Consider the following 142086-nt stretch of genomic DNA (forward strand, 5'->3'; position numbering starts at 1 on the left):
GCTGTGCTAGAGCTTTAAAGAAACATTTTATTTTTTAATAAATGAATGGTTGAATATTGCCTACTATTTTGCTGCAAATTGGCTTATTACCAAAAATTTAGTCTAAAAGGTATACATATGCTAATATGTTATAAAAAATTCCATTTAATGAATTTGCCTGAAAACGTATTAATTAGAATTGCTTCCACCTTCACCTTCCACTGAATTGAAACATTTTGAATGATTTTACAGGCATCAAAATGAGTTGTATTACTCTTCTGAAAATAAGTAACGATATTTAAAAAAGGAAATATATATAAGTTCAACCTCTGTCTTGTTTATCCTTTGCAAACTTAGGATCATCTTTTTGCTTTCAAGATAAGTCAACATTTTCAGAGTTTAGAAAATAAGTGACAAGGCTAATAAGATATATATTACTCTCTCTCACACACTTCAAGGCAAACCGACTAATCACTAGGGCTTCAACCTTATACACAACACAGAGACTGGGATAGATTCTTCCTAGAAGCACTTCACAATTGTCCCTTTCTACACCTGAAGTAAGAACATAATTGTAATCTCCACCTAATAGCCCAAAGCCTTTCCCTTGTGGTTACATTGGCCTGAACTAAACTACGAATTAATATATGTCATAATTAAAAGGAGAGTACAGAATATGAAGCACAAGAGTCCTGACTGAGATGCTAGACAATTACGACTTTTCTAAGTACCAGGAAAGTATTAAATTAACTTGCCCTTTGGGGAAAAAAAATTGAGGAGCAGTTTTTGCATTTGTCAAACACTTGTCTTGAATCAGAAAAGTGCTATTCATCTCACTGTAAACTGCTAGTACATTTTGAATGTGTCCTCAAATTAAGCAGCAAATGTTATATGCAAATAATCCTCTGAAACTTAATATATAGGATTCTGGTAAATTCCCTGAAATCAGTATTCACAATAAAGCTGTGGAAATGTACAAAATAGTAAAATTTATGTTGAATTCACCCAAACAAATCATTTCAGTTATTTGTCTATAGATTACCATTTCACATGGGCAATCATCGACTGATCTCAAAATTTATAGCCTACTGATTAATTATCTCCAATTAATTGGAGAAAACCAAACACTGAAATTCAGGATATTTTTTTTTAATTTCCAAATCTTTCCCAAAATATTTTAAAGACATTGTCTAACAAAAAATTATATTCTTTAGTTTGACTCTATCTCTAGTTCTTATATAGTCTTCTCATAAAGTGAATATAAACCACTAAGGAATGGAAATTTTCTAAGGAAAGATCCCAGTGAACGAGGAAGACCTTGTGTGGAAAGGTTACTCTACTTGGAAAGGTATAGTTCAGGCTTTTAAATAAATTTTCATGTTTTAAAAGACATGAAGTTATTAAATGGAAATAGAACCCATACCTCCTTTGTTGTATTTCAGTTAGGGTAAAATTTCTTCACTAAACATGAGGGCATTCTTATAAAGAAGTCTCTCTTCCTATATAAAATGCCCAGCTGTCCCTTGGGTCACTGTAAAGAACAGGTTTGTGAAAGGCCAATGTGTGCGCTGGCATGTAATCCGATCTGAAGAAGGAGCTCACTAATTTCAATTCAGATAAGTCTTCATTGAATGAAGCATGTTGTAAAAATGCTGGTGCCTTCTTTGAAAGGGTCTGCATACTCATAGTACAAAGACAGACTAAAGGACACCATAACAGTGCTTACAACATTAGATTGAGGTAGATTTGAGGATTTACAAGAGGTGTTGCGACTGTCTGTTTTCCATTAATGATAGAACAAAGCACAAGAGGCAGCTACTGCCTCTGCCTCCCCACCCACCTCAGTTCACCCCTGTCAATCTTAACCACAACAGATTGTTCTCTTAACTGACATGAACACAAGTGCTCCACCATGAAACTCTATCTCTTGACAAAGACTTTCTGAAAATCTAACAGAACCAGGATAAGATGAATGAGGCAGGAAAGAAAATTGAATCAGAGTATCATTTTGCTAACCCTAGTCTTGCCTCACTTCTATCCCAGGTTTCATGTCTGGCCCTTAGCTCAGAAGGGAATGGGCTAAATTTGTCTAGGGTTCCTTTTCATACCCTTTCAGCTCCCACACTCCTCTCTCCCCATCTTCCTGGTCACAGCACCACAACTCCCTTCAAGGCAAATCCTTGTTTCCTATCAAAATTGACTTTCTCAGTTCTCAACCACCAAGAAATCCTAGTTCTTCCAGAATGGCTAAGTTGAAGTAACAACTGTAATAAATTAATTCATTATAATGGAGATAGAAAAGCCTGAAACCACATTCCATCGCACCCCCCCCCCCAATAAATACATTTTAGCAACAATTTGGCACAGTAAAAGATATTTTATGGCCAAATAAAAAAGGCAAAAATTGGGGGATTAGGTAAAACCTGAATATATTTTCCTCTGTTTTTCTACTCTTGTAATATAACATATCATCTTTGTTAACTCCTAAGGGAACCATGCTGTTGTAGAAAAAGTCAAGTATTTTTTGAGTTTCGGGCCTTCTCTGCAACTCACTAGATGTATTTCCTAGGACAAATCATTAATCTTCCTAAGCCTTAGGCCCATCAATTGTAAATGGAGTTTATAAAAACATCTAACTCATAGAGTTGTTGTGTGGATCAGACTGGCTTTTAGATAAACCTGAAAAGCATTGTAAAAGTGAAAAATTTGCTTTTGTTATTTGATAGTCCCATCACAAACTCTACCAGTTTCCATTAACTGACTGTAACTTACCAGTCATGATGATATTTTTTACTAGTTTTAATCAGTAAGCAATCAGATTCTTTGCTGCCACATTTTAAAATTTATTACAGCTTCAGCTCTTTATAATTGATAACATTTTCCTAATGAACTACATATGATACATTTTTTTATAATAAAGAATCAGGCAAGAATAACTAAAAGCAAGACCATGGCATGTGGCCAAGCTGTCATCATTGAAGCTGGGTTTGGCTTGTGTGAAGAGAACATGGTTGAATTTCCAGACACTCCAGAAGCAGACATATATTGTCCATATGCCAGGCAGGCAGCAAAGAAATGAAAGCTCAGTGATATAACTGCAACCTTTAGCAGAGCTGTGAGAAACAAGGAAGAAGTGGAACAGATCCACCAATTCCCAAGAAAGCTCTTACAAAAGAGCAGGCTAACATTAAAGAAAGGGTTGGAAAGTCATGAAGTGGGAAGGTTAAATCACAAACAGTGACCAAATCTCTAAGTAGTCATAATAGCAGCCCATGGTTAATCTTGACATGTAGCTGTTCTGAAAAGACGGATGGTCACAAGTTGACGGAAACAGCAACACGTACTGATAAAGTATAATTACACATTTTATTTTAAACCTTCCAAGAATGCTTCTCTCACTGATAATTAATCTGAATAATTTATCTGGTAATATGAAAGTACAATGACCGACTAGCTCAAGGTCACACAGTCCTAGGAAAACCTAAGAAATAGATTTCCTATAACCACTTTTGATGTTGCTAAAAGACATAAAGTTATCTTTATCTTTCAAATATCTCTCTTCTTTGAAACACATTCTTCACATTAATTTAAACATCTGTAACCATGCTATATGTTGGATTCCATCTTAAAAACAAAAATCTATTATCAGAAAAATGTTATTCCACTCAAATGTCAAAAAGATGAAAATTTATTTTGAAATAGAATCTCCTTCACTACTCCTTATTTCCATGATAAAATCACCTATCTTGTAGGGTCATGAACTCTTTTTATAAGAAAATAGTTCTTGAGGATTCATGTCATCATCTGTGACTCATTATCTTTCTGAAAACAGGCTGTAAATGGAATAATACCCTGACAACATTGATTTGACTATGGGAGATCATTTCAACTATTTTAAAAAGATATAGAGCATAAGCTTGGATTAATGAAAAATGGGGGTATTTGTGAATGAGTTTCTTATAGCCGTTTTATAAAAATTACCTCACATTTAAATAATATAAATTTTATTTTTATGATATCTTTTATCCAACAACTTCAATATTAAAAATTACTGCCTTGATTTTCTTTTTATTTCAGACTTCAAGCAGAATTTTCTTTTAACTGAGGCTCATGGATCTCTTCTGCATTTATTTCTGCTCTTTGAGCTATGAATACTTACCATGGAAAATCATCATGTTCTTTAACTGCAGAATTTTACTCAAGATTCCATTAACAAACTTAACATCACATTTAGCAAAAATAGAGATTTTCTCCTAATAAGTAAAAAAGTACGTCTGTTCAAATGTTGAAAATAATGAATTTACAGCTATTTCAGGGAGAGAATAGAGCTGACGTGGGGAATGAAAAAGTAGAACACCTGTGAGATCTTGAATATGATGACAGAGTTTAAAAAAAATAGGATTAAGGAACAAAAAAAATCAATAATTATACCAAATAGAATAAATATGTATTATTCCAGAATTCTCAGGATATTAGAACAATGCAAATGTCACCAGATAAAAAGTCTGTTATGGGGCCAGCCCGAGGGCGCAGCGGTTAAGTTCGCCCATTTTGCTTCAGTGGTCCAGGATTGGCTGGTTTGGATCCTGGGTGCCGACCTACACACAGCTTTTCAAGCCATACTGTGGTAGGCGTCCCACATATAAAGTAGAGGAAGATGGGCACAGATGTTAGCTCAGGGCCAGTCTTCCTCAGCAAAAAGAGGAGGATTGGCAGCAGATGTTAGCTTAGGGCTAAGCTTTCTCAAAAAAAAAAAAAAAGTCAGTTAGGAGGTAGTAAACCTTCGTTAAGTGGTACAGATTATATCTAAAGCCAAAAAGAAAAGAAAAATCACGAATTAAAGTTACACCATACATTGTTAAAGAAAATCTAGCATATTTGAGGTCTGTCCTTACCTTTGTGATGTTGATATCAAGAAAAGTCAAGAAAATGTGGCAGAGTGGATCAGATGCAGAAATTTCTAAAGACATTTTAATAGTAGTTATGTCACAATAATGATATTATAGGTAACTCGTTTCTCTGTTTATTTTTCCAAGTTTTCTCTAAAGCTCCTATATGATTTTTTATTACATATATAGTCTTTTTAAATAAGCCTAAGAGTTTATAAAGTTGTCTGGGGCAAAATGTTGGAAGTATATGATTTATTTTTCACAAATCAGTGCCCTCTCTAAACGTGTTTTGAAATCTAAATTTGAGGGCTAATATAGAATTTTTCTGCAGTCGTTAGACGTACTAGTTTTAAATTTTGGAAATAAAAGTCTGGTAGATAAATGGTCAAGAACTGTGAAATGTCAGAGACTTTACCCTACCTGCAAGCTAAGGAATTTGCCTGCTACAGTTTCCTAGATGCCTGTAGAAGATATGAATCTCCAGAGTCAGAGACAAGAACAGTTTATTAGTCACAGCAATAGCAGCAACCTGAGTATCAGCATTTGTACTGTTTCCTGGAACCCCAATTCCTATAGGATGACGTACAGAGAGCCAGTGATGTCTGCACATGGAGTAGGCTGTATTACAGGAGTACAATATAAATCCTGAACTTAGGAAACTCGAATCTTTCATAATGGGCAATAAGCCTGCCTGACCTTGTACCAAAGAGCGACATTTATTATACTGGACAATAAACAATCTTGCTTTTTGATCTGGAGGGACATACTATTTCTACCTTATAAGGATATTTGCTATACCAGGGGTCAGCAAATTTTTTTGTAAAGAGACAGATAGTAAATATGTTAAACTTTGTGGGTCATATGGTCTCTGCCACAATTATTCTACCCTGCTATCATAGTGTGAAAACAGAAATAGACAATATGTAAATCAATTAATGTGGTGAGTTCCAATAAAACTTTATTTATAAAAACAGATAGCAAGCTGAATTGACCCATGGGACACCTGGGTATAAAAACATCCTTGAAAACACAGTATGAAACAAAGGCATTCAGTATTTCTGCTCACAAGACATGTAGAAATATGAGAGACCCTTAGGGAACAGTCTCCCAACATTAGGAAGCAGTTTCAGCTCCAATTAAGGCTAAATGTTTTAACTAAATTATGTGCCTAGTGGTATATACATATGTATACATACACACACAAAGGTAATATATCAGAGAAAATATCACTTTAAATGACTGTATAAGCTGGCCAATTTAAAAATGTATTAATGCAATGTGTTTATTGAGCATCTATTATGTACCAGGCATTATTCTATGTGCTTAGGATACAAAATAGATATAAATTCTCTTATCGTAGTAGGAATGAGCTCATGAACAAATGAGCAAATTAAGCGTAGACAAGTCCTATGGAGAAAGGTAAGTAAAATAACAATACAAAAAAATTTCCTAATACAAAATAAGGGCACAGTAAACAGCCTTATGCATATAAACTAACTTGCTACATGACAGATGAGTCAAATGGGGAAAGTATGGAAGGTTCAGTAAATAATGTTTGAAAATTACCTAACAAAATAGAAAAAAATAAAATTAAAACTTTACCTCACATAAAACACACAAATAAAGTCTAGATGGATTAATAAGCTGAACAAAAATTAAAATATCTGAGACCGTGAAGTATAGGTCAGCTTGTGGGGAAAGCTGTTCTTTCGTACACTCTTTTAACAGTACACATCTGTACAGAGGATGTCTGTACCAGGATATTCTTTATAATAGCAAAAAATTAGAAATAACTTAAACATCCATAAACAGGGGAGAAGAAAAAACATGGTACATACCCAAGATGAAATACTATAATAAAAAATATACATATATATATATATTTTTAACTGCATCAATGCAACTTTATCCCAAAAACATTTCAAGTAAAAAGAAGCCAAGTTGCAAAATGACTAGTATAGCTTGTTAATTCTGGGGGGCTTCCATACACACATACACACAAACAATGCCATACCTTTTCCACAGATGTATATATACAGGGAGCTAAAAGTTTCTTAAAAGTACTAGAAATATAACAAACTAAACATTGTGGTGACCTCTAGGGAATGTAGAGTAGGCTAGGATTGAGAGCAGAGGTCAAATGGGATTTTAGCTTTATCTGTAACATTGGAAATTTTCATTTAAATAGACTATATATTCCCATGTGTGGTTAGGCTGAAAATGCCACCCCAAAGATATCAGGTTCTAGTCTCAGAACCTATAAATGTTACCTTATAAGCCAAAGATTTTGCAGCTGTGAATAAATTAAGCACTTCGAGATGGTGAGATTATCCTGGATTATTCAGATGAGTCCTAAAGGCAATCACACGTATGCTTATAACAGAGAGGTACAGAGATTTGATACAGACATACAGAGGAGAAGGCAATGTGAAGACAGGAAAGGCAGAGATTTGAAGATGTTGACCTTGAAGCCTTGAGTGATACATCCGTGAGCCAAGGAATGGTAGCAACGACCAGAAGCTGGAAGAAGCAAGGAAGGGATTCTCCTCACGGGGCTCCAAAGGGAGCACAGCCCTGATAACATCTCATGTTTTGACTCATACAACTGATTTCAGACTCAGGTCCTTCAGAACTACGAGAGGACCAATTTCTGCTGTTTTAAGTCACCCAGTTTGTGGTCATTTGTTATAGCAACCACAGGAAACTAATAACCATACATTATTTATATAATCTTTTTAAAGAAGACACATAGGGAAATGATAAGAAAACAAAAAAGCCAATGTGTGAACAACTATTAGTCCTGGGTCATGGGTTGTGTGTAATTCTCAATTTCTTCCTCTTCTGAATTTTTCAAATTAAAAATAAAAAAGGAAAAGTACAACAATAAATATCAGGACGAGGAGAATGCAAAGGAGATTCACTCTGAGAAATTGTTAGAGAATTAGAGTATTTAGATAGCTTTACTTTCGAGCTAGATTTCTCAACTAGGGTCTTAACTATAGCAAATTACCTTACAGATTATATACTTCTCTAGAATGGACTAATGTCACTAAAGCAAATGGCCATTGCCTTTCAAACAATTTGATTCATACACAATTCTAAAGCCTTTGGTATACTTTGAAGAAAATCTAGGTCCTCTGCAAAACTCTCGAGGTCTCTTGGTTGTTTCTAGATAACTTGGAATTAGCATGTCACAGACAATGAGCTCAGTCTGGTCTAGGGGCTTCTATATCACAAAAGTCTTTAGCCTCTAATAGCAAACCTGGGGCTTGGGCTAGGCTAATAGCCACAAAGGAGTGACCAGAGACAGCCCACATTAGAACATTTTAGTAGTCTTCAAACTGACTTAAGCTTATCTCTCAGTCTGCACCACCTATACTTGTGGCTGCTGCCACTCCTTGGCTTGTGGCTGCATCACCCCAATCTTCACTGATATTTTTAAAGTAATGAATTTTCATAAGGATTTGAAAATGTCCCAAGACTCTGCCTGAGAAAGTGCCTTTGATAAAGCGGCAAGTTTTCCTTTCCCACATCTCCTTTCATAATAGCCATTTTCCCCCATAAGGGAAAGACATAATTCTCATCCATCCTAAATCCTACTATGGTATATTGCCTCAGGAAATACCCCAGTATGAATAATCATCCAAGGAGATATAAACTAATTTGGGAAAATAGCTCTATTCCCAACTCATGAAGAGCTATATTGCTAATAAAAGTTTATTTTTATATTTACCACTCATTTATCATTGGTATATTCATAATAATCATAAGGATAATTTAATTCAGTAACTTTTTATACTGAAAGCTTTATGGTAGGGGCCGGCTCCGTGGCCGAGTGGTTAAGTTTGAGTGCTCCGCTGCGGCAGCCCAGGGTTCGGATTCTGGGCGCGGACATGGCACCGCTCGTCAGGCCACGTTGAGGCAGCATCCCACATCCCACAACTAGAAGGACCTGCAACTAAGATACACAACTGTATACGGGGGGGGGGGGGTTCGGGAGATAAAGCAGAAAAGAAAAAAGCTTTATGGTCACAGGACATAAAAAGCTAAATCCCTATTACATATTTTTTTGGCAAATAAATGTGAGAGGGTGCTTGTCTTAGTTTGGATCTGTAAGCAAGGAGCCTGAAGTAAAAGCTATGATTTCAATGAGGAGGGCCAACCCAGGTCACTGGGAGTAGGGAAAAGCAGAGAGGAGGGAAGGAGAGTGACATATATACGGGAGGGCCAGATTTGTTGTGCTCAACACCAAGGAGACACAAGATGGAGAAGGGAACTTATTTAATCCAATAACCTTGACCATATCAAAGCAAAAGTATATGTGTATTAGCAAGGGGGTTGAGTCTTCCCAGTGTCAAGAGGCCTTCGACCCGAGACTTTTTAGCCATTCATCTCAGTTTTCTGCTACTTAAAGACACAAAGCTCTCTGCGTTGTCTTTCTCCTTTCATATGTTTGCTACTCTAAAAAAAAGAAGAAAAGAAAACTATAGGAAAGGAAATGTAGATCTAGTTTTACTGTGGCAAAACAATTCATCCTCCTGGCTTCACATTTCAACACTACTACCAAACTTCTCTGTCCTTAAAAGAACAAGCAAACCAAATTTATAGCTTTAGAGATGTTTAATTTAAGGATTTTGGAATTCCAAGTGTTTTATCAACACTAAACTCTGCACTCAAGTATCCAAACATCTTGACTTATGAGGGGCATTTCCAACAGGAAGACAAATAATTACATTACCTTTAGTCTGGGCATCTGATCAAGGAGTTTCCTGTCACATTTGGGCAGGAATTTCTATTTAGATTACCAGTCAGATAGATGCCCTATCATCTTTTTAATCAAGCTAACAACTCTTCCATCAAGGTTACAATGAAATCAAAAGAAGTATAAGAACATATATTCTATAGGCAGGAAAGATGCAGGTCACGACACAGTACAATTAACAGCTCTTAGTGAAAAGGTTCTCATTGTTTCTTTAACAAAATAAGAGTAGATTTAAAAAAATACTAAAATTCATTTCAGATGTAACTTTCAGGCCTTCAGCAATATGGCACCAGTCTATAACTTAATTCACAACTTATACCTGATTATAAAGCTCCTTAAATTCTCTTGTATATTTATTAAATGATGCCTCCTTATCTTTCTTTAGCTGCACTGATTCTTTTTCTCTGAAGTGCTACATCTAGGAAACTGTTTATGTTCAAAATCAAATGATATGAGTCATGTCTCTCTAGCAGTTCCTAGTTAGCATACAACTACTCTTTTAGCTCTTGCATTGCTAGACCATGGCAATAACTCTCAGAAAGAGTCTTCGCCTCTTGAAGATTGTCCCTAGCCCCACAGAGGCTGAACAGAGAATCTGAGACAGGAGTGGCATGCAGGTAGATGGGGGATCGGCGGGGTGGGAAGAGGCTAGTTTTGGTGCTTCTCTAAATGTTTCAACACTCTAGCATCAAGAGATAAGCCAAGAATCTGCTTCCTTACCTCTTAACCCTTAACTAATTCTCCATGCCACGGATCCTGTGGCTTGGTTTTTATTGAAAGGTTGTTTAAAAATCCGGAGATGAAGTGTTTTCTTTTCTAGATGAAATGCTTCGAATTGTTATTTATATAAATATTGCTATTCTCCAAGTAAAATAATCATTCAGGTAATTCTTAGCTTTGAAAAGAAACTTAATTATCAAGGACAAAAGCCCCCTCTTTTTGTTGAAAAGCTGAACAATTTTCTACTGTGTTTCCTTTTAAGTGGAGGCCTCTCAATAACGTCCAACCCTCAATAATAAAACTCTGGGGTGGACCCATCAGCTCTGGGTACATCATTATTTTTCAGGATGATTGGTGATTAACAAATGCATTATATCATCAACTTGCATTTATTAAGTGCCCAAATGAACATAATGTTATGCTGCATGCGGTATGAGGCAAGTTAAATAGACACAGTCCCTACCCTCTAGGAAGAAATTATTTGTATTTATCAGATAGCAGCATAATGTAATCCACGGAACATTGAACGAAAGCAGATTTTATTTATCAGAGTATCACTAACTGATACATATCCTTTAGATATCCCCCAGAAAAGCAAAATCAAGAACTAGAGGAATCACTCTTGTCTTTTGCCTAGGTATTCTGATAATGACTCTCAATCTCTGCTTCATGTCACCAAGGGATAAGCTAGCCACCATAAAATAAATTTTAGGAAATTTCTATTTCATCCCGTTAATTAAACTGGTTAAAGCAGAGGTGCCCAAAGAGTAGTAAACATTGTTACCTAAAAATAATTTCAGGTGGTACGTGAAAGAACATTTTAATGGTAATATATTTATAGTAATGCATAATAGAAGTGATTTATGTATTTACTCCCTAAATTCTGACACATTTCCTTTTAGATAAATTTATTTAATTTTAAAAAGTTATTATATTTAAAAATATATATTAAATGGCATACAGATACAGTAGCAGTCAAGAATGTATAAAGGAAGATAAACTTTGGGAAACTTTGGGTTAGAGTATGAGCTTAGCACGCAAGTAGCAAGAGAGAAAGATCAAAATAGTCTGGTTGGCTTTTTACATAAAATTGGCTTGTGTGAAGTTGTGATGTTATCTTTTTTCCTAGAATCATAACAATTAAAATACTATGTAAGAGACTATAAGTACACCTACAAAACCTATCAAAACTACTCACCAAATAATTCAAAACTTACATACTGAGAAAACAGAAACCATTCCAATTACAATAATATAAAAAAATAATAAAATACTTAGGAATATATTTAACAAAAGAAGGGCAAGACCTGTGTACTGAAAACTGGAAAATATCATTGAGACAAATTAAAGACCTAAAAAAATAGAAAGATAGCTTTTGTTCATGGATTTGAAGACGCAATATTAAGATATGGTACTCCCCAAATTGATCCACTGATTTAATGCAATTCTTAGGAAAACCTCAGCTGGTTGTATTGAATAAGTGGACAAGCTGATTCTAAAACTCATATGGAAATACAAGAGACCCAGAATAGTCAAAACAATCTTTGAAAAAAACAACCAAGTTGCAGAATTCACACTTCCTGATTCTATAACTTATACAAATCTATAATAATGAGGACAGTGTGGTACAAGCATGAGGATAGACATATAGATCATTGGAATAAAATTGAAAGCCAAGAAATAAACACTTACATAGACTGATTTTTGGCAAAGGTACTAAGAAAACTAAGTGGGGAAAGAACAGCCATTTCAAAAAATCATGCTGGGACAACTGGATATCCACATGCAAAAAATTGAAGTTAGACACCTACCTAATACCATTTTCCAAAATTCACTAAAAACCTATCAAAGAACCAAATGTAAGCACTAAAACTATAAAACTCTTAGAAAATATACGCATTAATCTTTCTGACCTTGAATTAGGCATTGGTTTCTTAGATATGACACCAAAAGCATAAGAAACAAAAGAAAATATAGATAAATTGGACTTCATCAAAGTTACAAACTTTTGTGCTCCAAGGACGCTTATCAAGAAAGTGAAATGGCAACCCATAGAATGGAAGAAAATATTTTTAAATCATATCTCTGATAAGGAGCTTGTATCTAGAATATAAAGAATTCTTACAACTCAACCACTAAAAAAATCATCTAATAAAAAAATGGGCAAATGATCTGAATAGACGTTTCACCAAAGAAGATATTCAAATGGCCAACAAGCATATGGAAAGATAATCAACATCATTAATCATGAGAGAAATGCAAATCAAAACCACAATGAGATGCAACTGCATACCTGCTAGAACGGTTATCAAAAGGAAAATAACAAGTGTTGGCAATGACATAGAGAAATTGAACCCTCATATATTGCTGGTGGGAATATAAAATGGTGCCGCCACTTTGGAAAACAGTTTGGCAGTTCCTCAAGAAGTTAAATATAGAGTTACCATACGACCTAGCAATTTTACTCCTAGGTATATTCCCAAGAGAATTAAAAGAATATGTCCACACAAAAACTTGTAGATGAATATTTATAGCAGCATTATTCATAATAACCAAAAAGTGGAACAATCTAAATGTCCATCAATTGAGGAATGGATAAACAAAATATGGTATTTCCAAACAATGGAATACTATTCATCCATAAAAAGGAATAAAGTACTGAAACATGCTACAACATGGACACATGTTGAAACCTTGAAAACATTATGCTAAATGAAAGAAGCCAGGCACAAAAGGCCACGTATTATATGATGAATATATCAAATGTTCACAAAAGGCAAATTTGTGGAGACAGAAAGTAGATTAGTGATTTCCAGTAACTGGGTTGAGGGAGGAATTGGGACTGATGCCTAATGGGTACAGGGTTTCTTTTGGGAATGACAAATGACAATGTTCTGGAATTTGACAGTGGTAATGATTGCACCACTTTGTAAATAAACCCCCTAAATTGCATACTTTAAAAGGGTGAACTTTATCTCAATCTAAAAAGTATATACTACTGAATTAATAGCATTCATTTACTTTTTTAAAAACATGCACTAGCTTTGTTTCTTGTTTCACCAAAATGTTGTTCAAAGAATGAAAATAAGCCAGATTCCAATATCATAAATATCTAACTAGTACTGTATTAGTTTCTTATGGTTGCTATAACAAATTCCCACAAACTTTGTGGTTTAAGACAGCCAAAATTTATTCTCTTACAGTTCTGGGGGCCAGGAGTCTGAAATCAAGATTTCAGCAAGGCCATACTCCATCTAGAGGCTTAGGGGAGAGTTCTTCCTCACCTTTTCCAGCATCTGGTGGCTGTCAACATTCCTTGACTTTTGGCCACATCATTCTAATCTCCATGGTCACACTGCCTTTTCCTCTTCTGTGTCAAAGTTCCCTCTGCCTTTCTCTTGTTAGGTCACTTGTGATTGTATTTGGAGCCCACCAAGAGAATCCAGGAGAACCTGGGCACAGACCTACACACGGTTCATCAAGCCATGCTGGGAAGCATCCCACATACAAAATAGAGGAAGATTGGCACTGATGTTAGCTCAGTGACAATCTTCCTCAAGGAAAAAGAGGACGATTGGCAACAGATGTTAGCTTAAGGCAAACCTTTATCGCCCAAAAAAAGTGAATTCTTTTTAACAAACATAGCAACATTTACTTATACAAATAAATGCTGACTTTTGAAGTGGTCCTCCTGGGAGGAAATACGCTCCTTACACTGTATAGCTCTTGTTTAATATATTTTTAGAACTTCAATCTTGGACATGTCTTTAGATCTACCTTATAAATCAGCAAGAAAGTCAACTTTACTATTGTGTAATTACACACAATATAGCATTATTCACCTCATTCATTAGACTTAGCCCCAGATAACTTCGAGCTCTTTTAAAATATTTAATCTATCTGGTATTGTACAGGCCCTGTTGATTTTACATATTCATCTTAAAAATAAATTTTAAAAAACAAAGTTACCTGTCATCCTAGTCAAAAATTAACTGTTTTGAATAATTTAGTATATATCTTTTTAGACATTTTTCTACGTGGGTATATGTTTATAAAAATATTATCAAGCTGCACATACTCTTTTGTAATAACTAGTAAATGCCATTTAAGTGTAAGCTATTATTATTACTGTTACTATAACCTACTTTTTTCAGTTAAAAATTATGAACATCTTTTCATAGATACATATACCTACAAACTAATGTTAGTGGCTACAGGGAATTCCACTTTTGGTTTTACCACAATTTATTTAATCAATTCTTTGTTGTTAGAAATTTGTGTGGTTCAGATTTTCTTTTACAACTATCACCAGGATGCAACAAGCCACCTCAGACAGAAATCTTTGTACACCTGTCCAGTTATTTCTTTTTAAAATATTTGTGGAAAAGAAATTGCTGAGTCAAAGGTTGAACTTTTTATACATGTTGCCAAATGGCTATCTGTATTATCTCCCAAATATTGAGAGCCAAGTACTGCCCTAATCCTAGAGATACTGTTCTAAGAATGTACATGTTGCATACGGTCTGGTAAAGTCAGTGTGGCCATAGAAGGAAACAAAACGAGGCTTGGAAGGAAGTTTACTATGCTCACAGGTCCCAGAGAGGGGGCTACCATATGCCATGCAGGGCCACAGGGGAATGCTCCAGTGTCAGCAGGAGGCAGAAAGGAGCAAGGGGAAAGTCTAGGCCAGAGTCTTTATTGGGGTTCCCATGGGAAATGCAAGAAGTACACAAGACTGGCAAGTTGCTTGTACTCAGATAATTCACCCTCCATTAGAACTGATAACTTTTGGACAAGTATATCTAAGTGTGATTTGCGTTTATGACAGGGAAGGACAGGGTGTTTTGGTTACCTAGCAGAGGGGGATGGCACCTAGTCCAGGGTTTCAGGGAATGCCTAACTGAGAGAGATACTTAAACTGAGACACCAAAAAGCAGAGGTTATGCAGGAAATGTGTGTTTCAGGAAGAGTGGAAACAGTACAACTGATGAAACAGGGGCAAGGTGGAGTATGCCATATTGTAGGAAATAAATGAATTTGAGTATGGCTGGAGTCATATAATGACAGATAAAGGTTAATATCCTTAATATGTGAAGAATTCTTAGAAATCAATAAGTAAAAGCTGAACATATCAGTGGGAGCGGACAATTCACCAAAAAAGAAATATAAATAGGCAGTATTTTAGAAACTCAATCTCATTAGTAGTCAAAGAGTGCAATTTAAAAAGTGAAAAAACATTTAAAAGTTGTTTTGCCTATTATACTGATAATGCTTTAAAATAACTAGCATCTATAATTGGCAAGGGGTACTGTGGGCAATAACGTATAGCAGTCAAGAGATTGGATTAGGAGCCAGATTGCCTAGGCTCAAAATACGCCTCTCACTCACCATCTGTGTGATCTTTGGCAAGTTACTTAATCTCTCTAAGTCTTAGTTTCCAAATCTATAAAATAGGACTAATACAACCTCATAAGGTGAGATGAGGTGAGGATTAAATAACATGTGTCAAACAATTAGAGCAGCAGCTGGTGCATTGTGAGTGCCCAGTAAAAGCTGTTACTATTTCCTGACCTTGCCCAATGATCTTATATGCCACGGTATCGATACACTAAATCTCAATCGATACCTGGGCTTATTTCCCATTGACTTGTCTAGTCTGACACCAGCACAATACTTAGCTAATTACCTAATACATAGTAATATATTACATGTTAATTGCTGGTCTTATGTTAACATATTAAAATATATGTTAATAATAGGATAAAAGTCTTTGGTTATTATTCTCCTTCTACAAATTATCCTGGCTACTATATTTGTGTGATTTTTTTCCTAAATGCACTTTAAATCTCTTTTTTATTTTCAAATTCCAAAGTAAAATGCTCCAAAAACAAGGCTTGGAATTACACTTAATTGTAGATGAATATGGAGAGAAATGACATCCTAACAACACTGGTCTTCCTATCCATGCATATGCTATTTCCATTTATTTATTTTACCATTTTATCCTCCCACATAAATGAATACAACCACAATAATAGAATTTTGTAATTTTATTAACCTAGGCCATGCAAGACACAAACTTTAGTGTACATATGCCTGTGTATATGCTTATATATACACACAAACACAATGTATTTATAAAACAAATTCTATAGAAAATTCCAAAACAGATATTTCAATAAGGTAGGAATAAGCATATCACTTCCCAAAATGACTCCATTAAAGGGCAAAAATATTTATTTCAAAATATAATTATGAGTGTGTTTAGCTAAAAATTAATCTCATCATTTTATAATTAAGCCGTGTATATTAATAAAATAAATATAAAGTGCCAAGAAATGTCTTGTTTTTAAGTAAAAATACTTGCCTACTAACTGGCAAAATTATCATATACATTCACACACACAAACACATTCAACTCTGTATTTCTTAATCCAGCTTATGAGGAGTTTAAAGAAGTTATATATGGCTTACAGTCATTATATTTCATGGCATTTCGATTTCTACTTGAAATATTTTGTTTAGCCTGGATACTCAATGTGTATAGGACGAATGGACACAGTTTAACGTGTTTCTTTACGAGATGAATATTCTTCATTAATCATTCCCCTACAGAAGGGACCTTTAGATATCTTGTTAGAGCGAAAACAAAAAGGGCAGCTTCTAGGTTCCAGAACATGGACTGAAACAGGTTCTGCAGGAATAGTCCAGAGCCTGGGTCACACCGCCCAATAGTTACATCACTATTCTGTGACATAGCAAATCTGATGCTGAGCCCGAGAAAGCCCATGAAGTCAAAATGGGGGACCAGGTGAAGTGTAACACAAATCAATGGCAAAAAACCCACAAAGTACATCTGAAACAACACTGTGGACCGACCAGAGGCAAACCTACCGTGAAGCTAAAGAAGCTACAGAGCCTCTCACCTGCACAGGCCACCTCCAAGACCCGAGAAGGGACCCTATCAATGTGGTCACGTCATCATTCGTTTTAAGCTTGTAAAGATATTTTGCATTCTGATTCCTGAAGAGGAACACCTTCCCTCCTATATTAAATAAACCTCAGGCTTCACAAAACCTGAATCCATCCCTGGTCTTCACTCTTCTAAATATCCTTTTTATTTATTTACTTAGGAAACTTTTTCCCACTAAATGTAAAGGGAATGCATTCTCTGGGCTTTGTCAGCACCTCCTCACTCTTGGATATCTGCATCTGCATCCTGTCACTCTGGTAAGTCAAAGGAAAGATGAAGAGAAGGATGAATAACTTCCAACTCATTTAAACTTCTAATTGAAAGGAGAAAAGAATAGTTTGGGGCAGAGTCTAACTTCATTGCACAGAATGTTAATGGCCAACTGATAATACCTCTGTACTACAAAACAAAACACATATCGACATGATAAATTCCTGGCTATAGCAGAAGAGACCAAGAAAGCCTTCTTTGTGTTATCACCCCCTCTTGTTCTAAAACACAGCTGCTTCCGAGGCAAAGGAAGGAAGGGAGTGGGAATGAGATGCCTCAAACTGTCCCTAAAGTTTCATTTTGGTTACATTTTCATAATAGGACAGATGAAAAAATGCTAAGATTAATGAGGAAACATAGCTATTTAATAAATGACATCTGTTTGAAGGTAACCTTAGAGAATTCAATCTTTTCAAGTGTAAAAGCACTAAAAAAAAAACAAAACCCTAAGCTTCCTTTCACAAAGTAAAGTACAAATTGAGCATAGTGTTTCTGGGGAGTGGGGGGGGGGGGACGTTATGGAGCACATTTTTCATATCTTGCAAATGCAGGTGCAAAAAAGGGAGAAAACTGGGCAAAACAAGTGATACAAACAATGAAGTAAGAGATCACCAAAATTGGAACATTCTTGAATTGATATTCTCTTTAAACTTACATAAAGCTTAAATTTCCGGACATTTCTTCCTCATTTTTGTTTGTCTTCCTAATTCTCTTCAATGCTAGAGCAACTAGCCCAACCTTCTGCCAGATGATGCTCATCAGGACTTCTAGTTCACCTGATTTGTTTCCATCAGGTGTCCTGTTCTCCTTTTTTTCCCCCACACTCAAAGCAATAATGTAGGTAATTTTATACTGAAATTCCACTTTACTAAGGAGGCTTATTTCAATTTCAGATAATTTTTAGCAATCCATGTCCTTTATATATAACATGGTTTGATAAATAGACAATTAGAAGTTATGACTAATGTTTGACTTTTATTATTCACTTATTTTTTCTGTGCTTTATTCCAAGTGTATTTCAATTGTAAAGTTGACAAGATACATGGTAGTTACACGATGGAAACACATTGTGATTTTTACATTAAAAATTTACATTGACTACCTTGCAGTATTCTCCAATGACTAATCAAAGTAATTACATATTTCAATCTTTGCTTTCAGAGCTTCCTTAATCAAAAGAATTCACATATGGCAGTGAAGAAGTGGCCCTTCAGCAGTCCTCCTCTTCCATAATTAAAAAACTTCTGACATTTCGGTTGGTCTCATGGATGCCAAGAATATGAACTACATTTCCTAGTCTCCATTGTAGCTTGATGTGGCATATGACTGAATTCTAGCCAATAAAATGTAAGCACAACATTTTTTTCTTTAAAATAACTGGCCCACACATTTTCTTCCTTTCTTGTTCCATTTTTCCCTTCCTGCTTTCTAGAATGTGGGTGGAGCAGCCAATTTGGACCATGAGTAGACCTTGGGAATAGAAATCTATGCATTGCAGAACGACAAAGGAGGAATATGGTTCCTGCGGACTGTGTAGGACAGATCTCCCCTGCAGCACTGCACTGTCCATTTGGAATTTTATTTAAGATGTAAATAAATTGCCCTCTTCTTTAAACCATTGTTATTTTGGGTTTCTGTTACTGGCAACTAAACATTATCATATCTAACTCATGATATTGCACCAGCTAATTTCCATGGACATTCATGTCAAATACTAAGATCCCACTCTAGCACGTATGTCTGATTAAAAGTCTCAGTATAGATAAGCATTTTTGTACCCTGTTTACAAGCTTTATAATGGCAATGAATTGATATTTATGTCTGATATCAAATAATACATATGTGAATTTAATTGCTAGATACAGAAAAAAGCAGCAAACATATTCACTGGAAAAACTTCCTTGGACATATTCTGGGAAGTTAAATTCTCCACATGACATTCCAATCAGATAGGAGTTTTTAAAATCTCTTTGTTATCAACTGGCCTATAATTTAGCTCCATCATAACTTTTGAGGGAAGAAAACAGACATATGTGAGTAAATAAAATAATTAGGTCCAAAATATGTCATGAAAAATAAATAGTATGGTTAGTTGGACCATTTTTTCATCTATTCAATGAACATTTATTAAAATTCTCCTTTGTATTATTTCCCATGCTGATTCATTCATACACATAAATAAGATAAGTCTCTGCCAAGGTATTAGATTTTATATTTTAAGAGAAGCAATTGTTTCATTATCGTACTGGAAATTATAGCTTGCCCTTTTTAACTATAACTAAAAATAAATCATCTTTAGCAAGATCTGCTGAAATCCTGAGGTAATAGTAGAGTGAGGCTATTTAAACCATTCTGATTTATTTATTGAATGAAAACTTCAATAGCTATATTACCATTTCATAATTGTAGATAATTTAACATATGAATTCATTCAACAAGTACATTGACGTGCGTATTCATCATTCTTTTGATTTCAGTGTTATATTTGATTAAATTACAAAGGCGGTGCATTGAGAAAGACAATATTACTTCCTTCACACATAATGTGCAAGTTGTAGAATGACTGGCCAGGGTATTTCACCCGAGCTTAGATTGAAACAAAAAAGGATAGAGGCAACAGGGGCAGAATGAGTCACTTGGCTGTAAGAAACAAAATTTTAAAGCTGTGACTAAAGAAAATCTAAGTAGGCAAATATACAAGTTAAGAAAATCAACAGAGATAGGCTGGAATTGGCAAGTACCTTAGACCTTGAGTAGAAATCAGGTAGATCAGGCATCTGGGAGGACTGGAAGCCATGCTAGAAGACTGAGACCAAAGATCAGAGATTCTGGGCAACACAAGAGCAGAGACTCAAACCAAAGTGCTTAGCAGGAAGGGCTCAGGTACCCATTAGAAGTACTTGAGCAATAAGTAGGGTAATCAACAGTAAAAATGGGATTTATTACTGAGTGAAGGAGTCTGTGAGCCTACGTCTCCCTATATGTTTAGCCCAGGGCTAGAATTTATCTCATAGCAAGAGACTGTCATGAAACTTCAGATACCCTTGACTGAATGATACCTTGAGAGAATGAAGAATAAGGCAGTTCTTGAGACAGAGATCCAAACTCCAGATATGTTTGATTTTCTTGAGCTAATTTACGAGCATAATAGAGTTCTATTAAACACAAGACCACAACAGTTGTCAAATTAGGATCCCTTAAAATCAAGGGGTGGGTTAATTTAGTGGAGCCTCTATTATGACGTTCTTAAACTTTGGTAGGATTCAGTATTACTGATTAGTCTTGTGTCTTCCCAAAGATGATGCATAATCTATATTATTATTGGGAACCTGAAATATTACAGTGGTTTTAAATGTAAGAATATCAGTTTTGCTTTTTAGGCTATAGGCTTGATAGCTAAACCTGGAGAGAGAAAGCCCAAGAGATTGAGTCACCTTGAATTTTAACAGCCACTGTGAATGCTGCTATGAGAAAAAAAAACAATCAAGATAGAAAGACAGTCAGGATCATGAGTTCCCTACATCAACACAGAGAGAGAGGCTTAAGTCTTTTATAGACACTGAGACACATATTTATGCCAAAATTTGCTTATTTATCTTAGGTAGGATTATGGTCCACTTGAGTTTTCATAGAAATTTTTATCTTACCTAAACTTTACCTACTCCTGAAATTCCATCATCTGTAAAACAAAATAAAATCCTAGTTTTTAAATTTAGATTGATAAAAAGAAGCAGAGGTAGGTTTTTCTTTTCAATCCACATATAGTTAAATTACAGAGTGAACTCGTTAACAACTTGCGTGTGATTATTAACAGATAAATTTCAACTCATTCAGTTATAGTGAGCACAGAAAAACAGTAAAGCTTGAACAAGCAATAGATAAAGGGATAACACTATAAGAAAATCAATAGAACAAGAATCTTAAAAGGAGAAAAGAAAGAGACATCTGAAGTAAAGGGGTAAAATTACAAATGGGCTTTCAGACAAGCTGTAAGTACCCCAGGCAATGAAGGATGACTGAAGGCTTGAATTAAAAACAGACTCAACCAACAAGAAACATATTTTGTAAGGAAGGACAGATGTAATGGCTTGAGGGGAAGAAAGGAAGTAAGCGATGAAGCAGTGAACGTGAATGAAAGACGCAGTCACAGAAAGGTGGTCAAGAGAAGATGAGGCTGGAAAGCACAAAATGTACAGAGAGCGACTCTGCAAGTCAAGCAGGAAATTTCCAGTTAATTTCAGAGTTTGATTAGACATAGTGAAATGATCACTGATACACAAGTAACCCTCTCCTGTTCTTAAAATTCTTGAGGTGGAAAGAGGGGAATTTTGCAGGGAAATAAACAGCAGAAACTGAAGGAAATTAACAGGGGTCTACAGCTAAGAAAGCCCAAGTAAGAAAAGATTTCAAGCAAGAGACAACTCATCAATGACCTAATACAGTACAGTCAGTAAGCAAAGTACTTTGGTATGGATGAAAGGCCTTGGATTTAAGCCTTGGTTCCACCTCTTAACTATCATCTCTTGCAAGCTCTTGGCTTCTTTGAGCAAAAGGATCTTCATCTATAAAGTGAGAATAATAACATATATTTAATAGAATATTATCAGGATTAAATCTAATAAATTATGCTAAAGTGCTATGTAAAAGATACCTATTATTATTGGAAAAATAGTGACATTTATTTTAGAGTATTTTTAGGCAGAAGAGGGAACTACTTAGAGAAGTCGCCATAAGCCCACAGGGAAATAGTGAGGGAGCAGGGATTCACCCAAGGCGATCTAGCTTGAGAGTCTGCGATTCTAAAATTCCCGGCTATACGGCCCCAGTCCCTGATTTCAGGGAATTTGCAATCTAGTTGAAGGGAAAATATGTGGAATGCTGAATAATAAGGCAACAAAACAAAATTATCACAAAGGAACTCATGATCCCGTGTTTGATGAATTTTAGAGACAGGGAGATTTACCCTGGAATATTCTTAGAAGACCTCCTGGAAGAGAAAAGACTTGAGTTGTGCTTACGAGGATGATTAGAATTGGCTAATCAAAATGAAGAATGAGAATAGAAGAAAACAGAAAAACAATGAGGCTAAAAATATAAAACATATTCATATTTATTCCATTTATGTTAGAGAAGGAGCTAAAAACTAAAATGTAATAAGAATTCCTGATTTTAATACTCATTTCAGATTTAAGGTTTAATAAAATTATATTCAGTTTCAAACATGCTTGTTTTCATTGGCCTCAAAAGAAGTTAGGAGAAAAAAAATTTAATCCTAAGAATTTTTTTATACTATCTAAAAAACTGTTGAACCCTGCTACAACATGGTCTTACAAAGTATAAAAATTGCTTTGTATCATCTCTACTTATTTTGTGGAAATTTTGAAAATACTAAATTAAAACTCAAAGTGGAAACACAAATGTAAAATATATAAGAGAAGAGGAATCAGTGCTTAAGTTAAAATTAAGCTTACAAGAACTTTAAGGTGCTTTCAGGCAGCAGAGATCTAGAACAAATTACTGCTGTCTTCATCTCTCTGCAGTCCTCTTCTTTGATCTTTTGGCTCCTGCCAAAGTGTCAACTGTCAGCTCTATGTCTTTATGCTAGAAGTATGAGAAATATTGTTCATGGCCTCTGGGCTACTTTTGGGTAAGACCCTACCACATTACTATCAAAACGTTTTTTCCATTAAAGCATTTCTTACGAAAATGCAAACAGTATCTGGCAAGAATAATCCATCCCACTATTAAAACCATGATTAACATTTCACTGTCAGTTTAGCTATCTATTTTCCTAGTAGGACTAATCTCCCTAGAGCATTTATTTGTGGAAACGGGAAGTTAGGGAAGACCTTGGCATGGCTTATGTATTATTCAAGATTCTTTAGTAACAAGCAACAGAAACCAAACCTGGTTGGCTTAAGTCAAAAGAAAACATAATGATGTGAACAGCCTGCATGTCCTAAGGAAAAGCTGAACAAGGTTGGAAAAAATGGAACCAGAAGGTCTGGTTGGGAAGATCCCAGAAGGTCTTCCTAATCCCACATTACTACAACTGCTCAGAAATGAACAATAATTTCTTCTATCTCTCATTATTTGACTCAAGAGTCAGTGTCCCAGGAAAGCAAATGATTGGTCATACTTACCTTCCTACAGACAATACTGGGGAAGGTCAGGGGAAGCATTTGGCAGGAAGATGCAAAACACTTCTTTGGTTTCTGTAGGAGCAAACCAAGCACTTGGATTTCCATCACGCCAATACTGTATACAACAAAAGAGAGTTAATTTGAAAAGAGCAAATCAGAGTGCCCTTAGGAAAGAGGAATAAAATCTGGGCAGCCAAAAAAAAAAAAATCAAATATTGAATGGCTACAATAGAAAGTCTCTATGGAGGATCCTCAAGCGAAGCAGCCCTGAACACGCAAAGGCAGTGGCCCACACCCATACCTGTATTTTTAGCAGGAAGTTCAGCATCTTCCTTCTTCTCCTCCTTTGCCCTGAATTCTCCAAAATCCCTGGCTTTTCCTAGTAGAAAAGAGGTTCTTTCTGTCTTCCACAATGGAACAGAGAGCTAGTTTTGCCATTTCTTCTTTCTGCTACCTGGTGTTACTGTTGAAAGCTAGTCCAATAGACTGTCAGGCTCTGGTGACACACACCCTTGGTCAGGCTGCCTTGGGTCAGGAGGGATGAGCTCACTCACCCAGAGATAAACCCCACAGAGGTTGCCCCACACTTGTTTTCCAAGGTCACACAGGGCAACTGCCATTCTTCACCATGTTAAAAGACTGAAGACCCCAAATCACTGTCCTTTCTTTAAATTTCTTTCCTTAAAGGTCTTAGGAGTATTTTGCTTTTCAATCCCACAAACTCAAAAGTTCTGATTATATCCTTTTCCCCCTGACAGAGAGCCTTCTCAAAAATTACGCTAAAACATGATACCCTCAGTGGCTCCTAGGCATTACCACCACCCCCCCGACACACCCACTTGTGAAGGAGACCGCCTTCACTGCCCCCAAGGTGACTGGTTGGTCTAAGAGAAATTTCCAGCTGATTGGAAGATAATCACTTTCAACTTCTCTACTGAGTCCATGTTTTCTTTGAAATCAAGTTTAAGCACAATTTGCTTATTTTACACTTAATGCCAAGGAATCCTCATCTGTGAGTACCGATGCTAAGTAAGTTGTATGAATTCTCTATTAGTTTCTCAAGGCATGCAGAATGGAAGCCATGGCCTGCAAGGCCCTGCATGATCTGGCTCACACCATTCTGAATCTTATCTCACACCATGTAACCCATTGCCCCAGTAACACCAGCTTTCTGTTTCTTCTTTGAATATGCCAAGCTCATCTTCTGCTCATTGCCTTGGACTTCATGACTCTTCAAATGGCTGGTCTGTCTAACTCCTCACTTCTCAGTCTCAACGTCATCACTTCAGAGAGTCCTTCCCTGAATCCCCTCTCTATAGTCACTCTATAATTACATCACTCAATTTATTTCTTCTGTAACTCTTACCACTATTATAATTTATCTTTTTTACTTGCTTGTTTGCCACCTCCCACTAGAAGGGTCCTTCTCTATCCTGTTCATTGCTGTTTCCAACTTCTAGAAAAATTCCTGAAACATAGTAGTCACTCAATAAATATTTCTCAAATGAAATGGACTAACCAATACAAAGCACAACTTTTTTATATCTGTTTCTTTATCTGTAAAATGGAGATGACATCTGTGCTGCAAGGATCAAATAAGAGCTCATGAGAGCCCTCTGATACAGTACTATCACAAATGTATAAATATACTTGTACTCGGACACAGTACCATTATACATGTCTAATAAAATACTAGAAATAGGCAATTTATAAGTTCTTAAGCAGTTACCTACCAGGCTGCGAGCTCCTTGAGGGCAGGAACTATATCTATTCCTCTTATCACTATGTATTATATGCTCAGTATAGTGTCTGCTATGAAAATAAATATTTGTTAAGTGAATGGATGAATCAATGAATAAGCACAGCATCTCTCTGTCTCCAGGAAGACTTCCATCTAGAAGGAATAAATTCAGGTGTAGTCCTTTATATGGAATTACATCAATACTGTGTTCTATTCTTTATTTATTCATTCATAAGAATTACTGAGTACCTACTATGTGCTAGACACTGTGCTAGATGCTGAAGATACAACGATAAAAACAAGCAAACCAACCAATCAGCCAACAAATAATGTCCCTGCCCTCATGGATCTCATAGTACAGTGAAAGAGACATTAACCAAATGTTCAGAGAAATAGATTTATATAGTTAAAATTGAGATAAATGCTAGGGAAAGGATTTTAATTACTTTGGAAATTATTATGCAGAACTATTTAAACCATATGTTATAAAGTTTCTCAGACAGAACATATATTTTGGTTATTAAAGAAAATAACTTTTTAATGAGAGAGTTGGATCCAGGAATATGCTAAATAAATTAATATTTTTGGCTCATCCACATAGGTTTACTAAATTAAATTAACTAGAGAACAAGTCATATGTTCAAATATTTGTTTTCAGAGGAAATTTCCTCTAACTCTCCTCATCCTTAAGTTTGTCAGTTGCCTTTAAAGTCATCTATTTGAAATGAATATTTCATTTCATGCTCTCAAAATGAGTATTTCCTTTTCTTAATGTGTTTTGGCTTGAATTCTTCCTAACTTGATATTAGGATCATGATTTCTGCTTTCTGTTTTCATTTACCTTTGTTCACAACTTTATATTCAACTATTAAATATGTGGGTTTAAGGTAAGCCTGTTGCATACAGCATAAAGGGATAAAGTGTGATTAGCTTTCTAAAAAATAAATAAAAATTCTGAAATCAAACATATTGATGTATTGATATGATTGTTCTCATTTCTATCACATTTTATTTTAACTGGCAGTCTGTGTCAAATGTCAAGATGGAGTTAGACATGCAAGAGATTATTAAGGGTGGTGCCTCTGAAAGACAAAGGTGAGAGGGAGCAGAAGTTGGCCAGAAAAGCCTGGAGACCATGACACAGGCCTGAAACTTGAGAATAGTGGGGAAGGGAAGGACAGCTGGGGAGGAAGAGCCTCAGGCTGTAGAGCAGCTCTCTCTCTACACATACAGAGAGAGCAGGCTACAGAGAATCATGGCCAGTCCTAAGGGGGCGCTCTAGAACAAAGATTTCCCATTAGGGGAGTCTGTCCTTGGGCAGAAACAGTCAGGCTCTAATAGCCGTGTCATGCCAGGTCACTGGCTGGGGTTGCAGGAGAGAACACGTCCTCAGCTCCAAGGCTGTGGCACATCCTGAAGGTGCGACAGCTTGAGGCTACAGGCTACCTACACGCCTCGTGGCAGGGTCAAAAGAAGGACTATCTGAGTGAAAGAGCTCCATGGCTGCCACACACATTTTATAATATTTTATTCAAGTATAATATACATACAGTGAAATGCACAGATCTTAAGTGTACACAGTCTAATAAGTTTTGGAAAATTTATAAATCCACATAGCCCATCCCAAACAAGATATAGAATATTTCCTTCTCGTAAAAAAGTTGCCTCAGGCTCTTGGATCCAACGCCCCTTCCTTCTGTCCCCTGCCCTCCACCTTCACACACACACACACACACAGAGGCAACCACTCTTCTGATTTTTACTACCATAGTTTATTTTGCTTGCTTTTCACTTCATATAAATGGAACCACAGCACAAGCTACCTTTTGTCTTTGGCTTCTCTCACGTAATACAATGTTTTGATATTCATCCATGTTGTTGAACGCATCTTAAAATTTTTATTTCATTGTATGAATACACCACCATTTTTCTTTTATACACGTTTGGGTTGTTTCCAGTCATTGGCTATATAAATAAAGTTACCGTGAACATTTTTGTACAAGTTCTTTTGAGGGGATACATCTTGTCATTAATCTTTGGTAAATACCTAGGAATGGGATTGCTTAGCCATATGATAGGATTTGTTTAAATTTATGAGAAATTGCCAACAGTTTTCCAATCATTTGTACCATTTTTTCCACAGCTTGTTGTGTTTTAATTGATATTTAATTGACTCTACACACCAATTTGGGGTGAAATGACATTTTAACAATATCAAATCTTCCAGTCAATGAACATTATATACATATCTTTCCATTTTCTTAAGGGTTTTTTTGGTTTTGGGGTTTTTTTGTTGAGGAAGATTGGCCCTGAGGTAACATCTGTTGCCAATCCTCCTCTTTTTGCTGGAGGAACATTGCTCTTGAGGTAACATCTGTGTCAACCTTCCTCTATTTTGTACATGGACTGCTGCCACAGCATGGCTTGATGAGTGGTGTAGGTCTGCACCCAGGATCTGAACCTGCGAACCCGGGCTGCTGAAGTGGAGTATGCCAAACTTAACCACTCCACACGCCACTGGGCTGGCCTCTTCTTAGGGTTTTTAAAAATTTTGTGTCAGAAATATTTTGTTGTTAATGGTGCAAAGGACATGTAAGCCTTTGTTAAATATATTCCTAAATATTTCATGTTTTTATGCTATTGTAAGTAGTATTGTTTTTAAAATTTCACTGTTCAACTATTCATTACTATCATATAGAAATAAAATGTTTTATTTTTTGTACATTTTGTACATTGATCTTGTAGTATGTGAACTGGCTAAAATCATTTATTAGTTCTAGCTGTTTGTTTATTTTGTTCTTTTTGTAGATTCCTTTGTATTTTCTATGTGCACCATCATGTTGTCTTCTAAAGACAAAAATAGAATTTTTTTCCTTTCCAACCTTTATGCATTTAATTTCTTTTCCTTGCTTTATCACAATGGCTAGGACCTCTAGTATAATAGAAGTGGTGAGTGGAGATATCATTGCCTTTTTTCTTATCTTAGGAGAAACTGTTCAATATTTTACCATTAAATTTTCTCTTCATTATGGATCCCATTTTCTTGCTTTATTGAATGTGTTATTTTTTTTTATTCCATTCCCAATATTAAGTATAAAGGACCAGTGTTGTTTTGTTTTACTTATTTTCAAAACAGTACAAGTTCCTTCCTTATTTGGCTGTTGGGAAAAAGCCTGTTTATTCTGATTCTTTCTAGGGTTTGAGTTGAGCTGAGCCTGGCCCACTGCTTTAGCTGGGTTGAGTTTATCTACCCTCAGCTATGGAAGCTAAGATGGCTCTCTGCTTAGCTATGAAGAATTCATTTCACCCTAGTACTCAGTCCGTCAAGCCTTCCTTGCACCCCAGGCTCTTTCATAATTCCATAGAAAAGTGTAATTTTTATTTTGTGCCAGATTTTCTAGTTACCACAAATGTGAAGTTCTTTTGTATCCTTTTACATCCTAACCATTAACATTTTATTTTTCTGTATGTGTGTATAAATCTTCAAATATTTGGGAGAGTTCAATTTGTTTCTCCTTATCTTTTTTGTCCCTTATTGCATTTCTCTCATTGTTTATTATTTTTTATGCTTGTTTTCTGCATCTTTCTTGAAATGTGCTATCTCAGGTTTCCCCCCTTCCTCCTTTTGCCTTGTCTTATATTTCCTATATTCTTTTCTTCCTTCTTCCATTTCTTTTTGTAATTCTTCCGTTATAAAAGTAATTACTTTAATAAGCATGTCACAACTTTCATCTTCTTATGGCCACCTTTTTGTAGTCTCTTGGTAAATTTTGCTGCTGTCTTCCACGTATTTATCCTACAGCATCTTTGTGTTGACGCTGTGCCAGTTTCATTTATTACTCATTACTGAATGAGTTGAATTTTCCTGGGCCTGATATTTGCAGGAGGTTCTTGGTTAGGAGGGAGAGGCCAGGATAATCTTCTATGATTTATAACTCAAAGATTCTCTTCTGCATCTTACAAATACAACACATCATTGTTTGCGTTGCTTTCTTTAGCCCCAAACCAGGTTCAGCAGGGTTTTTCCCACTAGCCTTGCTTACTCAATTTCTCAGACCCTTCCAAACAAGAGATAGAACTTTTCTCTTTACGGTAAGCTCCTTATCTTTAGAAAAAGCATTTTTCGCTGCTTTTGAGATCTGCTGTGATTGACCCCTCTAGCTACTTTTTTTCCACTTCCTACAATGCAACTTTTTTCAGATCTCAGCTGCTCTTGGTAGCTCTTACAAGTACTTTAAGTTTGCTTATTATACTGTCTGCAGTTTTTTAAAATTTGTTATTTTCCTTATTGCTTTCATGTGATTTCCAGGAGAAGGGGGCAAAAAGTCTACTTGCACAACCACATTAATATCAGAAGTCACTTGAAGGTGTTTGGCAGGGACGCAAGTTTTTTTTTTTCTTTTTGAGGAAGATTCGCCCTGAGCTAACATCTGTGCCCATCTTCCTCTATTTTTTTATATGTGGGACGTCTGCCACAACATGGCTTGATAAGCAGTGCTTATGTCCAAACTGGTGAACGCCAAAGTGGAGCACGCAAACTTAACTGCTATGCCACTAGGCCAGCCACAGGACCTAAGTTTTAATCATGTCTTATAAGACATTGTTTCATGTACTCTCTTTTATAATGTCAAGAGACATTAATTATAAAAACAGTAAGCAAGGACTTAAAATGTAATCTCTCTAATTTGTCTTATTAACCACATGTGGAATACTTCCCAATACCTTCTACTAAGGGAAATACTATTGAATGGCAATTACTAGAGCAATTCAGATGATTATCAAAATATTTTACTTGATTTGTCATCTAGAAAGTGACTACCTGATCAAAAAAGCATCCTAACACTCCAGAAATAGGCAGAGAAAATTGTAGGATAGCCCCCAGCTTTTCTGAGAACATTAAGATATGAAGACTACCTGGGAGAGTTAGATGAGCCAGGAGGGGGTCATAAGTACAAGGATGCATTTCACTGTGAAATTGGAGTAGGCATTGAAGTTGAAGGCTGGCTCCTAGTGAGTTTTCTTTTGGGAGCACTAAGTAACCATCGGTACAAAGGTCACAGAAGTATCTTACGAAGCCAACCACTTATGACTTTTTGTGACTATGGAACTGATCAAGTCAGGTATCAAATGCAGACTGAGATCATGGGGGCATGAACCACAAAGAAAGACAAAAGTAAAGGAGAAACACAAGGAAATAAATATGGGGAGTTGTATTTATATACGTATAATATTTTCTAATACTTTGTGTTTTTTAATATAGCCTTAAAATGAAGCATAATTAAGGATAATGAGTTTTTCCTTCATCCTTTTCCCCCCACTCTATCTGGCTCTATATAATGTAGTGTTGCCCAATCTTTATCCCTAACATGTAGAAAATGATATTTGCATCACACCAAAGTAGATGGGAGAAAATTCAAGGGTATAAGCTAGTGAAAAAAAAACTACTACCTTTCTGAGGCAGGCCCCATGGCCAAGTGGTTGGGTTCGTGCACTCTGCTTGAACGACCCAGGATTTCACTGGTTTGGACCCTGGGTGCAGACGTGGCACCGCTCATCAAGCCATGCTGAGGTGGGGTCCCACATAGTAGGACCAGAGGCACTCACAACTAGAGAATACAAGTATGTCCTGGGGGGCTTTGGGAAGCAGAAAAAGAAAAAAAAAGAGAAGATTGGCAACAGATGTTTAGCTCAGGTGCCAATCTTTAAAAAAAAAAATTACCTTTCTTTATATAATCATGACAAGAAAAATAAAATACAACTACCAGGGTAAATACTAAATATTGAATTTATATAAAGTTTCAAAATAAAGTATTTAAAAAGTTTTAACGAGAAATTTGAACTTGCTTCTCTGACCAAATGTTAGAATAATGGGTTTTGTGTGTGAAATCGCTACACACACCTCCTGGTCAAAATCTATGATTAAAAGAATTGTAGGTAAAATATTTGTGACAGTGCATATAGTAAATGTTACATAATTGCATATAAAATTTTGTGGGAGAATTTTATATCTTTTTTTACAATCAAAGTTTACACCACTTAAAATTATGTTTGAGGAAGCTAACACTTCTTCCTATTCCTCCTGAAAAATCCAATGTTAAGACATTTTCATTGGGCCGGCCCAGTAGCACAGTGGTTAAGTGCGCACATTCTGCTTCGGCGGCCCGGGATTCGCCAGTTCAGATCCCAGGTCGGGACATGGCACTGCTTGGCAAGCCATGCTGTGGTAGGCATCCCACATATAGAGGAAGATGGAAACGGATGTTAGCTCAGGGCCAATCTTCCTCAGCAAAAAGAGGAGGACTGGCAGCAGATGTTAGCTCAGGGCTAATCTTCCTCAAAAAAAAAAAAAAATTTTCATGATAATGGAAATGATTCTTGTGTTTAATCAAATTTCTCCGGTCAAGAGTATGAAACTAATCATGAAGCTCTAATTTATAGGACACATTGTTAGAGCTATCATCCTGCACCTAGCTTGGATGTTATAGTTTTTATTTTTTTTAGTGATTATTACAGACATTATACTACATGATTCTAACTTATCAAACACTGAAGTTAATCAAAATACGCTTACCCTTTTATGCAGATAGTACCGTAACTTTTGATCATTAATTCCTTTTAGTTCCCTCCCAGGCTCTATGTTTTACATTATTACCGTTTTTTAACCCAGATACAGACATTAGCACATTATAAAGTCAGTATTTGTTTATATTTAACTATATATTTACCAATGCCTGTTCAGCATTCACTGCTCCACCTTAGCTTTTTGATTTGAGATGCTTTACCTTCTGTTGAAGTTTGTTTTTGTTGTTGTTTTGGAATTTCCTCTAGTGAGAGTCAGTACTTAGGTGCAAACTTTCTCGGCTATTTTAAAATATCCCATCATTGCTCTGGAGTGTCAGCTATCACTCCGCTCCTTCCTTGAGAATCATCTTTCTCTGGCTGCTTTTAAGATTCTTCGTTTTATTACTGATGTGCTGCATACTCACTATGATGTATCTCAGTGTGGATTTCTCTTTATTTACTCTGTTTGGGACACATTGGACTTTTTTTTTTTTAAGTATTTTCTTTTTTTTTTTTTAAAGATTTTATTTTTCTTTTTTCTCCCCCAAGCCCGCCAGTACATAGTTATGTATTTTCAGTTGTGGGTCCTTCTAGTTGTGGCATGCAGGATGCCACCTCAGCATGACTTGATGAGTGGTGCCATGTCCGTGCCCAGGATCCCAACCAGCGAAACCCTGGGCTGCCAATGCGGAGCCTGCGAACTTAACCACTGGGCCATGGGCCGGCCCCCATTAGACTTCTTAAATCTGTATTTTAGTGACTTATTAGTTCTGGATCATTCTCAACCATTATCTGTTCAAATGTTGGCTTTTCCTTATTCTTTCTCCTTTCCTTCAGATTCCAATTCAATGTATTTTCCAGTTTCTTACTCTATCCTCCATGTCCCATCTCTGCATTATTTTTTTAAAATCTCATTGCTCCATTCTGGATTTCTTTTGACTTATCTTTTAGTTTACTAATTTACTTTCAATTTTGTGTAGTGTTATTAAACCCATACAATGAGTTTTAAGTTTTGATTATTAAATTTTTCACGTGTAGAAAGTCTGTTGGTTCTTTTTCAAATATGCTAGATTATTTTGGTCTCTTGTTCCCTGCATATTTACAAGCTTGTCTCTTATTTCTTTAAAAACAGTAAATATGAGGTCCATGTCTAGAATTCTGAAGACCCGCAGGTCTATTTATATTGTCTTTTGTTTCTGCTGGCTCTCATTCATGATGCCTTGCTTACTTCTGTGCTGTTTTATTGTCTTTGAACACTTATTTGAAACCTGGGATGAAGGCAACTTCCTCAAGAGAATATTTGTGTTGGCTTCTATAACATGACTAGAGTCCTACAAGTTAACTTCAAACCAAGTTCAAGGCTTAAGGGTCTCTGGATTCTGTATTCCTCAAGTTTTTAAATTGCACTCTATCTCTGTGTTCTCATCTATAAAATGAAAATAATAACAGTACATATCCTACAGGTAAGTACTTAGTGGTAAGGTGCAAAATGCTTAGCATATAATGCTCAATGATTGACAGCTATTATCATTATGTCACTTAGTGAGTTTTCCCCAATTTGTCTTAATGTCACAGAGTATTAGAAATATACCAGTTAACTCAGAAATAGGCAGAAACTAAATAATCACTGGTTAAGCAAAGTGTAGAACTGAGACATTTTGCATTAGCAATCAGCAGAGCAAAGCAGTCACCACCATGGGCTTTGAAATCAAAAAGAACTAGGTTAAACTCTCTTTACAACCTAGATAAGCTACTTAACCTCTTCAGGCCCTAGAATCTTCATTTGTAAAGTAGGAATAGCTGTACTACCTGAGAGCTTATTCTGAATTGTAAATGAAATTCTATGATGCATTTAATATTTAAATAAAAGGTAGACACTTCCTAGGTAGTGATGACAAAGATGAAACCATTAAAGTCATTTTGGCAATTCATGTAAAAATGAATTAGGCATTAGAATGAGTCTCAATTCTAATACTCTAAACTTTCTGTGAGGATAAAGGACTATTTTAGAATTTTCTTGATATAGATATATTTACCAAATAAATTTACTAAGATGCATTTGTGGTATTCATTCAGCATTTTTAAGCCTATTACATGCCAGGCTCTGCTGGGTGTCTGAAGTATAAAGATCAATGTCTCTGAATAGTTAGTAGTAGACGACTCAGATGTTCGATCAAATAAGCAGAATGCAATGTGAGCAATGAGATAGTAGAGCCATATACAAAGTACTAGGAAAGCACAGATTTCACAGACAAGATGTTTAACGTAAGCAGAGAAGATGTTCACCAACGGGAATGGAAGGTTGAGCTGCATAACATGGGATAATTGCTGTATTTGGGAAAGAGCAAACAGAGCTGAAACAAAACTTATGTTTACAGAGTGAGTGGCAGAGGTCACTCGAAAGATAATTTGAAGCCATTTTGTGCAAGTCTACATGCGCTGTGTTTAGGGATTTGGACTTTTATTCCATGGATACTGGGAAGCCACTGAAATGTTATATGGCCTAAACACAATGACAGGATCAGATTTCTACTTTTAGGGGAGTAACGGACATTAGTACACAAGAAGGACTAGTTAGAGTGAAGAATGAGGCAGCCAGTCAGATTATCACAATAATCGAAACGAGACAATGCATGCATAAAAAACACAATCGTTAAATGCTTCACTATGAATCAGGTTTTCTCTCCCAATGCCTTGGGAGAATGTTCTTTGAATTCAGAATAACTCCTTCTCAGATTTTCTATTGGTTCCTAAATGTGAAAAATGCATTGTTATTACTTATATAGATAAAAACTTATTTGTCGTTAGTGCCATGGAGTCGATTCTAGCTCCTAGCGATCCAGTGGACAGCAGAGCAGAACTCTGCCTGGTCTTTCTGCACCATCCTCTCACCTTCCGACGCTGTATCAGACAATGCTCTGCTGCTATTCATAGGGTTTTCACGACCAATTTTTTCGGAAGTGGGTGGCCAGGTCCTTCTTCCTAGTCTGTCTAGTCTGGAAGCTCCGCTGAAATCCGTCCACCATGGGTGACCCTGCTGGTATTTGAAATACTGGTGGCATAGCTTTCAGCATCAGAAGAACACGCAGCCACCACAGTATGACAACTGACAGACAGTTGGTGAGCTTCCCTGACTGGAAACCAACCCAGTTGGCCGTGGTGAGAGCACTGAGTCTTAACCACTAGACCACCAGGGCTGGCTAAAAATGTATTAGATTTCTCTTAAGATATTTCAGGGAAAAATGAAGTCTAAATTAGTATCCTTTTGAAAATCATGTGCAAAAAAAATCCATTTTATTATAACCTAAGGTAAATATAAAAGTTATTTATAAAGAGAATCATCTTCCCTTTTTAGAAAAGAACACCAGTCCTTTGTGACCAGGGGCAGGGGTGAAAACAATAGTCAGCTAAGATGAAAACCCTACTGTAGTGAAAAACTCAAAATCCTGACTTAACCAGTCTAAGAAAATGCCAGTAAGGCTTATCAGAAAAGAGTGACTTGGAATAAAAGCATAAAGAATTGAGTCCCTAGCCCTTTCCAGTCCATCCAACTTGCTGCTCAAACACTCTTGGTTAAAGAGTGAGCAGCTCTCTCATCTCTTCCCCTTAAAAACAACCAAATAGCTCTTGATTCAATTCCTCCTTGTAACAGGGATTTTATTTGTATATTGGTGATTGAGTTGGGTATTTATTAAGGAAACTGATCATGAAAAAGAATTTAACATAGCTTATATTTTTAATGCTTTCCAATATGTCTAAATTTAAGTAATTTCACGGGTGTCCTGACTTCTTTCCATGAGTAAAATGTTTCTTTAATAAGATATGGTCTATGTACACAGGCGGAGTGAATTAGCTCCTGCCTCCCAGTTGCTGAGCAAATGAACTGCTTAAGATTAGAGTCATCTTCTTTATTGCAAGGTATTCCTGACAACCCACACTGAAATTATACAAGATTAACTCTATTAACACCATTTCCCATTCTTTAAAATAGTAGCTTTCTAGAAAGCAGCATTTAAACTGAATAAGTTCAAAGTATATTTTCAGAGGAGATCTCAAAATGCTTACAAATGCTAATGGAAGTATTATTTAAGGATTCAGAATGAGATGCTGAGAGGTCAAGCATCATATTATTGGTCATACAGTGAGCCATATGTGAAATGGAAAGAAACTGCTTGTTTTTCTCTTTGTCATTTAGTCTGCATATTTTTTTGGCAGATGGCATTTCAAATCACATGACGTCTTAAAGGTTATAACACTGTCAATCTCTCAAGGGTAGGGATGTTATCTGATATATCTTTGTCTTTCCCCATAGCATCTTACAGAATGCCTTTAACTTAGGGGCACTCAAATATTTGATTATTATGTTAGATATTTGGCATTGCTTTGTGGCCTATCAAAAATATGTAAAGCAGAAGGGCTTAGGAAAAATAGATTAAGGCAGTACCATAAGACATCAAGCTATCTCTAAGACAGAATCTTTCTGAATCTGAAAGCAAAACCCATAGCACAGGCACTAAACTTTAAGCTTATTAGTGTTATTAAAATGTACAGAGCATAAATTTCTCTCTCTGGAAATATGTTGGCATGAGCCACCAGAACCACTCTGAAAAAATGCAATCAGAATCCATCAATTCCCTTTTACCCTCTCTGAACCTCAAGTATCCTTCAAGGTTTCTAATTGCAAAAATTAACACACAAATATATTCTTCTTTAAAAATCCGAACATTTCATGGGGCTGGCCCCATGGCCGAGTGGTTAAGTTCGCGCGCTCCGCTGCAGGCGGCCCAGTGTTTTGTTGGTTCGAATCCTGGGCCCGGACATGGCACTGCTCATCAAACCACACTGAGGAAGCGTCCCACATGTCACAACTAGAAGGACCCACAACGAAGAATATACAACTATGTACCGGGGGGCTTTGGAGAGAAAAAGGAAAAAAAATAAAATCTTTAAAAATCCAAACATTTCAGAAGTAAATAGGAAAAAAAAAAGTCCCAATTTCCTTACTCTTCATATCTTTCCCCAACCTCTTTTCCTATACTTACATTATTGCAAGAAAGCTCTGAATTGTTATACAGGGCTTCATTTTCTTTTTGGTCTCTTTTTTTTTTTAATTGAAAAAAATTTTTAACTCTTCTTCTTTTCCCCAAAGCCCCCCAGTACATGGTTGTATATTCTAGTTGTAGGTCCTTATGGTTGTGCTGTGTGGGACATCACCTCAGCATGGCCTGATGAGCGGTGCCATGTCTGCACCCAAGATGCAAACCCGCAAAACCCTGGGCCACCGAAGCAGAGCGTGTGAACTTTACCACTTGGTCATGGGCAGGCCCCTCTTTTTGGTCTCTTAATGGTAGCTCCCAGGTGGAAAATATTGAGGAACACTGACCTAGATAGTTTTTAAAGATCTTTATTTGAATGAACTGTTGAATTCTCAGATTTAGAAATAGTTGTTTCCACTTACAAAAAAAATAACAAATCTGAAAGTGTGCTGAATTATAATTACTTTATGCTAAGACAGAGTCAGATCTCAAGAGAAAGTCATTAATTATTCAACTGTAAAACTTTCATCAGAGAGCACAGTAATGTAATATTAACTCTAATAACACTAGCTGACATTTATTGAGAATTTACTAGGTGCTAGACACTGCTTTTAATGTTTCATAACATTTTCCAAAATAAAGTCCCTATCAGTGAAATTTCAAGATATGGCATGTGATCGATAGTACCGGTGTTCATAATATCTTGAATTTGTATGTTTCTCATTATTTTGTTTGACTCAATACTGTCCTGGACTGAAAAATGATTACTAACATTACTTCAAACCTGAGAATACCACAAGAGAAAAATTCAGTGGGTGAATAAAGTCACACACGAACACAGTGGTGGAGCCCTTCTCTGAATTCAGGGACTCTCAGCTATACCAGTATTTCCCAAACTTCAACTATTGATGTATTGCTGTCATAATTACTGCATTATCTATATTAGTATTTCCTTAATATCTTTAAATTCATTCCCTCTTTTTAAAATTAAATTTATTTGTTAAAAAAAATTACATCATCATGTAAGTGGAAAACCAGGATTATGTGCCATAAATAAAAGGTAGCTGGAAAAATAAATTCAATAAAGCAAAGCAATCTTATTAAATTCTAGTTAGATATTGTTGCCTGCTGGTATTCCTGAGCCTGAGGACTGCATTGTCTGTTAAAAAGGTAAATCAGCAAGTGTTGGATGTAAACTAGTATCAATCAGCTTTCTCTGTCTTAAACAGAATGATTGATTAAAGGATTGAAAGAGAACTGAAAAAGGAGCAACTTTCTCACTGTACTTTTCAATGATATTTAATATTGTACCAGCTCCCCTCTAAAATAACTTCCTATGACCTATAATGATTTTGCATATCATTGTGATACAAATCCCAAAATATTCTAGGAAATACCCCAAAATAAGTTGGGAATTTCCTGAAGGATCCCCTTTTCTTTTGTTTTGGTCTCAGAATCTCAAAAGGAATCTTATTTCTCTCAAGATATGCTGCAATGTACCTATTAATCAGTGGCAAGTAATGTCAAGTTGGCAAAAATGGAAGTTATTAACTAAAAAACTTGCTTTCAGAAGATAAATATTGGTAGATAAAAACACTACTGATCCAGGAAACATAATCAAGTTCAACCACGTACTATCTTCTTTGACCCTGAATAGGTCAATAAACCATTCAGATATTTTCTTATCTGCAAATACTACCTACCTACAGGGTGGGCATATGGATTAAAATGAGAGAAGTGGAAGTGCCCAGCACATCAGACAATAAAATGTTACCTAGATCAAAAGGTGCATATGACTTTCAGTTTATTACAATTCACAAAAATCTAAGTGCTTTTATCTTAATAAGAAGACCTCAATTTGTTTTACCTTGGTGATCCTGAGGCACTACTCCTTAGTTTCAAATGCAACCTTGAAAATTAAAACTAATCCAAAGATTATCCTTCTTAAGGCCTGAAATGTCTGCAGAAAAACTACAAGAACCTAGGTGACTGGTCATCATTTGGTCCCAAGCATATTAAAGTCCTTAAACTGAAAAAAAAAAAATTAACATGGTAAATATTATTGGTATATAAAACAATTTTCCACATGAACAGTATCTGAATCCATTTTATGGTGACTTGAAATAAGTTTAGGGACCCTTTCTTTACAAATGGCCAAAGTATTAAATTAAATAAATAAATAAATAAACTATCTGAACTTTTAGCACCATCTGCAGGCCAAAAAAATTAATATCAATGACAGCCCATTTTAATGCTTTCATATTTTCTAAATGCTCAACATTTTTTTAAAAACTAGGATTTAATAATTTACATCATTAATTTTCTGATTACACTTACAGGATATAACTCATATGAAATAAAGTTAAAACATTTTTTCTAAAAATTGTTTACTAAATACAGGATCATTTCATTTTCAATAAACATTAAAACAATAAAGATAATTTGAAAAACCAATGGTATTACAATCTCCAATTTTTGCGTCCTGAGATGTACTTACTATTAAAATATATAATGACAAAAAAGGAACTTTTTAATATTAAAAAAATCCAAAAAGCCTATCATCTTAGTAGAATGGCATTTTCTCTTTTTCTCCTCCCGCTCAAACTGGCATCTGTGGACATTTATTTAACAATAACTAAGTGCCAGGCACTTTTCTAAGCCGCTTTGCATATATTAACTCAGCAAGTTCTCACAATAATCCTACAAGCCAGGTATATTATCATCCCCATTTTATACATGTTGAAACTGAAGCACACAAAGCTTAAATAACTTCTCCAAAGCCACACTGCTGTGGCAGTCAAGCGGAAGTTTGTCCCAAATATCTGTGCTTTTAATCACTATGTTAAGTGTCTCCCATCTGTAAAAGCTGCCTGCATATATACACTGCATCTGTAATATGTATGTCCTACTCTAGAGGGGCAACATTTTCTCACCTAGGATTTCTCATACCCGAAACCTTCATCACCATTTTTAACAACTACATGTTTGCCCTCAAGTTGACACATCTCATTTCACTTACTTTAATGGTGGACTTTCAAACTATTTCTAATTTCTTTCAGGAAGCAAATTTTGCATTGTATAAAGCTTTTTTCCTTTTTTGAATTTTATTTTATTACGCTAACATATTCAAAATGACTTGACTGACTTAAGTATATAAAAGTGCCACATTACTGATATAGAATGCTCTACAGTGCTTTTTAAATGTCATCATTATATAATGCTACCAGTAATGAAAGAATGCTCAGGTCTTCCCAATCACCATATACCATTTCCCCCCAAAATTTAACTGATATAAAATGGTTAAGGATGATTTATGATGTGGGATAGTTAAACCAACAAATACTTAAATTTTCAAATGGCAAAATGTTTTCTTCCTCTAGCAACATAAAAGGTGGCAATAATCCTATTATTTGTTGCTTATGAGGTTGGTGCTATCTTCATTCTATAAGTGAGCCTCAGAAAGAGTCAATAACATACCCAAAGTCACTAGTACCCGTCAGAGCTGGAGTCTGAGCTCAGATCTGTCACTCTAAAATCTGTGTTTTAGATAACAGAAAAAAAAAAAACAACAAAAAGTCAAGAGTGAATGTATGTCGAGATAAAGAAATTGTATGAAAAAGTTTATTTCAATCTTCATGGACAATTATTTATCTCATAAAGGGGTAAACTACCCTGGGGTAGCTATCATAAACAGAGAAACTGTATTTCCCTGATGTATTGTTGTGATTAATAATTTCAAAAATAGGAAAGAATGACAACAATAATTAACAAAATACTTCATCTATCTTTCTCCCAACCATATGCATTCATTACTACCAAGTTTCATCTACATTCTAAGTGAGGAGTTAGAGGATATAAACATTACTCCAAAGAATTTTTTTCTTATATGTTATCTTGCAGTATTATAGGCTAATAGTCTAAAATGACTGTAACTTTTATAGCACAGAATAAAAGTCACTGAAACATTAGATAATACAAAGAACACAGGCTTCAGAGTCTTAAATTCAGACCCTGCCACTTACTGGCTATATGTTCTCTGGAACGTTAGCATCAAATTCCTACTTCGTCAAGATGTTGCATAATTAAAGGAGTAACATTTATAGAGCTCCTAGAACATGGTAGTTGTTCAAAAAATTTTAGTTGCCTTTCCTTTCAAGAGTGACATATATACGATTCTATCAAGGGTATTGGTTTTAAAAATCATGCTTCATTATCTCCCTTAGACAAATCGTAGCATAACATGAAGCATCAAGATCAAAAGAGATCAAAAGAGACAAAGCTGCTTCATGGATGTGGGAACCTTCTGTTTTGACATCAGTATTCTGTTCTTCCATTAGTTGGTATGAGAGATTATGGGGATGTTTCAAAATCTGTCTATAACACCCTGGAACATTCAGTTTCAGAGTAGGTACTTTAAACCTGTATGTCTGTAGTCCATCTCTGCTAAGTATTTCCTGGTACCACTGCCCTACTTTGTTCTTTGGGTACTGAATATTGTATCCAAGCACGGGAAGAACAACCTGTGCAAGAGAAGGGAAAAAGAGATGCATGAGACAGCCTTCAGAAAAATATATGATTGTACTTTAAATTTACTTTTATGACTCGGACCTGGATCTGTAAAAACAGTCTTGGGACATAAACATTACAATCAGCCTAAAACATGCTATTGAATACTACACTACTTTGATTATTTTTAATCCTAACAGGCAAAGAAAAGAGTTAACTAAAATCAAGAAGGAGTCATAATAACCAAGGTAACCAACTCAAGTCAGATATTATTAGACAAACTTCTATTAATGCAGAGGAGAGGGAACAGAAGTTTTGGTACACTTAGCTAGCCAAGAAAGACTTAATCTCTATGCAGTCATACAATCCTAAGAGCATATTCTTTCTATAATACAAAGAACAGCGCTTACTGCTTCATCAATAACTGATATTTTGGTTGATAATTTTACATTCTTCTTACTTATTTAAAAACGTGAAAGCAAATAAGAGGCAACAAAAATAATGTTTATTTTCTCAGCTGCTTATGCGTAAACATTTTGTGGGCTTTTCCTCCTTCGCTGATGAGTTCTAGACTTTTTTCTTGAACAGTACCAAAAGGTGGTCAGAAAAAGAACAACGTAAAAACTCAAATATACACAACATGAATGAATTTCAAATTCGTTATGCTAATTGGAAGCCAGACACAAAAGGCCATATACTATATGATTCCATTTATATGACATTCTTTCAAAGGCAAAACCACAGGGACAGGAAATAAACGAGTCGTTGCCAGGGCCTGGGGCTGGGGGGCTGACTACAAAGGGGGAAGGGAAACTGAGGGGAAAGATGAAACTGTCCTTTATCTTGATTTTTGTGGTGGTCATATGACTATATACATTTATCAAAATTCATAGAACTATAAACTAAGAAAAGTGAATTTTATTGTACATAAATTATACCTGAATTAAAAAGTGGGGGGAAAAAAAAAGAGGGGGGACTGGTTAACATTTTGTCTTTGAGGCATAATGTCTACATTTAGATCTAAGTGATCCTAATTTTTAAGCAAATTTACCTGATGTATTGCATATGAATTAGCTGATTCCTCTTCTTCAGTTACTAGATGAACCTATTTTGTAAAAACATGAGAATATGCATGATTCCCAAATGTTTCAAATTCCTTCAATTTCCCTAACTCTGTTATGTATAAATTGACTCCTACGCTGAATATACATAAATCCAAACAAGATCTCTTCACCACTTGTTTCTAGCAAAGTAAACTAAGGTAAAAGTTACAATGATTCTTCCGGCTTTAACCACTGATCACTGAAGTTGACACACGCGGAGAACGGTGGGCAGCTTAACACACTAAGGCAATACTTCCACCTCAATCACCAACAATCTTCTTCTAAATTACAAAGTTGTTCTTTATTATGCTGACTCAAAAACCTGCTTCTGCGAAACCACCCCCCATCCTCAAAAGTTTCATAATATTCTATGAGAAGTGGTGTTTCTCAAAACGTTCTTCATAGAACAGTAATAGGTGCCACTTGTAGAAGGAAAGATAAAGAAGGGCATGGTAATTAAGTTTGAGAAATGTTGCTCTGGGACACCACAGAATAAATAATTCTTACTTCTCTTGCACATGAAAGCTGAAGAATAAAAGCAGCCGTCATCATTCCACAAGGATAAATAGCATTACCATCCTCTCAAAGTATTCATCATATAATATGGTGGCTAGACCGCCTCTAAATCTGCTTGTTTTCCCCTCAGTTCTCCTCATGCTTATCAATAATGTCCACCCTTTTTTTGTTTCTCATTTGGGGTTTATTTGTTTGTTTACAGGTAAATACCCCTTTTCACTGCTGCACATAGAAATAGATATAAAGCTCTATATGTAATCTGATCAAAATATACGGGACTATGATCTCTTTTGCATCATCACTTCCAGTTTTCTATCTTGTATAAATTCATAAGCATAGCTACAACACTGTAATTTATGAAAATACTGAACAAACATGGTCAAGTTCAGAAGACTATGTTTTGTCTTTAGGGAACTTCCTCCAGGCTGATATCTATGAATTAATCAACAAACATGCTTTTGCTGTATGGCTGCTCCCCAAATTCACCTAACTTTTTAATTGTCTAACTCACTTTTCTCTATCTTGCTCACAAAAAAATTATACGAGAATCTACCAAGTGACTTGAAAGAAAGATACACCTGCTAGCCTAGTAATCCTCTCAAAAAGGGAATCAGATTAGTTTCCTATAATTTTTAACTGTAGAAACACAACATTACATGCCCTATTTACTATTTATTAGAAATCTCATTCTGCCTTTCTCCTTTTCATATTTTATGTTTTGAGCCTCTAAGGCCTGCCTTTGCTTTTCTCAGTGCTAACTAATAAAGTATTGATTGGTCTTAAAATATATAAAGACATTTTTTGTTGCTAATAAAAGAAAACTGCAAGATATGAAGGAGAAAATGTTTTTTTCTCCTATAGCTCCAAAAAGAAAAATAGATACAATTCTGATCACAAAGCTGTCCTTGCAAATGTTATTTTGAACAAAGAAGTCTGATAAAACGTATTATTTCAGAGATTATTGCTATATCTTGTCAAAGTAACCTCTAAGTCCTGAAAATTTGAATTAGAAATGGCTGACTTACTAAATAATGTGTTGCCCAGGCAATATTTAAATGGATATATATTTTCTAGAAGTGTTAAAAAAGACTTGTGATTTTCCATTATTTATTAAAGAGGATCACTGACATCTCTTCTTCCATTCACATGAGATAAAATAAAACCTACGATGCTGCTAGATTTCTCTTTACACAGTTTCAAAGTCTGTCTCAGTCAAACGACCATTCTTAGTGATTTATGCTCCTAGTGATCCCTTTCTTGTCTAAATATTCATAAGCCATCCATTTAATGAAATAGTAAAGCAGACATACGTTGTTCTGGCTGCACTCCCTCTTTTCCGGGAGTAGCCCCCCATTTTCCAGGGAGCTTCCAGTTCTCAAATGTGGTCTGGGTGGGATAGTTCCAGGAAGGAATCCTTGGAACACAGGCTTAGCCAATCATATACTCCAGTCCACAGTAATTGGTGTGAGGACATGTGACACAAGTCAAGCCAGTTCTAGCCACTGAGACTCAATTCCATGGCTTTCGTTGAAACTTTTGGGAAAGAAAAGCCCTCTCTTCTGCAGAAGTTGTGAGAAATACGCTTGGAGCTGCTAATAACCATCTTGCCAGCAAATGAATAAGCCAGACTAAGAAGAGATCTAACACAGAAGAAAGCAGAGCTGAAAGATGAAGAAAATGAGATGGATGATGTCGGACACTGCATAAGCCCCTGGAAACGGCTGTGCCCGAATGGATCACAGACTTTCAGTTACAAAGGCCAACAAACTGCTGTCTGCTTTTCCTTAAGTTAGTCTGAGATAAAGGTTTCCATTACTTGAAACCAAAAAACCCTCAATTTATACATCTAGAACTCTGTGATTAATTAGATAAAGCTTCCTTTATGCACATTTCAGAGTCTATTTTTCTCCACTTTTGAAAAACTGGGCCATGTTCCATCTCTAGATGTTCACACCTTTTCCATACTCCATGATTTCTCTAGTGGAGAGCAGTTTGGGTCAGGAGTCAGACAACTGGGTCTTTTTAATTCTGCTACCTGTGTCACTTAATCTGTTTCCTCTCCAATGTGGGTCTCAATTTTCATTTCCATAAAATAGGAGTTAGAAAAGTGGGTCTCTAAAATCCTCTTCTCCTCTAAAATTCAATGACTTCATCATGTTGTATATGAAAGCACTACTCAAATCTCTTCCTCTAATTTTTAAAACATATTTGTGAGATTGACTTAAGATAACGTTGGAGAATAATAGTTTGTTCTTTTTGCGTTACAATACTGTAAAATGAATTTCCTTGCATAATTTATGGAATTCAATTTCATTATTTGGTTCAAACCCACAGAGACTAAAACACTAGAAAAATATTAGGTGGATAGGGAGGAAATTGAAGGATCAACTTTTGTAATATAAATTTTAATTTCATTCATATAAATGCCTCTAAGATACTGTTAAGAGGAAAAAAGCAAGTTGTGAAATCATACTTATATAAAGGAAACATACACCAACCACATTACATGCCCCATATACCATTATTATAAAAGTTTTATTCTTTTTCCTTTTCAAATTTTAAGTCCCTCCTTTCTCTTCTCGGTGTTAACTAATAGAATAAAATCCACTGTTTTGTGCATTACGTGTATAATTTTTTAAAGAGTGTGTATGTGCCCATCAAGGGACGAATGGATAAAGAAGATGTGGTATTTACACACGATGGACTACTACTCATTCATAAGAAATGATGAAATCCGGCATTTGTGACAACATGGATGGACCTTGAGGGTATTACGCTGAGTGAAATAAGTCAGAGGGAGAAAGTCAAATACCGTATGATCTCACTCATAAGCAGAAGATAAAAACCACGACAAACAAACACATAGCATTGGAGATTGGATTGGTGGTTATCATAGGGGAAGGGGGGAGGGGGGTGGGCAAAAGGGGTGATTAGGCTCACATGTGAAGGGATGGACTATAATTAGTTTTCGGGTGGTGAACATGATGTAATCTACACAGAATTTGAAATCTATTATGATGTACACCCCAAAATAATTAATTAATTTAAAAAAAAGAAAAAAAAGACAAAAGATAGAAGCTATTACTAATTCTTTTCAGAAAGGCCAAATACATTTTGCAGCCATTGTTCTTTCTTACGTATTTTGTAGCTATTTTAAATTACATTTATATGATATTTTTCCCTGAAAAAAAAAAAGGAAGGTTTACCATCTTTGTACCTTTCACTTCATACCACTATTGTTACTTTTCGATTTACTAACATGTGTTAAGCCTCAGCTGACAGCAGAGTAGAAGCAGGAGATGAGCAAATAAAAGTAAAAATAAATAAATAAATAAAAAGCATGTGTTTACTTTTAAATTATTTCCAAAATAAGAGCTTCTGAAAATTAGCGTTCCTGGTGTGGTCACTACTCTTGGAAAACTAACTGATGAAATGATACTTACTTTACTATTTGGGAAATGCTCGTCATTAACATCTTCATCCAAACAAACCAAATCACCCTCCACTACTCTTGATCCATAGGTTGTAAGTCTGTAAGACACGGCTTCATTCCAAATTTTGCTGCTATATGCATGGACATAGAATATACGCATAGAATGGGGTAAAGAGAACCAGGCCTGGATGCAACCCTCCTCTGTCACGCCAAAGCGATGCAATGACTCCAGCAATGCTCTCTCCCGAACTTTTAATTCAGGCATCAAAGAAAGTGTGCCTTTAGCATCCTCTGAAATATAGAGAAAATCAGTGAGTCAACGACTCTTATTTAAAAAGCCAGTTATAAAGACCTTTACTATAATCTCTAAACAAGAAGCAATGAACTGTACTATCTTGTAAACCTGAATATGAAGATGATGCTCAGCATCAACTGTAAACCTAGCTACACTTGTAGAGTTTGCTTGTTTTTTCTAATATAGATCATTAATCACATGGTCCATTCACTTTCTCTGCTTTAGAAAAGAATAGCAAAAAGCACAACATTAGTAATTTCTACTTCAAAATGGTGATAAACTAATTCGCAGTTATTCAGAGGACTTTTCAAAAAAGAAAAACAACCCTCTGAGCCTATAGATGTTTAAAGAGCTATTATGGACATTCACATAGAATTTTTTGAATAAGAAAGGTTGGATCCTTCAAGTATACTATTAGGTCTTGCCAGTGAGATGCTTTTTAAAATTAAGATTACTGGACTCCATCACAAAGATGCCTACTCAGGGCCTTGCAATCGGCCTTTTGATAAATGCATCAGGTTTCTTATGGACACTAAAGTTTAAGAATCATTGCGATAAGAAATTATCTTCTCAGGACTCTACAGTAGATACAAACAAATAAGTCACTTTAAACTTTCTCTAGTATTACTCAGATTACTGATAACAATTTGAAATGCCCACACTGTTTACAGATTGTGGGAAAGCATAAAAATATTTCTTTCCTATGAATAATTACATATATGTAAAATGTACATAAATAAAAATAATGAATGAAGATGTTTGAAAACTGATGTCCTTTAATTCAATGGAAGTGAAATTCAGTATGCAGATAGCTGTTGTTAGCGTCATCAGTCAGTTCTGACTTCTAGTGACTCTGTCTGTACAGCAGAAGGGAACCCTGCCTCGTCTTTTTGCGCCATCCTCTCACCCTCTGGCACCACCATATCAGACAATGCCCCACCGCTATTCATAGGGTTTTCATGGCCAGTTTTTTTGGAAATGGGTGTCCAGCTCCTTCTTCCTAGTCTATCTTAGTCTGGAAGCTCTGCTGAAACCTGTTCCTCATGGGTGGCTCTGCTGGTATCTGAAATACCGGTGGCAAAGCTTTCAGCATCACAGCAACATGTGGCTGCCATAGTATGACAACCGACAGATGGGTGGTGTGGTTCCCTGACTGGGAACGAACTCAGGCTGTGGTGGTGAGAGCCCCGAATCTTAAACACTACACCACAAGCGCTGGCTATGCACATATATACGTAGTCATATATTTGAATGAATCTAAAACAACATGCTTGCTGTTATTATTATTTAAATACAACTAATATTTATTCAGTATTTAGTATGTGCCAGCTACTATTTTAAAAGCATTGTATCTGTTATCTTATTTAAACCTCGTACGAGTCTTTCAGATAGCATTATGAGCTTCAATTTACAGATGAAGAAACTAAAACAATGAGGCTAACTTATTAGCAGAAGACCGTACAGTTGGAAAGTACCAAAGCTGAGAGTGAAACCCTTGGAGACTGACTCTAGAACCCACACTCATAAACACTTTTCTTTAGTGCTTCCCATTAAGCATTCTAAATGTATATTATCATATTGGCCTAAAGTTTTCAAAATCAACAGTCAGGGCTGAACAGCAACTAAACCAAAAACAAGGCACAAAGTATCAGATATAGCAAACGTACTTTTATTTATTTTTCAGCCTCCTCTAGTTGTAGTGAATTATACTTCCATCAGTACTAGTTTAGAACTGGGAACTCCTATCTCCTCAGAGTTTAGGCCAAGAAAAACTAAGAAACCATCTCTCCCCTCACTCCTACTCCCAAGGAAGGGTTAGAACAGATGAAAGTCCTGGAGATCTGGCCAAAAATGGGAGTGCCTAGGGCATGTAATGATATGATTAAATATACAACATGTTACAATCTGTTCCTTATCACATTTATGTTGCAATGAATGCCCTCCTGCTGACATAACATTTATATTGTGTATCTGTATGGCTGTGTACGGGATAAAGAAACTTTTAAATACCAGTCTGAAGAAAATATTTCTTTGCTCTATTTACAGGATTATCCAAATCTTCTGGTGTAAGAAATAATTTTACAGCCTTCACCTTTAAAAATCAAGCAAACAAACATGTTAAATAAAAATGACAAACTACTTACTTTTTAAAAAAAGATACAAATTCTTAGGTATCTTAAAAGGATATGGATTTAACAAATGATACCTGAAGATGCAATTTTATTTTATCTATTTATTTATTTTAAAGATTGGCACCTGAGCTAACAACTGTTGCCAATCTTTTTTTTTTTCCCTGCTTTTTCTCCACTAATCCCCGCAATGAATAGTTGTGTATCTTAGTTGTGGGTCCTTCTAGTTGGGGCATGTGGGATGCTGCTTCAAGGTGGCCTGATGAGCGGTGCCATGTCCGCACCCAGGATCTGAACTAGCGAAACCCTGGGCCGCCGAAGTGGAGGGCACGAACTTAACCACTCGGCCACGGGGCCAGCCCTGCAATTTTATTTTTAAACTGTCAAAAATTAAACAGTTGGGCCAGTCTGGTAGTGCAGCGGTTAAGTGCTCATGTTCCGATTCAGCGGCCTGGGGTTTGCCGGTTCGGATCCCAGGTGCAGACATGGCACCGCTCAGAAGGCCATGCTGTGGCAGGCGTCCCACATATAAAGTAGAGGAAGATGGGCATGGATGTTAGCTCATGGTCAGTCTTCCTCAGCAAAAAAAGGAAGATTGGCAGTGGATGTTAGCTCAGGGCTAATCTTCCTCAAAAAAAAAAAAAAATTAAACAGTCAATGTTAAATTTAGGAATAAACCTTCTGTACAAAGCAACCTTATACACAGGTTTAAATATTATGAACTGGAAAAAGTGCCCCCCCATCACTTCCATCATTCTTCTGTCATTTTTTGCCTCTACCATGGAGGTATAAACACAAGTGTGAAGTAATGACATAAATCTCAGACTTAACCAGTGTACAGAGCAAAAACAAGGGAAGAAACAAGAAGAGGGGAATGGCAAGCCACTAATTTCATTCACATCCTCAAGTCTCAGAATTCTTTAGTCTTAAAAATAATTGCCAAAATCTTTAAAAAAAAAATGCTAACTTTAATATTTTCTTTTAAAATCTAAAAGATTAAAAGATGTTCCTTTAAAAAGAAATGGTATCTACTAGTTCCTGTATTTTATCACTGTCTCCAACACTGTGATTTATTTCTAAATATGTGTCTTAGAGTAGGAAAGGATCTTAAGATAGTTCACTCAGACTAACCTCCCACTCAGACTTCTTTTATAGTATTTATTCATTCAAACAAATATTTAAAAAGCTAATTCATCAAACAATTATTAAGCATCTGCCATGTGCTAGGCACTGCACAGTGTACTCGGGATAGAGTGATGAGCAAGAGACATGGTCTCTGTTTACTGGAAAAGATTAAACAAGCAAGAAGAATAAAATACAATAAAACTTAAGATGGGGAGTCCAGGAAGCTGCAGGTTCACAAGATAAGGGGAATACACTTTTTCTCGGGGAGTGGGATGAGAATTTAAATTGAGAAATAAGGAACATAAATGCTAGGGAGGGAGTGCTTTAAGCAAAGGACAAAACTATGCCTCTCTAGCTACGGGGGCCAGCCTCTAAGACCCCCAGTGACCTCCACCACCTGGTACGCATGCCTGGTGCAGTCCTCTCCCCCACAGTCAGGATTGGTCTGTGTGACCAGTAGAATACAGCAGAAGTGAAGGTATGTCACTTCCGAGATGAAGTTATAAAAGACACTGTGATTTCTGTTGTGGTCTCTCTCTCACTCTTTGGTGCTCTTGGACTCCTCTCTCCAGGGGAAGTCATGCCATGAGTAGCCCTATGGAACGAAACTAAAGCCTCCTGCCAGCAACCATGAGAGTGAGCTTGGAAGCAGGTTCTCCGAGCCGAGTCAAGTCTTCAAAGACCTGGCTGATAGGGTGACTGCAAACGCGTGAGAGACGCTGATGCACAAACGCCAGCTAAGCTGCTCCTAGACTCCTGACCCTCAGAAACAGTGTGATAATAAATGCTTGCTGTTTTGAGCCACTGAGTTTTGCGGTAATTTGTTCCACAGCAATAACTGATGATTGATATTCTAGAAAAGTTAAAAAAAAACATTTAGGAGCATGGAATGTGAATTTTGAAAGAGGTGAGAGGGTAGCCATCCAATTTTTGTTTGAATGCTATGAGAAACAGAAATTTCCAGTTTTTGAGAGGTGGAGGCGAGAAGCCCATTCCTTTGGACAATTGTTAGAAAAAAGTCTTTTTTACAGTAGGCTAAAACTCGGCCCCTTGAATTTCTACCCTTGTAAAACCAGAGAATTAACAGTCTAATAATAGTTTTGATCACTTATCTCTGTGGGCCTGACACTATGCTAGGTGCTTTCACAAAAGTTATTTCATTTAATTCTTACAAAAATCTTGTAAAATATATGTCATCTCCATTTTACAGATAAGGAAACCAATGCTTGGAAAAGTGAAGTAAGCTGCCCCATAGGTTATATGACATATTTGACAAATGGTGGAACTCAAGTAGAACACATGCTGCATTCTGCAGATCCCAAACTACTACATTCCTCTTCCATGTGACAAAATTTTAAATATTTTATACACTTACTTCCTCTTCTAGGACATTTTCTAGACTGAAGAAACATTGTTTAACTAATCATTTCTCATCAACACGGTTTCTAGACCCTTTATCATATCAGTTATATTCCATTTGCTAAAATATCTCTTGAAATGTTAAGCCCAGAACTACAAATTCGCAGATGCGGTCTATATCATCAGCTCTCAATGTTGTTTCCATGTGTAAGATGATGCTGGCATGCACAATGCTTCTCACAAGTGCTTTTGCTCTTCCTTTCTCTTTTACTCAAGAAAACATAGCACAGAAACGAGTGAGCATGATACTATTACATGAATAATCTAGCATTTGCTCAAATATATAATTTTTATAGTTTTGTACTTTTCACTATTATGTACACTCCATCCAGTGCAAAAATATGTCTGTATGTATAATATGTAATTATATATATAATTTTAATAATTGGGCAAATGCAGCTTCTTATTTGTAACATACATTTTTAGTTTCATCTAAAACTAGATCTTCATTCAAATTTGCTGTTCCCATTTTTGGTCTCTGGCTTTGGGTGAATTCCTATCTTTTATCTGATCTCATACGGGACTTCTGGAATGCAATCTGTTACCAGGATTCTCAAATCTTCTATTTAGTTCACTAAGAATTTGGTGAGTGTTGGTCAATTCCCCGTCAAGCCTCAAACAAGTATTAAACACATGGAGATCGCATGTAGTTTACTTTCTTATAATGTGATACCAAGAATACAGAGGCTGCTCAGTAAATGTTCAATGATGTAGTACATGGTATATGTATGAATGTATATATACGCATTTATATGCTGAGCTAAGAAAGCAAGGAGCTGGCTTATGTAGTAAGTATAACTGATGAACAGAGAAGATCATATTTTTTAAGGATCCATACCATTTCACTCTTCAGCAAAGCCAGTCCAATTTGGTCTGTGTGAACTTTCCTTCCCATCCCAAATCTCTGTGGTCCATAGTAATTCACAAACCCTTTACTCTATAAAAGACAAAAAATCAATTAATTAAAAGTATACTGTTATACCTGTGTACCCCCAAAATTCATACGTTGAAATCCTAGCCTCCAATATAATGATAATGGGGGCAGCGATGTGGGGAGGTAATTAGGTCATGAGGGTAGAACCCTCATGAATGGGATTAGTGCCCTTATAAGAAAAGGCCATGGAGCTAGCTTACTGTCTTTCTGCCACATGAGAATACAATACGAAGACCATGTTGGCACCCTGATCTCAGGCTTTCAGTCTCCAGAACTAGAAGAAAAAATTTTCTGTTGTTTAAAAGTTTATGGTTCTCTGTTATAGCCCCGAATTAAGACAAATAAATACAATCATTGTGTGAGAAGATGAAATCAAGTCTTTCTCTTCATATTTATTTTAATAAAATAATTCTATAATCAGTAATGTACACACTGGGACTAAATGGTCTGAGAAATGCTACACAGTTAGAGAAGAGAAAGGAGAAGAATAAGTGATTAAAAGTTTGAAAATAAGATGAGTGAAAAGGCTTAAAAAAATATGTCAACTTTTCATTCACATTACTGAGGGGTTTTCTGGGATGTGGGTTTTCCGTGCTAAAACCAGGAAAGTTCTGGGAAAACTGAGATGGATTGGTTACCAAGTACTGGATCTGATCTTTCCCCTGAAGCTTTTTCTGATTTTGAGACTCTTCTGCTGTATGGAGTTGCTGGGAATAAGAAACAGAATTATTTTCAAACCCAGCAAGTCCTGGCTCCTTTATATTTAACAGTTCGTTTTCTAGTTATCTCAGTTTCTGAAAGTCTGGGCCAAGACAATGGCATGGTGTCACTCCAGCAGGAACAGAAAATCGAATTTTCCACTGCAACCATGAAAGACATTGGTCAGCATTTAAACATGTTCTCACAAACACAACACCAGGCCCAGACGGTTTCTTGAAAGATAAATACTCTTCCACGTCACTTTAGGAGGGCGTATACATTTATTCATTCAACAATTACTATTGAGCATCGACTCCAAAACTATTCAATAAAAGATGCTAAGTCAATATGTTATCAACATGGTACAAAAGGAACTGCATCCTTACCTCAAGTCATTCACAAAACTCAATTGCAGATAGAATAAGTACTCCCTATATTAAATCTCATACTCAAATATTTTTAATTATTTACAGTTTGGAAAAATAACATCAGACAATATACTACACTAACCAGAAGAGTTTTAAGTACCCTTTCAAATTACTTGGGGTTGGATATTACAAAAGGTTTATAGCAAGCAGAGCTATAACCCTCTAAAACAAAACTTCAAAGACTTACTTTCGAAAAGGGCTTCTCAACTCCCTTCGCTTATCATGAGAACTAAAGGAAAGTTGGCAAAAACTAAGATTATTCCTACTGGGGATTTTATAATGGGCAGTTGTATATCCATAAGTACCAAATAAAAGGCAATAAATGCTATCAGAGTTTAGAAAAACCCTCTCCCCTTTTTCAGGGATATCTTTTTAATAATAGTTTTTCAGGGAAAAAAAAGAATTTTAGATGAGTCTAGAACAAAAAGGAAAAAAAAACTATAGAAAGAATATACAATCAGAGAATGCCTATACACAGGTAAATGTGCCAGATCTAAAAAAATCTTTAGTTGGAAGATACTGATTAAAAACCAGTTTCTGTTTGTTTGCTTTCCTTCCGAAGAGGCATAAAATTGTGTAAAAACTTCTTTGTGGCCACAAACTTAAGTCAGCGTTTCTCAACATTGGCTGTAGAGCAGAATCACTTAGGGAGTTTTTAAAAAATACTAATCCCTAAGCTGCATCCCCAGATGTTCTCATTCAATTGGTTTGGGAGTAGAGATTGACTGCCGAGACTTGCTAAAAGCACCCAGGTTGAGAATTACTCATCTAGATCAGGGCTGGCAAACTACTAACGGCCCACAAGTCAAATGTGGCGAGACACCTGCTTTGGTAAATAAAGTTTTACTGGAACATGGCCATGCTCATTCCTGTATTGGCTATGGCTGCTCCCTCCCAACAGCAGCAGAGTGGTTGCAGCAGAAACGATATGGCTACAAAGCCCAAAATATTTATTATCTGGCCCTTTACAGAAAAAAGTTTGCTGACCTATAGTCTAGATGATCAGACTGAAGGCTATAGTTGTACGTGCATATTTAGATGCCTGGTAAATATTTTAAAACTTACATTAAGTAATTTTCCACTGCAAGACATAATAAAATGCATATGATTTGTCATTTGTATATGTTGAAAAAAATTCAAAATCAAATTGAAAAGAAAAAAGATCATGTATAATTCTGAAAAGTAATGTAACTATTTACCAAAGATTTCTGAAAAGAATTACATACTGAAGAAAATTTCCAAAAAAAATTAAAACCCTTTGCCTAAAATACTACTTTATAGGATGGATGCTAAAAATTTTTCTTCTTATTTTTCCCCTTCTCTGGGGAACTCTTTTATATTTTTTTAATCACCATAAAATTTTGTTCTTCTAATACAAAAATGCACTAAGAAAATAAAAAATGAGCCAAATGGTCCTACATCTTATTTTTAAAAATAATTATATACGCACATAACAAGAAAAGGTACAAAAGAAGTTTCCCTTCTTGTCTCAATGTAAAAGATGGACTATAATGATTTTCCTGTAATACTTTATTTTAAAAGTTGAGTTTTCTTACCTTAACATTTTCTATTGCTTCCAAAATTCTCTCTTTCAGGTTTGCAGAATCATTTATTTGGTTTTTTAAATTTCTGATGACAATATCAAAGTGATTTCCTTTAAGCTGACCAAGTCTAAGGGAATCTTCCACAGAGTGAATATTAAACACATTCATTCTTTTCTTTTCAATTTCTTTTTCAATGTTTTTCAACCTATAAATGATAAATCATACAGACTGAGTTAAATCTTACATTTGAAGAGTTAGTATAAGGTTTAAATGCCAGTCGTCAGGCAACCACTTATATCAGAATACTAAAACAAAATTTTTTTGGAATATTCCAAAGTTAATGTTATTTCAACAAATGCGCACTAAAAACTCATTATAATAGGATTATATTAAGAGTAACTTTAAGACCTTGAACATATATTCCTAATACTATCACTCTATCTACGTAGGCCTCCTGACCTCTCCTCAGTTCGAGTGATAGAACCTCTTAACTGTTCTTCTGTTCCTCCTGTCCTTAGACTTTGCTCCTTCCCTCTTTGCCCAACATTACCAAGAAAGACCACTAGCACCAGAGGATTCTCCTAAAATCCTGCTCTGAACACTTCTTTACTCAAATTTTCAATTCTTCCCCAACATCTAAACAATAGATTCCAATTATCTTAGCCTTACTTTTAAGATCCTCTAAGAACTGATGCAAATTTTTCTTTACATTCCTATTTTCTGTAGTTCCTTATAGGAACTGTTTTATTAGGCAGACTGTTTAGCTTACTGTTCCTCTAAAAATATCTTCAGATTTTCTGCATTGGCTAAAATATTACTATTATTTGAAAGGTAATTAAAATCCCATACCCATAAGCCAAATCAAAGTAGTCTCTCCTCCTAGGAATTAATAATATCTTTTGTCTTTGGTAGTTAAAAATTAGCCTTTAACATCTGAATATCTTTTAACATCTAAAGTCCTTCTCTCTTACCTATACTGCACTTCTTGAGCACTAAGACAAAATCATATACATTGTTTTTTCATCCCTCATTGAAGAGCCTAGAAGTGTCTACCAGCAAATAGAATATACTTAAACATCTGATGACTAAGGGTTAATATATCAATATTACATCAAATTAGGTTGAATTTTGGCCTAATGATTCAACTTTTTGAAGTTTATCTTAAAGAAAGCATCCACAAGGCACAGATTTAAGTACAATAATAATAACCACAGTATTACATAATTACAGTGAAACAATGGAATGAATTTCTATATCCAAAACCAAGGGAATGTTAAGCAAATTAGTCTACATAATGGAGATGATTTTGAAATATTTCATTACACAAATTTTCATAAAACAATATAAATTATTTTATTTTCATAAGTAAAATATAAACCGTATATACAGTATGATTTTCACATATATAATAAATGTCTTTGTGTGACGTGTATATAGTATAGTCTGAAAAAATTCTGGAGAGAAATAGATCAAAATATTATTGTGATTGTTTCTGAGTAATGAAATTAATGAATTTTAATTTCTTTTTTATACTTTTTTCTATTTTCTAAATCTACAATGAACATGTATTTCTTTTACAATTACAAAAAATATTTTTAAAATTCAATTAAGCTGAAGGCAGGCTAAATTTGAGTGCTTTACATTCTATTTAACAAAGATTTATTCTTAAATGTAAGGAACCATGCCAATAAAAGTATAAAAGTATTCTAGTAATTAGAAATAAAAGATTTGTAAGATATAGTCCTGAATATGAACACATATTTGAATATAGAATAGGATGTTTAGAAACAATTTAGAGCATTTAAAATCTGCCACTTCTCAAAGTTTCTATCCTAAAACTCCCTATATTTTCAACATAAATTTAAGACATAACTCTACTTAGATGATAATTATATTATTAATGCAGAATATGCTGTTCAGTAAGCCCATAATCAATTAAATAATATTGACAGTAAGTTAATATGTTCCCAGGATTATTCTGAGTTTTTAATCTCACATTTATTTATTTGATGCAACAAGAAAGTAAAGTTCTGTCTTGCAAAGTAATGTCTTATTACCTCTCTGGAGTCACTTTTCTAACCACCATTGCTTGATAGGTGATGGCTTTCTTGTCTTTAAGTCCTGCGTAACTAAAATCCGAAGGAATCACACCCAGTTTGATAGCTAAAAAACCAACTGCTTCAAACATTTCCAGGTTTTCTTTTCGTAGGGTAAAGGCTGAAACAAAAATAATCCCAGATTACAAAAAATGTAGGTACCATACATCAATTACATTCTTAGCACACTAATATAATGAATCAAATCATTAATTTAAATGAGTATTTTTGAATCAAAACACAAAATCAGTGTCAGATATCCGTTGTCATTTTAAAAATACTAGTTGGCTCATTAAAGTCTTATAGGAAAAAAAAATCCAATTCCTTAATTTGGCATTCATATCTGGCCCCAATCTTCCTTTCCATTTTCGTCGTGTGCCACATCCATTCATATATCCTATAATCTAAAGAGAACTTCTCATAATCCTTGGATGGACTAGAGCCTTCCACAGCTTTATACTTCTGCACATTTGAGTTCCTCTAAACCATGTGTTCCCTTTATTACTTCCTTACTTCTCCTCATTCTTCATGATCCAGCAGCAGCAGTTCTCCCTCAAATTCTTTCCAGGTTCCCAGGACTGAATGCTCCCAAAGCAGGGATCATGTCTCTCTTACTGACCGTTATATCTTTAGCCTAACATATAATAAGTATTCAAATATGTGTTGAGTGAATGAAAAATAAATGAAATCCACAAGCTGATTACTTGATCCTGTGTGTCTCCACAAGTTGTCATCACCAATGTCATGACACTTAACACCATGTATTATAAGTTTCTCTCTTCATGTTTGTCCACTCCATTGACTGGGAGTTCCAGGTCAGTAAGCCAGTAAATAAAACAGTGCTTGCTTCATGGTAGGTGCTTAAAACGTCTACTAGATGATATGGTAGGAGTGAGATTGTGGAGGGAGAGGAGAAATAAGCCTAGTAACAACTACCACAAAAAAAAAAATAAAGGAAACCATGTGTTGGCCTATATAACCAGCCAGAATTGACAATATCAAAACACTGCAGTGCCTGGCCCCGTGGGACAGCAGTTAAGTGCACATGTTCCACTTCAGCGGCCTGGGGTTCACTGGTTAGGATCCCAGGTGCAGACATGGCACCGCTTGGCAAGCCATGCTGTGGTAGGCATCCCACATATAAAGTAGAGGAAGATGGGCATGGATGTTAGCTCAGGGCCAGTCTTCCTCAGCAAAAAGAGGAGGATTTGGCAACAGATCTTAGCTCAGGGCTAATCTTCCTCAAGAAAAAAAAAAGAATACTGCAATCCTCAGTTCACCATATTTACATATAAGATATTTTGAAGCACTGCCCTCTCCCCTTAAATCGTGAAAAGGAAATTCAACTATTTCTGGAGAATAATTTAAATTTTGTTCAACTGCTGTAATTGTCATCAGCAGCTACAAGGGCCTCTCTGAAGAGTGCTCCAAGAAAAAAGAACATTAATCAGAAACACGACCCAGTAAGTAGAAGGATGTGAAATGTAATTATCTATGAATATATGAAATATATAAATAAGAGCTTGTAATATCCATACTTTAGAATATCATGTAATTGCTTAAAAGAATAGGGTTGATCCATATGTTCTTTATATCTCTATATAAACACATAATCTCTAAAAACATGATAATAGCAAGTTTCAAAAATATTCAGTATATATCACTTATGTGAAACTTTAAAAACTCTGAAATGCATTGTTGTACATTCTCAATGTTCTAATTTTTACAAGAAAAATATATTTTTACTTACACATTTAAGAATTGTCAAAGTATAAACAACTATAATTTCTGAAGAATATTCAAGCACTATTATTTCCTAAAAATTTTTTACCACTAGGGTCATTATTTTTTGTACTATAACAGCTTCCTAGAATTCTCCAAATTTTCTAATACAGCAGTGATGAATTAAATTATGACTCTGCTATTCTTAAAGAACTGATAAAAGAAGTACAGAAAAGGGGAGAATCATACAAGTTAATTCTGGGTGCTAAATCACAACCTGTTCCTTACGGTTTCATGGGATCGTAACCGAATGGATTATCATATCAACCTCTGATTCCAAGGCAGCTGTTTATATCAGTTGTTTTGAATAAAAAGAAATTAAAAGCTCCCTTTAAAATGTAAAGAAGTTATAACCTCAAAATATTTCAGCTGTGGTCATGATGAATTCTAGTGTTGAAAACGATTTTGGAGGATGTGGCAGGCTGAAGAGAGACGGAATCCCGGCTTTGGAAGCATCACTCTTGGGAGCCTGAAAAGAATCTGAGGAAGCAGTGCTGCTGCTGCGGGGGCTGGAAGAAGGAACAGAAGTACGGCAAACAGTCAAAGCAGTACAAAATACCAAAATATCAAACAGGTTCCTATCTGTAAGACGTGCGGGATCCTATCACTTCAGGGGGCCCATCATGTTCTCCCTCTTCTACTGCATACCTGTGTGAGGCTGAAGCTTGTTCATTTGCTTCAATCAAAACAAGACACTACAACAGATTGAACACAGGAACAGACATGAGAATCCAGCTAACTTCTATTGAGTCAGGTATCAGAAAGATTTGTAGAACTGGATAACAATGCCATCCTTCTAATTTTTAGTTGAAAAATATGGTTATTTTTCAATAAAAAATGTCCTCATGTTAATAGTAATAGACTTATGTTAAATGAATTCAGTCTTAAAATTTTGTTTTAATTGCTAATGTCAAATATCAATAGATAATAACCACATACACAAAAGCCATTTGGAGTCCACAATAATTTATAGGAGCTATACTCTTCAGGGGCCCTGGCACCAAAAAGTTTGAGAACCAATTAGGAATAATGTGAAAAATATAGTAGTCCCTCAAGTACACCAAATCTGTGAACTAGACAGAAGTCATTAAAATATTTTAAGAGTGAAAAAAAATGCAAAATTCAATCAAGCATTGCAGCAGCCTGGCTAGAAGTTGCAAACTTTGAAAAGTAGACCAAAAAAGTGTACTATATAAAGGAAGAAGGCTACAAATCCAATCCTTAGTTAAGTGAAAATTCATGTGTTTGATAATTAGGGTTCAGTGTGTCAGATCTGTCCCTGACAATCTGGGCAAATCAGTAGTCATTAGACAAGCTCAGCCACGTGAGAGGCCAAGTAAGAAAAAACCTCCAAACTGTTTGAGATTATATTAGTGTGTTGCTGATTAGCCTTAGTGCGTAAACATTTTTTATCCATGAAGATTTAGAATTTAGAACAGAAATATTTAACAGAATCAAATCCATGATTTTAGTATTTGTATTAACGAATGTGTGTCTTATGTATTCGGAATGTTTAAGAGAACAGGACTTACGTAATTCCAATTAAAAACAGCTAATTGATTTAAATTTGTCTTTTTTTTTTGGTTTTTGAGGAAGATTAGTCTTGAGCTCACATCCATGCCCATCTTCCTCTACTTTATATGTGCGATGCCTGCCGCAGCATGGCCACCAAGCAGTGCCATGTCCACACCCAGGATCTGAACAAGTGAACCCCGGGCCGCCGAAGCGGAATGTGCGAACCTAACCACTGTGCCATGGGGCCGGCCCCCTTAAATTTGTCCTTTTACATTGAAATCTCATTGAAATAGTAAACAATATGGAAACATATAGCAAAACTAAAGATTACCAAATTTTTAAGTTTAACTTATAAGATTCATAACATTTTCTTAATTACTTCGGACAACTGAAGTATTTAAAAAGAAAATCAACTATGCTAAATTTTAAAATTTAATTTTAGTGATTTCCACTTCTAGCCATGTTGGAATAATTGTCCTCCCACTATAAACAAACAGAAAACTAGACAAAATATATGAAACACCTGTTTTTAGATGCTGGAGAGTAGGCAGCATAGAAACATGATCCGAAAGAAAAGAAAAAAAACGAGGTGAGTCCTAAAATACCGCAGTTTTCTGTCTACAGGTACTTTCTGGATCGCAGCAGGGGGAGAAGGAATCCAGGTGGAGCAGAGTGGTCTTGCTGAATTAAGAGGGTAGAGGCTGGAGTTCAGGAAGGCTGTGTGGGCTGGAATTCATGGGGCAGAGTACCAGATAAGAGGAAGCTAGGCAGAGAGTTCCAGAAATCCCCACAGGTGATCCCTTGAGTTTGTTGCTGATTAATAATCTGCATATGCCTAGGATTAAATGCTATGTATTATTTAACTAATGTTGTGTAACAAATCACCCCAAACCTTAGTGGCTTACGATGTTCACTTCTCTCAGTTTCTATGGGTCAGGAATTCAAAGCTCTCCAAAGGGCTGCTTGAGTCTCCTCACAGCGTGGCAGCTGGCTTACCCCAGAGTGAGCAATCCAAGAAACATGGGCAAAAAGTACAATACTTTTTTTTTTTTTTTTTAAGATTTTATTATTTCCTTTTTCTCCCCAACCGGCCCCCCGGTACATAGTTGTATATTCTCCGTTGTGGATTCTTCTAGTTGTGGCACGTGGGACGCCGCCTCAGCGTGGCTTGATGAGCAGTGCCATGTCCGCGCCCAGGATCCGAACCAACGAAACACTGGGCCGCCTGCAGCGGAGCACGTGAACTTAATCACTCGGCCACGGGGCCAGCCCCAAAAAGTACAATACTTTTTATGATCTAGCCTTAGAAGTCACACACCATCACTTCTTCATATTCTGTTGTTCACACAGGCCACTCTGTGTGACTAGTAGGAGGAGAAGATCATTGAGAAGCTTCTTGGTGTTGAGAATCACAATCCATCTTCTAGCTTTAATATTTTATGTCCGAGTCCCATTCAAAATATACTTATTCTTTCCCAAGGCCCCAAAGACTCATTCCATTAAAGCATCAGCTCAAATTCTAGCATGTTTTCATCTAAATCAGGTCCAGCTATAGATAAGGCTCCCTGGGTACATTTTCTCGAATCAGAATCTTCAAATATAATTTCTCTTGACATGAAGGCTATGAAGGACTGTGACATGAAGAGAAACATTTGCTTTTCACATACTTTACAATGCTGAGACACACACAGAACAAGCACTATAGACTGTCTAAACTAGGGGAAAACCGGAAATACCTAGAAGTTACTGGTAAGTAGCAATTCTGAATCCGGCCAAGTATGTGTTGGTTATTCCTTTACTAGAATTCAGCCCTACCAAAACCTGGGAATGACTGCTGTGGCTCTAGGCTCCACCTCTACGTATTAGTTCTGCCCTCTGAGGGAACCTTCCTTTTCCATAAAAGATAGCCTGTTTATAGCAAAGCAGTATTCTCAGCCTAATTTCTGCTTTTTAAAGTTTGGGAATCCAAATGCCTCTTTTTATTTTGTAGTCTTTGACCCTTTCAAAAATTGTGTGGGTCTTCTTTGGGCTCATTCCATTAGACAAAGATACACTCAAATTTTGTCAAGATAGGATCTTTTCTACTTCAGGCTTCTGTTGAAACTGCTGAAGGAAAATGCCCCGAAATTCCTAGAAGATTTACTGTTTAACATAGGGGATCCGTGAGTCACGCCCTTGAAGTGCCCATAAGGCCTTTTGTCTGTCTGAACCATTCTGAGACACCGCTTTAAATCTTCCTAAAATTTTAAAAAAGGATTTACAATCACACCCTAGATTTCCTTGATAGAACATGTTGTCCTGTTGCCCTGACCTGCCATGATTTCCTCTTTGCCTGGAAGTCATTTCTTAATTTAAACAACATGTGCCAACTGGAGAGGCTAAGAATTTATTTTTTTAGAAAAATTACTGTTGAACCTAGCAAGTCCTGGCCCCTTTATATCTAACAGTCATTCCTTCAGAATTTTACGATAAGCCCTGAAAACAATCCAAGTGGCACCTTCAACTTTGCCTGCAAATCTCTTTAGTTAGAGCACCCCTTCTTTAGATACACTTTCTATTTTCCATTTTACAGGTAACAGTGTTGCCAAACTTTCTGCCACTACATAATAAAGATCCCTTTCTTTCAGGTTCCAGTTATATTTTCCTTTAAACTCTCATTGACAGCTTCCCTGAAGTACCTTCAAACTTCTACCTGCCAACAGGTCCCAGAGGCATTGCTGCCACAGGTTTTAGGTTTTTGTTACAGCAGCAACCCATTTCTGGTACCAAAATCTAAGTTATCTAATGCTGCACAATAAATCACTCTAAATCCCCGTGACATAAACCAACAATAATCATTTACTATCTCTTAGGGATTGAATGCCTGTATCCCCCCCAAAATTCATAAATTAAAGCACTAACCCCACTGTAGCTATATTTGAAGATGGGACCTCTGAAAGAAGTAATTAATGTAAATGAGGTCATAAGAGTGGGGCCCTGATTCACTAAGATTAGTGTCCTTATAAGAGACACAGGAGAACTCTCTCTCTCAATCTCTCTATCCATGAGCACACAAAGAGGTCATGTGAGCACACAGTGAGGAGGTGGCTGTCTGAAACCCAAGGGGGAAAGCCCTCACTGGACACCAACCCTGCCAGCACCTTGATCTGGTCCTTCCAGTCTCCAGAACTGTGAGAAAATAAACTTTTGTTGTTTAAGTCACCCAGTATAGAGTATTTTGTTGTGGTAGGCTGAGGACCCTAATACACTCCCCCACACAGCTTTTGTGGATCAGGAATTCAGACGTTAGACAGTCTGGCTTGAGGTCTACTGTGAAGTTGCAGTTGACCATCAGCTGAGCTAGAGGGTCTGCTTCTAAGATGTCTCACTCACAGCAGCCGTAAGTTGGTGCTGGCTGTTGGTGGGAGGCTTCAGTTTCCCTTCACAGGGATTCTTGAGTGTTTTCAAGGTGTGATGGTTTGCTTCTGTCAGAGTGAGTAATATGAAATGCCATCTATGACCTACACTCAGAAGTAATTCACTGTCAGTTCTGAAATATTCTACTGGTCAAACAGGCTGGCCCTGATTCAGTGTAGGTGGGGACTACACAAGGACAGGAAGACCAGGAGTTAAGGATTACTGGGGGCCATTTGGATGCTGGTTACCACATCCTACCAGGCTGGAAAATGAAATACTAGGCATTTGTAAGCTGCCAGAGATTACACAAGGCTGGAGACTGCCAGAGAAGAGAGATCTATTTAAACAGCAAGGGTATTCAGTAGAAACCAGAGAGGATCAAGCTATAACAGCAGAGCTATGTAACAGCCCTTGAGTAAAGCCTACTCCAAACCTCCCTTAATAAAACTCAAAAGAGAGCTTCAAATGCATATGCACATTACATCCTACCTGCCAAAACAATGTTCAACACTCATTAAAAGAAGACAACAAAATCCAGACACTGAACAAGGTAACATTCACAGTATTTGGCCTCCAAAAAATATTACTATATACGCAAAGAAGCAGGAAAATGTGACCCGAATAAAAGTCAGTCAATAAAAACAGACCCACAAACGACAGAGATGGAATTAGCAGACAAGTATCTTTAAAGACCTGTTAAGAATAGGCCCAAAGATTATAGGAAAAGGTGAACATAATAAGAAATCGAAGACCTAAGAAAGAACCAAATGAAACTTTTAGAGCTGGAAAGCACAATACCTAAAGTGAAAATTCCATTGGACGCTTAAGTCTTTCATAGAAGTCTTTCTTCAAAAAAGTGTACTAGGAAAACGGTATGGTGGTTCCTCAAAAAATTAAACACAGAATTACCGAATGATCCAGCAATTCCACTTCTGGGTATATACCCAAAAGAACTGAAAGGAGGACTTGAAGAGAGATTTTTACAGCCATGTTCAAAGCAGCATTATTCACAATAGCAAAAAGATGGAATGTCCATTGGCAGACGAATGGATAAATAAAATATGTTATATACAGACAACGGAATATTATTCAGCCTTAAAAAGGAAGGAAATTCTAACACATGTACAATATGGAAGAACCATGAAGACTTACGCTAAGTGAAATAAGCCACTCACGAAAGGACGAATACTGTGGATTGCACCTATATGAAGTACCTAGAGTAGTTAAATTCGTAGAAATAGAAAGCAGAATGGTAGATGCCAGGTGCTGGGGAAAGGTGGAAAGGAGTTATTCTTTTAATGGGTATAGAGCTTGAAATGGGTATAGAAGATGAAAAAGTTCTAGAGAAGGATCGTGGTGATGACTGCACAATAAGGTAAATGTATTGAATGCCGTCGAACTATACACTTAAAAAGGGATAAAATGATAAATTTTATTATATGTATATTTTACAATTAAAAAATAATAAACCTTTTTTTAAAGTTTCTCCTTTTCAGTCAAGTCTACTTATTGAGAAGTTTTTTTTATATGAATTCTTTTGGTTCTAAAAAAAGGGTGGCCTAAGTAAAATCTGGGATAGGCAAAATTTATCTTTGTCTTCTTCTTTGTTCTTGGACTTGTAGGCATCCCAGCATCTTTATACTATCCTCTGGCGAACGTTCAATTCCTCCCTTCAAGATAGCCCTCCAATTATTCATAGTTTTTGTCAAACTAATATAAACTATTATATATAAAAAGTTTCCACAATTTTTTGGCTCATTAACTCAAATTAATACTGTTAGAACGTCAAGTAATATAAAATGTATAGCTGCCTAAATCGTTTACCAGCAATTTCCCCCTCCCCATGTAAAGCTAGTTTTGTTTTTCCTTCAAAATAGATTCATCTGTGAACATTTATTGCATGCCTATGTCCTATGCTAGCACCTTTCTCATGGAAAAGGCAGTCACACAACCAGACAGAAATTTCCAGGAGAGACGACACTAACATTTGAGTAACTATTACATATTAAACATTTTCATTACTTATTTCACTTAATCCTTAGACTACCATTCTGAATTAGGCTTTATCACTATTCCATTTTTAAAATACAACCCAAAATTATGAACTGTTAAGTAACTTGCCCATGGTATTATCCTTTCATTTTTATATTTGTGAAAACTAAGTCTTAAAGAAATTAAGAAGTTCTTAAATCTTTTTATGAATTAAAGTCATAATGTAAAATCAAATACACACAGCTCTAAGGTCCAAACCCTTTTCATTTACACCAGAGTCCCCACATAGTACAATCCTGTTTCTGTGCCATACACATCTGTGCAAATCTGGGTTGCTGGTTTTATCTTAAGTGCTTTGCTGTATAAATTTATAAAACATAACCTTTTGAAACAATTCCCATCCTTCCTGTAGGATATGGGCCAATTAAAACTGGTCAGCAAAACCTCAGAGCGAGATTTCATCAGTTCCATCCCACCTTAGGAATTGAATATACGCCCTAAAGCAGTGATTCTCGAAATGTGGTCCCCAGGCCAGCAGAAAAAGTATGACCTGGGAATTTGTGAAAGCCTAGCTGTAAACCATCTAAATCAGAAACTCTGAGGAAAGGGCTCAGAAATCAGTTTTAACAAGACCTTTTGGTGATTATAATGCATGCTAAAGTTTGAGAACCTCTTCTCTAAAAGACTGACAGAGCCAAAGGAAGGTGCTCTCTGTAAATTTTCAGGTTCCCTACCTTGGGTAGTGAAGTTCAATTGTTTCAGATTACAAGGTATTCTCTTCACTTTCCCAAGCACAGCAAACATATTCCACTTATCTCCAAATACTAAATTTTAATTAACTTTCAAAATATGCAATTAAGATTTACTTCCGCTAAAACTTATGAAACACAAAATAACTGCTTCAAATGTACATCTGTGACTATGTTAACTATAAGTCTATGTCAACCACACTTTCATCAATAAGGTTAATTTTTACAATTAGTGTAATTTGAAAGGCTTTATCTTCCATTAAAAAACAGACCCATATATTTTTTCCAATATTCCTCTGGACAAGTCCATTTAATTCATCTGAAATTATTCAGCTTTCACACAATTTTAACTAAGTTTATCCAAGAAAATGGCAACGATTTATTAATTACCTGTATGTATAACTTTTCCTTCCGGGCATTCAACAAGAGATCTTTTCCTGTGTTTGTGCACTTTTTCCCGAAATCTTACTGTTATCACTACATTTGGATTACTAGCATTGTAATTCAGTCCAGGAAAAGATTTGGTTTCCACAAGGTTTCCAAACTTTTTGTTGACAAAATGGTGGACAGCTTTTCTGTGGTCTTTGTTTGTGTCAGGTTTAAAGGTAAATCTGGAATTTTCTTTCTTTGCGTCCAAATATTTAAAAAAGTCAAAAGCTTCTTCTTCAGATACCAAGTGACAGAGTTCTTTATACTCAAGATTTGGCTTTACAAATATTTCACTGTTTTTTCCTACAGTTACCAAAAAAGGAAATTTCTGCCTAATAGCACTATGCAAAATAGCCCTCTGGTTTTTGTCAAGGATTCTGCCTAATGAGAATTCAGGAGACGGTCCAATTAGCTCAGTTTTAGAACTCCACTTCTCTTTTATGTCACCGGCAAACTGATTCAGTAATTCATTAGTTCTTTCGTCTAACAAGGAGCTTATTATATCAACTTTTCCTTCTTCACCTTTGGAAGCTCCATCCTTGACAGTATCTTCCTTTTCTGAACGAGACTGGTGATTTTGGTCATCACCGGAGCACCCAGCCAAAGTACTGACTTCTTGGTTGCTTCTCTCTTCGAAGGACAAATTTTGAAGATCGAGCTTTGTTTTTTTGGCAAAATTATTTGGCTCAGGTTGTACTTTACTAATCTTGTAAACAGGGTCATCAGTGGCCTTATTAACTAACTGACCCTGTTCATCAATCTCAATAACAACGAAGTCACTTGGTGAGCTTTTTATAGTGCCACGAAAGCCAACATGATCAGTAATGAAACACAAAGAACTAAACCTGATTCTAAAGTCTACATCCTCTTCCATCCTTAAATAACAAGGCCTACAAAAGAAACAAAGAGGCAGTCAGTTACCAGAAAGAAAAGTTGTGGATAACAAGAAAGAAACAAGTCTGTAGGATTTATTTAATTCTTTCCCCCTTTCAATTCTGAGACTCCTTAAAAGACATTAATACTTTAATATAATTCTACATATCATGTGTATTTTGACACTCCTGTACCAAGATGAATTAACAGGCAAACTTTCTCTGGTATAACTGGTGATTTGCAACTTGACTGTTCACGCACTCCACGATTCCATCTATTATCCAGGATTAAAATGGGTCAGTTTCAAGTTTACATTAAAAAACTATTTGTAGGGGCTGGCCCAGTGGCGCAGTGGTTAAGTTCCCACGTTCCATTTCAGCAGCCCGGGGTTTGCCAGTTTGGATTCCAGGTTGGAGACATGGCACCGCTTGGCAAGCCATGCTGTGGTAGGTGTCCCACATATAAAGTGGAGGAAGATGAGCACGATGTTAGCTCAGGGCCAGTCTTCCTCGGCAAAAAAAAAAAAAGAGGAGGATTGGCAGCAGATGTTAACTCAGGGCTAATCTTCCTCAAAAAAAAAAATTTGTAGGCCCACAAAAAAAGAGACTAGAACATAGGACTGTTTACAATGATTTGTCTAAACCCTACCCCGGAAACCTAAAATTTCCAGCTAATTCCAGAGAATTTGTGCTAGATTTTTACACACTAGGGGTTAGGGATGGGAGAAGGGATGAGAAGACAGGAATAAACAGTCCAAATTGATATATAAATGAAGTTCTAAATACCAACCTGTAATACAATTATGCTCTAAGGTAGGCTTAAGTTAATCCTGGAGCTTCAGCCTTCTTGAAAGCCCATTTACAAACTTGTACAGATACAAACTTTTGAGGTTGACCCAGAGGAAAATTCCAGTCATATCACTGGCATCAGAGAGATGAAACCCTTACAGATCTTAGTGAAGCAGTAGACGAGAGAATAATCCTCTGAGGAAGACTTTACTCACCCTTCACACAACCCATGGCTACCATACCAGATGGAGCTACAGGAAAGATAAAATGCCCAGGGGCACCATGCTACTCAGTTCTTTGCATTAACCACACTCTCCAGGTTATTATCATCTGGACCTTAATCCCATTTCTACAGGGTATTCTACCAATCTGAACCAATTTAGCAAACCCACCTCCAGCCTTTCTACTACACCATGTAGAAATCACTGCAAATCTTCTATATCCCAATTTCCTAGGGAACATATACAGATATATTGATTTCTGTTCATTCCTTAATTTCCCTTACAGTCGCCTTAGTTTCTTGCCCTAACTGAAATCTGGCTATTTCCTCAGGCTTCTTCTGTAGTCCTCTCAAGTGAAGGCTATTTTTCCTTTCACACCCACCTAACTTAGGACCTGGAGGGTATAAATATTTTCTCTGTTTGCCACTGCTCCTTCCAAACCATTTCTTCTTCCTCTACCTCCCAAAATCCCAGTTCCTTTGAAGTTCATGCCATCAGGCTCTACCACCTGCTGTCATTCTTTCTCTGGTCCCTGGTTGACTCTACTTCATTCACTGATGACTTTAACACCTGGTTCACTGTCTTCCTATCCAGCACGACTTCCATGACCATCCATTTGGATCATCCATTTAATGTTGTGGTCCCTTGGTTCCTCAGTCTCAACCTCGACCCACTTCCACTTCATCTTGGTCGTAGTTTTTACTTTCTCATCACCAAAAATTGCATCAACTTTAAGTATCTGGCTCTCTGATTATTCCTGCTGTCCCTTCACCACCTCTACTTTAGTACTACCATTCCAGAAATTCTTATACAAAATGAAGGCCTCTAATCTCTGCTTCTACTACTAGTCCACCATAGTCCATTCTCCACATAGCAGTCACAATGTTGACTTAAAAGGTAAATTAAATCATAACATAACCCTGTTTTAAAACCCTCTAATTACATTTGTAATAAAATCCCAGTTATTTACCTTGGCTTCCAAAGACTTCTAAGATTCTGGACTCTGTCTATTCTCCAATTTAGAACATTGTTAAGCACATAGTATGCACACAATCAATAATGATTGTTGAATAAATGACACAACCAGTACAAAATAAGCGCTGAAGAGGAAGAAAGAAAGATCACTTTTGCCTATGATAATCAGTAAAAGCACAATGCAAGAAGTAGCCAACTAAGTCCTCAAAACGGTTCAAAAACCAGAAATGAGGCAGAGACATATCATAAGTAATGTGCAAACGAAATATACCATGTGCTAGAGAAAACTGAACAGCCCAGATACACAGCAGTAGAAGAAAAAGCTTTCTAGAATAGTTCTGGAAAATACAGCTGGATTAGTGTAAACTATGTAAGACACTAAATGCCATGTCAAAGATTTAGAATCCATTGAGTGGTCAAAGGATGGCCACTGGAAGTGTTTGCGTAGGAAAATGACACAATCCAAAAAGATGCTTTAGTAAGATGACTGATGGCACTGAGCACGATGAATGCGATGAAGAGTTACAGGAGTTGCAAAGCGATGTGATCAAGGGCATAGTTGTAGGACTGGCCTTGGAAAGAATACTGATTTACTCTTTCCCCAAAAATGAGAAGTTATGAAGACATTCTAAGCTAGTGGAATAGGCAGAACCACTTGGGGAGAATAGGGGACAACCAAGCATCTTAGTAAAAGAGTGGAACCAAGCTGGAGGGCAGCCAAGGAGCCCACGTGGAGTAAAGCAGAAAACTGCAGTGTTCCTAAGCAACAGATTTGGTGACGAGGGTGCGGGGCAGAGGGGAGAAGGGTAGTTTGGCTGACCCAAGGTTGGGGAATTGCTGATTGACGACAGATGCTGGGAAGACGTTAGAAACGGAGGAAGGTGGCGCCTCTTCCCTCATGCGCTTCCTTCACCAATCGCCGAAGCTCCGCCGAACTCACTCCTACGTCCTACTTCGGCCCCCAACCCGCTGCACTAAAGTCTCCGGCGGCGCCGCCTCCTGGAGCGTCCAAAAGCACCCCCACACACCGCCAGCAGCTCCACTTGCTTCTGCTCCCTGCTCCCTGTCCACCCCCGCCTGTCCCAGGGCGCGATACTAGCCTACATGGCCCTCCTTTTGGGGTCAAAGGGTCGGGGTCTCAATGCCAACCTTGTCATCCGACCACACACAAGCCCCACATCGCGCAAGAATCTTGAGTCGGCCTACCTCACGTCCAGGTAAAGGCATTCCTCGGCGCAATGCTGTGCGCATGCCCGGAAGCCTGAAACTATTCGGCCTCCGACCGAGGCGTATTTAAAGGGGCAGGCTCCCACTTAAAGAAGTGCCTTACGCGAGACTTGGAATTTCTCACGATGTGGAGCCGCCTGGAGGCGCAAAGAGGAAGAGAACGGGGGTGGGGGTGGGGGCGGGGCCCGGGCGGGGCCTGCCGGGTTGGCCCCGCCCCGGCCCGGCCCTGGCCTGTGAGCTGGTTCCTCGGCCTCTGGCTTAGCCCGGCGGCGCCCCGCCCGCCCCCCGTGCCTCGCACCTGGGCAGGTAAGGGATTCCGGCCGTGCACGCCTCCTTCGGCGCAGGTGCTCCGAGGTCCGCGCCCCGGCGTCCGTCCCTCTGTTCCACGGACCCTTTCGGAAGGAAAGTCGCCTTTGCTTCAAAGTGAGAGGAGTTAGAGAGGAAGTAGGTCGAGTGCGCAGAGCTTGCTCCGGGATAAAGGCTTGGGTGGGTGCCTGGGGATCCGAAAGTTAGTGGGAGCTGAGGAGGGAGCTGGGGCGTGGGGAGGCGGCCCCAGCCGTTGGTCCAGCCAGCTCCTTCGGACCTCGCTTCAGGTTTCCCCACTCCCAGGCGCTGTGTTCCGAGAACCCGTTTACGAAATGAAATCTCTTTTCCTGAGAACCAGGAAGTGAGGCCAGCACCGGCGGAGATGCTCGTGGCGTGGAAAGCATTCTGAGCCTTCGGGGGATTCTAATTAGCTTGTTCTCCGGCTTTCAAGCTTACAGGAAATTAGAAAGTGGAGAGGGGTTGTAAGGATCAGATAAGTGCGTTATCAGATGGGAAAAGTGGACCTGACAGCCTGGAAGTAAGAGAAGCAGCAAAGGGATGAAAGACAGACCAGGAGAAAGCGAGAAAGCGCTTTAGCTATTTAGAATGGGAACACATAGCTCTGTTAGTGTCTCAAAAACGTATCTGCCCAAGGAGCCCTAAGAGCAGAGAATATTAAACTCTGCCTTTTCCATTTCGGGGGTTAATCCTTGAAGACGTCTGTCAGTTCCGATTTATTTTATTCTGCAGTTTGCATACTAAACATTCATTTGAAGTTTCTTTTCTGCCTGTGCAAACCGAGCTCCTGATCTTCCGGGCCAAATTTGCTCCTTCCGGAGTCTTCTCCATCTCAGTAAATGTCAGGAAACTTGTTCAGGCCAAAAACCTTGGTGCCATCTTCCCACCCTTCACATCAGCACATAGGTTTCTATTTGCTCTACCTCAGAAAACATCCATCATTCCAGGACTTGGCACCTTCTCTGCTCCCACTCTGGTCCAGGCTGCCAGCACCTCCCACCTGGATTATTGGTGTGCTCTGCTGGTTGGTCTCTCCCTGCTTCTCTGCCCTTCCTCCAGTATCCATTATTCTCAGCGGGAACCCCAGTGTCCTCAAAACCTCCACTCTCTTCTCATCTCACTCAGGATAAACAAAGTCAGCAGGGCCCTAGGAGACCTGGCCCCTTACCTCTCTCATCTAATCTGTTACTTTCCTGCTCCCTCCTCTCCAGTCTCTCTGTCTCCTTGCTCTTTCTCAGTGGGCCCACTTCAGACCCTTGCAGTTACTGTTTCTTTGCCCAGAAACTTTTCCCACAGATAATCCTTTCTCTGTGGCTTTCTCATTTCTTCAAGCCTTTTCTCAAATGACACCCTCTTATTGAGTCCTACTCTGATTACCTTATTTAAAATTGAAACCCCTTCTCTGTTTATTTTTTTTCCACTCCATTTAGCACCATCTAACGTACTGTCAAGTTTATTTGCTTATTGCCTGTCTTCCTCTGTTAGAATATAAGCTCCATGAGTTCAGTTATTTTTTTTCTTGTTTTCCTAATGCTTTATCTCCAGGGATCAATAGCACAAGTAGATACCTAGTAAATATTTGATGAATGAATAATATTTTTAATATAGACAAAGCATTTTAAATAACTTACCATTGAGTTAAAACAATGTTTAAGAATGATGTGTTATGTCTAATCTATGGCATACCAGCACAGATCCCAGTTTGAGAAGGGCAGCCCTATATAATTTAATAGGTCTGGAAGGTATCACCAGCTTTTGCTCATAAAGATGATTTTGAGTTTTCCAGAAATAAAGATTAATGGTTGTCAAGCATATTTTGCTTAAGAAAGCTTGGGAGTGAATAATGTATTTTAGGACGGTTATAAACATATTAAACATACTATACTTGAAAAATAAGACCTACCACCATCTGAAACGCTTAGCTATATTCCCAGTCCTCTTATTTCCATTTTCTCAGTATCCCCTCACCACTATTCTGAAAATTGAGCTTAAATACAACTCTTCACATTTCTTTTTTTAATATGATATAAAAATAACTTCTTCCATAAAATAATCACCACATCTGTTTTTGATCACCTATTATTGATAGGATTAGGCCCTTCACGTTTGTTGATTTTAAATATTACAGCAACTCTTAGCTGTTTCCGTCTCTGTTTTTCAGATGAAGAAACCAAGGTCCAGAGAAATTACATTATTGACCCTGGTCACAGTTGGTTTGTGGAAGAGCTGTGTTAGAACCCAGGCCGATGTCGCTTCAAAGTCCCTCTTCCCTCCACCCCTCTATGCTCTCTCCCTCTGATCAGAGTGATAATAAAGCACAGTCTGAAAACTTTATTAATTCACTTGACAGGAATTCTTTGAATTCCTATTTTGGGCGCAGTACTTTGTGAACGTGCATATGAGTAGGAAGGCATTGGGTTCCACAGGTGGACGCTGGTTTAAGTATATTTCTCAGTTATCACCTTACCTTGTATTCCTGTCTGAGTTGTCCTGTTTGAAAACATGAATGGTTTTTCTTTACCATGAGAATTAATGGCATGAAAAAGTAGTCATGGAGATATTTATTTATTTATTTATAAGCAATATATCCTGTTCCACTTCTGTGAATCCTAAGTGCGCTAAAGTAAAATCTTGAACACTTTGAAAGAGGTGATACTTTAAAATTTTTCTGCACAAATAATTTATTTTCATTATTGAAGATGCAGAAAAGCCAACAAAAACAAAACAGCCATAAAAATCACTGTCAAGAGGTAACCACGGCTAATATTTTGGTGTATGTTCTTCTAAATATGTGTTGGTGGTAGTATAGAATGCATGTTTCAACAAAAATTTTACGTTCTGAGATGTAGAACTTCCAAGCGTATATGTATGGAGAAGTTGTTAGAAGGCCTTCCGTTCCCTGGTATCCCTGTGCCATCACCTCTGCTGGAAATCTACGTGCAGGAGAGCTACAGAATTTGTCCTTGGTCTTAAAATCAACTGTTTTATTCTCAGTTCCCTGTATTTTAGCTCTAGCTTTTAGGATTACTAAGCAGTTCTACCTTTACTAGCTTTGGCAATCACATTGTACTTCTTAAAGTGGAGAGAAATCTGGATAAATAAGGAAAAAATAATGTGAATGGAGCAACTGCAAAATCTATAGTCAGATATGATTTCTTAATTTAAAAACATAAGTCTTTCTCTCATTCAGCACAAGTAATTTGAGTAGCTGCTAAAGCTGAATTTGGTTGGGTCCCTGCTCAGGAAAGCACACCCTCTAGGAGAAAAAACAGACACATAAATATTAAAATATAATTGTTATAATAGAAGAGTGACCAGGTGACAGTTTGGAACAAAAGAGATGACTATCACAGTGACCAATAGTGCCTTTGCGTTAGGCTTGAAGGAATAGTAGGCATTTACCAGATGACTCTCAAGGTTCTTGGGCAATTCTTGTACCTCACCTCCTGCTTCACAGAGAAAACAACATTGCATGGGAATTCTCCCTCTCCCTTCAAATATATGTGTAATCAAACGTGTGCTTCCCTCTTTCTAGATTCAGAGCAAGAGGCTGCCTTCTGTTCTAGGCTGACCTCTTCACCTATACTCAATTCATTATCCCTTTTGTGTCTTCAACCAAGCTTAAGTCTTAAAACAAACCTTAAACCAACAGTTCTCAGGGGGTCATGGGGGTCCCCAAGTCTCTTTCAAGAAGTTCATAATGTCAAAATCACCTATGGGTAAAAGATTCATTCAGTGAGCAATGAATTTTAATGTGACAGAGTTCACTGATATGGTTTTAGATTCCACATTGCAGCTAACTTTTAAGAAATTATCTCTTGTCAAGTTTTAGTATAGTATCAAAGGAAAATATCTACTACTTTGTGAGAAGGCTGTTAAAATACTTCTCCCAGGGCTGGCTCTGTGGCATAGTGGTTAAAGAGTGGTATGCTCCACTTTGGTGGCCCGGGTTCACGGGTTCGGATCCCAGGTGCAGACCCACATTACTCCTCAGCCATGCTGTGGCCGCAACCTACATACAAAATAGAGGAAGATTGGCAACAGATGTTAGCTTGGGGCAGTCTTCCTCAGCACACACACACACACACAGAAAAACCTCTTCCCTTTTCCAGCTATATGTCTGTGTGAAGCTGGATTTTCTCTATATACATCAACCAAAATGATATATTGCAGCAGATTAAATGCAGAAGCAGATATGAGAATCCAACTGTCTTCTGTTAAGTTAAACATTAGGGAAATTTGCAAAACTGTAAAACAATGTCACTCTTCTCTTTCGCTTTTGGAAAATATAGTTATTTTTTATTACAATATGTATGCTAATATGGAGTACATTTATTATTATTTTTAAATGAATTAATAAGCAATTTTTAAATTTCTCAGTGTCAATTTCTAAAATGGTAGATATTGGTAGATATAACTGACATAAACAAAGCTCTTTGGAGTCCACAATAATTTTTAAGAATGTAAACAGTACTGAGACCAAGTTTGCAAACTGCTGCCTTCTTTCCCTCTCTCTCTTTCTTCTTTCCTTCTTAGCCAGACTTCTTGGAAAATGCATTTCTACCATTCACTTGCTGCTCCACTAAAACTGTTCTTAAGTTACCCAGTAGCCTTCTGGTTTCCAAATCTAGCACATCCGTCAGTATTTATTTGACCTCTTTGAGTCTTTTATACCAGCCTATCCGCCATCCTAGAAATCTCTAATCTGCTACTGTCCTGGTTTTCTTCTTACCTCCATGACTTATCAATACTTTTTAAGAGTTCTTCTTTCTTTTCATTTCTTCACATTCTATATATTTCTAACAGGCATTTACTTGTTGCTTCAACCTGCTATTCATATATGAACATATGAGAATGCTCATATAGCAAACATTCTTTACCTAAACCTCTTCTCCTAGGCTCCAGAGCATATATCCAGCTCCTTTGTGCTAACTCCCCTAGACAGTGCCAGAGGTAGATATTTCACCTTTAACATGACCAGAACTAAACACTTTATTTCCTCCATCATCTACCTAATTGCCCAAGCCGAAAAAGCCAGGAATCAGCTTCTTTGTTTCCCACACTCTCCTTTCCCTCTAATATCTGATCTTTCATGAAATTATTTTGATTTGGCCTCCTAAATCTTTGAATCTTTCTCCTCTTTTTTCCCCAACCATATACTTTTTTCACGCATTCCTTTCTGCTCACTTAGATTACTGCAAAGTTTTCAAAGTGCTCTCCTTGCCTCAGTATACATCCCTTCAATTTTTTATCGGGAGGAATACGCTTAACCACATAAGATCACATAAAAGCTTTCCTTGAAATCCTGAAATGGCTCCTCTGTAACTTTTAATGTAGAGTTTCAACTGCTGGTCTTGGCGTATGAGGCACATGATGGTTTGGCCCTGCCTCCCTCTCCAGCCTCATCTCTTTATTACTTAATGACGTGCCTTCTATGGTCCAGCCATAGCAAATGCCTTGCCTGAGCCTAATTCATGCTCTCCTGTGCTATTCCTGGTGCCTGGAGTTTCCTTTTGGGTTTATCCTCATTCCTTTTCACTCATCCTTTCAGCCTCTCACCCCACCCAACTTTGTCTTGCTGTACCTCCTTCAGACTGCCTCAGCTTGGTGCTCCTTCTCTGGGCCCCATAGCACTCTTCACACACCTCTTGTAACATTTATCACTCGTTGTATCTCCTGCTAGACTAAGAAGCTTAAAACAAAGATTTCCTCTTCTCTATAGCTCCCATCGCTTAGTACCAATCCTGATATATGTTTTTTGACTATATGAACGTATGAAAGGAAATGACTAGTCTTTCTAGAAAAGAGAATGACACGAACAATGCATTGAGTTACAGAAGCAGAGGCATATGGCATGAATTTTGGAGTCAGATATGGGTTCAAGTCCTAGCTCTTTCACTTGCTACCTTGATGAAATAGAGATGATAAAACTGCCTTAGTCACTGTGAGGACTAAGTGAAATAAATAAATCACCCAGCATGGTACGGGGCAAGAAATTCATTTATTCCTAGCACTTAACAACACTTAAAAACAGCTTTGTAATATCTACAATGCGGTGGTCACTCGTTATATGTTAGTGAATAAAATGAGCATGGTCCCTGAACTAATGGAGCTTAGAGTCTAATGGAGGAGACAGTTAGTAAGCAACTAAACAAATAAATATGCGATTACAAACACATTGTGCCATAAGGAAAGATAATTAGGTTGAGGGCAGATAGATCCACTTAGATGTGGTGGTCAAAGAAGGCCAAAGAGAAGACAATATTAATAAAAAGGCCAAGGATATAGGGGGGCTTTTTGCTGCCTACTCATTTATAGTTTCTGAATTTGGGACCACACGAATATAATCTTTACTCTGAAAATTAATTATATTGCATTTTAAAAATAAAAATACATAAGGGAGCAGGAGAATAAATTTTTTTAATGTAATACATCCATATTCAAGTGGATAAACAAAGAGACTGCTTTTTTGTTTAAAAGATTGGCATCTGAGCTAACATCTGTTGCCAATCTTTCTTTTTCCTCTTCTTCTTCTCCCCAAAAGCTCCCAGTACATAGTTGGATATTCTAGTTATGAGTGCCTCTGGTTGTGCTATGTGGGACGCTGCCTCAGCATGGCTTGATGAGCGGTGCCATGTCCATACCCGGGATCCAAACCGGTAAAACCCTGGGCCACTGAAGCAGAGCGCACAGACTTAACCACTCGGCCACAGGGCTGGTCCCAGCAGGAGAATAATTGACAGAAGAATATCTGAATCTATTTGTCTCGATTAATTAGAAGGAAAGGTCACCACCTGCTGAGAATAGGAACATGGAGATCAAATAAAACGATGTGAGAAAGGTAAAGATGTGAAATGGTCCCTAAGGGTAATGAGCAAAGACAATAAAAGGATTAACAGCAGTGTTGAAGGCCCAGTGGAAAGGGGGTCCCCATAAATTTGCATTCACACCAGTCTGCTCAGTTATCTAGTTCTTTACAGCTGTATTCAGAAGCACTGGTGTACAAATAAAATTGTGAGATTTATCCCTGGCTGCAGCTTTCCAGGGTGGAGTAGCAGAAGAAAAAGGAGACAGGAAATAAAGTTTCTGTCTAGAGAGTAAAGTGGTGAACCACAGGGTTTGGTTTAATAGGGAATGAATTGTGATGAGGCAAGTCTGATGGACTCAAAAAATGTGGAGGAGTCAAGAAAGAACATGTTATATGAAAAGGTGGTGAATAGACCATATCTTTTAATTGTATACAGATTATTTCAGGACATATTTTTTTTTTACTTCTACCAGAGTGTTGCATAAATATTTAATAGTAAAGAAATACTGATTGAGAAAAAAAATTTTAAATTGAAAAATAGATCTCTTTTATTAATAGATTTGATTCCTGAGTATGTTCACAGGAATTTTTCTGAAAAAGTAAACTTTTTGCTCCTTTGTGTAAATTTCACTCGGAAAATGTCAGTGTCAGAAAAAAAAATCCTTCAGTTTTTTTATTGATATTTATAGGTGGAGAAAGCAAGCAAGCTCAGAGGATAATTAGACAAATAAACTACAATTTTAATTTCTTCTTAGGCTATCAGCTAGTTGACTTTGGAGTGTTCCTTTATGATGGCGTCATAGTTGCCAGCATTTCATATGTTTTAGCAAAGTGTGATGTGTGAGCTTACATGTCATCATTAAAACTACCGTAAAATTTTAATGAGAATATTCCATATTTTTAGGGATAGAAGATGAACAAACCCATCACCCCATCAACATATGTGCGCTGCCTCAACCTTGGACTAATTAGGAAGCTGTCAGATTTTATTGATCCTCAAGAAGGATGGAAGAAGTTGGCAGTAGCTATTAAGAAACCATCTGGTGATGATAGATACAATCAGTTTCACATAAGGTAACCTATAACATTCTTTTTCTTTTTAAATTCTTACATCACAATCTAGAATGATTAATATGTATAAATACTGTCTAATGTTGCAGAAAGTAAGCCTCTCGCTAGGGGAGATAATGGTAATTAATAACCTTATTTTTTTTTTTCTTGCAACTTTTCCTTCATTCTCCAATATATCAACTAGGCTAATATTGTGATCTTACAAATAAGTTTTTAGGTTAGATTTAAGAGTCCCAATTTTACTCTAATTCTGTTTGGCAAGCCAAATACAGTTCACTGTGCCTCACACTTGTCATTTCCAGATTAAAGTGACATAAGAATATAAGAATTTCTAGCAAAATTCTGGAGCCTGAACTTCTAAGTGTGTGAATCTCTAGTTAACTTTAACAGTGTATTTTGGGAATTCTTCAAATTGACATTTTAAAGTTGCTTGCAAACGTACACATCTATGAACAGAATTCTTAGTTCATAGCCAGGATTTTTCAATACTATCTTCCGATAACTTCCATTCTTTCTCTCTATTTATCTGTGCTTCATTTGGTGTAAAATATGAGTCCAGATTTTATTTTTGCCTGTTATTTCAGCCCAAACCTATGTCAAAATCTGTCTTTGGAGGCAAGAGGAAAAAAATTTATTTGTGATTTTCAGCGTTAACCTGATAAAGAACCTAAAGCCTTAGCTCCCATATTAGTCCTTCCAAGAAATGTTTCCTCGTATGAAGGATGAACATCTTAAATTAGTTAAAAGAAGCTTAATTTAAACCTTGAAAGCCAATTTTTGAAGATAGTTTGTTGATACTACTATTAAAAACTTTTGGAGGATAGTTGAAACAGTGGTGGGGGGAGAAAAAGCTCTTTTTTATAGAATAAGGGCAGCAAATAATTATTGGAAGAATGATAGAATTAGGAAGTTGCCAATTTAGAACCTCCAATGAGTAATTGATTCACGGAAGGCTCGTGAGCGAGTGGTAAAACCACGAGGTGAAAGGTTGTTGATGAACAAGATGTGCGCAAGATTTCCAAAGATTATCCACAATTACTTATTAATTATGAAGAAGAAAGGTACTTTTATTGAGAAAAACCTGAAGTACACCTCCCCAACCGGATAAACAAACCCTGTTTCACCAATAATGGCACAAACTGCCATTATGTGCCTCCAGGTGAGATACAGTGGGAAGGCCATATTGTCACCTGTGTAGTGTCCTTAACAAAATTTTTAACCTGAATTTAATCGTGAGAAAATAGCCAGACAAATCTAGACTGTGAGACATTCTGCAAGGCATCTGACCTACGCTCTAAAGCTCACACAGATAGAGACACAGAGGGAGAGGGCAAGAGCACAAACATGGCAAAATGTTATCAATTGGCCAATGGTGAATCTAAGTGAAGGGTAAATGATTGTTCATGGTGTTAGTCTTTCTTTTCTTTTTTTTTCTTTATTTTTTTTTAAAGATTTTATTTTTTCCTTTTTCTCCCCAAAGCCCCCCAGTACATAGTTGTATATTCTTCATTGTGGGTCCTTCTAGTTGTAGCATGTGGACGCCGCCTCAGCATGGCTCGATGAGCAGTACCATGTCCGTGCCCAGGATTCGAACCAACGAAACACTGGGCCGCCTGCAGCGGAGCACACGGACTTAACCACTCGGCCACGGGGCCAGCCCCCTCATGGTGTTAGTCTTTCAACTTTTCTATAGGTTTCAAATTGTTAAAAAATTTGGAGGAAAAACGGAAAAAGCTATGTTGTTTATATTTTTCAACGTCACTTTTCAAACCTGATTTTTAAAGAAATGGGAATGAAAAACTGATCTGTGTTTTCCCTTCAATTTAACTGAAATATAGTTAAGATCAAAGGAAGAATTCTCCAAGTTTACGAATCTTCTGTTTCTTTAAGCAGGCTGGTTTATTAAAAATCATATAGCTAGCCGAGTTAGTAAGTCATGTTGGGAAGTATTATATATAGCTTAGTAGTTGAGAGCACACCCTTATGTCAAGTGAGATCTGAATTTGGACCTCAATTTTGATACAGCTTATTGGCTGTGTGGCTATGGGCTGGTTACTTTACCTCTCCACACCTGGCCTTCTCATTAGTAAATTAGTATGATATTCATAGTATGTTTGAGAATTAAAGGAGTTCATGTGTCTGCATCCTGTAACCCACTAAGCAAATACTCAGTAAGTATTCAGTATATGTTAACTCATGTTATCATCATCTTTGGCATCTTTTTTCCTTCAGCTTATCTTTCCTATTCTCCGTAATTCTTGCTAGTTCTCTTGCTGTCCTTTTCCTTTCATATTATAGGAGGTTCTGTGGGCGAGGCAGGGGCAGGGAGAATAATTCCTATTTTCGTGTTAACTCTATTTACATACTAATTTTGTTTCTTTGTTACTTGCTTTGAAGGAGATTTGAAGCATTACTTCAAACTGGAAAAAGTCCCACTTGTGAATTACTGTTTGACTGGGGCACCACAAATTGCACAGTTGGTGATCTTGTGGATCTTTTGGTCCAAAACGAGTTTTTTGCCCCTGCGAGTCTTTTGCTACCAGGTAAACTGAGTGTGCCTAGGGCATCAACAATTAGGGTGGAAAGACAAATGGAAAAAATAGGAACATTTCTTCTTACTCTTGCTTTTTTCTCATAGTAGATGAACCTTACATTTAAGACTCCTTTTCATTCTTTCAACTCTCTTCAACTCGTTAACAAGCACCCCAGACATAGCACACGGTGGACTTGCTGCTAAGGAGATGGAGGCTCATGATTGAGTCTGATCCCACTATTAAAGTCAGGTAGTTTTGTGCCAATACGAAGTTTATAAGGATGGAATTTTTTTTTTTTTTTGAGCTCTTGCTTTTTTTTCACTCTCAACTTCCACCCCGATGGGACTCTGTGATCATGATTTCCTTACATTGTATTGCAGTGGGTTAGCGTCTAGTTACCTCATAACCTTACTTTTTTCTCTTTGATGACATTTACACCAGTGGGTCTCACCATTCAGTGCGCATAAGAATCACCTGGGGTTCTTGTTAAACATGTAGCTTCATCAACTCTATTCCAGACCTCATCCTCAGAATTCTGGAACTGGGTTCAAAGTCTATGTTTGTAAACAAATACTTCAGTGCTTCCAATGCAGGCAGTTCATGGACGCCTCTCTGAAAACACCGCCTTACCCTCTCTACCCATCTTTATCGAAACTTAGATTCTTACTAGGTAACTTCTTGTGTGTGCTGTGAGAATATGGGGTTAACATGTGGAAACTGGAATGATGTAAAATGAACCTAGTTCCTAGTTTAACTTTTTCACAAACACTTTTTCATATAGAAGGACACTCATATTTAATTTCATTTGGCAGATGCTGTTCCCAAAACTGTGAATATACTACCTTCTAAAGAAGCCATAACAATTCAGCAGAAACAGATAGCTCTCTATGGCAAAGACAGGACATCTGTTATACCTGTGCAGAATCCTGAACAAAACTATGTGCCACCTGACTCCTCAAGTCCAGAAAATGGAAGCTTAGAAGTCAGTGATACACGTAAGTAACATTTGCAGTGCTTTCCACTAGTGGGTTTGTCATTATGTCCATCACTGCTTTAAAATAAACCTCTCCTTTTCTTTGTACACACTGACAATGGCTCTTTTGTGTTTTTTATTAAGCACCATTTTCATTGTATTCAGTGTGTTATCAATGAGTAGAGGCAATAGGACATACAAATATCCACAGAAGATATGAAAAAATTAAGTAAATATTTACATAGCTTGAAAGGGTCATTTTATAAAGAAAACAAGTGACTAGACTTTTGGGTGGAGGACCACCAAAGAGAATTCTCAAGATAGAGTGTAAAATTTGTATGTAACAAATGGTTTTATTCTCCCCCATCATGCCTAATTCATTGTAAATATTTGCATATGTATAAAATATTCAAATTGAGAAAATAATGAAGTTATTAAAACCAATTTCTTTTTAATTGAAGCACTTTTTTCCTTATTTTACTGACATTATAGGTTTTCACTGTTTTTCATTTTATGAACTGAAGAATGTCACAAATAACTTTGATGAACGACCCATCTCTATCGGTGGTAACAAAATGGGAGAGGGAGGTTTTGGAGTTGTTTATAAAGGCTACGTGAACAACAGAATGGTAGCAGTGAAGAAGCTTGCAGCAGTAAGTTACATTTTCAGGAATAAAAAGAATTAAAGGAACAGTTTTTCCCTAGTGTGCTATATAAGTTTTAAATTAATCTTTAGGAAATATATTATTTCAGTGCGTATTTTCTTTAAATAAATATCATTCTAAGCTGGTAGTTCTTAACATTTAAAAATTTGTTGAAAGCTATGGATCCTATCTCTACAAAATTATAGCTATGTACACATATGTATGATAATACATATAATTTCGGGAGATTCACGAATTTGAGAAGTTGTGCTCTACAAAGTGTTTCATGCACAATCAGGATTAGATGATAAGACACTAAGAAATTTTATAAAAATTACTTTCTTGTATTGTTTTCTCATTTGAAAATAAAGTTTAGGGGCCAGCCCGGTGGTGCAGTGGTTAAGTGCACACGTTCCGCTTCAGCGGCCCGGCGTTTGCCGGTTCGGATCCCGGGTGCAGACATGGCATCACTTGGCAGGCCATGCAGTGGTAGGGTTCCCACATATAAAGCAGAGGAAGATGGGCATGGATGTTAGCTCAGGGCCAGTCTTCCTCAGCAAAAAGAGGAGGATTTGGCAACAGATCTTAGCTCAGGGCTAATCTTCCTCAAAGAAATTTAAAAAATAAAAAATAAAGTTTAGAAAATATACAGTTGGAAAAAAGATTAAAAAATTTTTTCTTTATGTCCTTTGTGCCCACTTCTATTAGCATATTCATCATTTACTTATTGATTTGTTGTATTGTAGATCTGTCATTATAATCTAAAAATGTCAATACAATACACATTTATGTGGTAAAGATAGTCACCGTTTGTCATATACTCAGTAGGTTTTGTTTTTCTTTTTGCCTTCAAATTTGCTTATGTTTTCTGTTACCCTGAATTTTTTTTTGGAATGTTTATGCAGTGAAGTCTCATAATATTTCTTTTTGTTCCCACAATAACTCAGTGAAGTTTGTATGGTTACATGGTTTATAAGGTTCTTTTCCTTCTACTGACCAGCCATGGGACCTTGAGCAAATCACTAATATTTCTAGTTCTCAGTTATTCTATAAAATGGGGAGAATAATATTAAAGAAAGCAGGATCAGCCAGACAATCTCTTGCACCCTTTTCTAGCTTTAGGAGCCTTGGGGTTATTGTACTGTATAATATATTATATTGTATATTATTTTATTTTTTCAGATGGTTGATATTAGCACCGAAGAACTGAAACAACAGTTTGATCAAGAAATAAAAGTAATGGCAAAGTAAGTTAACTGGGCGTATGGTAGAGTAGGAAAGAGCAGGACAAGGAGTAAGGGAACTGGTTTCTTAACCAGAGTGTGCCATGAACTAGTGATATTTTCAAATATACAAAATTAAAATAAAGGGTTTAGATAAGAGGAGTTGAAAGAACTTTGACTCTACAATTCTATGACTACATATACTCGCATGCCTGTAGATTAAACAGTAGTCATTATTTTAAATCATAGTGAAGTTACATGGAATTTCAACTATCTTCCATTATCGTGTTTCCTGCTCTCAGAATTCATGAGAGATGAATTGTAGAGATACAAAAAAAAAGTATAGAATAATATGCCCTTTCATATAAGTTAACAGCCATAAACCCATAAACATAAATCTTATTATATGCAAGAATGCTTAGAAGGCATTGACCCAGTATGTTTGAAAATTGTTGGGCATCCTCAGGAGGAGTAGGAGGAACAAATCAGGAAATTTATTCTAATAATTAAGTGATTGATACCGAAGTATATACGATATGCCAGACACTGTGCAATATAATTTATGTGCATTGTCTCATTTAATCCTCACAATTGTTAAAATCTCCCCTCAACTTTTTTTTTACTGGGCTTTAGAATCATTAAATAACTTGCCCACGACCACATAGCCAATAAATGTTAGAACTGAGTGGGTTGCAAATCCAGATCTGTCTGATTCTGAGCTTGAACTTTTGATCTGATTTACCAATGGGATTTACCAATTTACAATCATTACACCCATTGCTATAAATCACCAATTCTAGTTGCTGAACCTCAAGAAAGAAATAATAGACTGGAATTAATTTGCTCACAGTAAAAATAATGCACACTGATAAAAAAAAAAATCAAAACGCTTTCAGGACTTGTTCCTCCTGCCCCTACCTCCACTCTCCAATCTTAAAAGTAACTTGTTGGAAGTAGATAATCTGGGAAATAGAAGAAAATATTTTTAAATTAATAAAAATAATCTCTTAAATATATCACTCGGAGATAACCATTGCTAAGATTTTAATAAACTTGCTTCCTGAGGTATGTGTAGCATTTTCCCGTGTCTATAAAATAACTTTAAAACATTTTAAATTATTATACAACATTCTAGCATGTATGAGGGTTATATTTTATTTAACCGGTATGTTACTAGGTTTGTTTCTAATTTTCAACATTACAAATTAAACCTTCTTTCAGTCTCTTTGCATGTAAATCTTTAAATGCCACTCCCCTTAGCTCATCAGAATAGTTACAGAAGATGAATTACGGCTTCAGAATGCATGAACTTCTGGGGGCCGGCCCGGTGGCGCAGCGGTTAAGTGCACATGTTCTCCTTCTCCGCGGCCCGGGGTTCGCTGGTTTGGATCCTGGGTGTGGACACGGCACCACTTGGCAAAAGCCACATATAAAGTAGAGGAAGATGGGCATGGATGTTAGCTCAGGGCCAGTCTTCCTCAGCAAAAAAGAGGATGATTGGCAGTAGTTAGCTCAGGGCTAATCTTCCTCAAAAAAAATTTATTTAATTAAAAAAAAAGGAATGCATGAACTTTTAAAGACTTTGCAAGTATATATCCAGATGGCTTTGTAGATAAGTTATGGTAATTTATATTCCTACCAGCAATGTTATTACAATTTCAAACTTCCTTGCTCCCTCACTCCATTGAGCATTACTACTGTTTTTTAGTAAGTACCAGTCTCTGGATCTTACTAGCAGAATGACCTTTGTCAAGTTTCTTTAACTCTCTATTCATTAATTTTCTCATCTGTAAAATAGGATATTGATAGTACTTCCCTCATTATGTTATTTTGAGGATTAAATAAAACAAAGCAGGTAAATCACTTACCCCAGTGCCTTGTATATAGTATAAACTCAGCAAGTGTTATTGACTCATTTTTAAAATGTGCCAATTTGGTGGAAAATGGAGCACTTGGTGTTTTAGTTTGCACTTTTTAAAATATTTATGAGGATAGACTAATTTCAAATCGAAGTCTGACTTGAAATAGTGAAATGCCAGAATTATAGATCATTTTGAATGAACAAAATGAGTAAGCACTTGAATGGGACACTTATCATGTTCTAGGTGTACTTCTAGCCTCCCTTTTATATGTTTGCTCATTTAATTCTCACAGCACCCATGTTGCGTAATAGGTATGATTATCCCCATTCAGCAGGTAAAGGAGCTGAGGCTCAGTGAGTTTGTTAACTTGCCACAGGTCACATATCCAGGAAGTGGCAGAGCTGGACTTGAAACTTAAGACTGAACTCTGAGCCCAGTTTTCTTTCTACTGTACTACAGTTTTGTTGTACTTCATCTCTCTTTAGTTTTATTACTCTCTAGTATATAAAGAAACTCAAATTAGGTTATGGATAATCAGACATGATTAAAGATCAGAAATGGGTGGATTAGGTGTGATTGAAGATCAGATATCTGTCAATCAGTGCTTTGGATGTGTTAGAGAATTCTTGAAAGGGTTGTCATGAAAGTTTCAACAGACTTCTTGAAATCTTGTTTGTGCTCTTATTGAAAATTGTGCTAAAAAAAGGTACACATCAGCCTAGTCCTTAACCAAACTATCACAAGTTCCACTGGTCTGAATTACTGAGGTTTTACTATAAAATAGAAAGAGGTTTTGCGTCTAATATTCATCAGTATTGAGTGAAAAGAGAACTGTTTGCAGAAAATTATAAACAGCTATAATAAACATATATAAACACATTATAAACATATATATCACATTATAATGATATATAGCATATCACTATTTTCTTGCTCTTTTTTTCTGTTAAACTCTAAATTGAATAAATTTCAACCTACAGCTGGATTATATGTATGTATGTATCAGAATAATTTTGAGTGGAAAATTGTTTGTCACAGGTGTCAACATGAAAACTTGGTAGAACTGCTTGGTTTCTCAAGTGATGGAGATGACCTCTGCTTAGTATATGTTTACATGCCTAATGGGTCATTACTGGACAGACTGTCTTGCTTGGTAAGATGTTTGTTTATCAGACTGTTTGTCTTTCTGTTTCTGTGTTGGAATACTAGTATTACTTTGTGACAGGATCATTTAAACCACATTAATCTTAATATTTTTCCTGCTCTATGAAAATTATACAGTTGATATGTAAACAACTGGGATTGCCATTCTATTAGGTGATAATCTAAAATGTAAAATTATCAATCAAGGCTAGACTTTGAAGATAATCTTATATCTTTCTATTGTAAAATAAGAAATGCTAACCCCCATTTGATGTTATTTGGAAATTTTTTTTAACAACTTAAAAAAACGATAGTCCTAAATCCTTAGGAATATAGTATTTTTCAGAACTTGCTTAGAAAAATATTCTGTTATATATTTTCTGTAGATTTTTTTATCCTCCTCTTTTTTTTTTAATTGGTTTGTTTCTTACTCCATAAGGATGATACTCCACCACTTTCTTGGCACATGAGATGCAAGATTGCTCATGGTGCAGCTAATGGCATCAGTTTTTTACATGAAAACCATCATATTCATAGAGATATTAAAAGGTAAATGCTACAGTTAAAAAGCTTTCAGAAAACCATCTTTAAAGAATAGTTTGCTCTCTTTCTGTTCCCTGTTCACATGCATGTCTTAACCTGGAGCACCCCATGAAGCTCTTCTCACTAAGGACATCTATATTCCAAACCCGCTAACCTATTTCTAGTATTCATCCTACTTGACCTTTTTTTTTTAAATAGCATGTTATTCAGTTCTTCTTGACCACCTTTGCTTTGTCGAAATTATTTTCCTTCTCGTTTCCTGGCTCATCACTCTTTTATGAATCACTTTCATCCCCCATGGGTACTTTTTAGTTCTCTTCCTTCTGACATATTTGTTTAGTTAACAAATATTAATTGAGCACCTACTATATGCTAGGCGCTGTAGATGACAGAGTTAGCAAAAGTAGCATTTGTAGAGTTTGATTTATACAGTAGATTTATAGAGTTTTATCAATCAAGTAATCACAAAATAATAATATAACTTTAGTGTATAGTATATCGTATTTAGTATATAGTATTAGCATAAAGAAGCGTTCCCTGAGGAAGTGATAGCTAAGCAGAGATTCAAAGAATGAGCAGGGAAAAAGTAGGCACAATTTGAGGGTGGCTATAGAAGATGGGGAGAAGAGCATTCTAGACAGAAAGAACCGCATTTGTAAGACCAGTGTTGAGAAGGAACATGGGAGTGTGATGAATTAGAAGAAGTGAAATAAGTACAGAATGACTGAAGTGCAGAAATTGAAGGGGTGACTGATGTGAGATAAAACTATGGACGTAGGCAGGGAGCTAAGTCGTGTAGGACCTAATCGACCAAGGTAAGGATTTTAGTTTTATCATAAATGTAATCAGATGCCATTGAAAAATTATAAGCAGGAATGTAGCATCATATTTAAGATTTGAGAAGATCACTTTGTAGAGAATAGTTTGTAAGAAGGGGTGGTTAGGAGGCTGTCATAGAAGTCTTGGTGGTATCAGTTCATATGAAGAGGAGTGAGCAGATTGGAGAGATTAAGATGGCAGGACTTGCCGATATCTTGGCTTCAGAAGGGTCAAGGGAGAAAAGTGCCAGGGATGATTCTTGGATTTATGGCTTCCAGGATTGCATTTTGGAATGATTATGGAATGATTCGCTTATATAGATAGCACTGAAAGAGGACCAGGTCGAGGGGTGGAGAATGTGAATTCTCACTTATACATGTTGTGTTTGAGATTCATTTAAGATACAGAAGTAGAGATGTTAGACAGTGTGGTATACAAGTTTGGAGCTGAAGGAATTCTGAGCTAAAGATGTAAATTTCTGTATTACTTGCATATGGGTGATCATTGAATAGCTGTCATATGATTGTATTGGCTTAAGGACAGATACACGTTAAGAAAAGTTCCCAAAATTTAGTCCTGAGGAACTTTGAGACTTAATGGCCAAGTAGAAAAGAATGATCCCAAAAGGGAATCTAAGAAAATAGGTGCCGAAAGGTAAAACGAAAACCAGGAGAGTGTGGTATCCCTGAAAACAAGGAAAGAGAGTGTTTCCCAAGAAGGAGTAGTCTAAAAAGTCAATTGCTTTTTAGAGGTCAGGATGAAGACTAAAAAATAACCATTTGATTAGTGCCGTGAAGGTCATTAGTGACTTTATGGAGACCTACTTCCAAGTAGTAATTGGATTAGAATTCAGGTTGTAGTTGAGGAGAGAGTGAGTATAGACCAAGAACTGAGATGTGAGTATAGACAAGTCTTTTAAGACGTTTAGCTGGTTAAGGGTGATAGCTGGAAACATGTGTCATTCAGGAAACTTTTTTTAAGATGGCAAAGACTAAAGTATGCTTTTATGCCTATGGGAAGAGGGAAATGATACAATAGAAGAGAGCAGTGAGACCATTTATAGAGTAAGGTTCCTGAGAATGAAGGAAGGAGTCCAAGTAGAGGGACTGGCCTTAGAGAAGAGGGAAGACCCCATCTCCCATTCCTTACATACTGGTGTGTTCCTTCATGTTCTTAGCTCGTTGTCTCTTTTGTTCACCCTACTTATTCTTGCTGAGTGATAGTATACTGACTTCAGTGCTGTCTGTATGTGGATGACTCTCAAATCTGTATCATCTGCCTCCAATCCTATATTTGCAGTATTTCCATACTCAAAACACCTCACCTGGATGTCCCACAGCAGCATCTATGTTAACATGTCGGAAATCAAACTCATCTCTTCCAACCCAAAGTCCTCATCCGGTATTTTCTTCCTGATTGAATGATCTCACTATTCATCCTGTCTCCCAAGCTGAACTTTCTCATACCCTGTATCATAGTAATTACAAAGTTCTAGTGAATGTGCCTTAAAATTTTCCCCTCCTACTTCTCCCTGGTGCTGTGCCTTTATTTGGACCCTCACTATTGCTCATTTGCTTTATTACAAACCTTCCCGGTCAACCCTCTACCAGTCTGTACCAGTTCTCATCTATTCACTACTACACTGCCAGGCTATGGTCCTAAAAGTCAAGTCTGGTAACATCAGGTCTCTGCTGTGAGCTTTACTTGATATTCTGTTGTTCACAGGATAAGGTTCAAATTCTCTCCATGTTCTGTTGATGCCGGCTTCTTGAAATTGACTATATGTTTTTCTGTTTTCATCACTTTGTATATATTGCTCCATTTGCCTAAAATGCCTTTCTTTCCCTTATTTAACCGTCAACTTCTAATAATCCTTCAAGACTAAGCACACTTTGTGCCTCTCTTTGAAATTTTCCTCAGTTCTTCCAGGCAGGTGGTTGTTCTTTCAGCATTTTGCACCTAATATCACCATTATGGGGTTCTTATTGGATTTTTTAAAATTATTCATATACCTTTGTCATAGACAGGATTCAAAGAGTCTCCCAATGCCCAGCACCGAGCTTAAATACTATAACGTATAGGGAGTCCTCAATAAAGTTTTGTTGAATGAAAGTACGAGAGTATGAATGAATGCATATAAGGAATGAATTAAGAAATTTTACCCAGATTCTTTCCTCTTTGAAAGATTTCCATTAGTACAGAAAAAAAGAATAATTGAGGTACTTCTGTTGGAAATTTGTCTTTAAATGAATTGAGAAATGTTAGGATTCAAGAATGGTGCTTTAGGAGACATTGTGAGAAGTTACTATGTAATAAATCATGTATGAAATAAAGAAAATATCTCACTAATGTGGACAGTTTTATTTCATTTTTATTCTCCTAAAATTTTTCCTCAAGAAACAAAGAAGAAAACAATGATTTCTCTTTAATTTGAATTCTAGATTGACTTGCACAAATTTCAGGCTTTTATGACATATATTATAAAATGGTGTACTCTAAATACATAGGTAAATATATTCATACACCTATCTAAGGAACAGTTTGACTTACTTGGAAAGAAAAACAATTTTTTCTCCAAACGTTAAATTTTTTCAGTGCAAATATCTTACTAGACGAAGCCTTTACAGCTAAAATATCTGACTTTGGGCTTGCACGGGCTTCTGAGAGGTTTACTCAGACAGTCATGACTAGCAGAATTATGGGAACAACAGCTTATATGGCACCTGAAGCTTTGCGAGGAGAAATAACGCCCAAATCTGACATCTACAGCTTTGGTGTGGTAAGTTTCATGTCTATAATTAGTAACAATGGTCGTTCTGGCTATAATTTTGAAATTGAAGTAGAATATTTGGAATATACCTATCTTGCTTAGTTCTTTTATGTAAAGATGTAAATTGTTCACTTCAACCTCTAATTAAATGAGCAAGTTATAAAAACTCCCAATTTGTAAAATGTTTTAATTAATTTTGAAATTACTGCGAGAAATGATTTTTTGCTATCCTATCCCCAGGAATTAATATGAAACTTAAATCAGTGTGTAAAATAAATCATGTCATACATACACACTTTTGTGTCGTATTTTAAAAATGAAATATTTTTTAAGGAAATACGCTTTGGCATTTTCTGATCCACCAGTCTCTTCCCAATAACTTTTAAGATGGAGTGAGAGATGTATGGGAGTGGTTCTAGAAATTGGTTGCTTCTTCATCTTATTTTCTCATATATGTTTCGTATGTGGACATTTAACTTCATAGCACTGTGAAGTTAAGGTGCAGGGTTGTAGGATATGCCTAAGGTTTAGAAAATAATATTCTCCTAAGAGCCAGAGAAAATTATTCTTGTGAAGAATCCCCTGCAAGACAGGAAACAGAGTGGGAGTTTCCAGAACACATTTTAAGTGGAGCTGATCATTTAGTAAGTTGCCTGTAGGAAAGAACTACTTGTGGAGATGGGTGGGATCTGGGGTGTCCTTGAAGGAGGGGTGGTGAGGAATGACCACAGGTCGTGTTCTTTCCGCTTAAATGCCAAAAATACACAATACTGTGTATGGAAATGATTGATCAGACTTCATAATCAGGATCCATATTCCTTCTAGTTTCTATTTGTTATCTTGAGTGTTATGTTAATGGATTTTTTTTTTTTTTGTCTTCATAGGTTTTACTAGAAATAATAACAGGACTTCCAGCTGTGGATGAACACCGTGAACCTCAGTTATTGGTAACTGAAAAATTCTTTTTTTCCAGTCCTTTTCTCTTTGCATTTCTACTCTAAATTTATATGGGCAAATTTGGCGTCTAGAAATGTCATTTTCTATTGGCAATCTTTCCATTGGCAGTTACATAGTGGCATATGGGAAGAGCATCAAGTATTTCTAATCTCAGCTCTCCATGAAGTATTTGTGAAGCTTGAAAAAGTCACTTATATTTTCTATGTTGTAGTTTCTTTGTGGGTAAAAGTAGAATAGAACTATATGATTTCTGAGGTCTTCTCCAGTATGTTTTTATTTTTTTGCTTTCAGGATGATTTTTAATAGCCTTTTCAACTCAGAGAGAAAAAAACAACATGGCTTCCATTCAAATTTGTATCAGAATAGACTTGCTAGTAAAATTCTCTATCCATTTATATTATGAAGTATTTTATTTATAAAGCTATCATAGAAAACATTACCTAATTTGTTATATTAGGGATTCATTGATAATTACATAAATAGACTAACTGAATGCTAAAACTATAGGAAAATTCTGCTATGCCCTTTCTTCCCTATATAGTAGATTTTAAGAATCTAAAGAATCTTTTTATAAAATTGAAGATTTATGGAAATACCTACTATCATGTATAAGTTTTTCTTAAAATTAGTTAAATAACTACACTGACTTTATTCTAATTTATGTGTTCTAATGGGACAAACTAGTGTCACAAATTTAGACAATATACATGTACCAGATTATTTCCCCAGAATGAGGATTAGAAAGTCAAAAGATCTAATATATTTGTTCAAGGGCTTGGTGCCATACTCTTTCAGAGAAAAGCCATAAGTAGAATATCTATATATTATAATATTGCTACAGGTGTCCCTTATAAAACAGTGCATTATAAAGTTTTCCATGGTTTCCTGGATATCTAGTAATGCATTGCATGCTATATAATATTTCACATTAGGGGGCTGGCTCCGTGGCCGAGTGGTTAAGTTCGCGCGCTCCGCTGCGGCGGCCCAGGGTTTGGATCCTGGGCGCGGACATGGCACTGCTCTTCAGGCCACGTTGAGGCAGCGTCCCACATCCCACAACTAGAAGGACCTGCAACTAAGGTATACAACTGTGTACAGGGCAGGGGTTGGGGAGATAAAGTAGAAGAAAAAAAAAAAAAAGATTGGCAACAGTTGTTAGCCCAGGTGCCAATCCTTAAAAAAAAAAAATTCACATTAAATTAGATTTGTAGAACATAATATTATTGTGAAAAGTTGTTATTTTGATCCTATTTGAATTTTTTTTACCGTGGCACCTAAAAAGGAAAATTTTGTTTTCATCAAAGAAATAAAATTCTCTCTTTGGTTGTTGGAGCTCAGGAAAGAAGCCTGGGCTGGAGATAGCGTTTTTGAGGCATTAGTGTTCAGGCATAGATAAAGCTTTGGGTATGGATTGGAAAATACAGGAGGACAATAAAAAAAGGTATAGAGGACTAAAGACGGAACCCAGTGTTTTACTACCTTCTAATTTATACTTTTTAAGCAGGGTCTATCTGTCTAAAGGCCTAGGTTTTCCATTGTTTTGCCTCAGACTTTTTCCCCTGCAGAATATTATAAAGCTTCAAAACTTTGGCTTGAGTAAGGATGAAACACACAAAACATGGAATCCATCTCAGTCACAGGTTTTGCGCATCATCATATAATATTGAAAATCCTAAAACTTCAGGGAAGATTGTACTCTTTCACTTATTCTTGAGGTTTGAATGCAGTATGACTGTAAACTAATAAGATTTTAATACAAGTGTACCTAAAAGAGAGTGATCTTTTAAAGGACCTTTCTATCACCAGATTCTGCCATTGCCCAAACACTTTCAACATTTCTCCTTTGGAAGAGTTTCTGGAGAGCTTACAATTAACCTCACATAAATAGTCTTTTCCATCTGTATTTGTTTCCTGGGGCTGCTGTAAAAAAATTACCACAAAAAGGCTTAAAATGACAGAAATTTACTCTCTCCTATTTCTGGGAGCCAGGAGTCTGAAAGCAAGGTATTGCAGGGCCACGTTCCCCCTAGGAGGCTCTGGGGAGAATCTGTCCTTGCCTCTTCCAGCTTCTTGGTGGCTGTTGACTTGTGGCCACATCACTCCAGTCTCTCCTCCAGGTCACATTGTCTTCTCCTCTGTATCTGTTTTCTTCTCTTTCTTTCTCTTATACAGACACTTGTCGTTGGATTTGGGGCCCACCTGGGTAATCCTGGATGATCTTTTCTCAAAATACTTAATTACACCTGCAAAGAACTTTTTCCCCAAATAAGTCACATTCACAGGTTCTGGGGATTTGGACATGGCTGTATCTTTTGGGGGCCATTGCTCAACTCGCTACACCATCCTAGTCCTACGCTACTCTCCCTATTCATTAGTTTTCATCATGGCCCTGTCCCCTTTTTCCTCCTTTCTCTTTCTCTTTGATTCAACAGTGTGAATACCCATAGAGAAGTTTGCTTGTGCAGGGAGGGGGAGTCTGGGTCCAGAAGTTGGAATTGCATTATCAGAAGCACAAGCACAAGCACAAGAAGCAGAGGACCCTGTGCTGGCAGCCTAGTAAATGCTGCTAATGGGAACATGGGAGCAATTTGCTCAGTAATATAAAGCAAAAATTAGAAAGCAAATGGCTGAAAGTGTCTAGAAGGTATATACGTATGTATGTAGGTATGTCTGTATGTGTAAATAAATAGAGTTTCTCCTGTATGTCTTCAATTCTTAGTAAAGTTATAAAAGTAGAAAGTAAAATGAATACGTTATTATGAAGTAGATTAAATAATTAAAATTTATATTCTGATTCCTTTCAATTATCTTTGAAGCTCTGAAAGTTTTAACATTCATTTTAAAGCTAGATATTAAAGACGAAATTGAAGATGAAGAAAAGACAATTGAAGATTATATTGATAAGAAGATGAATGACATTGATTCCACTTCTGTTGAAACTATGTACTCTGTTGCTAGTCAGTGTCTGCATGAAAAGAAAAATAAGAGACCAGACATTAAGAAGGTATTAATTTTTTTAAATTATTTTAAAAAGGAAGGGTGTGGGGTTCATCATTTTTTTTCTAAGTGTACATTTCAAACCAACTGTTTAATGTGGTTCTTTTTGTTTTTTCTGTCTTTTTCTTTATAAAAGGTTCAACAGCTGCTGCAAGAAATGACAACTTCCTAAAATTTGACTGGAATAGACTCTTGGCTTTTAATATACAGCTATCTAACCATTTTTTAAACTTAATTTTTTTTTTTTTTTAAAGATTGGCATCTGAGCTAACAACTGTTGCCAATCTTCTTTTTTATTTTTTTTCCTGCTTTTTTCTCCCCAAATCTCCCTGGTACATAATTGTATATTTTAGTTGTGGCTCCTTCTAGTTGTGGCTTGTGGGACACCACCTCAACATGGCCTAATGAGCGGTGCCATGTCCTCGCCCAAGATCCAAACCGGCGAAACCCTGGGCCGCCAAAGCGGAGTGTGCGAACTTAACCACTGGGCCACGGGGCTGGCCCCCTAAACTAAATTTTTTTTAAACATTCTTCTTTGCCTTTAGCAAGCCAGCAAGGTTGTGTAGAACCCCCAACATATAGAACAAACAAAAGTAGGGCCTCTGTGTCAACGCTTAGCCCTCCTTCTGAGTCACCCTCAGTTCTTTCAGTAGTCCCTGAGACATCTCCTTGGAACCTCACCAAATGCAGTTTGAAAACTACAGGAAAAAAGAGCACTGGACTATATGTGAAAAGACCCTGGGCTGAAGCCCAACTCCACTACTAATTTACTCTAAAGCTTTGGGTGATCTCTTAGCTACTTTGAGGCTTGGTTTTTCTACCTGTAACATTAGACTGATATCTCCTATGCCTCTCTGACAGGTAGTCCTGAAAATCAGATAATGTATAATATGTACCAGCATTTTGTCACTTGTAAAGTGACATAAAATTTAAAGTTTATATAGATGATTATAAAATCCTATAGTCCTACGGTATAAATCCTATAGGTATATAGGTAAAATCCTATATACCTATATAGTCCTATAAAATTATAGCCGTATGTGTATAGGGTCATGTTCACAGTGTGCTACTGAAGCAATCCTTTACCACAAACCAAATGCCCTGATGATACTCCCCTGATGATATGGCCATGATTAGACTATGTTATATGGCAAGGTTCAAGAAATTTTGCAGATGCAGTTAAGGTCCCTAATCAGCTGGCTTTGAGTATCAACAGGGAGACAGTGCTAGCTGGGCCTGACCTAATAAGGTGAGCTCTCACAAGAAGTCTGAGAGATTCTCCTGTGGGCCTTGAAGAAGTTAGCTACCATGTTGAAAGAGGGCCACATCGGCTAAGACCTAAGGGTGGCCTCTAGGAGATGAGAGCTACTTTCCAGCTGTCAGCCAGCGAGAGAAGCCAGGACCTCTGTTGTACAACCACAAGAAACTGAATTCTTCTAACAACCTGGATTAGCTTGGAAGAGTACTTCAAACTTCAGATGACACTGTAACCCTAGCTGACACCTAAATTTCGGCCTCCTGAGACCCTCAGTATCAAACGTAGCTGACCTGTGCCTGGACTTGTAACATACAGAACTGTGAGATAATAAATGAGTTGGAAGAAGCCACTAAGTTTGTGGTAATTGATTTTGCAGCAATAGAAGACAAATACAGATATTCCCGTGAGGATTCTCCCGTGGTGATAGCCCATCATGTTCACCGGTGCTGCCCACTCTCAAGGGGTGGATGGGGATTCTACAGCGTGTGTACATCAAGGGGTTGCAGTGTACTGATTTTCGCTGGATTTCTCAATTTCCCTCAGTCCCTACTTTTCTGTTGTTTGTTTTACTGCAGAGAATTGGAGACCCCTGGATAGTAGCGGTGAATTGATTTTTTTTTTAACGATTTTTAACTATTTCTCCTAAGTTTAAAATCTCAATTGGTTTATATTATTTGAAAATTCATTCTACAGCTTTGGGTCAGTGGGAGAAAGTAATTTACATAAGCATGAAAACTGGTTGATAGAAAAACTAGTACGTATAGAAGAAACACCAATGTCTGCAATCATGCACTCATTCAATAACCTTATGTCATTAGTTCTGTCATTAACACACCCAGAACAGGAGTGTGTACAGTGAATTGATGATCATCCTCTGTACTGTATTGTTTAGACCTTCCTAAATGCCTCCCCAGGAAACAAAGATAGCATACCCTTCAAATCACCGTTATAAACTAAGTAGTTAAGCAGAAAGAAACATTTCCCAGTTGAAACTAAAATTTTTTGATTCTAAGTGTCTCTCAACTTAATATAGTCTATGAGGAATAAGCAGGTAGTAGGAACAATTAGTCAATGTTTTGCTTTACTTTTCTGACATATGATTAAGAGAAATTTAAGACTTTCTAAGGCATTTATTGTTCTGTCTACTTTTTGGTTCTGTAGTCATATAAAATGGCCATAGATCTCAGCTATCCATAGTCTTTCCTTTTTTCTCTCTTTCAAAATAAGCATATATTTTATTTTTTTCAGCTTTATTGAGATAATTGACAAGTAAAAGTTGTATATATTTAAGGTGTACAACATGATGTTTTGATATACGTGTACATTGTGAAATGATTACCACAATCAAGCTAATTAACACATTCATTACCTCACATAGTTACCTTTTTTGTTTCTATGGTGTAGTGAGAACAATTATGATTTACTCTCTTAGCAGATTTCACGTATGCAATACAGTGGTATTAACTGCAGTCACCATGCTGTACATTAGATCCCCAGAACTTACTCATCTTGTAACTGAAAGTTTACACCCTTTGACCAACCTCTTCCTATACTCCTTTAAAGTTTGTGCTTTTCCGCTACTAGAATGGGCACAAATAGGAATGGCTCTTTAGTCATTCAAATTCTAGTCTCAAAAATAGTCAATATGGAGGCAACAGCAATGAATCTCCAAAATTAATGCTAAGATTTCATTCCTCTTATACTCTCACCTATAACAGTAATTATTAAATGAATTTAACAAATATTTATTGATTGTTTTCTATGGTCTAGACACTTATAAAAGCAATGGGAATATAATAATGAAAAATATAGACAAAGTCCTTGTTCTCCAAGGGCTTGTTCTCAGGACAAAGTCTCTGTTTAGATGGAGGTGATAATATACAAGTAAATAAGTAAGATGATTTCAGGTAGTGAGAAGTGTTAAGGAAACATTAAAACTATGTATTGTGATAGAGATTCTCTTGGCTAAGAAGCTTTGATGACACCCAAGCTCAAAAAAAAGGCTGCCAGTGTATAGTCTCAGGAATCACTAGAATGTACTATCACTTAGAAAAAAGAAAATAGAAATCCTAAACTGAATCAAGTTTTATTGTGTGTTAGGCTGTGTTATCAAAGGGCTTAGGTCAGCATGGAGCCAAGAATAAGACTTTGTCACAAAGTTTCTATTACTATCCTGAGAAAAGGAGTGTTGTGTTCCAGATTATGTCAGATATTTTACTCTACAGGCTATTTCTGCATTGGGGAGTTTGAGGACATTTCTTAAGGTCATCTAATTTGTTTGCCTTGCAGTAACTCCATGCTTCTCTCACAGCCTTTTGTTTTCATTTTGATTTCTTGCCTGGATTTGCCTTTGGGAAGATAATGTACAATGACAAAGATCATTACAACCTACATAACAGTTTCTGTTGCAGAGCATCTTTTTAAGATTAGTAAAATCACATTCTGGCTTATACCTAAGTCTTTTGAAAGTTTAGGTAGCATGAACTAATTCTTCAGAGACTGATCATCTCAGGCTGTCCTGCAATGCTGAAATCCAAACCCTAGACTCTGAGTGACCCTTTCTCCCGCTGTAGCCATTCTAATAGCCAGATGGTGTCTCCACCTCTTTTAAGAATTAAAATGTAACTAATGCCATGGTGGTTATCATTTTGCAATATATAAGTGTATCAAATCAGCGCATTGTACACCTTATATTTACACAATGTTATATGTCAATTATATCTCAATAAAGCTGGAAAAAATTTAAAAAAATAGAGGACTATGTCTTTAGCCCCTCTTCGCCTTTATAAAATGTCTCAATAATGACAGAACTTTTAATATAAAGAGATGCATATCTCCATCATATATTTTAGAGGAACACTAGCATCCTTCTTTATAGTGATAACAGAGTTTGACTATCATAAGATAGTGAGTAGCCTTAAAAATATGTTGAAATCTTGACCAATAGCTGTTAAAACAAAACAAAAAACAAAAAACAAAAACCCTCAATATCACTTCCATTAATGGCATGCTTTGGTCAGATATTCCTAAGTCAATTCATAAATTAGTGGAGGCAATGTGTTATAGCTTACTCTTAAAAATATTCGGAAGCCCTGCCATACCAAGATTTTTCTTTGGCCAAGAAAAGTCAATAATAACACCTGCCCTTAAATATTCAGGTCGGGAAAATGGCAAGGGAGCTCTGAAAATTCGCCTCTCTATAAAAACAATGAAAAAACTGGCAGAAATTGTCAGAATTGACTTTTCCAGAACTGGAAACTAACCAAAGGCTTGCAGCAACCCAGGGAGTATTTATTCAAGAAAAACGCCTGAGTCTCTATAGGAACAAGCTTTGTGGCATTTTAACTTCTAGTCCCATCCCCAGCTCAGCGGTAGCCTTGAAAAATAACATCCCACATCCTTGATACCAGAGGGAGCAGAACAGAGCTGGAGCTCTTTCAAAGCCTCGTTCTGAGAGAATTGTAATTATTTGACTGTCTGGTGGTTCCCTGGAAGACCCCATTCAAAAGCTTATCTTCATTTGATCTGAATAAAGTTCACCTAGTGCTAAAAGCCCCTCTGTGGAATCGTTTGTGAAAAACATTTACTGGCAAATGTTTTAATCACGGCTGCCTGAGGTGATGAATAACAGTTGGGACAAACGGTAGGCTAACCAAAAACCTGAAAAGGAAAAGTTGAGGAGTAAGATGTCCATTATGACTTTGAAAATCTCCAACATATTCCTGGGAACCTAGAAAGCCATGCACAAGCGTAAGGCCATGCACATGCTTCAAAAAGACCCAGAAGGCCCTAAGCTTTCACCTCTGGCTGACCTTGAGGCTCTGTGCAAGCAAGACATAAAGATTAAGGTGAGCCTAAACTGCCTCATTGAGTGTGGAAGATGTGTCTCAACATGCAGACGGAGACCCTGGCAAAGACTGGGAGATTTATTGGTTCCAGATGTTTAAGGAGAGCTCTGCCCATTCATTAGCTGCTGACTAAGCTAACTGAGTAGAGACTTCAGTGGCCACACGTCACCAAAAATGCAGGCTTTACAGAACTGGTTCATTAAAGTCACTAAATAAACAACCAGCAAAACAATTAGCAACAACAACAAACCTTGGGGAGGAGGCAGAGTCTGATTTCCAGAGTTGCCACATTGTATTATTTAAAATACCCAGTTTTCAATAAAAAAAATACTAGACATACGAAGAAATAGCAAAGTATGGCCAATATCAAGGGGAAAAAAGTCAATAGAAACCGTACCTGAGGAAGCCCAGTTGAACCTACTAGACAAAGACTTTAAATCAGCTATTTAAAATATGTTCAAAGAACTAAAGGAAATCATGTCTCAAGAATTAAAGGAGAGTATGAGAACAATGTCTTACCAAATAGAAAATATTAATAAAAACAGAGAAATTATAAAAAGAAATCCTGAAGTAGAAAATACAATAACTGGAATAAAAAATTCACTAGAGGGACTCGCCAGCAGATTTGAGTAGGCAACAGACTAAAACAAAAACAAAAACAAAAACAAAACTTGAAGATAAATGAGGAATAGAAAGAAAAAGAGAATGAAAAGAAATGAGCAAATCCTCAGAGACCTATGGGACCCTTTCAAGCTTACCAATATGCATATAATGGGAGACCCAGAAGGAAAGGCAAAAAAGTGCTAGAAAGAATATTTGAAGAAATAATGGTCAAAACCTTCCCAAATTTGATAAAAAACATTAATACACACATCCAAGAAAGTAACAACTGCAAGTAGAATAAATTTAAAGAGATCCACACCTAAACCCATCATAATCAAAGACAGAGAATCTTGAAAGCAGCAACGAAGAAGTGACTCAGTAGGTATAAGAGATCCTCAATAAGATTAGTAGCTGATTTTTCATCAGAAACCATGGCAGCCAAAGGCAATGGAATGATATATTCAAAGTGCTGAAAGAAAAAGAATGCCAACCAATAATTGTAACAAACTTATTCTTCAAAAAAGAAGAAGAAAGGGGTCAGCCCAGTGGCAGAGTGGTTAAGTTCACACACTCTGCTTTGGTGGCCCACGTTCGCAGGTTCAGATCGTGCATGTGGACCTAGCACCACTCATCAAGTCAGGCTGTGGCGGCTTCCCACATAAAATAGAGGAAGATTGGCACAGATGTTAGCTCAGCAATAATCTTCCTCAAGCAAATAGAGGAAGATTGGCAACAGATGTTAGCTCAGGGCCAATCTTCCTCACACACACAGAAAAAAGGAGAAAATACTACATTAACAGACAAACAAAAGTTGAGAGAATTTGTGACCAGAAAATGTGTCCTATGACAGAAGAGGGACTTTTTCAGGCTGGAATGAAGGACACTAGAGAGTAACTCAAATCCATGAAATACTTAGAAATGAATGAAAAAAACAATAAAACTTATGCAGCAAAAGCAGTGCCCAAAGTAGAGACCAAAATCTCCCCTAAAATTCTAGCAAAGTGAATGCAGCAACATATAAAAAGGATTAGACACCAAAATAAATTTATCTCAGGAATGCAAGGTTGGTTCAACACACAAAAATTAGTAACTATAATACATCATTTTAATAGAATGAAAGACAAAATCCACATGATCCTATCAATAGATTCAGAGAAAGCATTTCACAAAATTCAGTACTCTTTCATGATAAAATCACAAAAATAGAAGTTTAACTTCCTCAACCTGAGAAAGGACATCTACCAAAAAAGCAGAGTTAACATCAGATAGAATAGCCAAAATTATCTTTAAAAAAAGAACAAAGTTGGAGGACTCACACTTCCCAATTACAAAGCTACAGTAATCAAGACAGTGTGGTACTGGCATAAGAATGTACATATGGATCAATGCATGCCATTGAGAGTCCAGAAGTAAACTTTCACATATATAGTCAACTGATTTGCCAAGACCATTCAATGGAGGAAATAATAGTCTTTCAATAGATGGTACTTGGACAACTGGATATCTACACGCAAAAGAATGAAGGATGGCTATAATAATAAATAAGGAAATGGAAAATAACCAGTGTTAGTGAAGATGTGGGGAAATTGGAACCCTTGTACATTTCTGATGGGGATGGAAATAGTGCAGCCACTGTGGAAAACATTTTGGTAGTTCTGCAAAGAGTTAAACATAGAATTACCGTATGACACAGCAATTCCACTCCTGGGTATATATCCAAAAGAACTGAAAACAGGTGAACAAATACATGTACAAACCTCTTCATAGCTTCTTCCAGAACTGGTGAATGCTCCCAGGGAAACTGTAGTCCCTAGATGCTGGGTTCATCTCTGTATTTCTATCTTCTCCCAGATCTTGGTTCTTTATTTCTTTACTACCTTCTGAACACTGATGCCTTAGAGCAGAATTTTTCCCTAGTTTTCTCAGGGGAAGGTTTGATGTGAATTACTTGATCTGCTCTTAGGGAAAGCAGAAGTCACCTGGTTTCATTTTTAATTTGAATAAAATTCCATCCCCTCTTTCTTGAAGCTTTCTTTTTCCTTGGCATCCTGGTTTTCCTCCTGCCTCTCTGACTGTTCTGCAGTTTCTTTTGAATGCTTCTCTGCCCCTCTACTCTGCTAATATTGATGATTCTATCTTGGGTACTCTTCCCTTCTTTCTGGACCTATCTATCTTGTCTAATTATGGAGTTTCAAATATTGTTCATATGCAAATGACTAGATTTTTCTAGTTCTCATCTTTAGCCAACTGCCCTGAAACATGCTTTTCCTCCAACCAATATGCACCCCTTGGAATTTCTTGAACATGACATGAGTATCTGCGTATTTATGCATACTGTCCATCCTTCTGTTCTTCTGCTTGGAATGCCCTTACCTCCCTTGTCCACAGGGCACTCATGTCAGTTAAGATTCAGTGCAAGTATCCATGCAACAAAGTCTTTTCTGACTCCCCAGGTAGAAACAGGTACCTCTCCTCTGTGTTCCCATGGTATTCCAATAATAAGAATAATTAATAATAATAATGTTATGTATGTTAATTTATAAACTTAATTTTTAAAAGTTATATGTTACACTGTTTTTATTAAAGAATTATGAGCATTGTTCAAAGTTCTTTCCCTTTATTAACTTATTTAATCCTCATAACAATTCTATGAATTTGGTAATATTATTTATCTACATTTTACAGTGAAGAATTGAAGTGAAGTAACTTGCCCAAGATTGTGCAGCTAATAAATTGCAGAGCTGGGATTTTAACTCAGGCATCTGGCATCAGTCTGTAACCTTTACCACTATGCTCTGTCTATGTCATCATATTAATCATATTCACCTTCTCTGTCATTTGTGGAGAGCTAACTGTCGTGCCAAGCATTATGTTAAGCCCATGATCTCCTTTAATAAATAACGGTATAATGTAGGTTTTATTCTTCTCCTTATTGAGGAAATTGATGCCCAAAAGGTTAAGTAACTTCTTCCTCATGTTCATTGTGATAGATCACAATTCTCCACTCTTCCCTATATCCATGCCCTTTGCAATATGATTTTGTAATTATTCCTATCACGAGGTAAGGTCTATTTGCTCAATCCTTATATCCAGAATGGACTTGTAACTTGTTTTGATCAATAGAATGCAGCAAAATGATGTTTGAGTTCCAAGCCTGAGCCTCAAGAGCCCTTGTGCACCACTCTCTCTCGGAACTCTGCCACTGCCATGAGAACAAGCCCAGACTAACATGCTGCTGCTGAGAGACCATGCAGAGCAGAGGGACAAGTCATCTCAGATGAAGTCATCCTAAACCAGCCAACCTGCCGGCTGACCACAGATGTATGAGAGAAGTCAGCCAACTGTAGACTTGTGAAAAATGATTGCTGTTGTTTTAAACAACTACATTTTGGGGCAGTTTGTTATGCATTAGTATGGTAGCAATACACAACTGATTCAGTCATACAGCCAGTAGGTGGCAGCATCACACATACGCAGACTCACATAAAGTGACTGGCGTTGTCGTATCATAGAGTTTGGTAATAAAAAAGAAATTAATTAACCCCTGCTCATGGCTTGCCTCTTCTTGTTAAGCCTCGACTTCTATAAGAAACTACAGCCTGCTGAATCCTAGCAAGTGCAGCTGGTGGTGGATCAGCACTGACAGTTGAGTAGAGGCTAGTCTCGGTCTTTCCAAAGCAGAGTCAGCTGAATGAGGATCCCCACTGGAAGACACCTGCCGCTCAGGAATGACTCAGGCCTGGAGTCTTTGATAGTAGAAACCATGGTCTTCAGAGGGCAAGAGGTTCTGTCAGTGCTAGTGGTTTGCTCTGGCCAGAAATAGTGACAGAGACCAGAGCCTGTGTGTAGCACCTACCACAGCTGGGATGTGTTCCTTTCCCCACTGTTCTTCGAGGAAAGGTACAACCTCTCATTCTTTTATTCATTCAACAAAAAAAAGTATCCACTATGTCTTAGACACTGTTCTAGGTGCTGAGGATGGAACAGTGAATAAAACTAAGTCCCTTCCCCCGACTGAGCTTGTATTTTAGTGGAGGAAACAGATAATATATGCAGATATATAATTCCTAAGTGCTGGGAGGAAAAATGAAGCAGGATTAAGGTGAAAGAGGGACTAGGAGTACAATCAGATTGGGAGGTCAGGGAAGACCTCTTTAAGGAGGTGACACTTGAGCAGAGACCTGCACTAAGGGAGGAAGACATGCAGATATTGGATTGGTGATCAGCACGGGGAAGAGCACGCCCAGTGTTCTGAAGTAGCAACGCGCTTGATCCTTTAGAGGTACACCTAGCAGCTGAGTGGGAGCAGACTGATCAACGGAGGTGGAGCGAACCACGGGCCAAGGCATGCAGAAGCTGGTGGGCTACGGGACTAGATTTTATTCTATGTTACCACAATCATAACCACTACATACCAGTACACACTAACACTTACGAAGTTTGTTGACTGATGGGAGGGAAAAAAACCTCTCAATTTATATCATTTAAGGCAAATTATACCCAGTCATGGCTACTCATGATTTGTGGAACTATGTGATTCCTGGGCCCACCTATTGTATCAAAATCTCTGGATATGAAGCCCCAGAAATCAGTACCTTTTAAAAAAAGAAACTCTCAATCTTATGATGGTGACATATGCAAAGAAAATGTGTGAAAGAGTATATAACAAACTACAACACATACCCCAGGCACTTATTTGAGTCGAAATGCCTTAGAAAACAACTTTTTAAAATACTGTTTTTAAAATCAGCCCTCTTAAGGACAATTCTCTGTCTTTTGTAAAGCTGTTACCAAAGACATCCATTTTGAAATAGAGCCCTAATAAAAAGGATCAATTTGATTCTGGAAGAGAATATAGGCAGTACACTCTTTGACATCAGTTTCAAAAGAATCTTTTCGGACACTATAACTCCTCAGTTGAGGGAAACAATAGAAAGAATAAACAAATGGGACTTCATCAGACTAAAGAGCTTCTTCAAGGCAAGGGAAAACAGGATTGAAACAAAAAAACAGCTCACTAATTGGGAAAAAATATTTACAAGCCACTTATCCGACAAAGGGTTAATCTCCATAATATACAAAGAACTCACACTGCTTAACAACAAAAAAACAAACAACCCGATCAAAAAATGGGCAGAGGACATGAACAGACATTTCTCAACAGAAGATATGAATATGGCCAATAGACACATGAAAAGATGTTCATCATCGCTAATCATCAGGGAAATGCAAATCAAAACTACACTAAGATATCACCTTACACCCGTTAGATTGGCAAAAACATCCAAAACCAAGAGCGACAAATGTTGGAGAGGTTGTGGAGAAAAAGGAACCCTCATACACTGTTGGTGGGAATGCAAACTGGTACAGCCACTACGGAAAACAGTATGGAGATTTCTCAAAAAGTTAAAAATAGAAATACCCTATGACCCAGCCATCCCATTACTGGCTATCTATCCTAAGAACCTGAAATCAGAAATCCCAAGAGTCCCTTGCACCCCTATGTTCATCGCAGCATTATTTACAATAGCCAAGATGTGGAACCAACCTACATGCCCAGAAACTGATGATTGGATAAAGAAGATGTGGTATATATACACAATGGAATACTACTCAGCCATAAAAAGACAAAATTGGCCCATTCACAGCAACGTGGATGGACCTCGAGGGTATTATGTTAAGCGAAATAAGCCAGTCAGAGAAAGACGAACTCTATATGACTCCACTCATAGGTGGAAGTTAGTATATTGATAAGGAGATCTGATCGGTGGTTACCAGGGAAAAGGGGGGGTGGGGGGAGGGCACAAAGGGGGAAGTGGTGTACCCACAACATGACTAACAAAAATGCACAACTGAAATCTCACAAGGTTGTAATCTATCATAACATTAATAAAAAAAAAAAACATAACCAAACTGTACAGCTCTACAAAAATTAAAAAAAAAAAAAAGGATCAATTTGATACTGAATTGCAAACCGGAGTGTACTCAGTATTTGTTGGATGAATGAGTAGCAAGTCTCTTAAGAGTTTAGTGTCAAGTACGTTGGTCACTCTATTGTACTGGGGTGCTGCTGTCTCAGTAGAAACTGTGTAACTCACAGCATTTTCATTATTCCTGCAGCAGGGGGAAAGTTCTCATCTAAATTAGGCACTATAATGACACAACTTACCTAGGTCTCAAGTTATTTAAAATCCTTTTTGATTCAGACAGATTAACAAATGAATAGATGAGGAGATTTCTAACCTATCACCAGGTATTGTATTATGCAGAATTATCCAAACATTAAAAAAAAAGTTATACTAGAAAACCAACTAGTACACAATTTAAAGAGAAAAAAATTTTATTGTGATATAAAATGCACTTATAAAATGTCCACAGAAGGCATGTAATTCTTCACTGCTATATAAATTTATTGGGAATACTTTATTCACCTTCTATTATGATGATGCCACCTAAAACATACTGTAAACGATGAGTTATACTCTATAACAAATCCATCACTGATTTTCAGCAATCACTGATTTAATAATTAGTTTAAGACTATATAATCACATCTACATTCTGGAATGTCCATTTACTTTCATGTAGTGTAGAATTTAGAGTATAATTGCACATGGATGGTACAGAAAAACATTCACTGCTAAATTATTTTATACCTTCATGGCAAATTAACATTCTTGCTGACTGAGAATAACAGCTTCAGCCATGGTCTGCAACACAGCTCCAGGATTCTCAACGCAGTATTCGTTGTGTTTACACGTGTAACCATGGAAACTAAAGTGTATCTTTAGTAAACAAGTGCAACATTAGTGTTGATTATTTTGCATGTTTAAATATTATAGTCTGATTATTTGTAAACAAAACCACACAAATACTCTCAATTCTAGGGAAAAAATCTGTCAACTCATAATTATTCTAAAATTTTCACTTGAACACACATTGAATTTCTGAAAGGTGCATATATTACCTTAGATAATAAGGTACAAAAATGAGTGTTTCATATTTCATACTATGAAATGTGCATTTCTCATATTTGTTTTATGCAGCATAAAGTTTAGATCAAGAAATTCTAAATCATAGATCCCTACAGTTCATTAAGAAAACTCCTCAAAGTTATGGCTCTTGCAGCAGGTTGAACAGATTGAACATGATGAAGTGTTCTAGCTCCCTCTATTTTCAAGTATCAAAGAAAAATGAGGCTCAAAATCTCTGTAGGTTGTAAGTGAAAATGCAAAGCCTTAGAAAACAGTTAAATGAGTTTTGAAATCAAATATAAATTGAAACAAGATTCTTAAGTGTTTAACTGTATTAGGCTGATAACTACTAGGACTTCAAAACAATTTCATTAAATCTGAATATTTGGTCAAAGTGATAAAGAACACAATTTGCCTATAAATATATGGTTTTGGAGGGAAATCAATCTTGGTATTTAAAACTTTTTCAACACTGTTGACTTTCGTTTTGTTTGCTTTTGAATTAAATATTAATTTAATATTCAATCTGAACATAAATACTTGGCCTCACATTACTTATAATGAAATGACTTACTTTTGAAATGGAAGTATTTTAAAGCACTATAAAGAGAATTTACTAAAGCTGTTTAAACATGTCTTTCAACATCATCAGAAATCCTGCAGCATAGAAATACCTGGTACCCTTAAGGTTTCAGAGTGAACTGATCTTCTGAAATTTTAATGCCATTTAAAAAACCAAAAAGTCAAATAGAAAAGACTGCTGCAATAAAGCACTGTCTCTAAAAGTATATGATCCCACAGCCTGAGAGTTAGCACTGCTCCTCAGAGTAAGCAACTTTCCACCTTTTCCTAGGCACAAAGTTGTCAGCTTAGAAAATAATCTAACCTGGTCCTCACCATATTCGTTAAGTAGTATGAACATTTTCAGTTAAGGTCTTTCTCTCTCCCTTAAAGAAAAACATTTGATGTCTCACTAAAAAGTAATAAGAAGTGTATCTTACTTTGAGACACTACACTTTCTGGAATTGGCCCAACTATATAAAATTTTAAGAATTATGTGAAAGTGTGGAATCATCACACTTCTATGAAAACAGTGTGACAAAATTAAACATCATTATGTTGAACCCTTTTCTAGCTTTAACTCAAAAATAGAAATCATGAGTTTTCTATAACATTAGTTTTAAAAACACACAGAAGTGAAAAGTGCTATTTTCAAAAAGTATAATTTTTTCCCAACTATATATCAACATGGAATGATTTCAGTTCTCCTGTACTAAAAGCTGACTTTTAAAAAACTAGTATTGTCATACTTAATATAATGATTTTAATCAGTAGTGGCTTCAGTTTCAGCTGGACCCCTAATTAGTCTTCGAATTCCTCTTTTCCCTGCAGGACCTTTTGGTTTTGCAAAACTTTGCTTATGTGCATGCTGCTTGGGATGGACTTCTTCATAAAGGAAGTCTGCAGTCAACTCGTCCCCATTGTCTATCTCGATCTGTGAGAGATGAAATTAGTGAAGTGTGATGCAATATGAAAAAGCACAGCATTCAAAAGCTAATACAAGCAACAAGCCAGTTTTCACACGTGAATGCTCACAAATAAATACCTAATACCCACTCCAGCAAGAGGGAATCAAGGACCATATGCATATAGTTTCACTTTCATCTTTTCTGAGGAGGAGGAGAGAGCCAAATGAGATGCTTGAGTATATAATCAGCTATAATCACTTTCCATTTGGTTCCCTCTTTCTTCTCCAACTTAACTAATGTTTAAAAGTAGACGCCACTACTATATTCTCAGGTTGTTCTGCTTTGGTACATTATATATAGACAAGAAACATTACCCATGACCCCTTCAATACTTGGGTCACTTGAAATCACTCGGGGAGGGTTGTAAAAATCAAACAAGATAATAAAACAAAGAATATGTGACAAAGACTATATGTGGCCTGGCAAACCCTAAAATATTTACTATCTAGTCCTCTTGTAGAAAACATCAGCCAGCCCCTGCTATAGAAGGTGATACTTAAGAACTTAAAAAGTTTGAAGGGTTCACAGTACCTAAAACACTGGAAGTTTGTAAGGACCTGTGTTGTTTGTTTTTTTTTAAAGATTTTATTTTTCCTTTTTCTCCCCAAAGCCCCCCAGTACACGGTTGTGTATTTTTAGTTGTGGGTCCAGTTGTAGCATGTGGGATGCCGTCTCAGCACGGCCCGATGAGCGGTGCCATGTCCGCATCCAGGATTCAAACCAGCGAAACCCTGGGTTGCTGAAGCGGAGCACGCAAAATCAACCACTTGGCCATGAAGCTGGCCCCAGGATCTGTGTTTTAAGAGTCGGAGGGCTCAAGAAAAACCATATCCTTCTCCAGGCCTCATATGCATGTAAAATAAATTTAAGAAAAGTGGTAACTTAGCTCCCCAAATTCACATGTTTATACCTGTTTCCCCTTTTCCAACAGCTGACACGATTCTCAACCACTCCATGATTCGGTTATAAATGGAGATTATAGTTCCTTTTTAATAGTCTTGAGACAATCATAAGCATGTAGCTCTAGCAGCACTGTCCAACAGAACTTTCTGCAGCATGGAAATGTTCCCTAAATTCTGCACTGTCCAACAGCAGCCACTAGCTACATGTGGCTAATGAGCACTTGAAATGTGACTAATGTGATTAAGGAATTGAATTTTAAATTTTATTTAATTTTAATTTATATTTAAATTTAAAGAGCCACATGTAGCTTGTGGCTACATATTAAAAAATACAGATCCATAGGGAGACTACGTTCAAGATAAGTCATCCCCAGGCACTTAGAGTAGAAGAGATCCTAAGGATTTATGAGAACAAGGAAAAAAAACTTTTCATTTATAAATCGCAATATAGCATGAACTACATGGAAAAGACAACAGAAATCTAGCAAAATGAAAAATTCAAAATAAATAGGTAGGTATCAGATAAATACATTAATAAGATAAATTAGATAAAATAAATTAGATAAATAAATAGGTAGGTAATTACCTTTCTAATGACATCCATTTGTAGTTGTCTTTCTACAATTTCTAGCAGAGGGCTCTTGCAGCTAGAATACAGCATCCGTTCTCTTATACTGCATGTGTATCCAGGCATTGAATAAATAAAAACTGTTAAGTTAAAATAATAATAAATACAATTAGCATTTCAATTAAAGCAAATACAAGCCTCATAAAACTATAATTAAGCCCTCCAGGCAAGAAGTAATGAATATAGAATAAAGAATATAATGCTGAAATAGCAATAAGCAAAGTGAAAGTAACATGTTAAAAATAATGTACCACATACCTATGGACTCCAAATAGTCTCCTTCATGGTTATGTTTATACAGAAAGAAATGGTAACGTGCTGAATCCTTGGGAATTCTCTTTGGCAAATCTTTTAGTTCCGTATTTGCTGTATTGGCCAAAATTATAATTTCATTTTTTATATCTATTTCCTGTCAATAAGAAACAAAATACACTAATTAAAAGATACCCAGAAATTTAAAATTTATAACAAAAAACTAAGAGATAAGTGGAAATTTATAGAGGATTGACTTTTTCACAATGAATATATACTGTTTTTGAAGTTTAAAAAAAAAAGAATAAAAAATAATAAAGAAAATTTAAAAATTTAAAATTCTTTAAAAATAAACATTATACAAGCCATAAGCTACTAAAAAGAACAGCTGTTTCAGAATAATGATGGCGTCTCTTACCAATTGCACATAGTTGAGCTGTCTGTGTTTCAATTTCTCCAAAGCCTGAAAAGCTTCTCGAGAAATAGGAAATGCTACTCCTTGTAGTGTTTGATGCTTGGTGTCCACACTCACGTCAGTTTGTACCTAAGTATGACAGATTTAATTCGCTGATCAAGTTTTAGCATTTAGCAGCGTCAGATGGCAAAGATAAGAAAACTCAACCTCTATAAAATGAGTGTCATTCCACCTTTGCCCATTTTAACAATTAAAATTAAAACTTAAAACAGTACGAACTTAAAAAGCAAATAATTTTTCACATTTGCTCACATTCTGCTAGCACTTTGTCAACATGCAGAGTGCGTGACACATCTTTATGAAAATGCTGGGAGTGAACATCTGAGTGAATGTGCAGCATTAGTGGGGCTTTGGGGATTTTGTCTGTTTGTTTGGTTTGGCACAACTGCACCAAGCTACATAAGCTCTTTCAAGTGTTTTCAGGTTACACCTTTAATCACAAAACTAAATTTACTTAATAAAATTTATGAACAGTGTAATATCTATACAATATGTATAGAACTTTACTTGTTCTGTTAGACATAAAATGCAACATAAACATCATGCACTGAACTGAAAGAAATACAAACAGTATACAAAGACACAACACAGCTCAACAAATTATACTACTGCAGAAGTTCCAGACTTAGAGTTTTCATTACTAACAACATGGGTGTGCATGTACTAGAGGAAGAGAAGAGTACTTCAAGAAAGCTTTCAATGAACATTTAAGACTTTTATACTCGATAAATGACAGCTAGTATAGGGTCTCATTTGCAGTGTTGCAACAGAAAGTCAAATAGAAATTTTACTTTTAAAAAAATGAATGGAGATTCTACAGCATAAATGATATTGGAATAATGAAAACATCATAGAACATATGCAAATGCATACCCCAATATGATCCTCTGGGTTCTGATTGCAAGGAATAAAACAAACTATCAAATTCGTAAAAAAAAAAAAATCACATAAAAATCTCTACTCAAATAACTTGAGTTAAAATAATATAAAGATAGATCCTTGCTATCAGGTTAATATTAATTAATATTCAATCACTTTCCAGACTGATAACTATTAGTCTGTTTCTCAGACTAATGAATAGTGGTTTCTGCTACTTGTTTTCTATAAAATCCCAGTAGAAATATAGTAGCTATTCTAACTTGTAACTAGAATGGCTGCAGTAAACACGTTAAAAATATGATAAACTATAATATGGATGAAATTTACTGACTCTAATATGCTAAACATCTCCCATATATAAATGCACATACTCATCCATGTAGTGTTCACAGAAGTCAATTTATAGAGCTTCTAGAAAGCCTAAACATCCTATAGCACCTCTATTTCATTATGTTTAGTCATCACTATTCTCTGAAATAATAAAACAAACCTGCTTCAGGCAACCTCATTAGACACAATATTCTGTGCACTAAATGGGTAACACATACCTTCCCCATTTATTTAGTATTCAAAGTACAAAGTTAGAAACAGAGTTTTACTTCCAACAGGAAGATTTACTATTCTGTCACATATATTATAAAGACAGGAGAAAGCCATTTATGAAATTGACATGAAGTTTAATATTCCTTTTTAACTTTTTTTCCTGAAAAGACATTGAGCACATAGTGTCGTCTCTAAATTAAACAGAGTAAATATAAGCCACCTAACTATTTATTCTCTAGTTACCTCTATACCTATTAATTAAAAATATATTTTCAAACACTTAAAATCTTGCAAGAGTTTCAAAGTTGTAATTTACCTCATTAATTTTAATCTGTCGTAATTCTTCCTCAGCTGCAGTCAATGGGGCAGGAGAAGACTGTGACAGCAAATATTTTTTATATCCATGTAATGACACATCTTCCTATAAGCACAGAAATGGACTATTATGAGTTATTTTTTAGAAGTAAAACCTCAGTGAGGTTACTTTAGGGAAACAAAATTATTTATTTAACAGAAAAGAAAATATCAACTGAAAATAAATAGTAGCAAGAACGTTACTATTTCTTCTCATTTTTTTTTAAATCCTCTATTCTATAGGTTTCAGAAATTTTTAAGGGGAGTATCTACTCTTCATTTCCTCAAGTTTTATAATTACTAAATCTTTTGTATGAGTGCGGTGGTCGTGATGCCAGCTACATGATGAACCTGGTCATGCTTCAGTCTGTAGGACAATTATAATTAACATTCTGGGGAAGCCTGCCTTATAATTATTCAATAATCAACATATTCAGATTACGAACTCTGTATTATAATTCACATAATTTCTCTATAATTATTCATAGAAAATGATTATTGTTCTTATTTAAAAGAAAAAAAATTCCAGAAAAAAAATTTCATCCACATTTTGTGGTTTGGAAGACTGAGACACCAGGCCAGCTCACAATGAAAGCGGAAGAAGCAAGGCACTCCAGCTAGGCCTGTGCTCCATGCACTAGCTTGTATTACCTTCTGAAACAGAATCAAAGCGCTAAACAACACCTGGTCAAAAACTGTATTTTGATCTTAATTTGTGTGTTTATGTACAAATACATGTATTTACCATATAAATTTTATAACAAAGTAAATTCTTAATCATAATTTAACTAAATTTATTAATTAATCAACGAATTATCCCAATTACTTATCAATAAACTGCTGCCTCTATCTTCTGGTTTAAGTAATACAGTCACTGCTTCCACAACATGGATATCTGTGTCCAAAACATCTAAAACCTACTCTCTCTTTCAAGTAGTCTGTCATTTTTCTGAGCCTGTTTCCCCATCCTTAAAATGCAAAGGTTGAACTAGATGAGGGGTTGAACTACATCATCTCCAAGGTATATCTTAGTTTTTGAAATCTGTATTCTAGTTTTTGAGGTCTAATCAAGGAGATTCAAACATATTTTAAAAGGATAAGTATAATGTTTTAGTTAACTTGTATATCACACAAAATTCAACAATATTTTCTCTCTTATTCTTATGTTTACAGATTCGCCAATCTGAATTCACATCAATTCCCCATTACCTAGGAGTTCTTCAATCATTTTAACTGCAACATATAGAATCCACATAAAAGTGTTAAGTTTGGTACCTTTACTGTTCCAAATAGTTCATCTTTAATGTGGCCACCTCCAAACTCCTTTTTCAGAGTTGCTCTTGTTGCTGCATACAACATTTTTTGACGAACCTAATAAGTTGTGAAAGTTTACTCATTTTTATAGATGAAAACTATCATTCTAAAAGATAGCATTTTCTGAAAGTATTAAAATCTTCAAGCACATTACAATACAATAAACTGTGATCAAGCTGAAGTCATTGTAAAATGCTAAAATATGTGTATACAAATAACCATAATAACAGGAGCATCTAAAATATCAATAGCTATTAAGGTAATTTCAATTTATAAGTCATATTTTTTCAAAAAGTGAAAAAAATCTAAATTAAAAAACTTACTCATTTTTCAAATTATAAAATGAGTTCAAGAATTAAAAAACTACATAAAATACTACTTTATAATATGAAGAGGAAACATCACTGAAATGAAGTAACCTCGATACTGAAATTTTACTTAAATCAAATGTACATCAGATATTACTAATTACGTTGTTTAAGTATCAAATATTCACGGCACACTGATGGCATATACCACTCTATGAAGGACAGAAAGACGAAGGAATTATATATTGCTATTAAAGAGTCTACTAGCACCTACAGAAAACTACTAAAGATAACTGCCAACCAATAGAAATCACTTCATAATCCTACATGGTCAAATCAGTATTTCTTTCAGACAGGATATAGGGAATTAAAGAGGGATGACTTTTGAGAATGATATCTAGATAACTTTAATAAGAAACAAGAGGATTAACCTTTAAAATATTGGCCAGTATCCATATATTAATTTTGTCGTTTGTTTTATTTAGTCAGTCTACTAACTTTCCTAACTTGTTTGTGTATATGCCCATCATTTGAATGGTAGCTATTAATACTTAATACGATGTTCAATTAGTCATCAGAATTATTACAATTACTACTCTCAAAGTCATTAGCTTTATTCTTCAGAGGTCCATAGAGTCATTTATAATTGCCACAAACTTTTAAATTAAAAAATCAGTAATAACTCTACTGATTTCAAGAGCAAGACTTCTGAATCCAAGCACATTACTTCTGATTACAAATTATCAATCCAAGAGTTTTTTCCCCATAATTATTCCCTTCTATGAGAAGTAACTATTGCTTCTAAACATTCTCTTGGTCTAGGAATATTTCAGAAGAAATTTTCTAGCATTTAACGTTAAACAAGTTACAAAAAAATGACTTACATGAGAATGATCTGGAGACCACGCAATGAATATCCATTCATATCCCTGGGCATTCTGAGAATCTAACCTGAATAATATATAGCACGGTTGTTTGTCCTCCAGCAGGGGTAAAACAAAGGAATCATAATCCTCATCCCAGGAATCTGAAGGCTGACTACATGATCCAATCACAAGTTCCTCTACGAAGAACAAGTTTTAAAAGATACATGAAAGGGTTGAAATATCAAATGGTAGAGTAATAAAGAATAGAAGAAAAAATTAATATACAGTTATTTCCTAATGGTAGAGTAATAAAGAATAGAAGAAAAAATTAATATACAGTTATTTCCTAATTACCATCATTCACACAAAAGGTTGAAAGCAAAAAGTTGCAACATAGAAAATAATTATGATATAAAGCAGTATTAAAAATAGATACAAAGATTTTATGACTAGCATGGTTAAAATGTTACATACATAAAAACAGGAGAAAGGAACATATAAACATGATCACAGTTGAAATGGATGGCTGAAGAATGGGTGATTATATTCTGTTTTCCAAAATGTTCATCCTATAAATTATCAACAAAATATATTTAAATAACCGTACTACTACTCAAAGGTAGAATTTCTGAAATTAACATTGAATTGTATAGTAAGAAATATTAAATAAAACCAGGTTTACTTCCTATTTGACCATAAGGCCACAAATTTTAAAATTTGCCCAGAAGCATAAACTGGTCCAGGTACTTTGAGGCGCTATTTGGCAGTCAAGTAAAATTGTGAAGTACTCTGCATAAAGTCTCTTGCATATATACATATATATACACACACACACACACACACACAGACACACACAAAGGTGTTCACTGCAGCACTATACAGTAACAGGGGAAACTGAAAATAGTCTAAATTTTCATTAATAAGAGAACGGCATATACTATGTGGCATAGTCATATGATAAAATTCTATTCATATTTTAAAAGACAGTGAGTTCTCTATCAAAACTAATTACAAAAATAATGTTTACAGAAAAAGGAAAGATGCCGAATAAGATATCAGTTTACGTGTACTTAAAAACTCAAAACAACACTATATGCTACTTAGGGATACATACAAAAAATAGATTGCACAAATATAAAAACTAACATAACTTCCTCAGGCGAAGGAGGTTCGGAAGTGAAATTGTTTAAAGGGGATGCTCTTATATCACAAAAACATTAAATTTAAAAAAAGACTTGAAGCAGATGTGATAAAATGTTAGCAGTTATTAATTTAAGGGGAGATGGACATACTTGTTATATTATTTACTCTTTCCAATATCCTTATTTAAAAAATTTTCTCAAAACAAAAATAAACTAAAACCAGAAAATAATGATTTAAGGACTGGTGTCATTTTCCTTCTGTAGAGATGCTAATTAGATAAACTAACTTTTCATTTAGTTTCTTAACTAGTCGGGAAGTGATGGCATTTAAAATTTTAGCTCAATATTTCTAAAATATGCTGTTTTACGATATATGTTTATTCCTGTTAAAGTGTGGTAATATAGGTAGAACAACTGCATATTTTTCTAACTATTCTGGTATTCTTAATTATATCAGTAGAAAATGGAAAGCAAATTAGATTTACTTCCAGTTTACAAAAGAACAAGTAATCTTTGCAAAGCCAAGTATTTCAAGGTATTTAAAAAATTAGGCCAATGGAATATTTTAACATTCATTTGTGATCAAGTAGTTATAATACTAATTGTTCAAATTCAGATCTGCCCAAATGAAAAGACTCTGCCACCTAACCAGTTTCCTTGCTTACAGAATTATTTTGAAAGGATCAATTTAGTTTGTTACATTCTCAGAACTTTCCTAAAACAAGAAAGGGGAATCATTTCTGCAGCATAGATTTGCAATCGAGTGGAGAAAATGGGAGAGTTGAAATCCTTTGTTTCAACTTCAAAGCTAACTTTACTGAAGAACAATTCACAAGTAACTATTTTTTTGGATAATCACCTGTTTACTGATTTCCATTCCAGAGATGGAAGCACTGACATTAGAAATGGATTGTGGTGCAGAAACTGAGCCACAAAAAAATGAAAGAGGAAGATGTCACATGAAAAACAGCATCTTTCTGTTTCCTTGTTAGCTACAGAATTCAGAAGGCAAACAAGGGCCCACGCGACACGCTCAAAATGTTTGGGAGCCAAGTTACCTAAAGGCAAGCTTTGAACTTGCTTCACATTACTTAATAGTTCAAATCACTAACAACAACTTAGAAGATTAAAAATATAACACCCAATAATCCAAGGACAAACAATATTTTAATATGTTTAACTAACCATTTTCAATAGATATTTTCAGAAGTCTGTATTTTCCATTTCTTGCTCTGGCAAAAATATCTTTAACATCTTCACTTGCTGTGGAAAGAGATTAAAAAAAAAAACCTATTTTTTATACTTATGTATTAATACTTTCTAATGCTACTTAAATGAGGAAAAAATGACCTGTAACAGAGAAAAAAATCTTGAGTATGTAGCATCCTCTTATCAGTAACTTAAATTATAAAACTTAAAGGTATAACGTTGTATGCAGCTAAGAAATACAAATAATAATATATTTTAAAACTATATTAATACTAATTCTAACCTGTTTTAGCAAGATAATTCCATAGCAGAAGTAACACGGGAGTGAATAAAGTTATTCAAACCCAATAATGAACAAATTACAATTCTGAAAAACACCTTTACTGCTTGTTTGAAAAACTCTGAAAATCTGCTTTCATTCTCTTCTAGTCCGATTTCAAGCTTATGGTAAACAAAGACAGCTTCATTAAATCATTTTCTACATTTTCTCATTAAAAACAACAATAAATAGATATCCTATCCTGATTAAAGAAAAAGTCAATAAAATGCATGCAATCTTATACTTCTGGTTATATTTTTCCAATTTGTATTTCTCGAAAAGCCGAAGTAAGTTCACTGAGCAAATATACATTTAATAACCCAAACTTGTGTTCCGATTAAAGCTTCAAATTTCGTTCTTGGGTTGCATACTGACAGCAAGAACCACTATTTAAGTAGTGCCTGCTATAAGGCTCAAGCTTGAAAGTCAGTACTTAACATATTTAAATACCAAAACCAACGCGGACAAATAAAACAATGCTTATAGATTTGAGACTACTTGGCTTCTGTTTGTGTGTGCAGGGGGCGGTGTGGGGTGCTGTCAAGGACCCTTAAGAACAAAACACAATTAAGTGCTCATCTGGGGAAAAGATTCGTTGTCTATGAACAGGAAGAGCTTGGGTTTACATTAGAACTCGTTAAGTGATCACGAGTAACCCCGGGATATACTATTTGATTCTGATGAGGTGAGCACTTCCAGACTGTTCATTTTCAAACCGGGAAATAATGGAGGTCAGATATAACTGCACATTAAACTGGCAGCTTGGGGTGATTAAATGCAGCCACACAGATCAGACTTTTCAGTTCCCTGGGGAGTCCCTAAGAAAAAGATCAAAACACCCCATACTCAGGATTTCTCAGAACACAGTTCATCTTCCCATTTTGGAAGGAAATGCGGAAGAGTTTGGGAAGTACCCTTGCTAGAATTTTTTTTTAATCCTATCAACTTTGTTTTTATAATCAAAATCCTCTAACAGTCTCCTTTGGACCGTGAAAAGGAAACTTTGCCTGTCTCTCGACAGCAAAAGGAGCCCCAGTCGCCTCTACGGCTCCAGGTCCTCCCTACGGGCTGAAAATGGGCAAAGTCGGGCTCAGGTCGGGGACTGGGGAAGGCACGCCCCCTTCACCACCGCCGCCTCGCAAACCGAGTTCCTTCGCTCCTGCGAATTTCGGGTCCGTCTGCAACGTGGCGGCGGCCGGGCCGGGCTGGGAGGGACGCGGGCCGAGAGCACCCGGGACACGGGAGCGCGGAAAGGCGCCAAGGCCCGGCTCGCCCCGCGAGACCGCCTCCCCGCGCTCCCGGCCCGACTCCGGCCCTGCCCGACCCGCAGCCGGCCCGGCCCGGCTGGGCCTTCCGGGAGCCCCTTCCCCACGGGCCGCGCCGGGCGCCGTTACCTTGGATGCCGGTCTGGTGGGACATGGCGGCGGCCGCGGGCTCCCGGCTCCGGCGCTGAGTGCGGCGAGCGGCCCCGGCCGGCGGCTCCAGGAAGTGGCGGCTCCCTTGCCGGCCCCGGCGCGTCATCAGCCTGCGACCCGGGGCCGCCCCGCCCCACTCAGGGCCAGGGCGTCCACGTGCGACCGCGGTGCGCCGGCGCTGCCCCTGCGCCCTGCACGCCGCCGGCTGCACCTACACGCCTCCGGCCTCGCCTCCGGCTCTTGGCGGGGGTCCCGCCAGCAGCCCTGGTCGCCGGTCTTCCCGCTCCACCGTAGTGAAACGCCACAGAGCCAGCAGAATGCCTCTGCCCTCGGTGTCTGCCCGCCGGCGACCCTGCGACGCCGTCATTTGCTGGCTCAGCGAAAGGATGCTCAAAAATGGAAATGACCATTTTACGAAATACATTTTCAGCTTAAAAAGGATGTGCGCAATATCCTTCTTGCTTAACTCTTCCTGCAATCTATGTAGTTTAACGTAAAGTGTCACTCCCTGTCCTATTTTTAAAAACGAGAGTTCACATATAGGCGGCTCCCATCAAATTTTCCCAAGCTCTTAAATTAAGCTTGATACTGAACCTCTTAATCTCAAATTCGCGTGCCTGATGTCCAGCAAGCCAAACACTGAGACATTGGTGCACGGAGATGGATTAAGGCCCCATTCTAGTTGGCCTAAACGAAAAGGGAGCATGGGTTACTCAAATGCGACATCGCCAGAGCAAAAAGCCGGGGGGGGGGGGGGGGGGGGGGGGTTATAGAGCTAAGGGGCTGGGCAGGAGGAGCTTGTGAGAAACAAAGGGGTCACTTGGGATAAGCCTTTGGACAATACACAACAGCTACTCGGGTCTGGCCACGGTCATCGCAAGCTCCCTGAAGGCATTCTCTTTCTTCTGCAGAACAAACTTAAAAATCCTCAAGACTAAGTCACCCCTCAAAGTGAACCAGAAAACAGCAAATTGACAAGATTCATAACAAGGCCAAAAGGCAATCATGTTCTTATTGAATATCTACAGTATCCGTTGAGTACCGGCTTCAAGTTCATCGCAGGCTGTTACTTTGTTTTGTTTTGGTTGGGCGCTTTTAGAAACCAAGTTTTCCCTTCTCTTCATTCCAAAAAGAGAGCCACAGAGTGAGAAGATAAGCTGACTTGAGTACTCCTCCCTGGTCAGTTCCACCATTGCGAACTGTAATACTGCTGTGCTTTACATTGGCTGTTTATTCTTTAATCAAATAATTATTCATGATTCACTTGGATAAGTTTGTGAGGTAACAGCAGACATTATTGAAAATTCTTTTCCACTTTTTGCTTTTATGAATATATGCTTGCCTTTCTAAGGATAATTTTAGTAGTTATTTTTGTACTATTTTTCTACCGCTCCTGGGTTATGGTTTCCTAGGTAGGAGGCTGGGTCTTTTGTTTCTAGGGCCTTGAATTGACAAATATACAAAATTACAATCTGTTTATCAGCCAATACTTTGTTCAGGCCAATAATATAAGGGCGAGTTAACAAAATCACTCTTCAAATGCAATGTATTTTTAATTAGTTATTAGCCAGCAGGCCTGCAATTGTTTTTCTTTATACAGATCATAGCAAACATGGTTGCTATGTTCTGTTCCTTGTTATCTAAACTCTGTTTCTCAAACAGATCCTCATGTTCTGGAATAAGCATAATTTAATCCGAGTTTAATGACCGGTTTGGATTTAAGAAATGCAGGGAGCAGTTTCATTCTAATCAAATTCTTCCTGACACAACAGTTCACCCTGATTTACTAGTTTTGATTGCATTGCTGAGTTCATCTGCAATATTTGACTGATTCGTGTCCTGGTGACTAGGGAAGGTTGCTTAAAGAAGTTGGCATTGCTCAAAAGTACTCATGAGAAAAAATAACTCTCCCATATTCATGCTTAGAAAAGACCACAGTATGCTCAGTCCTGAGGAGGAGGAAAGTCCACTTAGGTGGGATGGGACCACCTGGACATCCTCCAGAAGGTCTTATTTTCTGCCAGTTTGGTAGTTTGACTTAAACACTGCATGGGCCTGGGGTGCATTGTTTTTGAAACAGCAAAAGTTCCTCTGAGCAAAAGAGGGAAAAGAGAGAATGGAAAAATATTTGCTAAGCTATAAAGAGCATGACCAAAATGATATTTTTTACTGTCCATCAACATTTCTACATATAGTTATATAATTTTCTCTATGTTTCACTATGTTCTATGTATGTGCAAAAAAGTGGAGTGGATTCTTTTTTTTTTTAAGTATGCTTTTTTGGTAAGGAAGATTGGCCCTGAGCTAACATCTATGCCAAGCTTCCTCTTTTTTTTTCTCCCCAAAGCCCCAGTACGTAGTTGTATACCCTAGTTGTAAGTCCTAGTTCTTCTATGTGGGATGCTGCCTCAGCATGGCTTGATGAGGAGTGTGTAGGTCCATGCCCGGGGTCCAAACCAGCGAACCCCAGGCTGCCTAAGTGGAGCACATGAACTTAACCACTATGCCACTGCGCTGACCCCCTAAAAATGGATTCTTGATGCTTTCATAGGATGTGTTTTATGAAAATGTTTATGGTTAATATTGATGGTACACTTAAATCTCACCAATTTGATATGTATGATGTTTATTTCAGATTGGGTTAAAGCTGAAAGTTTGGCATTGTACTAACTTGGGAGAAATGGTTTATTGATTATACAGAGTGCTAGTAATACATGTATTTTACCTATTTAAGAGAACAGATTGTAATAGAAATCCTGCTCCTTTAGTTAATCTTTCTTGCTTACATCTTAAATTTGCTCCCAATCATATAACTTCTCCCCTTAACTTAAAAAAGTTGTGGTAAAATACACATAACATAAAATTTAATATCTTAACCATTTTTAAGTATATAGTTCAGTAGTGTTAAATATATTCGCCGTGTTGTGCAACCAATCTCCAGAACTCTGTTCATCTTGCAAGTCTGAAACTCTATTTTCATTTAACAACTCCTCATTCACACCCAATCCTAGCCCCTGGCAAATGACATTCTACTTTCTATATCTATGAATTTGACTACTCTTGGTACCTCATACAAGTGGAATCATACAGCATTTATCTTTCTGTGACTGGCTTATTTCATTTAGCATAATGTTCTCAAGATTCATCCATGTTGTAGCATGGGTCAGAATTTCCTTCCTTTTTAAGGCTGAATAATATTCCATTGTATGCATATGTCACATTTTGTTTATCCATTCATCCATCAATGGACACTTGGGTTACTTCCACTTTTTGGCTATTATGAATAATACTGCTGTGAACATAGGTGTACAAATATCTATTCTAGTTCTTCCTTTCAATTCTTTTGGGCATATACCCAGAAGTGGAATTGCTAGATGGTATGGTAATTCTATTTTTAATATTTTTGAGGAAACTCCATACTGTTTTCCATAGTAGCTGCACCATTTTACATTCCCAGCAACAGTGTGCAACAGTTCCAGTTTCTCTATATCCTCGCCAACACTTATTTTCTGTTTTGGTTTGTTTTTATGTTAGCCATCCTAATGGGTGTGAAGAGGTATCTCGTTGTGGTTTTTATTTACATTTCCCTAATGATTAGTGATGTTGAGCATTTTTTTCTTGTATTTGTTGGCCATTTGTATAGTTCTTGGAGAGATGTCTATTCAAGTCTTTTACCCATTTTTAAACTGAGTTGTTTGGTTTTATTTTTGATATTGAGTTGTAGGAGTCCTTTCTATATTCTGGAGATTGACTCCTTACCAGATATATGACTGGCAAATATTTTCTTCCATTCTGTAGGTTTTCTTTGTAATCTGTTGATTGTGTCCTTTGATGCACAGAAGTTTTTAATTTTGATGTAGTTCAGTATATCTTTTTAATTTTTATTGCTTCTCCCTTTAACTTTAGAATATCTTTACTTATCTTCTAGCTTTCCTTCCCTATGTTCCTACGAAATGTCTTGTGAATATTATCTATACCTTTTATGTACACTTTCTTACCTCTCACTCCCTAAATCCATGGTTCCCAAACTGTGTGCCAAGGTGCCCCAACCCACAGTGAGCTCGGGAGGGCCTGGGGGATACTGCAGATTTTTGAGGGAAACGTGGTGACACTCAACGTCTTCCTGACATCCCACAGAATATTAGCTCAAGATACTTACGGTTTCAACATTAGATAACTCTACAGTTCTTTCGACAATGCTATTTCTTTGAAAAGCTGGATTTTTAATGGTTACTATGATTAAAAAAAAAAAGCAACTGTAGAGTGAAAATCAATGTGGAACAGGAAATGACAGTGGCTGGTGTCCAATCTAATTTCAAAGTAAAGAAGTTGTGTAGTGTGTAGCAGGTGCATGCATCCCATTTGTAAGTAATTGTGATTATTTAAAAATAAAATCAATTGTTATTTTTTTTCAATTTATATGTATTGTTTTTTCAAACAGCTACTAAGTTTCTGTACTTAAATACTGATTAACTTGTTGGAAACCTGTTGCTTGGCAAACTAGCCCTGTAAATGAAGGGCAAGGAGAGACTGAAGAAGGAGGACGAACATTCCAGATTGGCAGGGAGCAGGTTTAATAAGCAAAGGAGCTTAGCTACAAGGCTTGTCTTGGTGGCCACGAGACAAGCAGATCTCCTCCTATGCCCGCCAGCACCTTAAAAGTTTATATAGAAGCCTTGACTGTGTTCAGTCGACTATACTGACCAGATGATTTTAACAACACTTTACTCATTCAAGGCTGTGTCCTTGGAACAGCTCCCACAGAGGGAACGGTAGGCAGAGTGTACATTCCAAGGACAGGGGAGGTACTGAGGAGCCTCTGATTGCCTGGGTCCAGCTCACGGTAAACCAGCGGTCACATCTTCTCAATCACCTCCTCCAACAGTACTGATGACTTAATAACCGAATTGTTAAGTATTTCTTTTGACCTAGGAACACTATGAGAAAATCACTGAGAAACAAAAAGCCCTAAAAACTGAGAAAGTTTGGGAACCTCTGCCTTACAACCTTTGCATATGGCTTTCTCCACACCACTGTATTGAAACTATTTTCTTAAATGTCACCGATGTCTTTCTTCTTAATAGTAAATCAATTATATTTATTCTCAGATGTTTTATTAGTTTCCTGTAGCTGCTGTAACAAATTTAGCACAAACTGGGTATCTTAAAACTACAGAAATTTCTTCTCTCACAATTCTGAGGGCCAGAAGTCCAAAATCAAGGTGCGAGCACAGCTGCCATCCCTCTGGATGATCTTGAGAAGAATCTCTCCTTGCCTCTTCCAGCTTGCAGTGGCTGTTGGCATTCTTTGACTTGTGGCTACATGACTCCAGTGTCTACCTCTGTGGTCACATTGCCTCTTCCTCTTCTGACTGTCTGAACTCTTTCTCTGCCTTTCTCTCGTAAGGACACTTGTCATTTGGATTTAGGACCCACTAGGATAATCCAGGATGATCTCTTCATTTCAATATCCTTACCTTAATTGCATTTGCAAAGACGCTTTTTCCAAATGAGCTAACATTCACAGGTTCCAGAGATTAAGATGTGGGCGTATCTCTTGGGGGGGTTACAGTCCAACCCACTACAGATGTCTGAGGCTTTTGATACTCTTGATCAGTGCTTCTGCTTAACATACTCCTTTTTCTCATTCTTTGATGCTGCACAAACTGATATTCCTCTTAACTTTGCTGGGTCATTGTGCCTGGAGTATCATTGTCAAACATTATTCGGGATATTACTGTGAGGGATGAGTTTAACACTTAAATTGGTGGACTTTGAGTGAAGCAGATTATCCTCCTTAGTGTGGATGGGCCTCATCCAGTTAATTGAAGGCCTTGGTAGAATAAAGACGGGCCTACCCAGAGCAGGAAGGAGTTCTGCCAGCAGACTGCCTTTAGACTTGCACTTCAACTCTTCCCTGAGTCTCCAGCCTGCCAGCTCACCCCATCAGATTTTGGACTCACCAAGTCTCCATAATTGGGTGAGCCAATTCCTTAAAATAATCAGTCTCCGCCCCCATCCCTTTCTCTGTCTCTCTCTATATATTTCCTTTCTCTCCCTATATGTACATCTGTTGGTTGTGTTTCTCTAGAGAATCCTGACTAATATCCTTTAACTTCTTCTCTGTCTTCTTTACCTTACTTTGTCAACATATGTAATAAAAAGAATTCATTATGTCTTCAACAAAGAAGCCCTACCCTAGACTTCAGTGTTTCTCTGTATGATAGCATCACTTAAAAGCAGGCCCTTCTAATCTGCCTCCAGACCTGGGAGGACTTGCTTATATTAACCACATTGCTGGTACCAGATGTAAAAGTAAGACAGATCATAATTAAAATGCTCAAATTTGAAAGTGTGAGGTGCAACTCTTCCATATTCAGTTTATATTCAGTAAATCATTCTTGCCAATTAGCAAAGTTTAAGGAAGGATTCAACAGAAAAGGCAATTAGTGTTATATAAAATATTCTGTTTACCCAGTCCCTTACTTATGCCTCTTTCAAATCCTCACCTCCAATTATTTTCTAAATCTTACAGATTCAACTGGCTTTGTTTGGAGAGCAAAACCCATCTTTGGGTCCCTTCTTTGTGTCTCATTGCCCTACTCTTCGTACCTCACGTTATTTTCTATTTTTGCCCCACATTAACAAATCCACGCTCAACTGTCAAGTTCATTTCCTGAAATGCTCTTCTGACTGGTCATCCCCTGCATGCTGACTCTCAGTGCCTCCCCACTGCCCACAGAATATGTTCCAAGCTCCTCGATTTGGCACCCAAGACCCCCTGCAATGTCTTTCCTGGTTGTGCCCTATACTCCAGTCAAACTGACACAGTCATCCCTAACAGCTACATTGCATTGTCTTTTATCATGTTGTTTTCCTGATCTGGAAGACAGCTCTTCACTCCCTTAGCTATACCCCAGCCCTTTCTCTGCTGTCTCTGCTTTTCAATATTTAACCCATCCTTTGGAGCCATATCACCTTCCATGAAATCTTTCTTCAATCTCAGTTATGTACGAAGACTTGTTTCTTCAAGTGCCTGTAGCGTTTTATATGTCTCTTCTAGCACCTCTCTTACTCTTTCCTGTGGTCACAGACGTATGTGAACTTATCCCAGTCTTCCTAATAGACTGTATAGTCCTTGATATCAGGGACTTTATTACTGCTCCTTTTTGTATCTCACATGTATGTAGTACCCACTCATTCATCTGTTCTTTCATTCACTACATTAAGTGCTCTCAAATTGGGGGTGTAATCATGATCACAATGCTCTGTAAACAGTTCTGGAATTTTAAAAGTCATGATAATTTTTGTTTTGCATATGGAAAGTAGATGTTGCTAAGTCACTTATCCTCAGTGGATCTACAAAATAAGGGGGCTGAATAGTTTTCTAAGAATGCTTTTTTAAGTTATCAAATTTTGTGATTCTTTGGTAACTAAAATGACTAGATATTCACTCAGTAAAACAACTGTTTAGAAGCCGTTCCAATTAGTTTGTGCAATTAAACTGAATTTCTTTTGAAAAATCTGCATTGTAAGATTTTTCTTGAAAATGTCCTTTCGGGGCTGGCCTGATGGTGTAGCAGTTAAGTTGGCACACTCTGCTTCAGCAGCCTGGGGTTTGCTGGTTCACATCCCAGGCGTAGACCTACACACCATTTATCAAGCCATGCTGTGGCAGGTGTCCCACATATAAAATAGAGGAAGATGGGCACAGATTTTAGCTCAGGACCAATCTTCCTCAGCAAAAAGAGGAGGATTGGCAGCAGATGTTAGCTCAAGGCTAATCTTCCTCAAAAAAAAAAAGCTTTATTTTTATGGTAATTATGTTTTTAGCAGTGACTGCTCAGATGGTTAAAAAAATTGCATCCTCTAACTCTTACCTCTTTCTTTAAAAATTAACTGATTTAGGGCCAGCACTGGTAGCCTAGTGGTTAAGTTCGGCATGCTCCACTTCGGCAGCCAGGGTTCAGTTCCTAGGCGTGGACCTACACTGCTCTGTTAGCAGCCATGCAGTGCTGGTGGCTCACATACTTAAAAATAGAGGAAGATTGTCACAGATGTTAGCTCAGGGTGAATATTCCTCAGCCAAAAAAAAAAAAAAAAAAGAAAAAAAACTGATTTAACATTGGCACCTTACTGTTGGCCCTATCAACTTATGTGTTCTTATTTCCTATTATTTATGTGTGAATCCTCTGCCATGAATATTTTCCCAGTTTTCCTCATCTATTGTGTCTCCAGTTATTAGGCATTTATCAGAGCTGTCATAATAATAGTACCTTAGATTTGTATAATGGTTTCCAGTTTTCAAAGAATATATATGGACTTATTTGAGCACCAACATAATCCAATCTGACAGGCTGAGTGAAATATTATCAGGGTATATGTTCTAACTTTCAGAGATTTGGAAGTTGAGGCATAGAGAGAGGAAGTCAGCAAGTTTCAAGGCTAGAGGTGTTTGTAAGAGCAGAAACCATTTTAAGACAATGTATGCAAATAATAGAATTCATTATAAGGGTACAGGAGAATCTCATGGATCCCAAGGGCCTGTCTTCATCTCTGCTTTTCTGTCTTTCTCTCTCCAAGTGGGATCTCTCTGCTTGTGCAGTCAAAATAGCAGAATATGGCTACTGTACACTTCCCAAATTGACAGTCATGGTTCTAGCTACATGCAGAGATTAAATAATTGTTCCTAAGTCTAAGTTCCAAATCTCTAGGACAGCATATGATTGACCCTGCTTGTCTCAGGTTCAAATCATCCTTGGACAATGTGGCTGGCTTACCTAGTACACATGGCCCCATGAATGAGAGGCGATGACTAGAGGAGCAGGGAGATGGATCCTGGTTTGGAAAACAGCCTTAGAATTCCTACTTTTTACAATTTGGTGGAGTTGGTGCTTAGAATCCAAGTTGGAAGTGACAAAGTCAAATGCGTACAGAGGGCAGTTAAATAGCATAACTGACTGAAGCTGATAGATGGAGACTGTGGGATCCAGACAGAGCACCAGAGCACAGGCTCCATCTAAAGGGGACTGCCGCTACTCAACTCCAACTGACTGACCCTCCATGGGAATTCATGCCCGGGTAACCAATCTGCAAATTTTTAAGTGAAGCCAGAAATTGCTATTTTATATAAAATCCCTATTTAGATTGTTTAAAAAACCAGTGAGTGAGAAAACAAAACAAAAGCAAACAAACAAAAAAGAAACACGACTGTAGGTCAGATTTAACCTATAAACTGGTAGTTCAGGGCTTCTGGCCTAGATCTTCGGTCTAGTCAGTTGTCATGTAACGACATTTAAAAGCTCACATCCTCCATAAAGTTTTTATACAATGGAAGAAAATATATGAGTAGCGTATGTGGCTGGACACATGCTTGTGTACAATGCATTGTATACATAAAACTACAAAGAATCGTTCATCCTTCTTGTTTCTAGAAACTTTTGATGAGAGTGAATCATTTCATCTTTACTTTGTGAGATAATTATGCTATAAAGAGCTGCACTATTTGCTTTAGGCTGTCCTGCAGAAGAAACCCTTCTATAGGAGAAAAAGCCACGTAGAAGCTATGTGACCATGAATGAAATTGTTTAACCTCTCTGAGCCTCAATTTTCTCTTATGCCAATACTAGTGTTTCACAGTTGTCATGGAAATCAAGTGAGATATGATTTTATAAAGCTCTTGACATGTATTAGGTGCTCAATGTATGTCAGGCTTCATATCTGCTAGTTAGAATTGAATCCAACACAATATAGTATGTTTGAAACATACAGTATTTTTCAAAATAACGGGTCATTAAAAACAGCAAATAAAGTTAGACTGAATTTCCAAACATCAAAAGTGATCATTGAAAGTTGTTTTTGCATATGGGTTCATAAAACCACAATATCGTTGTTAATTGCTATGTCTTTTCTAACTTTTCCTTAGTGTTATAAAGCATCAAATGAGATAAATAACTCTTAGTCATAAAAAATGAGGATCAAGCATTAAGCAGCTTTTTATAGGCATGCAATTATAATGTTACCCCAACAATCTCTAATAAACACCTGGCAAGATTGCTAAAACTTTTAACACAACAGAATATATCACAGAAGATTCTTTCATTCCATTCAGGCTCTGTGGTGCGTGAATGAGTCACCGAGGGAACAGAACAAAGAGCGTGGGTTAAAGATCAGTTCAAGCAAATAATATCTATTATTCTCCTCTGAGTGAAATCTGGGCTGAAGTAATCTTATAATAAGTGATATACACTTTCTAATCAAAGAAACAGGGAACACTTTGGTTCAAAAGAGTTATTGATAATGATAAGGATGCATATCGGAATCAAAGTGCGGGAAAGCACAAAGCAACCAGCTTTTTAATGTATTATTTACAGTGGGATTTTCACTCTGGTTTGGAGAAGTGTCTTAGCAACAGCTTCTTGAACCTCATACTCATTATCTCTAATGTCTTCCTGTGGGTAAGACAGTTTAAATGGCTAATGGGAATATTTGCATACCACTTTGAAAATATAGTGCTCTCACCCTCCTTCCCCATTTTTCTGTCTTTCCTAGTGAAGCTAATTAACACTTAAAAGGTCCTCCAACATTTAAGGAGCATGCACAGAAAAGTCTCGCTAATACTGAGTTCACAATGGAGGACAACCTTCTATGTCCTGTAAGTATTTTTGTAGTCAGAACAGAGGCAACACCAGCATTTCCATATTAGAGGAATTTAGGGCTGGAATCTTCAGTCAGTTAGGAAGCAGTGCATGGGGGACTGTGAAGCTGAGCTTACTTAGCAAGGAGTTTTGTGCTTGTGTGTGTGTGTGAAATAAATTTGAGAAAACCATTCATATCAAATAACTGTGGGGGGTGGGTGGGTCTGGAGCTGAGTGAGATTATGGGAGCGTTAAAACCCCTCAGCCCTATCCTAAACTACCCTTTGGAGATGCCTGAAAATTGTAGTCTCATGATTGGGATCTCAAATAGATTAACCTTTTACAAAGTACTGATCCATAATGAAGACTTTATACTAAAGCTCCGAAGTTTCTATTCTGTTTTTTAGGGGTAGGCTAGATTAGCCTGGTGACCTTTATTTAGGGATGTGCCAATAAGGGAGTTAACTCTTACATTTTATATGTTAATGATGGGAACAGTAGTACAATAAATCCCAGAAAGGGGATTGTTCAAAAGTCATTAAAATAATTTTATTGGGTCATATGTATTTTTAATGCTTTAATAATAGCTTTGGTGAGACTGACAGGTACTACACAATATTTTTTATTCCTTAAGAAGAAAACCCAGATTTCATTTGGTGTGGCAAGATGCCCAGATAAAAGTTTGCATTTCTACCTCCCTTGCAGCTAGATGTGGCCGTGTGATTAAGTTCTGGCCAATGAGATGGGAAAGTTGTTGGGTGAGTCTTCTTGAAAGGCTCCTTAAAACAAGGCTAGATAGCTTCTGAGGACCCTTTTTTATTTCCCACTTCCTCCTGTTTCCTATTAGAATGACAACGAGATGTGATGGCTGGAGTTCCAGCTGCTGTCTTGGACCTGAGGCAAACTTGATCATAAACGCCGCAAATTACGATAGCGAAAAAGAAAGACAGAAAGGACCTGGGTCTGCCTCCCATATCAGACCTGGCATGCCTACCTCCACACTTCCTTTATAGTCAAGAAAAATGACTTCCATCCTATTTAAACCACTATTATGTCCAGTCTCTGTTACTGGCAGCCAAATATATTTCATAAATGAGACATTTTGCTTCACCAAAACAATTATGTGTAAGTATGCCTCATTCTACAGTTCTTTAGTTCACAGAGAGAGAACTTGGATAGCAGGTTTATAAAATGAGAGATGTTCTTTGTCCAAATCCATTTGGTTCCTGAATTTTGGATAGCAGTTAGTGAGAATTTGGACAGCAAGGACACATATAGTTTTCAAGGTTAATTCCAGTTAGTTGATATTCTACATTCCGTGTGTGACAAGATAGACAGTGGCAAAGTTTTCCTATAACTTTGCCAAATAGGAGAAGCAAATCAGCCTAGACCTGAAAATATTTCTTTGTACCAAAGCAGCTACATATGCATTCATTATCAGATCTAGAAATATTGTAGATCTTTCAAAATATATGAATAGTTCTCTATTCTTTAAAAAACATTTTTAAACTTTAATGAGATTCACTTCTATAGTAATTGAAACATTTTAAGAGACGTATATTTTTCAAATTTCAATATTTTCTTAAATATTGACCCAACCCAATGTTACGTAGAAGTTCAAAAAGTCTTCACCATCTTAAAAAATCTGTTTGGGAGTCCACTTGCTGACCAGCTTTGCCAAGTAGTACGGTGAGCAGACATCAATATTCCTTCTCTGAATTTATGATGTGATCTTACAGTCTTGATTCGTACCTCATTCTTTGTTACTACAGCCTTAGACTGGACAATGTTTTATCTGTTCTCTCTTAAATGAGTTCTCAGAGACAGCTCCTAAAAGAGAAAACTCTTGGGAACAATTTCTCTCTCGTGTTTCATGTCAGTCGTGTTTGACCTCTTGTCAATGGAAAATCAAGGTTGTTGGAGAATTGAGTGGAATGAGACCAAGGAATCCTCATGATCATGGCGACTTGTCCCAGTTTTTCTTTCTCTTTACTACAGTGCAGCACGTTTTAATACAAGTAACATGCAGCTTGGATTTACTACAGTGAGAGGAAAGTGAAGGGTATACCAGTGAGAGAAACAGCAAATTCTTACTTTTGTGCTTTTCAATTATTACATTGGCCAAGGTTTCACAAGGTAACCAGATTTTTGCATGTACTTCTCATTTCTACCTCCCAGTCCATCACCAGCCCTTGCACTTGGCAATTCTGATGACTCTTATTAAACCAGTTGACTTTGATCCTGGGACTAGGCAGGGCTCTCTTACTAAGACTGAGTCTGCCACGCTGGTTCCCAGGTCCAGTTCCATGTGGTCTCGCTATAGAACTGTTCTGCTTAGTCCCCTGCCTCACTGACTCAGTGGGTCCCCCCCAGTTGCCTTCATAGTGACCCTCTTACCAGCCTTCCTGATGATGCCAGGTGCCGTGTTTCATTCAGGTTTTTGAACTGATTTCCCTTCTCACCTCTCACATCCTGAACTCTTTCTGTTTTTTCTTTCTCTGGAATAAATCACAGCTTATTCCTTCACACCTAGCCCTTTGCCATGGCCAGTCCACGTGGGTCTCATCAGTCCATTTCTCTTTCAGAGTTCATTACACTCCCTCTCAAAGAAGCCCATTTCAGGTCCCTTACCATTGGCTATTGTTTCTTCCTGAACCATTCTTTCACAGAACAATAGCACGGGTCCAGCTAAATCACAGTTCACTTTCCCTGGTTCTAGATGTAATAACCTCCAATTCACTTTAACTTTGATTCTGTTTGTTTTTAAAGATTGTTCTTCCTCCCTGCCTCCCTATGTCCCTTTCTTCCTTCCTCCCACAACCATGGTCAGTGCCCTGGTATTTTCCGTGTGACTATTCTAGCTCACTAACAGTGAAGTGGAACACAGGGGCGAGATCCCCGGTGGATTCTCAGATGTATTCTTATTTTCTTACTGTTGCAGCACATCTTAGATGTTTATAGTAGAGCTGGAATAAGTGTTCAAAAGGATACAGATCTTTCCGTTCTACAGCTTAGGTCTGGAATAGAAATACATTTGAGATCATGAGTAATGTTCATAAGAAAAATACAGCTCAAAGTGAGGTAAATTGCACTTTTAAGAATTTAAAGTCTGAATGTGTGTACGGGAGGCTATATTTTCCAATGAGAAAAGCTCTGGGTTCTAACTCCCTGGCTGTTTGGCTGTGTGACGTTGAACGTGAGATGGTAAAAGGGAGAAAGGAGGGATGATGGCAGCAGAGTCATCTTCAAGCATCAATATTAGCCCGGAATTGTTTTTGGTATTTCTTTATCTTTGCTGGGTTGTTTCTTTCTATTGTTCTCACTGCCATCCTTCTAACATTATACTACTTTTGTGATTTTTTTTCTCTGGCTTCTCCGGATGGTGTTGCACCCAGGCCTGTGGTGCTGGGCCCTTGGCTCTGGACTTCACCTTTCCTTCCTCCTACCACAGCTAACTTGTCCAGGGTCTCACTGCTTCAGAATACTTGCCAGGTAACTGGAAGCCAATCTGGTAAACTAATTCACAGCAAGGTGCTCATTCACGGACTCATCAAACATTTAGCGAGCACCCCAGCTCCTGTGCCAGGTGTGAATGACTGACCAAGGCTGCTTGGCTGCGTGGTCTATTATCCATGGACCATGTGGCAACCTTGGGCTTTAGAGTCAGACAGTCCTGGGTTTGAATCTCAACCTGTCACTTGCTAGATATCATCCTAGAAAAATTTACTTAGCCCTTCTGGAAGTCTCAGTTTCTTCGTCTGTAAAATGAGGGCGATGATAACTCCTTGCAGGAGTTTTTGGGTTTTAAGGACAATTATATACAGTGCTTAACTCATGGTGGATGTTAAATAAATAGTGACTATTATGGTATTGTTGGTTACTTTTTAGTATATCATTTATACGGACCTTTAATGCTTTAACTTTGGATGTAAATTGCCAGTGCCATAACAATTAATAAGCATTTTAAGTCTTGTGATGGGTTGTGAGAGACATTCAGGGAGTCAGGGAAGTCTTTCCCTGCCTCTCACCCACACCAGTTGTCTCAGTTCTGACGATAGAATACCCAAGTATCAGCTGTCTGAGGAACCGAAGCAGAGCAGAAGACACAGGAGAGGTGTTATAAGGATACACAGAGGTACGTTTTCAAATGAGGCAGACCCGCTATAAAATGCCAGGAAACAGCAACAGCAGACCATGAAGTGAAAAGTAGGTCGCTTGTTTGGAGTCAAGGTGTCATACAAGGTGAAGAGCCTGAAGCCATAAACAGTAACAGGCTGTGAACCTTGCTACAACAGCCATAAACCAAAGGGCTGCCTTCCCGCATATGCTGGATGGGTGGAACCGCTGGTGGTTCAGCCATCTTTTGCCCACACTTGGGTACATGCAAAACAACACCGTCAGCCACCAGCAGCAGAATTTTGAACATAGAGGACCATGATAAATTAGGAGACCAGAGAGCTTGTTATGCACAAGGGCAGGAGGGCACCACAAGAGAAAGTAGGAGCAGAGCTCTCCATTTATTTTGTTTGCCGCCCAAATTTGTGTTGTGCTGTTCCAGTGTTTATGGCTTCAAATTTTAGTGTGTCAAATTTCAGAGTGCCTAAATGAAGCATCTGGTCGTTTGCATATTCTTATACATTGAGTAGGCCTACTATTGTAACATGTTTTTGCGTTATGAGGAATTTTTTTTAAAGTACTTATTTTGTGTGCAAGTTACAAGAGATTCTAAACTCAAAGCCTGGGGCTACCATTTCAAAAGGCGTTTGAGCAGACAACTCGGGTTGTCAGTTTTGGGGGAAGGGAGGCAGTAGACAGAATGCTGTTTGCATTGTGAGGGATGATAGTGGGCCCTGGTGTTCTGCTCCATTGCACTCCATATCACTCCACAGTTCTCTCTCCTTACTTTGACTCACCTGCTGCCCACTACCAATGACAGTCTAAAACTCTGGAGAGATGGTTGAGATAAAAGAGTAGCTGGGAGAACAGGGGTTTTGGTAAACCCTGGATTTAGAAACTAATTGCAAATAAAGAAAAGACTCAGCCATCTTGTGCTAGTGTTTCACTTTGGTCATTTGATTCAAGCAGAATCCTCCAAATTGTTTAGGCTTCTGAAATTAACTGCACTGTGATGATTACCGTTTTTTTTTTTTGCTGAGGAACATTCACCCTGAGCTAACACTTGCCAGTCTTCCTCTATTTTTAGTATGTGGGCCACCAACACAGCATGGCTGCTAACAGAACAGTGTAGGTCTGCACCTGGGAACCAAATCCAGGCCACAGAAGCAAAGCACACTGAACTTAACCACTAGGCCACCAGGGCTGGCCCAATGATTACCTTTTTAAAAATGACTTATCTATCATGAAGTAAAGGTCCTTTAAAATGATATATTAATATTGTTGAAGTTATCGAAAATAAACTACCCAAGACCCAAACTGTGATGAGATGCTACCATCATTTTTTCTGACATATGATATATATTAATTTTATGCAAAATGGCATAATTAAAATTTCACACAAACTGAAGTCCATGAAGGGTTTAGAATAAACTGAAGTTATTTGGAAAACTAGGAGCTGTGAAAGAACATAGAACTATCCTAGCTACCTGCCTCTCAGCTGTCAAGGAGCAGATTGGATTCTGCAGCATTTGAGAAGATAAAGGGCCTTCGAATAACTGACACTTAAATGAATATAAATATTGGTTCTAAGATACTCTTTTTAAAATAAGAGTAAATGATGGAATTGAATAAAAATTCCTATAGTTTTAAATTATTAGGAAAAGCAATTTGGGTGGAAAATGTGCCTGTTAATTTGCTCTCGGAAAACTGGTCTTTATGGATCTCCGTCAAAGACATTGGCCTTACTTAAAAGGATAACAGGCTGCTTAGGGGAATATATTCCTGTTAGGAAGAAGTACGTTTGTAAAACATAATGATTGAATAAAAATTCCTCTTGGGAGGAGAATGAGGACGGGTTAGGAGATGCTCTCTTTGTTGTATGATTGAAAAGAATATGTACATTTGTTTATTTCCATTTGGAGTCCTGACTTGACAAGAGCAAAATTTTAATTTATGACCTTAAATGACTGGAATGATTTCTGGATTTCTAAATGACTTAGGATTTTTACAAATTTAGACAGCAACTAAGAAACTCTTCCTCTATCCCTGAAAGCAGAGGAAACTAGATATTTTAGAGCTGACTGACAAGGAATCACATTATTCTTTTGAGTTTAAAAAAAAATCAACTTTTATTTTTCAGACTATAAATTATATGAGTGTATGAATACAATTTTCCTAGAGTATTTTTGAAGGGACGCTCTTATTAGATTGGTTGATTCCACTTAGCATCAATGCAGAATAAATACAAACACAGTTTTTTTCCTAAGCTCAGGCTTAGACAGTGAATTATTTCTTTATTCCCCCAGCATAAAATTTACTTATATCAGCTGTATTAATGCAAGCACAAGAGCTTTATTCTTCAGAGAGGTTAGTTTCATGAACTAGATTTAGAACCACTTCTCAGTTTATCTCATGAGTGATGATGCTATTTTAAAAAACATACAGAAGGAAGGAGACATTTTGTCCACTTTTGACGTATTCACTTGAAAATGTGTACTTAGTTCTAGAACAGGTATATCCTTGCACTTACTTAGCAGCTTGAAAATATGGAGAAGAAGGTTTTGCTTGTCAAGGATGCGTCTCTGAGGAGTTTGTAGAATCTTAAGTGCACTTTCACAGTCTTATTGAAAAAAAGGACTTTGACTTTTTCCTACATGCACTTTAGAACTTGCAGGTAAGATTATACAAATAGATTCTCACTTCTACCCATTTATGTATGATTAGTTCTAAGTGTTTGAGTGAATCAAATTTCCTGTGGGGGATAGAAAGTACAGAAAAGTAAGTGCTGACATTTTTTTCATTCCATTTACTGGAAAATAAAATGAACTTTTAAGCAAATGTTTGTTTTCTAGTTTTTAAGCAATCTGCACTTACCACCCTTGTTCCCCCACCTTAGCCTTCTTCTCTTATTTTTTAATTTTGTATCTATTCTCTTAATCTTAAGATTTCTACATCACGCTTATGGTCTCAGTTCAGATTTTGATATATTTTTTAATGGGGTGAGAAATAGAGATTAGGAGGCTGTGTATGTCTTTAATATTTTAAGGGAAACACATACCTTCTTTTTATTTCTTTCCATCACTTTCCTTTTCTTCCTTGTCATTTGGTTTTTCAACTTGAAATACCTCTCAGCATGACATCACTCTAGCAAAACTGATGAGGTTTCCACAATTCCCCCTGATGGGCTCATGAGTTGAGAACAAGGGTTAATGTGAAGCCAAAGACTGAATTGTAGTGGGAGAGGCAACATTAGGTCACAACTACTAATTAAGTCACTAAATACGTGGGGGGAGGAGGGTTTGTTGAACCAGTTGTTTGTTGACAATAATTCGCTTTCTATGGACTGGTGTAGATGCAGCTTCTACTTGCTTTCTTGCTCCTTAGCTTTGCTAAAGGAAGGAAAAGAATGGAGGCCTCTACCTGTCTCTGCGTCTTTCTATTTATTGCAAGTTTTTCTGATTTTCAATTCTAAAGCTTGATTGGTGGCAGACTCCACTGTAAGATGAACTTCCCTATCTGGTTTCTCAGAATAGCATTGCATTTCCCCTTATGATATTTCAGAAGGGATGTCTGACCCAACAGCATTGATTTTCCCTATTATCATAGTCATGACTGGGTGGTTAAATTGAAATATGCATCTTTACAGCACGTAACTCTGTGGTCTAATGCTAAATTCTAGAAAGAGTTGTATTGCTATCTGAATCATTTTGTGGTCCTTTTTTATATGGAAAAGATCTAAGCTTATATATCCCTGATAAAGGCAGTTGAAAAACATGGTAAAATAAAATTAGGGAAAAAAAAGAAAGAAAAAGTGGATGATTATCCACTGCATATATTTCAGATATTCCAGCTCCCTAGTTCTCACCAGCGTGTAATTGAAGGTGTATTTTCCAAACAGAATCAACGCATTGCAGTAGAAAAATAAACAGCAAGCTTTCTTTATTCTGCAGATGTGTAATTTCATGCATCTTGCCCACTTTATTGTCCTCATAATCAGAAGACAGCAGGAGGAAGAACACTGCTCACTCATATATATAAGACAAATTAGTCTCAAGTACACAGAGACAAATAAATGAGTTAAATCTTCACCAAACATGTCTATCTTTCTGTGAGAAGTATAAAGACACAAAATGAATAAAATTTGCCTTCATTGTCACTTGATATAAATTATTTAGAGCTACAGAATTTTAGAGATTAAATGGACTTAATTATTTATGTGTCCAATACCTCTATTCTTCACATGAAGAAATCCTGTGCCTTGGTAAAAATACACCTAAGTATATGGAGTGAAACTTGGGTGCCGATGGGTACCCTTGAAATCTTGAATATCCATTTCATACCCACAAATGCCTGGATCTCCTAGAGTTTCCCAAAATGCATTGAGACCCTGAAGTCACAGCGATTAATGAACTTATCCAAGGTCATGCAGATTGGCAGTGGCAGAACTGGCTAAAACACCTTTCCTGATTCCCATTTTAGTTCTCTTTTTGTTGTACTTCAAATGTGATTATTTGCTAGGCTGCCAACTTATTAAATCATTGTGTTTCTTTAGTGCAGAAGGGGAGGGATTTGGACCCCCTCAAGAAAGATAAATTTTTACAGTATTTTATCTTATTTTGCAAATTTCTAGAGTGTCAGCCATGAGGGCATAGAAGACCACATTGGGTGAACTAGCTGTGGGTGTGGCCATGTGGGTGTGGGCCTTTCACCTTGTTTGTCTCTTTTATGGGGATGACTATAAGAAGTAAAAGATGACAGACCTCAATGCATTTTTATAAACTTTAGGAGATCCAGGCATTTATGGACATGGAATTGATATTCACCATTTCAAGACTTCTCTATGGGCACCCAAGATTCAGTTCGTGTGCTTCTGGGTATTTTTACTAAGGCATAAATAAGAGTTGACTTCTGTGAGAGACCAGCTTGAGAAAGATAGTCACTTAGCTCTTGTGTGAGTCCAGATAACCACCCAACACATGTATCGAAACAAGATTTTTCTTTTCTTGCTGTTAAATCCTGAAGAGAAACTCTCAGGAAATAATAAAAACTTTAGTTTTGCAGAGTCTAGTAAATTCGTAATTAATGCTTTTTCAGTAATGATATAGTGTAACATAGGTTAGTTACATGACAAAATTAATTTTAATAATTTTATAAATGGCTATAGCTTAGTATTTCTAAGATTCTTAAAGGTCTAAAGAGCCCTTTAACTTTTTCCACTATGGTTTACAAATGTTTTATGAAAAAATTATATGCTGTAATAATGATATTTTGGAAATGAGGGAATCTTTTTTAAGTTCTCCAGATGTATCTTTCTTAAATGCGGTAAATCTATTTTGGGACAAAGCATTCATACGCAAAGCAATCTATGGATTCACAGAGCAGGACACAAATTAATGTAAAGTAATATTTAAGTAAAATGCCATTAAAACAAGCTCTATTTGTGACGGTAAAATTATTTTCACAGTAATCTTGGAATATCACCTGTTACTTCTGTGAGTCCTTCCATACCTCTAGGCAAAGCTTGTGGTTCAGAACTCTGTGTTCTCCCAGGATACTTATTGCTCAGTTTCCCTGTTGTAGTATAATGATGATATGTTTACCTATCTTTTTCTCTATAAGATGAGCAGGGATAATGTTATCTTAGTTGTTCTACAGTAGACAGTAAATGTTTGCTAAAAGGATTAATTAAATATTGCTTTAAGTAAGCGGCAATCGTTGAAATCTGAAAAATCTTTTTCTCTACAGAGAAGTCCATTTAATCATGGTAATTAAAACAATATTAGACCTATTGTACAAATTGAACCCACATAACATGTTTAAGAGATGCTGAGTAAAAGTCATGGCCCCTGAGGCTGAGATGATGTTTTTCTATTAAAAACTTGGTAAAGTATTCATAGGGATTTTATTATTAAAATGTGAGACCTTTCACTAAACCTGTTATCCAGTGGAATGAAACTTAAAGATCTATTAAGAAGGTAATAGAAGACGTACCAGATGTTTTACATTTACTATTTCATTTAATCCTCACTGTGGTCCCTAACTTATATGTTACTGGCCAAATAGTTTCGGCAAAGATGTCTGTTTCAGATAGAGTATTTAGCAAAATAGGGTATGAAGTCAGGCTTGTGAAACTCCAAAAAAATCTACCTTCTTTTCGTTACACTACACATTTACTCATGGTAAAAGATGATCAAGAAGAGGATAACCTTGTTCTTCGGGGTAAGGCTGCAAACTGTCTGCAACAAAACTGCGTAAGTTTTGGGGCTGGCCCTGTGGCCTAGTGGTTGAGTTTGGTGTGCTCTGCTGTGGCAGCCCAGGTTCGGTTCCTAGCTTTGGACCTACACCACTCATTGATGTTGTGGTGGCCGCCCACAAACAAAATAGAGGAAGATTGGTCTGAATGTTAGCTCAGGGTGAATATTCCTCAAGCACAAAGAGGAAGATTGGCAACAGATGTTAGTTCAGGGCAAATCTTTCTCTGCAAAAGAAAAACAATTGTGTAAGCTTTATTTTTAATTTTTGTATGCTGGATAGTGAATTAATTGAAGTACTTCCCATATCAGTTCAAATGCTAATTTTCAAGTTTTTTCTTGTTATTGA

At 36.8% G+C, this 142086-nt stretch overlaps 3 protein-coding genes across 9 annotated transcripts; 1 reads left to right on the forward strand and 2 right to left on the reverse strand.

The window, feature by feature from the left end:
- Positions 1-40681: 40681 nt before the first annotated feature.
- On the reverse strand, positions 40682-71679 carry PUS7L (pseudouridine synthase 7 like). 4 transcript variants are annotated; one of them, XM_070495053.1, is made up of 10 exons: positions 71228-71344; positions 67126-68054; positions 59438-59592; positions 57263-57422; positions 55218-55410; positions 52439-52537; positions 48938-49019; positions 46643-46923; positions 42632-42685; positions 40682-41594 (listed from the first exon to the last, which is right to left on the reverse strand). In XM_070495053.1, the coding sequence occupies exons 4-10, from the start codon at positions 57391-57393 to the stop codon at positions 41268-41270; spliced, it is 1167 nt and encodes a 388-aa protein (XP_070351154.1). In that variant the 5' UTR covers positions 57394-57422; positions 59438-59592; positions 67126-68054; positions 71228-71344; the 3' UTR covers positions 40682-41267. The 4 variants fall into 4 exon arrangements, with proteins under 4 accessions (XP_070351154.1, XP_014691782.2, XP_014691781.2 ...); XM_014836296.3 differs by lacking the exons at positions 59438-59592; positions 71228-71344 and adding an exon at positions 71547-71679; XM_014836295.3 differs by lacking the exon at positions 59438-59592 and having other exon boundaries at positions 71228-71362.
- Positions 71429-99918, forward strand: IRAK4 (interleukin 1 receptor associated kinase 4). 4 transcript variants are annotated; one of them, XM_014836298.3, is made up of 12 exons: positions 71429-71554; positions 79285-79454; positions 81849-81994; positions 82798-82980; positions 83451-83611; positions 84785-84849; positions 87726-87840; positions 88270-88379; positions 91788-91971; positions 92847-92909; positions 95765-95923; positions 96053-99918. In XM_014836298.3, the coding sequence occupies exons 2-12, from the start codon at positions 79294-79296 to the stop codon at positions 96086-96088; spliced, it is 1383 nt and encodes a 460-aa protein (XP_014691784.1). In that variant the 5' UTR covers positions 71429-71554; positions 79285-79293; the 3' UTR covers positions 96089-99918. The 4 variants fall into 4 exon arrangements, with proteins under 4 accessions (XP_014691784.1, XP_044611492.1, XP_014691785.1 ...); XM_044755557.2 differs by having other exon boundaries at positions 71471-71671; XM_014836299.3 differs by lacking the exon at positions 71429-71554 and adding an exon at positions 71555-71692.
- Positions 99919-107340: 7422 nt separating this feature from the next.
- On the reverse strand, positions 107341-120860 carry TWF1 (twinfilin actin binding protein 1). The gene is made up of 9 exons (XM_014836293.3): positions 120714-120860; positions 118977-119054; positions 116668-116846; positions 115437-115532; positions 114124-114228; positions 112329-112454; positions 111917-112067; positions 111617-111738; positions 107341-110094 (listed from the first exon to the last, which is right to left on the reverse strand). The coding sequence occupies exons 1-9, from the start codon at positions 120838-120840 to the stop codon at positions 109924-109926; spliced, it is 1155 nt and encodes a 384-aa protein (XP_014691779.3). The 5' UTR covers positions 120841-120860; the 3' UTR covers positions 107341-109923.
- Positions 120861-142086: the final 21226 nt, after the last annotated feature.

The sequence above is a fragment of the Equus asinus genome, chromosome 22 (assembly GCF_041296235.1).
Source record: "Equus asinus isolate D_3611 breed Donkey chromosome 22, EquAss-T2T_v2, whole genome shotgun sequence".
Taxonomy (NCBI): Eukaryota; Metazoa; Chordata; class Mammalia; order Perissodactyla; family Equidae; genus Equus; species Equus asinus.

Excerpts from the sequence above, each read along its gene's own strand:
- PUS7L (XM_014836294.3), bottom strand. Across the intron at positions 55,411-57,262 it reads AGAAAAGTGACTCCAGAGAG|GTTGAAAAACATTGAAAAAG; the intron begins GTAATAAGACAT and ends TATCATTTATAG. Across the intron at positions 52,538-55,217 it reads AAGCAATAGAAAATGTTAAG|AGTAAAGGGTTTGTGAATTA; the intron begins GTAAGAAAACTC and ends TGTCTTTTATAG.
- IRAK4 (XM_014836298.3), top strand. The coding sequence starts at position 79,294 with ATGAACAAACCCATCACCCCATCAACATATGTGCGCTGCCTCAACCTT. Across the intron at positions 79,455-81,848 it reads TACAATCAGTTTCACATAAG|GAGATTTGAAGCATTACTTC; the intron begins GTAACCTATAAC and ends CTTGCTTTGAAG. Across the intron at positions 81,995-82,797 it reads TGCGAGTCTTTTGCTACCAG|ATGCTGTTCCCAAAACTGTG; the intron begins GTAAACTGAGTG and ends TTCATTTGGCAG.
- TWF1 (XM_014836293.3), bottom strand. The coding sequence starts at position 120,840 with ATGACGCGCCGGGGCCGGCAAGGGAGCCGCCACTTCCTGGAGCCGCCG. Across the intron at positions 119,055-120,713 it reads CCACCAGACCGGCATCCAAG|CAAGTGAAGATGTTAAAGAT; the intron begins GTAACGGCGCCC and ends CTCTTTCCACAG. Across the intron at positions 111,739-111,916 it reads AGACTATTTGGAGTCCATAG|TTTTTATTTATTCAATGCCT; the intron begins GTATGTGGTACA and ends TTAACTTAACAG.